Genomic DNA, 144179 nt, shown 5'->3' with positions numbered 1-144179 from the left:
CCATGAGTCTCAGGCCTTTTATTGCTAAAATGATTCTGACACTTTCAGTATCAGCAGTGCGGACAAAAATAAAAAAAAATTATCAATGAGCTGAAGAGAACAATGTGTAAATCAAGAACAGCAGGTGTTCTTTGGTTAAATCGTATTAACAAAAATCCATATTTGTAGGCCATAAACTTACTGGACAGAGAGAAACTACACAGCTCAGTAGAAACAGGGTATAGGAAATAGAAATAAGCAGAGGCTACTACAAATCTACTCTTGACTTTCAGAGCAAGAACAGCGAAGTCCTTGTGCAGGTAAGGTGTAAAATATTACTACATGAACTGTGGGAAACAATCTGTCCCTGACAGAGGGATACCTTGGATGTACTCAGCCTTTTTTTTCCCTACTTAGTGACTTCAATAACTATACAGGGAAGAGATTCAGGATGAATTACCTTTGTATTCAAATGGTACTTAGCATAGTGATAAAAGATAAGATTTTTTTGCAACCAAAAGCCCAAACATATTCTGTGTCATTCCCTTCCCTTTTTTAAAAAAATCTGGAAACATACTTAATTCTCATGTATGTCTATAACATACACATTGAACTTATAATAAAAGTTCAACGTGTTGGAAGATTTCTTGTATCAGTGAGGCATTTCAGAAACTTGAAGAGAATCTCTTAGAGCTCACACCTGGTTTGATGTGATCCTTGTTTTCCTGGCTGCATTGCACTGTTTCATGTTCCCTCCACTCCCCAGGGCTGTTTGTTTTATCACCTTTCTAGCCAACAGCTCTCTAGTTTGAGTGCCAGGATTCTGGGACAGAGATCATTCTTTGTTATACCTCCACACTTTCTAGCACAGTGAAGCCCTGACCTCCAGGTTATCATACTACAGTTAACTCCTAATAACGATAATCTGACCTGCTGGTACAGAATTGCATGTAATAAAAAGTGATAAACATCTATGTCAAGAAGCAAAACTAAAGCTTTCCTAAACAAGTTGACAAGCCTATTACCACATCTGCGATTGCTAGAAATGCCACAGCTCTTGTATATTGTTGTCAGCCTAGCTGTTGTCAAGAAGATGAAACTATCTACTTTCAACTATTATGGCACTAGTGTTCTATACCAGGGGTCCCCTAAAAATAATTGGATAATGCTGCTTGTAGGCATCGCATGCTATTAGCACACACTGCATGTTGTTTTTCTATCCAGCTGAGTGTTGGAATGGTCAGACATCCTCTTGAAGAAGAGTCTAAGAGTTACTGGGCATCACTGTTACCTCCTGAGCAAAGCTCCTAGGACAGATCACGTGGATGGTCTTCAAATGTATCAGTGCAAACTCCGTCAGCTTGGTATAAATAATGGTCATAGACCGCTTAACCAAGGTTGCTTTCACTGAGTAGTGCTCACTTGCTCTTTTCCAGCTTCTGCAGGAGATGGGTAATCCGGAGCAAAGTGAAGGAACAGGATAGTGATACCCAAATCTTCTCTGCAGTCCCTCAGTAGCAATTGCCACTCCTATGAACACTGGAACTATTTCAATCTTTGGCACAGCAAGTGCACTCAACAGCAGCCTACACAAACAGAAATGGCTTAAAACCAGTTGCCTGAAACCCATGCAGGTGAGCATAGACTATGCCTATGCTTGTGAGAAGGCCAGTCACTGAAAACATGCATGTTGACAGTTTCCTCTCAAGATCCTGCTGCCTTTGCCTGTGTCCATGATAGAGGAAAGGACTTGCAGACCTTTGGGTCCAGAGCCCTGACATCTAGATTCAAGAGGCTTGCTTCTTCCAGGGAGCCTGGCTGCTTTATGCAACACACTTCAATTGGCTAACCTCAGTTCTGGTAATGAGAACTTAGAGCATGTCATCTTGTCATTTGAATAATTTATTTTTGCTGTCACCGGGCAGGATACTGACTTACCCTCGCAGCACAACATTACAGCTTTGTTTCCATACATTAGTTTGACTGAGTAGGAGCAGCAGAAAAAAGAGATCTCATTTCTTAACAGAGATTAGAACAACTTATTGCTGCCTCTGGGACTGTAAGCTCATCTTCAAGTTGGCCTTACTAATTAGCAACATAAACTCCTGCTTCCCTTATGAGATTGGCTTGCAACTGGATTTTCACAGAAGCTCTGATGGTCACATAAGGAATGTTCTGAGGGACTACTCGGGATGATAAATTGAAGAAAAAGTACTAAACCAAAGTGCAATTCCTAATGTGAAACACTTAATGTGAAATATTGCTTGCTGTGAAATGTCTTTTGAAGTGCCTACTTTCATGCTCTTTATTTCACCATCTATTTTTAAAACAAATTTTATTCTTAACACAAACGTTTTTCCCATAGTCTCTATGAATTTATGTTAGCAGGGTCACACTGCACAGAGCACACCACCACTACCACTTCTGCCGCATCTCTGGCAATTTATGTTAACCATTGTCTGAGACAGCTTCCAAGCCACCTGAGGCCACCTCCTATTATGCAGTCCAAGACTTCTGGTATCAACAGATCTAGCTCCGTCTGGAGGTTTTTTGGGCTCTTCTGTGTTGATGTGAGAGGAATGACCACCCTAATCCCCTGACAGCATTTAATGCCAGAGTCATTCCCAGTGGAGATACTTCTCCTGCTTCATTTGTTACAGAACCACAGCATCATTAAAAAAGAAAGGGCTAATGCAAGTGTATAACATCATTGCTACTTGTAAATTGTTTCATTATCAGCCCAGGTGTATTCTTTAAACCCTGGAGTATTAGATCATGACGTTTCTAGCTCTCCCAGTGTAACACATGATCACATGAGGTTCAAAAACCAGACAATGTTTTTAATTTAAAACTCGACTGACTTTAAAAAGAGAATATTGTTTCTGAATGCTACCGAACAACTGGTAATATTTTGGATTAGGCACACCAGTTACTGTAAAGCTTTCCCAGTGTTATTGCAAATCCGGTCTTGTTTTGTTTTCACCAAATAGACAGCACAAACCAAACCAAATCAAGACAAATCTAATCTTCCCCCTATTCAACAGTAGCTATATGTCACCAAGTACTCATTAACAATCTCTTTCAACCCCAGACTCAAGTTGGTGGGTCCAGGGCAGATCAATAATATCAGACCACCCACTGCAGCCTCTTCAGTCAGGAGAGCTGGCAGTAGTGAGCAAGGGGAAGGGAGCTCTGTCTCATCAACCAAAAAGTCACACCTGTGACTGAGCAGACTTTTACAGCCTTGCTACTGTCATTAAGGAGGGACAGGAGAGGCACGCCACAATGTAAACGTATATGATCAAGATTGTATTTTTGGCACCACCCTTCCTTTATGTTCCTATGTAGGTCTGTAGAAGAAAAATAGCTGACCTGCAGAAATCACCATGCCTGGGTTATACGGATGTCTCTTAAGCATCAACCTCACTAGTAAAGCTTGGTCTGCAAGAAAAGAAATTTAAAATATCCCTGTGGTTATTTTTGTCAATGGATAATCACCACCAGAGGTGCTGAAAGCAGACAGAAGGATCCACACACACACACAAAAAAAGAAGAAAGGATAAAAAAGAAGAAATAAAAAAGAAGAAAAAAAGAAAGAAAAGTCTGTATTAGTTCAGTTGATGTTCTGAAGGAAAGGATCTGGTAAGACCTACAGACATCATTGGAAACAAACTGGCTGATGTTCAGGACTCCCTGATCTGGTTTGCCATCAAGAAGGTACAAAGCAGGCAAAAAAAAAAAACAAACCATCACATTTCAGCAAAACCAAGTTGTATTACATTTACTCAGTGCAGGTGTAATGATTTGATACTTACGGAGGGCATCCGTAGCTTCACATTAAATCAAACCACAAGGAAAATGCTGTCTGTGTAACAACTATGAGAGCAGACAAGGCTTCTTCTTTTCAGATTTATCTGCAGAATAAACACTTTATGTTGGCTGGAGAAATGTTAACACTCGTAAGAGAGAAAATACCAGTGTTCAGAAAAGACAAATGGGAGTCAGGGTGCCTGTGTTATTTTTCCTGTTAAAGTTTACTATTAAATTTGTGGGGTAAACAGAGCACTTCAAGACCATTTGTAACATATGCATATATGTTACTTACATGTACACACATATATGTGTGTGTATATATGTGAAATAATGTATAAATATATAATATCGATATTATATACATACATATATATAAATGTAAATCTTAAAATTATATATATAGGCACATATAAATGTATTAGTAAAAATAGTTTTAATCATTTCCCAGAACTGGAACTGTAGGACTCAATATTTGAAAGCTGCTTTAGCTACAGGATTTCCTTCTGGGAACTGGAAAGCTTATTATCATTTAGGTCCTTATACCACATCCTTTCTTGGAGGTAGAGGTAAGAACTCTGTTTGCATGGCACTACAGGAGATGTCTCGGGAGCAGCCCAGAGCAACACAGGTCATTTCTTGATTTGTCAAGTGCTCTCCCCTTCCCTGTCTGCCCTCAGCTTGGCTCCTCAGCGACTCTGGCCATGCATGACCCTACATCTTTCCACTGTTGCATTAAGCCCACAAATGAGTTCAGACACATGAATTCCTGCTTGCTCTGAATCTTTTGGAGACACTCTGAAGGGAAAGTACCTCTGGTCTTGGTGATGGCAAAGGAACCTTCAAATATTTAGGTAGATGTCTCCCCTGAGCTGATTCAGCCAAAAATTGTACAAGGCAAGTTTTTTGTATGTGACAAATCATTTGGGAGTCCTTTCCAAAGCTTAGGGATATGATGTGGATTTCCCACCCTCTGACTGCAAAACTGAAAATTAGTATCTATGTTTTCACCTTGTATTTTTAAGATTATACATTTCCCAGTTAACCCTGAAACCTATGAGATGTTTCACTGTTGACTAAAGTTTGTTTTCAGGGTATAAAATCACAATTTTTCATGCTCCTTCCAGCACCTGAGACTGCAGCTATGCCATATATAACTGCCAGAATGTGAGTTTTCTCCCTTTATACAATGTTTGTATGTTGTTGGCACACAAACTGCTGGCCCCTCAGACTCTGAAAATAAGAAACAAATGGAAGGGAATATAAGAAACACAAACATTATTTAGGCAATTGTCTCAAATATGGATGTTTTAATGATAAATTCTGAATAATTAGCAAAATGTTGAGAAAATGGATAAAAAAGGGCTGGACTCAGAAGAAAAAATTAGGTCCACCATGAAATAAAGATCATGGAAACTGTGTATGGTTTATTACAAAAAAATACCATCTGAAGTGAAAATGAAGATTCTGAATCAGAAATTCAGATGGTTAGAGCTTCATTGTAAAAACCTCAGCAGTCCCCATAGGGTCCCAAATTCATTGGAGGGACAGCTTTCTATGCAGGAGATACAGACAAATGGAGACAATGCTAAGGAGAGTGCCATCAGATCCTGCACGGCAAAGACATCGAACAGCCAGAAAACTTAAAGCATCCTCAAGTGACAAATAAATTTTTCTACTTAATTCTATAAAATGTTTGAGGATTCAACCTGTAGAAAAGATAAAATAAAGTGTGGACAACCAGAAAGAAACAGAGCTCTGTAAGAGGAAAAAAGACCAAACTCCCCCCCCCCCCCCCCCCCCCCCCCAACCACACAAAGCAGTTTTTCTAACTGGGGAGAGAATAAAATCATTTCGCTTTGACCTTTTCCTCACCACTCAGACACAATAGCAATAGCTGCTATATATAAACCTTCGGTGCTCTTCAGCTGTGCTCAACCAAAGGATGTTTATTTTAACACAGAAAAGCTCATGGTAAAAGAAGTTGGGGGTTATTTTATTTATACAGCAATAAATTAACCTATGGATCACTTCTCTAAGGGTAGCTCTAGGAATGACTAGGATGCAGAGGGATCCAGATGGACTTTGTGACCTCCTTTGTTAAAGCTCCCTCCATGGTATTTGCTGGGCTTTTTCAAAGCTAAAAGGTTGGAGGACACAAAGCTCTATTCTCACATTTTAGTCTTGAGGCTAGAGAAGCTTCTGCATTTATGCCCTAGCAGTGTTTGCCTCCAGTAAATTTGAAGTATGCTGGGCAGCTGTGGAAGGAGGGAGAAAACATAAAAAAAGCCTTGTGTCTGAAACATTTGCGTTTGTGTGCATCCTACCCTGTACAGCTGGTCTGACTCAGCTCTGAGAAGATGCTGTGCAGCTGTTTCTCTGGAGCAATACCTGTGGGCAAACAGCAGCAGAGTCCAACATCTATGTACATCTTCCTGATCTCCAGAGTTCATTTTGATCCTACTCTGTCATGTTTAATCATGAAGCATTAGGCTTTTTCTTACTGGATATTCATATGCATATGTTCAGAACTTACAGGGCCAATCAATCGTTCCAGTTTTCCTATTGATGTTTTTCTTTCAAATCAGAGCCCAGGGACTTGCCACAAGCCGAAATCCTATCTTTTCAAAATTGGTTACTTCTTTGCTGGGTCATTGTTTACTCTACTGCAATTGTCTAAGATTGGGTTCAGCTGGTGCAAACCGACTTCATCTCTTCTGTGAAGCTAAGGCAGGATTTAGCCTGCACACTGTACAGCTCTGGCAAGTCAAGGCAAATGAGATGCCCCCCTCTGGGGCAAGTCTGCTGCTACCTAGCAAAGTGGCCCCAAGTCCAAAATGGCTGTAGCAGCTTGAAGAAGCTCAGAGAAGGAGGCTCTAGAAACTAAACCATCTCATTCCAGCTCTGACGAGTTCATTCAGCTGGAAAGGTGGGGAATAAACCAAAACAAAGGAAGCATGCATTCCTGTCTGAAGACAGAAACACTAGGCAGCTAAGCACTGAGACACCATGCAAATGGAAATAATTAGGCACTGGAACAGAATAGTGGACATATCATGGAATTATCAAAGGAATTTTTTGAGAAAAAACTAATGAATCTCCAATGACCTGAGATTTGCTGTTTCAAAGTAAAGCAACAATCCCCAGAGAATAGATGGGGCTAACCCTAAGGTAGAGTGGGATAATGGTAAAATATTTCTCATGCTAGAAGGTTTCAAAATATGTAAGGTAATAAATTTTTAAATGGCTTAAGTGTGGAAAAAATAGCCTTATGGCAAATGAACCTGGGGAGGAAGAGCAGCAGAGTCCAATTGGCTCCATGGCAGTCGGAGACAGCAGTGACCCCTCTTCAAGCTGAAAGCCACATGGCTCAGAAATAAGTGGAAATGAATGAGCAAGTCACTGAGGATCCCAGTGGGGCATGCAGCAATCTCAGATGGCAGCTGGTCTCCCACAGTTTTACTCACTGGTCTTGTCCACTGCTGAGAAGTAGATGCAATGGCTGTGCAAAGCTCTGCATCTCTGTGCATCTTTCACAGGCGTGTGTGTGCACACTTAAGAGTCTATTAATATGAATGTTTAGACATATTGTGAATTCCAGAGCTTTTTATGAAGATTCATATCAAAAGAGAAATAGGGATGAAACATCATAGGAAGGTAACTGCTGTACATGAACAGAGAAGAGTGGTTGGGAACTCTGTTTGCCAGGGACACCCACAGAAAGCCTCTGCCTCTCCCCATCACACATGGCAAGGTGAAAGACAAGTAATAGAAGCTCCTTTCACCTTTCAAAAGAACCTTGTGATAGCTTTTTTAGCTAGATTATGCCACAGTCTTTGTACTTTTAAGGATTACTTTTCTAATGAGGCAAGAAAGGTCAAAAGAAATTAATAGCCAAGATAATAGTTATCAGTCCGATATAAATAAAGTGGCTTATAACATTTGCAATACACCACAATCTCCAACAGATAAAGGAGTCTAAAGCCAAAGGAGGGTTTAAAAGGAAGCTGATATTGGAAATACCTACAGTCTAAATTCTGTTTTTAAGCAGATGACTGGGCCACAATTGCTGTTTGTAGTTGTTACTGCTGAAGCCAGTGTCACCACTGAAGCTTAGAGTAAGGACATCACTCACCCAGCACGGCTCAGCCTTTCCCATCTGACGTCTCAGATGTGATCCACAAGCCTACAGGCACGTCCTCATACAAGAGGGACCACGTTTTAATTCCGTAAGTGATACTACAGTGTCAGTAACCACTGGGTAAGAGGTACACTACAAAGATCTCCCTTGCCTGCACTGTTGCTTTCCTGTTCTTCCCAGGACCCTTCTTCATCTTAACCCTGCAGACAGCTACATCACCACTTGTTTGCCTTTCTAACTCTCCAGACACCTAGATTCCTGTTCTGTGAGTGTCTCAAAATGTCACAGTGGTTCCTGCCTTATGTGATTTTGACCCCAAAATAATTTTACTAGTTTTGCCTAAGTTCCCTTGGGAACCTGTTTCAGTAAGGTACAGGTCATGTATGCAGTATGTTATATGCCACACACACCCCTAAGCCTCTTGAGAGGTGCCTCTGGAGCTTGGATATGAAGAAGCTGAGGGCAAGATACGAACGACTGTGAGGGGTGAGTTTCAGGTACAAGTCTGCTCTCAGCCCCTCCTGCTGATTAGATGCTATCCCAGGTGATGGGTTTTCATATTAATAATTTTCAGGATCCTAATTTACCTCCATGAATGTCATATGTGTCTTAGGAGATAAACTTTGCATTCCAAGCAAGGAGCCAGACAACCAGAAATGTAATTGCTACAGGACCCAATTTCCATTGCTGAAGTTCCTCATGGGAGCTTGGTCTCTCTCACACTTCATGCTTTAGTGAAAGGAATCTGAAGTACCAGTGTAATTTCTATCACTTTTCAAAACCGTAGCTCTCCACCAGTCTTATGAGTTTTAAAACCATCTGGCAAAATCAGTGATGTACATATACCAGCATAATTTTTGCTCTAATTAGTTTAGCTCGTTTCCATAAAGATATTAAATCTCTTTCACAATCACCTCTCTTCACCGATGAATATTTTTCTACAGTAAATCATTCATTCTCAGTTGTACATGCTTCCAGACTCCTCTTAGACATGTTCTATTGGCTGGATTGAGTATTTTCCTTGTATTTCAATTCCAAGCTTTAGGTTCATTAAATGTTTCCAGTGACCACGTGATGCCTTTTTTTTTTTTTAAACAGATAATTTATTTGTAACAGTAGTATGAGATACAGTAGAATACAAGTGGGAACCAGATAATCATGTATTATTTTATAGCGTATTTTTCAGTAGATTATTCCAAATGTTACATATGGAAATTTTAAGTCCTATAACATTAGTTCTGATATCATGGTGACTAAGCATTTCAACAATCAGCAGTCTTGTGGAAAAACCCATGTACAGAGTTTGCTTTACCTCATTTGTCCTAAATTACAGACTGCAAAAACATGATTTAGATCATATAACTGGGTAACAAATAGTTCAGTCTATACTTGCATCTTGTTTATTTAGTAAGTCCTTGAGAAACTCAGATACACACAGGTTGATTTGAGATACAAAAAATTGTGCATGGTGTTTTTGTCTCTCACCTTGGAAAGAAAGGTTCACAACGTAAATTCTCACATAATTTATTTAGATGAAAAATATTGGATGGTGTACAATATCCTGAATGTGTTACACAGACTGCAAATAAAATGTTGCAGAGCACAGCAGCAACTGCTCTGCAACCAAACACTAGAAAGGTGGAAATTGGAAGGCCATCTAGCTTTCTAAGCAGATACTGTGGCAATTACTAATAATCAGAAAAAATACACATTTTGAAAAGCTCATATGCAAATACATGTCACCAGCCCAAACACTGCATGAGATGAGTATTGCTCCTGCTTTCACTGAATGAGATACAGCTCCCAAATACTTCAAGAGGAGAAGGGTTATGATGACCAGTCAAATGATGCAGGCTTTTTTTTTTTTTTTCTCCCGAGAATAGTTAGAATTTGGCTGATAAACTCCTCCCAATTCACGTAGCTCAAAAGGTGTCTGTGTGCCTCAGTGTAACCACACTTAGCTTCCATCCTTTCTCTTCTGAAACCCAGTGATTAAATATTTTGAATGTGTTTGTTAAAGTTCAAATACAGCAATCGTGACATCATGGAAGAGTGAGAGACTCATCAATGGTTTTTTTAGGACCCCTGAATGATGACATGCCTGGCAGACTTCCTGTGATATCCATCCACCATCATAAACAGAAAACATTTACCATGTCCCACCCCAAACAATAAATACTTTTAAGAGGACACCAAGTTATGTTATGAAATGCAGTTTAGAGCTGAAGGCCTTTAGAACATAAATCTCACTCGAACAGTGTTAAAGTACATATTTTTAAATCATATTAAGGCAAAAGTATTTCCAATCCATAAAAAGGTCATGCTAGTCTATTGTTTAACCAAATGTGACTACTGTACAGTGATGATACCACTGCAAAACCACTTAGAGAGCACATATCCTTGCAGGTCAAAGCTAAATCGAGTCCTAAGGGATGCTGAAGAGTGACATTCCCTTACATGAATGGTGATCTCCTGCAGTGGGGCAGAACCATCTGTGATAACAGCCACTCCTAAGGATTTACTTTAGGGTGGGTCATAAATCTCAAGTTGAACACATCTCCTTCCAGAATTAAGTATCTTGCTGAAAGACTCTGATTTTGGAAAAAACACAGGGAAGTGTATGAGAGAAGCCATCAGCCCCCCCTCAGGATCATTTCCACTGTAGTTAATGACAAACTCCTCCATGACTCTCGTTCCGTGGGAGCAGGAGCAGACCTACCACATCTTGCTTTCCTGCTAATCTCCAATGCATGGCAACATCCTTTACTGTCTTGTGGTCTCTATTTTAGCTTCCCTTCTTTCTCCTAATCTTTGCAGGAGCCTCAGTGTATTATCTCCAGTACTCTCTTTGAGCAATGAGTCCTCCTGGGACTGGTTCTGAGTGTTTGCCACACTTCATTAATACAGAACTTTTCAAGGAAAAAAAAAAACCTCCTAACTGAGGTGGCTGGTGTTATGCTCGTGTTATGCTCACCTCAGCAGCAGCATCAAGCTGGCTGAGGAAAATATGCATCAAGGCATTTGTATAAAGGACCCTTAAGCATAAAACAAATCACAGCTTCTTATTTAAATAACACAGTACCATGCAAAATTCACAAATTAAGAGCTTCTAAGGAGTGTCTTCAAATAAAAAAATGCAAACCTTTTCTTAAAAATCCACCAGTGCTATTGTATAACTCTTTACTTCAGCTGTTTAAGCCATGCAAAAGGTTTAATCAAAGTGTCCCTTTAACAAATACAGCATTTGAAGGGAAAACAAAAAGCAAAAAAAAAAAAAGCCAGACCAAATGCCTAGACAAAAAAAAAAGCACACAAGTCATTGAATCTATCTAGCGTGGTATTTACCCATCTGAGCAGAGGTATGCAGGGGTCTAAACACCACACATGTTGCCCTTCCCTAGGAGACTTAGTCCTTGCTGTGGGAAGGAGCTCTTATCTGTGATTTGACGTTGTCCCTTTCAGCTCCCTAACCATGCTCGTGCCCTTGAACCGTGATGCTGTCACTGTGGTGGGGCACAACTAAGGACAGTTATCAGCTGTTTTACTAGACTTGACAGGCAGTGGCTGCTGTGATGCTGCAACAGGTATGTGATGGGGAGCATGTCTGGCGGGAGGGCTCATGTGTCGGGAGCGGGGCTGTCACTAGGTCACCCAAGGAAGCCCTGTCTTGTGCCTGTGTATGCCACATGCTGTGCCTCAGGGCTGCATGGGAGAGATCCTGGTCCAACTGCAAATGCATGGAGGAGTCATGAATCTCATACTCAACGCAGAGAGCTTGTGCCACACTCTAACAGAGCTTAAGACAAGAAAAGTGTCAAACTTGGAAAATGAGTATAGCAGGAGACATGGTGGGACTATACAGTGCTGCAAGCTGGGACAGTAGAATAGCCTTTGGATCACAGTGCACAGATTTGAATGTAGCAGTGGTTTATTATCTCATTAGAAACATCTAATTCCCTGTAATAAAGATTGCATATAGAGTATGTCAAAGAGCAGACAAGGCTATTACAGCCCACAGTCAGGACTAATGCTTTTTTTTTTCCTTCTTACTGCTAAATAGGCAGGAGTAGCTTTTCAATTTCAAAATAAAACCTATACAGTTACAGTAATAATACCATGCTCCTGACTTCTCTGCAGCTGCATATTGTAAAACTCAAAGCCACTGATCACAAACAAAAGCAGTAGGTCATTAACAGCTTTACAGAAACGTAAATGAGTGTAAAATGGGTGATTATGTCTGTCAAAATACTTCTATAAGGGAAAGACTGATTACTGAACATATTTCATGTCCCTTTCCCCCTAAAAAACCCTGCAAGTGCTTGCATCGTTTCCTAACAACAGATAAAGAAACCTTTGCCAGAGGTGTAATCAAGACTATATGAACACTGGAACAAGCACAGATCCTGTTCAAATAGTTAGGCACCAGTTACAACAAAAAGCCAGAAGCATCGGGTTTTTTTAACATCTGTTATAAAAAAAATACTTCCCAATCAGTGTTTCAATACAGTTAAAAGTTAAAAACCCTCTACATTACTAATAAATTAAAAAACCCATATCTCCAACCATCTTGTAAGAAAGTAGGTAAGTAATTTAAACCTTTAGTTTACATAAATTAGCACAGAAATGTGTATTTGAACAAGTGCACTGAAAACAGATATGCCTTCTTTTCTTCTGATATCTCTTATATGAGTTATTAAGTAACAGGAAAGCCTTTATATTCTTTGCATGACCTTGAGAGTCTGCTAACACTAAACGGTCAATAGTCAACCCCAGGAGAATGTTTCACCAGATAGACAATGACAAGTGGGAGCATGAAGTACAGTCAAATGCTTTGCAGCCTTATTACAGTAGACTTTAACATTCAATTTCAGCACATTTACTTTCAGGAAGGGATGAAGGTAATATATTTATACTGCAAATCATGAGTGAAATTTGATGGGTTGATAGAATTTTTTTTTTAAACCTATTAAAGTATAATATTTTTCAGAGGTAGTTTGCAAGGTAGTTGCACACAATAGTGCTGTACATGAGTGGAAACAATACTCCTTTGCTTGACTGTGGATAAAACTCTTAGATACTGTTGGTGCTGTGTTGGACCCTGCAAGAGAACACTTACGATGTTCTAATCGGAGCTGACAACAGCCGATTAAGTGTCAGAAGAACAATATGATTAAAAGGTCTTCATGTCTATAGGCATTTCCTGATATGTCTTAACTGTCAATCTGAATGCTAAACAACTCTATCTCATTATCGACTGATTTATTAAAGGAGAATGCTTTCATCTCTTTTTTTGACTTTAGGGTTGCTCCAGAAAGAAGGAAAGGAAAGTACTAGGAACAACTCTTAATCTGGAATAATAGATGGGGAATCCCAATTATAGCAAAGTCCTAATCTTCCAACTGAGCAGGTGTATGGTTTGGTGGCAACACTACCATGCAGCTGCCCACACCATACCTTTTAAGAAATGGTAGATGCTCAGTCTAGAGGAGATCTGTTTCTTTAATAGGTGGAAGGATATCTGTGGATGTGCTAGCAGGCCGCTCTCTGCTTTCAGTGCTTCTTGCTAGTCATACAGAAGACAACACCTCACTGGATGGATCTCTTCCCTTCTTGTCCTCACCCCTGTCGAGATCAATCACATGAACTATGCCAGGCTTCAGGATCAGGTCATCGGTCTCTACGTGGCTCCTGTTATCGTCAACCTCGATGTACTTCCCTTTGGACGGCTGGGTAGCCTTACTGAAGACGTCTTTAAAACGGCGCTTGAGTTCAACGTCTGGGCAATAGACGTACTCATAAAGAGCACCAGCAAGGACTGCTCCTATTATTGGTCCCACCCAATATACCTGCAAAAAGAGGTGGAAAAAAGACAGGCATTAAACTCTGGAGCAAATAAAGAAGCCAGTGTCTCAGAGAAAAGCATGTCACTACAGACTTCACACAGAAGTTTGTGCAAAATACCCTGGCCCAAATGTTGAAAAGAGCTCTTCAGAAATGCATGGTCACATAGTTCCCTGGCTTTCATGAACAGGGATGAAATCTGCCATCATACCAGTTTATGAGGCAGAGAAGTGTAACTACCATAGGTTTCACAGATGGTGATCCGGAGCTCAGCAATTAAGTGACTGCTCTAAAATCACATATGAAGTTGGTCAAAAGGCAGTCTCTTAGGCAATTAATGACATTAGTCCTAGGCCTTTTTTTTTTTTTTTTTCCTTCCGCCTCTTCCCAGTCTCTCTCACACATATTTCACCCCCTTCAGGAATACTCCCTAGTCACCTTGAATCCAGTCATCTCAACCACCTCTCACCCATGGGTGCAGCTCTACCCTAAAAACTGCTCTCATGCCAGCGTTTAGGGAATCACCAGGCACTGGACCCCATGGAGCAGAGGAGAAGAGGGACCTATGTTCACATGTCAGTGAGGTACAGTTACTACTTCCCTGATGCCTGAAAAGGATTTCAGTCTACATGTCTGGTTACCAAAGTTCTGGGACAGACTGGCTGAGTGGCAGTGAAGTTATGCACACCTCCCATGGACAGACACACAGGCATCCTCTCTGGCTGACCCCTACCTTCTCCTGTTAATAGGAAGCAGCTTTTTTCCCCTCTTTATAGGAGATTTAACTTATTTTTTTAAAACTTTGTCCAAAAAGACAAAAGTACAGGTTCTTCATGATCTTATTTGGATTTCTTGAGACAAAAAAGGTCACGGATCCTGGTGGAGTCATATATGACTTGTCAAATACAGCTCTGTAGTCACATACAACATATAGTTGCTCTGGCACAGCTTTGCCTTTAAACTAGCTGGAGTAAGATGATTGAGAAGCAGGACCACATCTTCAAAAAGAAATGGTTTTGTCAAGTTTTATTGATCCATCTCTTTCCAAGAGGCCTCCTCTAAATTTTCATCACTCATTGCCAGCTGTAGACAACATATATGGTCTGTTTGCAAGATGACACACAAAATAAACACCGCTGCAGAAAACTGGTTTTCTTTCTGCATTTCCACCCAAGGTGACAACAAACTTATATGGAAACAAAACCTCTCCTATTTTATACACAGTTTACTTCAGTATTTCAAACTCACATTTCCAAAATAATCCAAATTTGGCTTCTGATCCCACAGAATCCAACAGGCAGTCAGCCACCTGATTATCTAATTTGAATAAGCAAATAACACCAGCATACACAACTTTGTAGGGTATCTATCTATGTCAGCATGACATGCAGCAGTCCTGTAACATTAGTAGGTGCAGAAGCCCACGGGCTTCTGTCAATGGCACGCCAATGTCACTGCTCTGGAGGAGGTGAAAAGGCCTGTCTTTCCAAGTGACCAGGACAGTAGCTAAGCTTCTCCTGCAAGTTTCTCCATGGTACATTGATTTATTGTTTAAAGCTTTAGTTATAAATTATAGGCTTCTTCAGAGTACGGATAATCCATCCTGTGAAAAACTACAGCAGCTTTTCGTATGAACAAGCCATTCACTGATAACTGGGTAAATCTGCCTCAGTAGGATAACTCTTGGGAAGAAAGTTACACATGGTATCATGTTTCCAGAATCAGAGGCTTAGGTCCTGAAGACAATGCTATTTCTGTTATTAGCTGCAGTGGGAGCAATGTGGGCTTCATAATTTAAAAATCAAGAAAATCCTTATATGCACTGTAATATGCAGCTCTTACAGTTAGCATTGAAAGTGTCCACAGAAGTGCTTTCCCTGCCTATAATTAGGTGAGGCTGAGCTGCAATCCATCTCTCCCTTATAAAAGGTGAATTGGCTTTTAATAAGTTTAACAGTGGGATGCTATAGAAAAATGACCGCATCATTCACAATCTGTTTATCAAATTGTTTCCTGTGCAAATACTCCTAGTTAAGCTGACACTTTCAAACTGAAGCAGGTAACATCTGGTCTGGTCTGCGCAGACCAGACTGCAACCCCTTCATCTCTCACTGCGGGCATTTGCTGAGGCAGATTCTCCCCCAGGAACCAGATCACAGAGGGTCCCTGCTCTCATTTCATATGGCTGCCCCAGTTTGCTACAGAACCAGGTGGAACATGAAGCCGACAGAATTACTTCCATAACTTCTCACCGGCATGACCAGGGGGTTTGCAATGTGCCTCCGAGGATTTTTCTTTCTAACAGTACAATTCTTTCAGTCTCGCTGGATTGCTCTTTTTGTTTTGAACTTTTTGTATGATTTCCTTTCTACCCCAGCTACTACCTCCACAAAATGGCCCCTGAATAGCAAGACACTATTCCAAGGGCTGCATATTCAACCACAATCCTAGGCAAGGAGCATAATTATACCTAAGCTGGTGGCAGGTCAGCGCCTGTCTTCCTCAGTGATGGTCTCTATGGGACATACTGGGATAGATAACTAAAACCAAATGATGTATGAAAAATCCTGATAGCTCTGTGTCGCTATGGTGAAGGAAGCATGAAAACAGAGTTACCCATTGGTTTTCCCATCTCCCCATGATGACAGCAGGTCCAAATGATCGAGCAGGGTTCATACTGGCACCAGTGTAATTGATCTAAAGCAGAGACAAAACGTTACCTGTTATTAAAGTCGTGAAGATATTCATTTCTGCTAGCCCTTGTACTATGGGGACACCCTGGTTTTGCATGGCTTCTGATCTTGACAGCAAGTATTGTCACTCTCCTGAGTCTTATCACAAAATTAACAAAGTCATCACGTAAACAAGCAGAAAACATCTCATGCAACACCCTACACAAGGGGACCCTCCTGCTACTCCAAAGAGTTTTGGCATGGGTCTGTAAAGAATATAGCAGCTATATAGCTACAGCAGCTATAAAGACCACAGAAGCTTCCATTTACTTCTGAAGTAGTCATAAAGGGACAAGGGGTCTATTTTTTAAACAGAAGCCATTAACTTACAGCAAATAAATGTCCAATTGCAACAGAAAATCCAATTGCTAAAGCTACTGAACCAGTGACATCACTTCGTTTTGAATCACAGCTGGCAAAAATAGTAAAAACCAGCTGGAATGTAATTATCAACTCCACCAGGAGTCCATGGCCAGCAGAAAGATCCCCATGTACCTGGAAGAAGGGAAAAAAACACCGGAGATGAAACAAAGGTGATTTTGTAAATCAGAAAACCACTACATACATTAATTCTACTTCAATGAAAGGTATTTCTAAATGGTACACAGCGAAAGGCAACAATGAAATTTAGAGGTACAGGTTCCCCTCTGACTTTTCTCCCTTTTTTTTTCTTTAGGTTTTTTTTTATTTATTTTGAGAATCATGGAAAATTACTGCTGGACTGAGAACAGAAGGCTTAATAGTAACATCCAACAAGAACTTCAAAGTTAGACTGCAGAAGTATAGTTTATTTTTACACAGGGATTTGCAAATGCTGCACTTCCCCTTCACCATTTTTTTCTTGGGAGCACTGTAATTTACTATTCAATTATAAATTCATTAATTAGCCCTGACTTAATTAATTTAAATTTCAATTAAAAATTAAGCAGTGTGCGGCTCAAGTGCATTTTTAATAAGTCCTGCAATAGGGCTAACTGATGGCATTCCTTATTAGTTTAGAACAAAGCTGAAATCTAAGCCACAATCTATTTCAAAAGTATGTCATTTTAAATTGATGTTTTTTCAATCCCCATCATAATGGCATAGAATTAATTTCTCCCTCCCCAGCCCATATAAAAATGGCATTTCACGCATATATTATTTAAATTTTGTATGTAAATTAACATTACCTGCTGTCATCAGATTTGGGAAAGTTCTAGGAAAGAGAACTTCTATAAAAAGAACAGCTGCATAAACCCATCCTAAGGAGAGCTTTAAGCCCTGTCTAGGTGTTGTAAATAAACAAGCAAACTCTTAAAATCTCTACTTGAGCTCTCTTTATTCTGCACGGCACTGATTATATTTTCTTAGGCTCTAAGCTAGCCTAGTTCAAGAGCCGGAGGAGAAGTGATTACCGCAGTGACTCCCAGGCCTCCCACCACGCTTGGTGGTGTGACGAGGTAAAGGATGCCTGCCCCCACGATGGCTCCCAGGCACTGGGCGAGAATGTAGAAGATGGACTTGGCGAGGCTGATCTTCCTTGTGCAGACCATTGCCACGGTCACAGCAGGGTTAATGTGGCCTCCGCTGATGTGTCCAAAGCACTGCACCATGGTTGCAATGCTGAGTCCAAAGCAGAGGGAGATAAGGACCATGTCTACTGGCAGGGGCTTCTCTGATCCACCCCAGTTGATTGTGGAGCCGAGGCTGAGGAGGACAAAAATGAACATGGCCAAAAACTCTGCCGAAACGGCTTTCCAGAAGGGCTGAGTCCAGACTCCTTTAAACGCCACCATGATGCTCTCACACTTACACAGACGTCCACACTTACTGAAAAGGAAAACAAAGCTTCATCAGAAGTCACCAAATAAGCCTTATGCTCTCCTGTTGGGGGTTGCTATCCAGCAGTCTTTGGAAGGAAGGCGGCAATGCTGAGTATCCCTGGGCTGGGACAACCACAAATACGAACTGTCAGAGCAGACTGCCCTTAAAACATGACCAGTGTTTGAGTGTCTGCAGGACAGAAGGTGATTAACTGCCCCCTGCGATGTCTGTCTGTATGGCTTCAGGTCACAAAAAGCAACCTCTGTTTTCTTTTAAATAAGTGAGTATGGAAATAAGTGTATTCTTCTACACTAGCTAACCTCTGCCTGATTTAGAGTCTGAAAAGCCCTACCACTTCCAGTGGCCTGTTGACCACCATGCTTATTAAATCAGCGGGTATCCTTTTTCTCTAAGTAAATCTGTACTTTTCATGAAGCAGGTATGATAGGTCAATAAAAGCAGTATTTTAGTCAAAACCTAATGGTTTTGGTAACAGTGTAGTGTTGGAAGGTTGCCCTGGGAGCTATAAGAGAAAGTCTATTTGAACACTCACACAAACCAGTATTTCAATTTCTATTTATGCAAAGAGCAGTTTCTTCACTGTGGACATGGGGTAAAAATTTAATTCAACCAGGAGAATAGATGCAATCCTAAATTCTGACCTTTAAATCAATCATGCAGTCAATAAAGTGCTCTCTTTTGTGCTAAGGGTGCCAAGTAAGCTGTGGAATAGAGCAATATTTGCTGTATGTGTGGTGTGTAAAACTCTGTGTGGCAAAGAAAGAAGTGTCTTGAATTTTCCACTCTGTCTGGAGATGGTATTTATTAGTCTACACTGCCTTCCTGATGAGCTACAATTTTGCTAGATGTTCAGATACCTATGAAAGTGGGTCACCAAAGAAAAAGTTATTTGTGGTATTAATAAATTAGGAGAATAAGCCAAAAGGGAAGCATTTTAATGAGTTTCTAAGGAATGCTAACAAGATTCTTCTCTAAAAACAAAAGCAAAAAATCGCCAAGCCCTCCAAAAAGCAGAAAACAAAAGAAAGAATATTCAGCTGCTACATTTGGGAACAGAATTTCAAGTGGAAGATGGATGAATTTATGCTCAGTTATCTAAGGTATCTGAGCTACAATGCATATTTAATACCACTTATATCAGAAAGAAGCATAAAAGGCATGTCTGGCCTTTTCAAGTTCTTGCAAGAGGAATGGCCCATGAATTTCTTAACAGTTGCAGAGGGTTAGGGAAAGGCAATTTAATCCTGTGACTGGAGCAAATAATTTGTTTCCCTGTCTCATTTCTTATGCTAATTTGCTGTGTATTTTGGATAGGTCATTTAACTCTTATCTTGGTTCTCTGGACTCTCAGATAGAACAAGAACTACATTATCTCCTGCAAATGGCTGTTGTAAAGTGCTTAAGAAGTGATCTGGGGGACTTGAGCGCCTGCCTCTGCTAGAGAAGAGCCAGAACCTCAAAAGAGAAAAAAAGTAATTGCCAAAATCTTCTGATTTTGGGCCACACCTGAGACAAACTGAAAGCTGTTTTTTCAAGATCTCATACTAACAGTCAGTTACTGACCAACTCTCTAGACTAGACTGTTCAAAATGGCTCCAAAATCATTGCTTCCCCCAATGCTGAAGCTCACAAGTATTTGGTTGTCCTTACCTTTGAACCCTATGCCCAGATTCTCACTGAAACCTAAAGGCCTCTGACACCCTTACTACTTCCTCACTAATAATTTATTTCAGTGGCCCAAGTAAGACACAGGTGCTATATCCATACTGAGAAAAGCTCATTTTCCTAGAGCATGTACCAGGTGAACATTTCCTATAGGGCTGAAGCATATCCTGAAACCTATGGAAAAGAAACCTGGATGCACAGACAAGGGAAGCATCACTCATCCACCCTTTCACCCCCAGTTCAGCTGGGATTTCCCTGAGCTTTCGCTTGCTAAGCAAAATGCAAGCGCTGGTGTTATATTTCAGGTTTCTGCAAAATTTCCAATCACCATGGAGTGATTGGGGGGAATCACCTTTGGCTATGGGGGGAATGCAGATTTTTGGAGCATGGGAAAGAGGAGTACGGTGACTCCTGACTTCTTTGTCCAAGTGTGCCTGACCATCTCTTTCTGTATGCAGAGAATAACGAGATCTACAAATTAACTACATTCCTTCATTCTGTAGAGGTGGACAAAAAAGGGTGTTTGTCTTGGGTATTAAAACCATGCGGCTAGCTTCCTTCTAGTTGAGCAACGTCTTGGAAGAACACATTAAGAGTGAGTGTGTGTGCACGTGCATGCACGTGTGCAAGAGAGAGACAGGGAGGATCCAGGAGATCACACCTTCTACTGAACTGCTGATGGGCCTGTATAGAAGGAGGCTACCACTTATGAAGGGCGAATCTCATACTGCTGCTCCTGCTGAGATCATGTCCAATGAATTCAGTCAGTATTATTTGCAACCCTGAAAATGCAAAAATGCTGCATGCAAGCCAAAAGTGTAACTCAAACACAGAAGCTTGCTCATCAACCTGAAGAAAGTTTCTGTTCTTCTAAACCAGCATGCTACATGAAAAAAAATCAAAATAGTAGAACTACACTGTCAGTCATACTTCGATAGTTAACGATCTAAACATCTATTTTTAATGCACACATGTTTTTCCAAAGCGGTCTGTTTTTCTATGATTTCAACACTCAGCAAAATGCCCAGCTGTCATGGCCAAATTTTTCTTTCAAACTGCACACCTTTCTTCCCCACAGCAAAAAAACCTACAAATGTTAATGAAAGCTTAATACTGTGTTTGAGCCCTGTGTCCAGGTTTTCACTTATTTAAATCCAAAGGCTATCAGCAACTTCGAAACCAACACCATCTCCAACACCTACTATTTTCTCAGCATGCAGCTAATTTAAAGGCTTGAGATGAGATAGAGTGATGGCTGTGCCAGATCTGAAACCAAAATGGGACTTTCCAGCAGCTAAGATTTGCCATCAAAGTTGCAAAACAATTTTTTGGAGTACTTGTTCACGGTTGCCTTAGATAAATACCACGTACAACAGAAAAACAGAAAGACACATTCATTTCACGTGTGGTCACACTTGAAATTCTCTGATCTGGACTACAAGATTACACAGTGGACTGTGTCTAACAGGATGCAAGGTGGGTTTTTACAGGTCATGTTGCCATCAGGGCTGCAGGCATGATTACGGCTTCAAAGCCGTAACGATATAAATAATCACAAAGGCTTCAGTACAAAAGTCAAACGGTATTTTAAAGATCCTTCCTCTTCTAATTAATATCATTTCAGGGAGCAGAGCAAACAGCCTGGACGTGGGCTCGCAGCCAGCCACCCCACACGACACCACTGTCGCACCGAAGTTTTGGGCGTGCGGCAGCTATTTACAGTGGCATCTCCGCAGCAAACTCACCCAGCTCCCGACCTGCGCTGGCACGGCCGGCGGCAGCTCGAATGGACATGAGGCACCCGCCTGCCAACCTGGGGGGAGGAGGGGGGCAGGAGGGGGGCAGGCTACTGCCGCAAAACAAAGGCGCTATCGCAGGGCTTGCTTAGAACCATTTCGCCGCGTTTTCCACCCCGATGTTGAATGGGCGGCTGATGTGGGTACCAACAGGAGATGGGAGGGGGAGGCTTGGGAGCCCGGTATCGCAGCTTTTTGACTGTGCGGGAGCTGGGCTTTTCTCGTCGCAGGAACGCAAGTCGCGAATAAAACAAAGTTTTAGGGTGCGGGAAAAGAGGGGGGGTTGCAACCCTCTGCCCCGCACCCCTTCGCACCTCCAGCGCTAAAACCCGGAGGAGACCGAAAGGCTCCGGCAGCGCCTTCGGGGCGGGGGTCGCCGCGCCGGGAGCCACCCCTCGGTGCGAAACGCCGGAGAGAGGCAGCGCGCAGCCCCCCGCAGCCCCCCGCCGGCTGCGCGCTCCTCCCGGGGCCGGACAGCTGCGGGGGGATCCCCTTCGGCGCGGAGAAGGGGCGCTCCTCCCGCAGCCGCGCACCCCCTCTCCCCCATCAAGTCACCTTCGCTTTGGGTGGGCCGCCCCCTCCTTCTTGCCTCTCTCCCCCCCTCCCGCCCTCCCTCCGCGCCCCGCGCAGAGCCGCGCACTCACCCGCGGCGCGGAGCGGCCGCGCCGTCGCTCATGCCTCCCCGGCGGGCGCGGAGCGGCGGCGGGGCGGGCGCGGGCGGGCGCGGAGCGGAGCGGGGGGGGGCGGCGGGGCGGGGGGGCGGTGCGGCTCCCAACCATGCGGCCCCGCTCCCCTACCTGCTGCTCCGGCCCGGGCCGAGGGTGCTGGAGCAACTGCAGCCGGAGCAGCGGCCGCGGGTCATTTGCGATCGTGTGAATATGCAGATTAATTCAGGGGCTTCGCGGCCGCCTGTTAAAAAACGGCAGCCAGGGCCGAAGCGAGCCCGCTGTGTTGCTGCAGCGCGGGGCTGCCCAGCCTTGGGAAGGACTCAAAGGTTTCTCAGTTTCTTCTCTGCCACGCGCTGTATCGAGGGGAAAAAAAAAAAAAAAAAAAGTCTGAGCAGCTCTGCAGCCAGGCAGCTTTATCCATCTAAAATGCCTGTCAGCATCTTACCAGAACTCTACTGGTTACAAAAGAAGCAAAGTGGTTTTATTTGTTGGAAGTTGTTAAACTCAGCAACGCTTTGCCTAGTGTGGAAAGCCAGTGGAGGCCACTGAAAAGAACTGTCAAAATTAGACCATGATGCTGTTGAGGAAATTCACATGGTCCCCACCTTGAGAAGAACCCAATGACTCTACAGCATGAAAACAATCCAATGAAAAAAACCAGCCCTTCACGTAATAAGAAAAAAAATAAAGGTGCCTAAGTTTACAGGTACAATTATTTCATTAGAGAATGCATAGAAACTGTGGCTTGAAGAAGACAGGGGTGAAAATGGTACAAAGTATCTAGAAAATCCTTTTTTTCCAGTGGCTTAGACCTTTGAGTGCAGTAAAAGAATCAGTGCATAAGTTATATACAAAACATTTTAAGGGACATGTTAAAGCATTAAATGAGCTTAAAACTGCATGCACAGAGAAACTACATCTACTGCCATTCATACATGCAGCAACAGAGAAAGAATCAAAGTTTGGCATGATGATCAGCCAGCCTGTACGGGACACACTGTACCAGATAATCCCTCTGACCATTAGAAAACAGTGCAAGATCTGAAGAACTACTTTCGGCATGGAAACCATGGATAGTTTCTGCTAGGACATTGTAGGTAATCATTTACACCAGTGAAAAGCAAGTATAATGTGTAAGTCTATCACTTCAGGATGCCCTGGACAAATTTGTACATACAGCAATAAAAAAAGTCATATCCATGTGTTAAATACTTACCGATCACAGTTTATGGTAAAAGCACAAATGTAGGTGTTTCATGTTTGCCTGCTCTTCCCCTAAAGCCATGTCATAAAGGATACCAAGAGACATTCACAATTTGATGGCAAAAGAGGAACAGCTGGCTGGATGTTTGCCTTTCTTGTTTTCAGGCTTCGCTTCATTTGCTTACATCTTGAGCTTAGTCAAGAGGGGTGCAGTCATTACACAGCTCTGCTCTTTCATTTGGTGCATTTGGTTTTGCAATCTAGGCTCTTCACAACCTGCTACAGTGATTCCAGAAACTTCAAGTCCTAACGCTGTTTTATTGACACATAAACCCATCATATACTTCATATACTCACAGACCAACTTTTTCTGTCAAGGCTGCAGGGAGAGTTCGTCACAGTGAAAGGATTTCATTTAGGACATTCCTCTAAAAAAAGATTTTTTTTAAAAACTCTATTCCCTTTTTTCCTTCTGCCAGGAATTACTGTACAGAAAGCTCCTTTTTAGCGCTCTGTTTCAAACACCTGTGGCCTCCCTTGATGTAGCTTGAATGTGCCACATCTTTTCCCACCTGCATTTGGCGAAGCCATTATCTGACTATTTCAGCCTTTTACAGCATGGCTACTTCTGTCATACAAATCTTTTCCTCTGTTGTTCCAAAATCTACAAAAGGCACTCATACAAACCTCAAATTTCTTTCCAGATTTGGAGCTGGCAGTTTCAAATCAGGGCTGAGTTTGCTTTCATAACTTTGCCCTGACAACACACTTGTTCTTTGGCACCTTGCAGATTCTGCTCCTGCAGCCCGTTTGTTTGTTCACAAAGAAAATTCACATAGCAAAACCAATAATTGCTTTTCCTTTTCTTTCAGATAGTATATATCTGCTCTTTTTGATCTGCAGAGCGGATCACTGCCACGTGGAGAAGCAATAACATTAATAGCTTCTGTCACTGCTACCATTCTTACTGCGATAGATCTTCTGGAGGATTAGACAAAGGTTGTGGCCACATAAACAGAGAAAGGCAATGCTTCAGGCAGAAACCTGGAGCAAACTGCACTGTGCCAGCTCTGATCAAACAAACAGACTATGTTCTGTTGAAAGCACAGAAGGCAAGGAAGACATCCCTTGAGATGGCACTGAAAAACAGAGGAAAGCTGTGCCAGTTTGTCCAGGGATAAATTTGTCAATGTTGGGAGTTGGGACCACAGAGGTTTTGTTGGGTTTTTTGTTGGTTGGTTTTGTTTTTTTTTTTTTTTCTTATATATTTTCATCTTTATAAAACCTGGGTTAACTCATTTTGGACTCCTGCCCAAGGATGAAATATTTCTCCTGCTGCTGTGCTCAACACAGTTAAAGAAATAACTTACAAAAGAATATATATGAAAAATTTAAAAATTGTGTTAAAGCTCAATCCATGTCGGGGGGGGGGGGGGGGGGCGGGGGGGGAATGTGCAGTGGAATCTCCCTGGCCTCTGCCTCTCCTTCACTGAACATTAAATCTGAGTTTTTACAGTGATCTTTAGGGCATCATGAATTAAAGATCTCTGTAGGAACGTAAGACATGGTGAGAAGATGCTGCAACATGTAAGATGCATCCCTGTTCTGAACAAGGACTTCCCAGACAGTTGAAGCATGCCAGATCTGGGATTTTGGTTTGTTCTGTTATGGAGGAGAGGGCATGCTGCCAAATTTGGAGAGGAATGTGCAAACAGCTAATTCCAGCTAAAACAATATGAGGGAGAGAGGCAGAAAAACTCCCAGCACTAGATTCTGTCACCTCACTGAATAGCAGTGTGGGAAGAGTCCCTTTGCTCCTGTGGTGCGTCTCATGGATGTCCATCCTGGGCAACTCTGTCAGACCATGGGGTTTGTTAGACAAGACTGAAGCAGAGAAAAAAAAGTCCAAAATCCAAAACCAGGACATAATTTAGAAGCACTGTGTGTTTTCTCTCAGTGCATGAGTCCTTTTCCATTTGTACGCAGTGGATCTGGACTGTTCTCCCTTTCGTTGCTGTTAAGTTCCTCAGCTCATTCGGCTCCTCCCTCAGCACCGCTTCAGGCTTTCAGTTCCTAAAAGCAATGAGGCTTACAAACATGTGCTTTTTCTCTCTTCCCCTCTCTTTCTCTGGGTGTTCCTGCCCTTTCCAACAGATCTTGAACGCACCAGCCAGTCTCAGCTACAGCTGATGGAGGATCAGAAATCCCAAAGCTGTTTAGGCTCCTGCCAGCCCCATGAGTGTGAGTGGCTGCAGGTAACCACAGCGAAAGGGACACTTGCTGCCGCTGGCAGGAGAGGCTCCAGGAGCATTTTCAGAAGTGCCTGAGTGATGGAGGGACTTAGCTGCTGTTTTCAAAGTGGTGCGGACTCCTAGGAGACTAAATTCCTTTGACCTTCCTTGGCTTCTGTCGACAAGAGTGTTTGAGAGCAGGCTTTAAGCCTTTCAGAAACCATTGACGCTTGCAGAAACCCTCAGAATTTCTTTTCTGACTGATTGAAAGTTTCATTCTGTTGCCACTAATAAATCCCCCTCCCCTCACCAATTTATAAGTTTGGGCTAAGCTTTGTCTACTAAAAGGATCTTACATAAAACACCGCTTACTGAAATGTGATCTTTGCACATTTCTGAAGTTTTAATTTTCCTGCGGTGTAATCTTGTTACTTAGGTCATTCATTTTGTCATGCCTCAGTATCAGTCTGGTCCAGGTTTGGCTGCAGGGCTATGTTCTCCTGACATTTAAGGCAAGAATTCCCTGGGAAATCAGTCAAGAGATTTGACATTGCTGCTGGCCAAGCTCCAGCGGGTTTAGTTTTACTCTCCTTCTCTATTTATTGTGGAATCTGTCTGTCCACAAGCTGCACACTGAGTTCCATGCTAGAGAAGGAGAACTGAAAGGGACAAAATGGCCATTCATTTGGGGGATTCATTCAGGCTTTTCAGAAAGGTTTTACAAGAAGCTGTGCACTTAGATGACTGCTGAGCTTCTTTAGCCCTGCTCTGTTGCCTCTCTCATGAGACAATTTGGATTGACTGCTTTTTCTTTGCTCTCTCCCCCACCTCAATAGGCAGCAATTACAGTTGGAAAAGCAAAATTAAGATCTAGGTAATACAGAAACCACCTGGAGGCTTTTCATCTTTAGAAATAGTTTAATTTAAACATGGCATGGACAGGCCCTTTGCTGGGAATATGGAAAAAACCAACTCCTTTTTCTCCCCTCCTGCCACAAACTGCTACAACTCCTATTGCAGAAAGGTGCCTCAGGGACAGAGACAGACAGGATTTGATGAACTGGAGGGGAGAAGCAGGAAAGCATCCCTGGGCACTCATGGGGGTTACAGGAGAGTTGGGGGAAGAATCCCAGGTCAACTGGAAATGGGGGAGAGAAGTAGCTGTCTTGTGGAGGGGGGCAATGACATGCAGCAGGATGCTCTGCATGTGCCAGGAGGGAAAAACAGCCCAACATGCTGGTGTTCTGTGTGCTGAGGGTTGTGTAGTCTCAGCCAGTGGGGCCAAAGAGATTTGTCTAACTTACTTAGGTGTGACACTGAAATTCAGTTAAGTGCTCGCAGGTTTTACCAGCCACAGAAAATGTAGTACTCCACTTTGTATATACCACTGTTGTACGCTCTTTAACATCCAGCCATGCTTTCCTGACCAATCTGAGTTGCCCTCCCTTACAGTCCTGCTGCTGTTTCTAAGCTCCTTGGCTCCAAATGCGCAGCCTCTTTCCTCACCACTGCTTCAGTTTCCTGCAGAAACAAAACTCAGTCTTTCATCCAATCATGGAGTTTAAGACTAGACGGCAACATAACATTTTCTCGTTAACTTTATATATTGCAGACCATTACACTTTACCTCATGACACATTTCATGAGTTCAATAACTTATATTTGGTTAAATGTATTTTACAGAAAGCATCCTTGCTTGATTAGAAAACTCATGGGATAGAAAATCCACCCATTCCCTTGGTAGCTTATTCCCAAAACTAGTAATTTTCATCACCAAAATGGTCTCTGTCTCTAAACTGAGTTTGTATGAACTCATCTGTCATATAGTGGTTCTTATCATGCTGTTCTCCCCCAGATTAAAGTGACAGATTCTACTGTCTCCCCATGAAGATACTTATATAATGTGAGCAAGTCATTGCTTCATCATCCTTTTGATAAACTAAGCAGATTGAGCTCATGAAGTCTCTCACTCTAAAGAAATTTCTCTAACGTCGTATTTCAGCTCTTGTTTGTGCCTTCACCAGTTTTTCAACATGCTTTCAAAAAATGCGTTTTTAATATTGGACTCCTAGCAGGCCTATTCTGAAGTAAAAGCATTCCAACACCTAGGAAATGAATTAGCTATTCTTGCTGCAGCATCACATTGAGGAAGAATTCTTCCTTGCTTCTCCACAATAACCCCTCAGACCTTCTTGGGATATAGCCCTCATTCTGTAGATAAGTTTTGTTTCACTCCAAGACATGAAATTTTGCAGACATTCTGACAGGGATCACGCTAGAGAACAATCCAGTCTGCTGTGTTTGGCCATCCTTTTCTCAACCTACTAATTTAAGTAATGTTCAAACTATACTGGCAGTGATTCTATATTTACTTCCAGATTTACTCACTGAGGAAAACCCTGAAGAACGTGAGGCCTAACAGTGGTCCCTTCAGATCCCTCCAACTGCTGCCATGACTAGTCCATTAAGTACTTTCAGAGATCTGTCAGACAGGTCTGAACCCATTTACCACTCCATGGCTAACGTACGGTGGTAATGGGTTAAACAAATGTCACTCGGTGTTGTGGTAAAGCCTCTAGAAACACTCAAACACATTGCTTTGTACAGCTACCTCTGTCAAACAGTGTGCCGTTTTAAAAATGAAATCTGTCCTGTGTTGGTGGTGGGTTTATCTTTTTTTTTTTTTTTTTGGCAAGGCTGAGCCTCAGTGGCATAGTATATTTGACATGTCGCCCAATGCTAGGAATTTGTTCTTTGTCCAAGCTGTCTGCTGTATGTAATATAATGATAATATATATAATACATATATAGCTTCATATTAATAGGATTTATATACCTAGTGAAAACATATGCCATGAATGGGCTTATGCAGCATGTTCTGAGAAAGACAATTTTGCTTCAGATCATTGAGGCTATCTTTGTAGATTACAGTAGTAACTGTCTTCTTAATACTATGTATATTACAGGGTTTTTCTTCCCTCTCAACATTAATACCTTCTAAAAGCTAAAACCTCGGGCCATAGAAGTGAAGATGTTGATCTTTTTTCTATGCAAAGCTTCATCTTTCATTGAACTAACTGAAAAGCAGGGTCTGACTATGAATATTTACAAGTTCAAGCTCTTTTGTCCATAAGCTTCTAAAGAAAATCTGACAGCATGTTTTTCTCGAAATCCTTTGTAGAACATTAGTTTCATTTCTGACAGTTTTTCATGTTTACAGCTTGGAAAAAAATTAGATGAAGCCTAATAACTTGTGATACAGGTGCCACATTTTTACTGGACTAGGAGAAAGGTTTTAAACTTGGAAATGGCAATTGGGGTTATTCTGTCTCTTATGTCAGGACCTGTACTGCTTTGGAGCTTCTTGTGTTGGCTCAATTGTCAACAAAGATAATAGAAATTAATACAAAGAAACAAACACTTCTTGGAGCCATCTTCAGCTTTACTGATACCAGCTTATAGCCACTGCATGGATGGATGGACAGTTGCCTCGTGAACATGTGAGAACTGATCAGTTAACAATGTTTTGTCTTCAGCTACTGAACTCCATTGAGTATGTTCTGGGAACACATGCAGCCATAGAAAACAGTCTTTTGAGACCCAGAGCTCTAGACCAGTATTCACACTTATTGGCACCCCACAGGGATGGAGAGTGAGTGGCAGATGCAATCCGCAAAGACGGGACGAAATCAAGCACAGGGCCAGAGGGCTCTCCTGCTTTATGCTACTTTCACATCTCGTGTTTCTTTCTAAGCAACATTTTCCAATCTGACCTCCACCACTGCCCTCCATGGGCACTTACAGACTGGCTTTTGCAAAACCAGCTGAAGGAAAAAAAGCTGTAAGCTGTGTGAATAATCAAAAACAATACCAAAAGACATTTATTCCAGAAGACTTTGGAGGTAATAAATTTTTTTTTAAATTGTTTGCAGACTTACTAATACAGAGCAACTCATCTGAGACCATTCTTCATGGCTTACCTCTTTAGAGTCATCAGTCTTCGCTTCTTCTGCATCCACGCTTTGGATAGACTGTAGATAGCCCTGCTATAAGTTGCTGTTTACAGTGGATTTCATGAGTTTTCATGCTGTTTACAGTGGAGAGAACTATTTTTGTGAAGACAGGTATTGTATTAAATTAGTGTTTAAAAAGGAGGCAGATATGGCTAATCATAGCCCCCAAGGATACAAGCCAAAAAATCTGATCCCTGTTAAAAATAGATCTACCTTTTTAAGAATGCATGCAGAGAAAGGAGAATGTCTGAGTTTCACATGTCTGCTTTTGTATAAGCTCAACATCTACAATACCCATCTGATTTTCATTTTCACTCTGCTTACTTGACTGACCTGAGCACATTTTTCCTGACATGAGCACATTTTTCTTAACAGCAGCGTGGCAGAACCAACATGCCAGTGAAAGGATTCCTTTTCGGCTACATGACTCCCCGGCACCAGTACCAGTGAGTCTTCCACTGCTGCGTGGCCAGTCCTCGGGGTGTGAGAGGGGGCAGAAAACCACCCAGCCTGGTTCTCTGTGTTGCAGGGTGCAGTTTGAAGAATGGGGTCTTCGAAAATGATTTTTGACTTCTAAACTGAACCTTTTTGATATGAAAGGCACAGAAGGGCACTTCCACGCAGTCTTGCAATGCAATTTTTGCTGTCCAATGTCAGAAACTTGTAATTCATTCTTAAAAGGTCACTCTGATCCCAACTGCATTGCCTCAAAGAGCTGGCAGTGTACCTGAGAGATAGCACTTTCAAGTTTCCAAAACCATGAAGAGGTATAAAATGCATATAAAGTCCTAGTATCCTATAGCCAAGAAAGCTCTTTTCTCTCCTTTTCTCTTCTTCTCTTTTCTCCTTTTCTTTTCTTTTCTTTTCTTTTCTTTTCTTTTCTTTTCTTTTCTTTTCTTTTCTTTTCTTTTCTTTTCTTTTCTTTTCTTTTCTTTTCTTTTCTTTTCTTTTCTTTTCTTTTCTTCTCTTTTCTTCTCTTTTCTTCTCTTTTCTTCTCTTTTCTTTTCTTCTCTTTTCTTTTCTTTTCTTCTCTTTTCTTCTCTTTTCTCTTTTCTTTTCTTTTCTTTTCTTTTTTCTCTTCTTTTCTTTTCTTTTCTTTTCTCTTTTCTTTTCTTTTCTTTTCTTTTCTTTTCTTTTCTTTTCTTTTCTTTTCTTTTCTTTTCTTTTCTTTTCTTTTCTTTTCTTTTCTTTTCTTTTCTTTTCTTTTCTTTTCTTTTCTTTTCTTTTCTTTTCTTTTCTTTTCTTTTCTTTTTTCTTCTCTTTTCTTCTCTTTTCTTCTTTTTTCTCTTTTCTCTTTTCTTTTTTTTTCTTTTCCTTTTTTCATTCCATTTTTCTCTCCTCTCCTCTCCTCTCCTCTCCTCTCCTCTCCTCTCCTCTCCTCTCCTCTCCTCTCCTCTCCTCTCCTCTCCTCTCCTCTCCTCTCCTCTCCTCTCCTCTCCTCTCCTCTCCTCTCCTCTCCTCTCCTCTCCTCTCCTCTCCTCTCCTCTCCTCTCCTCTCCTCTCCTCTCCTCTCCTCTCCTCTCCTCTCCTCTCCTCTCCTCTCCCTCCCCCTCTCCCTCTCCCTCTCCCTCTCCCTTTCCCTTTCCTCTATTTTACCCTATTTTAATTTAATTTATTTATAAATTATTTTTTTACTTTTTACCCAAGTGAGGATGCTGATGTGGAACAAAGATTGAGTCTTGGAGGGGAAAATAGTTGCCTCAGTTACAGGCAAGTGTAATTTATTGGAAAAAAAAAAAAAAGATAATTTAAGCCACATACAGAAAACAAAGCAAATGTGAAGCAATAGGGATCATAGTGGATGCCAAATATCAAACAATTAGAATAATGTGTCAGAGATTTGTATCATGATCCATAGCAAGGGATTTTTAGACAGGAGTGTGTCCTGATTAAATAATGAATAAATAAAATACACATCTTTCCCCACTGTTTCTTTTTGTGTAGAAGATACCGCAAGTCTTAGATCATTTCAGAAGTTTGGGCACACCATTGATTCACTTGGGTTTTGTGATAAGGCCAAAATAAAAAAAAAAAAAGAGCCTGGGAAACCCTATAACTGTCCAGTCTCAGTGGTTTTGTTACTGCGCCAAAATAAGGGGTCAGGGCATAATAGCACTAGAAAAGCTCACTTGCTGTAGATTTTACATAACGAGTTCCCAGCTTCTCTCATTCAGCCTGTGCCTGGTTCTGTAACCAAAGCAGCACAGAGAGCAGATTTCAGCTATAAAGATATCAGTGGGAGAGCTTGTTTTCCTTTGGTAAATTGCAATAAATTAAAGAAATGCCTTGGTGTTTGGGTTGGGGGGGAAGGCAGAACGCAAAACTGAAAATGCTAAAAAGAATCTTGCAAAATGTCCTAAAATATTCCCTCTCCTTCTTCATGGCTTGCTCAGAAAGGTGTGGGTTTGGAAAATGGCCTCTGCTGCTTCCAGTTAAAGTCTGGTTAGGGATGTCTTTTTATACTAAAAAGCTGTTAGGGATGGTTTCCTAAGAATCAAGTTCCTCAGCCAGATTTAGGAGTCTCCCTTAGGGCCAACCCACTTTCAGAGGTGGCCCTTGAAGCTCCTGTTGATGTCCCTGGCAGCAGTGGTTGCTTAGCCCACCTGAAAAGTTTTGCCTGCTTCCTTCAACTGCCAGTTTACGGATTGAGTAGCCTAATGTATCAGCTTAAGCTTGGAATTTCAGGCTTAGCATCACTTTTAAGTAAAGCAAGGCAGAAAAGAAATTGTGAGCCAGATTATTCCTGGTAACAGCACTTTCATTCGGAGAGTTTCTGTGTGCAGGCGCAGTGTAATGTCCTGGATCCACTGCAGCCTTTCGGCTGGAAACAGCCAAAAAGATTCAGAAGAAATGGGAGAAGGGAATTTGTTGGCAGCACGGCTGAGACACAGAACAATTTTGTCAAACTTTGGTTCTGTGTTTGTGTTTTCCCTGCTATTCAAGAGGACCTGCAGGGATCGTGAGGATTTTGAGAAACATCATCCTCCCTTGGAGCTGTGCTTTTACTGTGCGTTCATCAGACATACAATAGCAAAGCAGCAATTTCTTATTGTGCACTGTCACCTCCAGGCACAATTAACATTTCTCCTTCTCATTAGAGCTTTTCCCTCTGTCCCTTTTCTGTTTTTCCTTTTTTTTTCCTTTTTTTTTTTTAATTTTTAAGAGAATAGCAGAAGTCACTGCAAAGGTGATGGCTGATGTCTGTGGCTTGGAGTGCATTTCACTTCCTTGAAAGCAGAGATGCTGCACACCCTTGCCCACTTCCCCCCCCCAGGTTCCCCACCAGGGAACCCGCCCCAAAACCTGTAGCTGTACCCATGATCAGAAGCAGGCACAGCGGCCCAAACTGTGGACCCACAGACCTGGCAGCATCCTGGCAGAAAACCTGTGCAAGAGGTAAACTTGAGGTCCCTGGAAGTAGCTTAGGTTCATTTGGACTAACGTTGTGACTCTGCAACATGCTAATAAAATGTCTACATGCCTATACCTTTGCAACCATGTTCATTCTCTGGTATATCCAGAGACGAAAACAGAGTTAATCTAAGTTCTGTCTGTACATCCTGAGTCATGGGAACTCTGCTTCTTTAGAGAGTAGATATCTTAATACACATTTAAGATCTTTAAAGTCAAATGCAGGACTTAAGCTAAGTAGCTCCCACCACCATTGTTGAGAATCATTTGGCTAATGTTATGAGACTCACATATATATGTATAGTGTGTGTGCACATGCATTTATAAAACATGTGCCTGCATTTACACATGCACTTGTGGAAGTTTGTAGGGAGAGAACCTCTATGTAGTTGAACTCAGCTCTCTGAACACACACTGTTTCTCAGACGAATTGTAACTCATTCCTAAAACTTAAAAATCTGTGTGTGTGTGTGTCTGCTTTTATCAAGAATGAGATACTTTAATAGGCAGGTGCTAGTCTGCCTACATCCGTTTTTTACACCCAAGTAACTAGCTTGGGAAAATGAAACTTTTAGCATTTAATATCCTACTGGCATGTATTTACAATCCGCTGAGTGTTGTTTTTCATCTCTATGTGCTGAAATGCCCAGATAAACCTGTTCTGCTCTTACACCTTATGTCTCAGAATGCTGTTTCTTGAATGCAAATTATATGGGACACTTCAAATTTGCAAATCTTGGGAAATGAGCAGTATTGGGAGGTACTGTGGAAACTGTGATTTCTGGAAGGAATTTGAGAAAAAAAACCTTCTGAGATAGGAGGACTTTCTACATGACAAGGACAAGACAGATATGTGTGCACAGATGGTGAATGACAGTACCATACTTTCAGGCAGGCTTATTAGTGCAGCCTCAGTGCCATGATAACATAGATGTGCTGGACTGGGGCTGACTTACACTTGACAGCTGAGAGCAAACCGGCAACTGGTCTCACCCATTTGCGCTGACTTAAAGAGGGCGGGAAATTGTATGTGAGAAGACAGAGGAAAGGAAGCAACAATTACATACACTAAAAAAAAAGTTACGGTTGTGGCCTTGAGATTTTTCTCTTTTCTTTTGTAAGGACTCTTTCCCCTCTCTCAGGGTTGTTAATCACATCACTTTCTGAAGACAAACAGAAGAAAGCAACGTAGTCTGTATCAATACAGTCTCCATGATATTCGTATCCTCCACAGAGCCATAGAAAAAGTGGCTATGTGAGTAGGAGTGAAATCCTGAGAGTCTCTAGCAGCTAGGTAAACTGTAGACTGTCATAAGGGTTGACAGGACCTCAGGAAGGGTTGGGGAACATGGCCCTGGGTACTGGGTTATGCAGCCCTGGTGTCTGGGAGAAGAGAGGAGTTTGCATACATGGATGGTGTCCACTGCTTCTGCAGTATTTAGGGCTACTGGACCAAAATAAAATAGCTTCCCTTTATTTGGGCTCAGAATAAAATGAGACAGCAATATTCTCATCCTGTCTCTGTCTGCTCTCCTCTGTACAAAAGGAACCGGAGGGGCACTTACTTTCCCCTGGTCAGACAACCTGGCACTGGTTTTATGCTGAAGCAGTGCCTGGGCAGGCCTGACAGATGCACAGTGTTTTGAAACAGAGCTTGCATTCTTAAGGCTGCCAACTACCCTGAACAGAGCTGAATGATGCACTTCTCGTCTGGAACAAATCTGGGAAGTCCCCAGCTTCTTCCATGCCATTGGAAGTGAAACATAAAGAAAGGCCATGAACATCCTATTACTTAAATTCCATACTAATACCCGATTTCTAACCACAGCTATTTATCCACATAGTTCGATGATTTTAGGAGAAAGTGCATAGTTTACCTTCCATTTACAGGACCATTTTACCAGTGAGGAAACAGCGGTTCATGTTTGTCCAACAAGTCCATGAAGTTACGCAACTTGTAGGAAGATCCAGGTCTCTGAAGTCCAAGCCTGTTACTCCAGCCACAAGCAGAGCTATATCTAACATACAAGAAACCTGTGGGATTCACTGCAATTAGCTACAGCTCCAAGAGCTCAACAGTTCTCCACCGAAGTAGATATTTTTATGAATACCAAATTTAATCTAAGACATTCTCATTAAACTAAATAATATGATTGTTTCCTCCACCCACCCACATATAGACATTTGAGAAGGCAAATCAGTCCCAGGTATCCGGGGTTATGGACAGATTCCCTTTGTTGAGTCAGTCAGTGACACCCCACGATGTGTTGTGTCCCTGCCCTGGTCTCTGAAATGTGAATGAATTGGTTGATACAGGTCAGGCGCATTTGTGTTTTTTATGAAGTGTAATAATTTATGGTCTGATTTTGGACATTAGGTTCCGAGGCCAAATTCATTTAGTTTTGAAAGCATCACAGCAGGTTGTAAAGCTGATAAACTGGTATTAACATTACAGTTAAAAAGACTTATCTGATGTATTATTAGCCTGAAGGCACATACAACAAAGACTTTTATATCTAACCTACATATACAATACAAAGCTCTAGTAAAATATTTTCCTCTCAGACTTTTGCAAAGTGTCATATTGTAATTTTCATTTAAATTTAAACTACATTTAAAATTAAAGTGGTGATCTCCAATGACACATCACCAAGATAGAACAGCCTGAGGCAGGAGTAGCTCCAATAAATTTGGCCTTTTGGGGGAGTTACATCAGAGGACATTTCAAGAGGATGTGCCATGTTTGATTGCGCTGTGGCTACACACCTCTGACTTCCAGCAAGCAACAGTTTACCAGCAGTTTTAGAAGAGGTGGATGTAATGGCTGTGTCTGAGCTTTGCAAGCCATATGCTCCCTGGAAAAAAAAAGCTGCTTTATGTTGACAAATATATCAGAATTTGAGAATGCACACCTATGCAGTTTAATTTATTGTTTATTTATTAAAAATACATTTATTATTATATAAAATAATTTTATTTTATTTTATATTGGTTCATTTTAGAAGAAAGGCAAATATGTAACATTAGTTTTTAAAAATCAAGTTTTTGTTTTAGGAGGGAAGCATGACTGGTGTTTGGAAGAGAAAAATGAGCCGAGGGAGCACTCTCCTCCTGCTCCAGCCCTCCCACGGACTCACTGTAATGCCTTTACAGCACATTTGACTTGCCCTGACAACCAACCTGCATTAGAAAAGTGCTTAGAGATCTTCAAATGAAGAAATGTTCATAACTGAAAAGCATTTACTGTAATGAAGCCCCTTAAAAGAGGCTCTGCATGCTGCAGCTGATCTCTAGTATAAGTGTAATTGCACTGAATGTTGTGGAGTGTATTTTCATTCCTCTTCTGCATACGTTCAATATAATTTTCTGAGTAAAACAAACATCTGTGCACAGTTGTGGAGGTGGGATTTTACACTAGTTACAGTGGATGACCTTCAGTTTTTGTTTTTGCCTAGCAGTCTTACAAAATACAAGCAAGTTACAACCCAACCTCACACTTTGACCTTTTAAAATTTACTTTTAAAAATAGAGGTTATCTTTTATGCTGCAAATTATGCCTTTATCTGTTATAATCCCATAAGTCAGATATCACAGTCCCACTTCAATTATGCTAAACTCTTATGTTAATTTTAAATCATGTAACTTAATTCCTGGCAAAGCAGGCTGGTGATTTTCAAAATGTGGTTAATGAGGCAAAGTACAATCTAGATTCTGCTACTGAGATCATCTGAATCCCTTAGGTTGCTGAAGATGACTATGGAGAGGCTCTTCTTTACAAAAGTCTGGGTTAGATTTTCAAAAAATGAATTTTTAAGTGCAATTAGGGGCTATGAAATTTGAAGTTGAGCATACAAAGAAGTTAAATTACTTTCACTAGAGCCATAGAACAACAGCGCGGCTAAAACAATTACGCTTCTGTGTGCATACATGCTTTAAAGGCCTTAAGTACTGCCCTCCCCTTTTAAATCACAAATGCAAACCGTACCAGATTTTCAAGATGACAATCCAGGGACCTGATGTCTATGTCCACAGATGCATGCAAATCAATGTCATTTTCCTTCTCATTTGCAGAAGCCAAACATTTGGTAATAACTTCTTTCACCCCCCCTTGACTCAAACAATAGCTTTATCTAAGATCAGTTAGTAGATGAAATCTTATGAGACTGTACATCTTTTTCAATACAGTTGCATCCCCCCAACCCCCAAATCTCTGTCATTCCCTGATCAGATAGGCTGAAAGTTTGTCACTAAAGCAAGCTCAAGGTGAAGCTTAAGTTCTTCAGAGACTTTGTCATTTAATGCTATTTATTTCTCCGAATTAAATTATTCATACAAAACTCACCTATAAATTGGCCTCCATTCTTTATTAGCATGTTAAACTTTTCTTCCTCATTTGTTTTTTGGAAAATATTGGTACATGAGCCATTTTGTTGTCTGCAAATTAACAATTAATTAACACACTTCCACAACAGACAAGACATATAGACATACAAAGCTTGGTGTACATTCGTTTTTTATTTAACATCTTCAATGGCCTCCCTACAAGGAAAGGAGAGATTCATTCAGTATTTGAGGTGTGAATTAATACTTATAAGAGCAAAGGATCTAGAGAGCTCCACTGTGTCCGTGGAAAAGATGCTTTTTACACCAGGGCCAAATCCAAGTGAAAACTAAGACAGTTTTCACATGAGTTAGGAGGTTGGATGACACAAAATCAAAACTCTGGCAGGAGCTGCTCTTTAATGTCCTTACGCATAGTGTCACTTGAGAGCAACAGTCATGAAAGTGCATGGCCAAAAAAACCCCCCAACTAAATTGTGCTTGGTAAAGACACATGGGAACTCAGTAACAGCCACTAACTGGCATGGTGCACAACACTGGAGTGGCAGTGTACTGGTGTCCAAGATGATAGCGGCTACAAGAAACCACCTCACCAGCATGGTGCCCTGGGGGCCAAGCCCTGGGCTGTGGGGTCTCCCCATGGTGATCTGGGCAGAGTGGTGCAGCTCTGGTGCTCCCTGCTCTGGTTTAACCAGGATAGGGCTAAGTTTCCCCAGAAGCGTGGGAGGAAGCTCTAGCCAGGTTATTCATATGCCATGCTGAAGTCACGTCTAGGGGCCAGAGCGCGGGAAGAATCGGTGATCGCGTGGGGTTCGCGCCGCCGGGTTTTCTCTCACTGCTATATTGGTAGATATTTTGCCCTGTTCATTGTTATTACTATTATTCTTATTGTTATTGTTGTTGTTTGTTGTGTTGCTATTGCACTGTTGTATTAAACCTCTCCTTATCTCAGTCTTGGGGCTTTGTATTTCACTCCCTTTGTGGGGGAGGGGCAGCGGCCGCGTGGTCTCAGACCCTGGCAGGGGCTAAACCATTACAAGAGCCCACAGGAAAATCCAGAGGGATTTCTGCCAGGGAAGGTGGGAGTCAGACATCTTGAGTCTAAAGGGGGAGATTTAAGGACACATTGTCCACCTGAGGAAAGGCATGCATCAGGGCAGTTCAAGGGTTGAATATCCCGTCCCAAATGCTTCTCGAGTTAACACCTATGGGTCCGTTTAGGCACAGCAATAGCTCACACAAGTAACAGTGTGTGCGTTTACCTGTCCAAGGCATCCCTGCACCTCCTCATCAGTGCTGAACACCTGCACCTCTCTGCACCTCATGATAATGATTATTTCTGGGCTGCTTCTTTCTCCTCTTCTTTGCTCCACAGCCCCAGGGAACAGGCTGGCTTCCACTATGAGTGCTGCTAGTCACATACAGCATCACCTCTGACTTGGGTTGCCCAGTATGCTTTACCTTTCCCCCTCAAGGCTGGCTCATCCTGCTGCAAGGAGATGTGCAGAGCATGCTCAGTTACACACTGGCACTGTAGAGGCTGGAGGTGGCTTTTTCCTCTTCTGAGGAGAAAACTGAGGGAGAAACAAGCAGCAAGGGGGTGCAGGAAATAGTCTCTCCTTTCAGCAGGGACCCCCACTTACTCCTGTGGAAGGACTGAAGCCATACATTTGCCTGAGATGAGGGAAAGGACAGCAATAGCGCTAGTTGTGAGCAGTGGTTGGGAACGGAGGAAAAGGACGTTTTACTTGCATCAGTTTCTGGTCAGGCTGTTTCCTTATTCTACCACTTGCTGTATCCAGATGCTGGAATAAGATGCCCCAAACCACTCCAGGAAGCAAAGAATAGGTGTCATCTTTAATTTGGAAGGGCATAGGTATTTCTCCCTATCCATTTTGCAGAGACTTCTCTTCCTCTTGGGACACCCTGGCCACCCATCCTACACCGCCATGCACAGCTGTGGATTGCAGGAACAACTGCATGCATTGGTCAGATAGCACTTGAGGGAGGAGAGGGAAGAGGAGGAGAGAAGGTACCTTTTCTTTTTATAACCAGGACTGTGGGACTCTGGACACAACTGCCTCTAGGATGAATCAGCAATACCCATCCCACCATGTAACACTGCAGCATCCACCCCAACCCTGGGGTTTGCTGGCTGCTGTCAAAGCAGGAAGGACAGCAAAACACAAGTGACTTCAGGAAGCTCTGGGGACAAAACCAGTCCATGGGTTTGGGAGGCAACGGGCATACACACCTTCTGTGTAACAAATTGCTGGGAGCTGGGCTGATGATCAGTCACTGGCAGACCAAGAGCGATCACAGCAGTTGCAGTGAAGTTGCTTCTCAGAACCAACCTTATAATGTCCCATAGCTGCCACCCTAAGACTCTGCTCTATCACCAAAGATGAAGACTATCTTGAATATTGGGATCACATTATGCATCATGTGGTTGACTCCACTGTAAATGAAAAATGTTAATTTTAATGTCTATGGCAGTTCTCTGAAAGGAGGGTCATGTTTGTCAACTCTAGTGCATCAATCAAAATGGGGTAGTGGACTGGGACTTCAGATCACAGGCATACCTAAATTTACTCTGTTCAACAGTTCAGCTGCTGTGTTATTTGTAATTTTATGCATTTGTATTCAAGAGCATCCTTCAATAAAAAACAGGTCTAAAACCAGCTACAGTCTAATGGTAATCAAACAACCAAGCCTTGCAACTGAGATGCTGCAAACATTTTAGAAAATTAGCCAATGCTTCTTTATTAATAAGTGACAGAAAGTAAAAAATACATTCAAAAAATAGTTTCAAAACCAATTTCTAAAGCAGACACACCAAAAAAGAATCATGCTACTCTGAATGCTTTTTTTTTAAACCATTAAAAGAACATTAGGTGAGCTAATGCAACAGCTGGCTGCGCTACCGCTTCCACAGTATAATCCATAATGGTAAAAGCAGCTTTTTCAGGCATTTTAGTGCAATTTATGCTGTTTACAGGTCTTTTTTTGTGCATTCTCCTATAGTTTAATGTCAATTGATGTTACTCTAGCTTATAAAATCCCCACTAAGTCAAGACAACTCCACTTAGCAGTAACTTTGTTTCCTTTCAGGGCTAATATCAAAGTAGTTGTTTTGAATCCCAGAATGATAAATATCTAATAGAAGCCTGAAGCTATTCTGGTGCTATACAATTGGTGATGTATAATTGAACATTAAGTAATCCAAGTAATAGAAGTCATAGGTCAGCTGTCTCTCCTCCTTAGACAATTCCTTTAAGTATTGCCTCACTACTTCTGCACTTGTTCTCTCATCAGAGGAATGTCTGTCTTTGAATTTAGGAAACTTCAGCTCAGCTGGAGCACCTACCAGCTGCAAAAAGTAATTGGCATCTTCTTCCAGGGTTTCAAACTTTCCTATAAAATCATAGTTGATGAGGCAGGGATAGCAGAGCTTACTGACTTGTTCCCAATGAATGTCCATTCCTACTGGGCGATGGGAATCTAACAAATATTGGATAAACTCCTTGAACTTAACTCCTGATCCTGTTTTCAATGACTCTTCATTTGCATTATGTCTATACTTCTTAATTATTGCCTTCCCAAATACTGGATGGTAATAGCTGTTTGGATGTTCAAACTTATCCCTGAAGGCAGATACCAGTCTTTCCATAGGATCACGTACAAATATAGTCTTGGTGTAGGTGTTCAAGCGTGTGTGTATCCCTTTTAGGTCATAACTGTCCAGTCTCCTTAGATGCTTTCCATAGTGCACATCATCATGGGAAATGTTGTGTGCTGAAGTGGCGAGTCCATTGAGCACCATGAGGACCCTTTTCCAATTGGAGCAGCCTGCTTTCGGCACTTCGCAGTACAGGACCTTGTGCCTGTCCTCCACGTAAATTCTTGACACCAGGTGCACAAGGTGGGTCCGCAGCTTCTTTCTGCTGTTGTATTTCTTACAGAAGTCATGCAGGAAGGACCTGCGCTTTTCCTGGGTACTATCCACATCCTTCCAATTGCCACCTTTGACTAATGTCTTGTTTAAAGGGTGCAGTGCAGGAGGTAAATATACCCCTCTGAAGTGGCTGAGAGGTGACTCACTCATCTTCTGCTGGTCAGACAGTTGGCTCACCAAGGAAGCAGCCACCACACCAAAAGGGTCAGCCTTGCCCCGCCAGTGCCTGCCACCTGAGGCAGCCATCTCGTGCTTACTGAGGCCAGGAGGAGCACTGCTGTTCCACGCTGCTCTCCTTGTCATCCCCGGAGGTGAGAGTATGAAATCCTGCAAACAGGGAAAGGAGCAGAGCTTACAATGCAGGGACAGCCCAGCCCAGCCTATTCACATTGCAACAGTAGCAAGGATGGTGATGCACACTCACCACCAAGCCGCGTTTAGTACTACAAAGGCTCTTCTGAACCACTCAATCAATACAGCTAATTTAGCAACAAACTGGGCTAATTACTGAAATACATGCTTCTGAAGCTTACCTGTTAGCACGCAGTAGGTCTTCCGAGAAAAACAAAGAGCTTAAACCACACCTTTCAAGAAATCAGAAGAAGTTCACACAGGGAAGCTGACAGTCCTGGTAGGAGTGGGCCAGGTGCTTTTCTCTACCAAACACATTTTCCGCTGTGACAGCACTGGTTGAGTTGCACGGCTGCTAATAGCTCTCTGGAGCACACTGTCACAGTCACATTAACGGCTGCTCAATCTGCTTCCACCACTGACATGGAGCAGGCTTTGTCCCCAGTGGTGGTAGTGGGTAAACCTAGGGCTCCTAAATAGCTGACATCAGTGGGTTTGAGTGGGGTGTAGTGACAGAGTAAATCCTCCCTCCAAAAAGGTCCTATTCCTGTCCCCCTACAGATAGATCATGGAAGTGTGATGCATTGGACTGCACGCACATACACGTGTTTGCAACACAGATGCCTGAACCTGAGCTAGCTGCTTTCACAGCTGATAAGGCAAAACAGGTGCCTTTAGAGCCTATTCCATCTGACTTATTTAAACATCAACATTAAAGACATCAACTAACTAAACATCAACTAGTGACCCTGCAAAGAATGTGAAAAGATGAGACTTTCCTCCCAAACATGTCTTTTAATGTCCCCAGCCACCGCGCAGTCCACAAGCTGCAGAAACAGCAAAGCTTGGACTGTGTTTTGCCATCAAATTCTTCAGGGTCTTGTGTCATGCAAGTTGACTAAAGACTTTCTTGCAGTTAGGGTATTTCTGCTCTCTCATTCCCAAGTGGATTCTCGTGTGTCTACTAAGACTTGTAGATTTTTTTCTCCTGTCAATAGGGAAGCCTGCTTCATTGGGACATCTATACAGCTGCCTATTTTCATTACACTTCTGGAGAGGGCGGATGCTTGTTTTTAACCATCCTGTTGCAAATACCAGATAGCCAAATGGTTAGCTGGACACTCATGCACAGACTGCCTGACTGCTTTCATAAGTTGAACTTCTTTGGAAACCTACATAAAAAGACTCTTCTGCCATAAACTGATTAAACATTTACTAGAAAGTTGATTTGTAGACTGGCAGACTATAAGTGTGAATTTGGGGGGATGGGAAAGTTCGCAGGCCAACTCAAATAAGGTTGTTAAAAATTCAGAGGAATAATGTAAGAAATGGTAATGCATGGAGCACAATTTGAATTCCAGTTTTAAATAATGCCTGTGGAAAAACAAGCAGTTCCAAGAAAAGTTAGCCTATCTTGCAGTGTAATAATTTCCAATGACAAAAACAAAACTGGGGGATCAGGCTATTCTATATTGCTGCAAATCACTGACGATGAGGTCTTTGTTTTCACTTAACTGAGTAAAATTATTTTGGTATTGGTGAAAGCAAATAAAAGAACAGAGCCATGCAGGACTTGTACATCTGTGAAAGAGGGCATGTTGGCATTCTTAGAGATGCCAAAGGGTACTTGAATTCTTTCAGTTTGATGTGGTCAGTTTTTCTAATATAATTTATTTTCTAAATTCCGTTGTGTAATGTTTAATTTTGTAAAACAACTGAAGCACATGTGCCTAGAGACTTATCCCTTCTGCCCTAGGACAGAAAGAATTCAGGAGCATAGTTAGTGTGTAATAACAGAAGGTAGTACTCATAGTAAAACAGGGGATGACTATGAGCCTGATGGGAATTTCAGCATCACAGTGAATGGTGACTTACAAGTGCTACTGCAGAACTACAGACTTACAAATATATTAAATGCCTTTGTCACGTCCCGCTCAGACGAGGGAGACAAGTGACTCAGATTCTCAGCCTTGACCCTAAAAATGTGAAAATGAAAAATATGGGGTACACAGAAATCAACCACACAGTACCAGGCTCAACAGAAGTAGGAATAAAGTTACACTACAATGCTAAAGTAACCAAAGACTGTAAACTCATCGCTGCGGCTCTGGGGAATGTTATAATTTACAAGACAGTTTCCAGTGATACGTGACTGTACTGGTGTTCCCCAACACAGAGAAAATTCAAGAGAGGGCAGCAGTACCTCATGACTTCCTATGGTATGTAAGCTGAATTTAGGAGTCTATTTCAGGAGATATTTCAGTGCAAAGACACTTAAACCATCTGAATTTCAAACTAATGCCACTAAACTGAGCTCTACACTTCAGAGGAAATTCAGCCTGTGGTCCTGAACTAGTGGAAGATGCCTCTGTTCCACCAGGCCAGGAGGGAAAAGGACAGACTGAAAGGTGTGTGGTCTTGATTTTGTTCCATTTCAAACAGTCTGCAACCTCAGGAGATAACCCAAGGAGCTGTGAATACAGCTGTAGGAACCACTACTGAAGGATTTTTCACTGGATTAAAGAATTCAGAGAAGGATGGGCATAACTATTCAAAGAAATCTCAGGTAACACCCTAAAGGAACAACATATGCACAGTGGGAGTCACTTGAAAGGGGTTCCCTCCAAGCAAGATGAAGCAAAAGAAGAAAAAATCTATCAGGGAAAAAAAGCCCCAAACGTAAGGGGGAAAAAAAAAAGACCTAGGGGAAAAACAATGACACGGGAAGTTCTGAGGACAAAAAAATTATCTAAATATGTAAAATACTATTAGTTGCTTCCCCTCTCCACTTCCCCTTCTCATTGAGACACATATCCCATAGTGAATACAACAGTGTTGTGTAATAAATGTTATTATAAGCTCCACGAGGGATAGTGTGCTTGCAGTAAATGCTGGCTGTAACTTTCTCTCTCTAAGAATGGGAATGGGTGGTAATTTTCAAAGGCTTTACATTGACATTGAAGTTTACCAACACACACACACAAAAAGATATCAAACCTTCCTATACACTTGTGTGAGTAACTAGGTTAGTAGTTAGTAGAGGTGAGACAAATGAGCAGATGAATCAAGCTTTACTTTTGATGAGAAATGTTTAACTAGAAAGTTTTCTTGGGAAACTAACAGAAATTGTTGAATAAATAGTGCCATATTTCTTAAACAAAACTACCTGACAGTCTGGCATATTTAGCTGCTATCACTCCTATGTGCATGACAGAGCCGAAAACCACACACTCTGAAAGGATTTTAATGTTTTATGGTACTAGGCTTACACAAAGTGAGATGCCTTCTTTGGATTCCTCTTGGTGCCAATGACTTTTCAATGCCCATTTTATGACACTTTAAAGATCTGATCACCTCCATGTTGTGCTGATTTTTTTCACAGTGGGAACAGGAAAAGAAGAAACTCGCAAATGCAATAAACACTTTTTTAAAAAAAATTGTCCATTATATCTATGTTCCTAACAGTCCACCTCGCAAGCTGCTGAGCACCATTATTTTAGAAAATGCCTGAATGTACGCCAACAGGCAACACACAGGTAATCCCACATCAGCCACTAACTCTGGATCCAGATCTTCCCATGCAAACACTCCTTACCAGACTATTTGAGACAAATGTCCAAGTGCAGGGATGGCCATTCATGGCTTTCCAAAGAGCTGCTAAGTTTGGGAACCAGCTGCCTGGCATGGGAGATGAACTCCATGGTCACCTTGGAGAGATGCAAGGCTGTCCTTGAGACATGCTGACAACCTATGCAGCAGGTTGTGTACATTTCATCCAAGAAATAAAATCCAGTGACATGTTGCAATTACGTGCAAGTGACGTTGCTAGCAATTACACAGAGTGCCTTATTCTCTGTTTGCATTATCACATTTGAAAGCAAGTTAAGAAATGGCAATATGTACAATTTAGAAGGGTATGCACATCGCCTCTGTCTCCCTTTAGCTAGGCAGGAACTGAAGACAGATTTTAAAATTAGTTTAAATACAACGAAAAAAAGGAATTTAACAGAGTGTTAGTGTGGTGTTTGGCTACTGGCAGGCAACTCAGTGAAGCTGCTGAAACAAAAGGCATTTATGTATCATTAGTGAGTTAATGGATTTTTTTTGACATTTTTATTGCTGGAGACTCCCTGCTCCTCCACATCCACAAAAGGGTTTCTCCTCACTGTAAAAATAAGTAGCCAATACCTTCTTTTACACACATTGAAGCTGTCCTTTCCTTTAATACCTTCACAAGCCACTGAGGTAGAAGAGATTGACTGTTGCCAAGAATGGTTAAGACTCATCCAATTATGCTTTGTGGTGGTTTTACAATGCACGGGTGGGATCTCATCTAGACAGTTTGCAATTAGAGCAACCCACCATGCAAAAAGATAATGATGTATTGGAAAGAATGATATTCTGAGGCTGATTTACGAAGATTTAATGGCCTTCAGTGCAGACAGTGCTATGTTTCCCAAATGCTTTAGTGCTGGATCTTCATTTTTACTAACAAGAATAATAAAATTAAGTGATCCCAACAGAAAGCATAGGACAAAGAATAGTTGAAGAAAGAAATATTCTGTTTTACTGCGCTTTTCTGTGCTGCCAAATGACTACATCCTAAGTATCAGTAATGTATGTTTGGTTAACATCTAGATAATATGTCTTCTGTCCTAAAACATGCTTCCTGAAATAGTCCTCTAAGATGCTTCTTAGGAGCAACTGCATGAAATCACCTGGGAGCCTACTGTGCTCTGCTTTTTACTGTGGCTTGCACTTGACTGTTGAAGGTTTGAGTGACCTGAGGACCCTGTCAGCACTATTATATTAAACAGCTAACATGGGTGCTCTTCAAACACATGGATATTCAGAGATGATAAAAACTTCATTCCTTAGGACAAGAACAGGTTGAAATATTTTTTTGCAGATCAAAATTATGAAAAGCAATTATTTATAAGGACAGTGCATTTGTGTTTTCTGATCAACCCAGGCAGGGTTTCTGCAGTACATACTCACAGAAACTTACCCATGAGAAGAAGCAAAGGCCCCTCCCAATGATGAAATGACAGGAGTTTGAAATACGTGCTTGGAGTATATTATATCTTCACTTACATCCCAGTCCTTTTTTACTACACATGTTTGGCAGTGACGAAGTTCAGCATGAACTGAGAGCACTAGATACTTTATTTCACTGTATAAATGTATTTCTTTACGCTGCTTCTTATGTGAGGATTTTTTTATAATGACCATATAATTTCAAGACCTTACTTGTTTACCTAGGATGTCTCTGTAGAAAACATACAGGGAAAGGCTCTTCTGAGACAAGGTTCATTTTCTGATTCACTCTCTAACTCTGTATTGATCAGGGAGTGCATGGAGATCAGTCCCTTAATTTAGGTACTGAGATGAAGGCAGCTTGAATTCTGTAGGGCTATAAAACAAACATCCTCTTACTTGGATTGGAGGATTGTGGGAGTCTTTGAAAAGGTAACACATAGTTTCAGCCTAAACCTCATTTGCTTAAAATATTGAGTTTTTCATATGATTGGGCACAGTTAGGAGGATTTATTCAGCAGAGGTCCATGACTGTGGCAGATGGCTCAGAATTGATATGTAGTGGAAATATGAGGAAAAGTTTGCATGACTCCCATCTTCGTCAAGCCCGTGAAGCCTGGAGCTACTACTACATCACTTTAGCTGTAAAACCATGTAGAACTATACTTACACATGTATGTGCAAGTTTTCTTAAGCCTGACAAAAGGAGGGATTCTGCCAAGAGGAGGGATTATACTTAATTTTTTTGTGCTAGAAGACTATTTGCAAAGCATAATTCAGAATGGCCAGGCTCCTCTACTACTGTGCTACCTGAGCTAACACATAAACATGCTCACAACTTTCTCGTATCATAGCAGCTGTGTAGTATAATGTTGGTGAGCACAACAAATCCCTACAGGAGCTTCCAATGGAGACACTATCCAGGCTGGCCACAAGTGACAGGAAATATTTGCTGATGAGGTTCTGCACCCTCTGTGCATTGGAGATAAACCTCTTGATTCATCACTTGTGCTTAAAACAGCTACTCCAGAGATAGCCAACACTAACCCCTCATCTCCCATGAATTTTTTGTTTATCTAATTTATTCAGAGCAAATCACCACTGCTACATTCCTCACAAGCCAGAGTTGACATATGTATTCCCTGTGAACACTGCAAGTTTAGTGGAGGTACTTCTGCCAGAGAGACCTTATGGCTCATACGCAATTCCAATATGGAAAAGGAAGAACGAAACAACTGTGCTTTGAACTTTCATAGTTCTTTCTGCCCCTAAAGTTCTCAAAAACCCACAAAATGTCAGCAAGCTTATCTTTCCTCTAGATTAAGATTTAGGAATATTTTGTATGTGGAACCATCAGTCCTGAAAGGCAAAACCTTATGTACTAGGTCTGGCGGTCAAACCACCACATCTTACTATACAGACACCGCATTTTCTTATGAGGTATGTATCCCTAAAACACACGTACTTCTAGCAAGCATCTCTAAGATTACTAAATGAGTTGGGGGAAAAAAAGAAAAAAGAAATGAGTATACAAGGTGCTCATGGCTTCCTGCAGAGACTAAGAGGCAAACTTTATAGTTTGTAGTTTGTTAGGTTCAAGGGAGGTACTTGCAAACACTAAGTCAGACACAAATGAGAATAACTGATCATAGTAAGAAAAAAAGTAGTACTGCAGGTAAATTTTAATTAACAGATACCAGACATTTTATATACTGCTTTTCAAAACACAGCTTTGTGAATCAGTGACTATTGCCCCTTGAATCTGTTAGCAGAAAGTTTGGCATCTCACTGCAGGGTGACTTGGAGTTATGGCAAGGGCACAGACAAAGCAATGAAGAAGGAAAAGGCAGAGGGAAAGAGATTTTTTTTTTTAATGCGATGTGGCCAAGTGTCAGTGAATGAGCTGGTGTGGAAAAATTTGAAAGGAGAGCACCAGTCCAGAGGCTGGTTTTGGAGAACAACCCAGGCCCACAGGCAATGGGAAAAGTGGAGAGGCCCAATAGGGTAAGATAAACAGTAACATTATCAGGATTATAGTATTAGTCCCATGCCCATTTAATAAGGGGGCAGGAGGAACTCATTTGTCTTTGCCTGAGACCCTCACAGATACATGACTCCTGGCTTTGCACTTGGGCTCCCCTCCTCTCCCTGCCCCCTGCTTGCATCTACAAAAAGCACAGTCACCCATGCTAATGAGGCAAGACAGTCTGCATGAGCCACTTCCACAAGCTGATTCATATGGTCAGCAACTTGGATGAAGGAAATTAATCTCTTATTTTACTTGCCAATTCTTGTTCAAATCTGGAATTAACTCCCTCCTGTTTCTGCCCTCACAGTTAAAATATTTGTTTTCTCCAAAACATGCTCAGAATGTGAAGGATAAGAAAGATCAAGGCACAGTTAACAGAAAAAGTACCAATAAAGATGCTATTAGTATCAGAAACTAAGCAACATGTAAGTTTGCATGACAGATTAAAGATTCACCAAGACAACTGCAAGCAAGTATGGGAAAATAAAAACAAGCACTCCACCCCATTACTACTAATAAAGAAACAATTTTCAAGGTCGATCAATGGTAATGATAAATTGGCATCTGGATAGTGCAATGCTGATGCTGCTTCTCTAGGTTTCTGACAATAGTTTCATGGGGCTGGTTCTTTGCAGTATAACTCACAGACTTCTAAATAAGCACAGAGCCATTGCAGCCCAGACAGCCTGTGTTTGGACAGAGCCTGCATCCAGTTTGCATCGAGTGCTCGTCTCTAGATGTGTAGCTAAGATACACTTAATGAAAGGCAACTTTCAGATCATGGACCACTTAACTCTTGGCCATATTTAGCCCAACCTCCTTCCTGTGCAGTCACACTCGTTTTGGGTACAGGTAAACCAGTACGTTCAAACAGCATTTAATTCCGAGCTCAAGTCCTCCTCCTCTGTGCATACTGTTAATAAAACCTTAGTCAGTCACTGCAGTCAGTGGCCAGAAATCTTTATCAGCACTCACTCTTATTTCTGTACACAACGTCATAGCAAAGCAGCTTAAACAACCTGAAATTCAAAATGGACTCAAACTAAGCACACAATACTCATTTCATGAAGAATAATAGTAGAAAAAGACTCTTGGGTTCCACTGACTAGTAGGTTTACTATATACATACAGAGAGTTTAAATCTGAAGATGACACTTTCAGGTAATCTCTGTATATTACATATTTGTCTCTTCTTTGAGTTCATTAAATAATGTTAACATGCCTACTTTTTCGTAACTTAAAGCACAGAAGCAAGTCAACCTAGATAGTTCCCTCCGTTGACAAATGCAATTCTCAAAATCATTACCTCCAAGTGCATGGTAGTTCATATACACAGTTATTTTATGAAGAAGAAAATAAATAATGCCTCTTGCATGTTCACAACTCAAGCCAGGCAGGCATTTTTGAGCACATTTGTTATTTTAAACAACATCTGTTTTCCTCTCTGAAGACAAGGGCTGATGCCTGAGGCTAGATGCCAACATCTTTTTATCCAGAGGTATTAGGGACCATGTTTTGGCACTTGCTGTTCCCCCCTGCACAGGGGAGACCCGGTCCCCATTGCCCCATCCGCATGAGTAGACATATTTCCTGGGAGGGTGATCTGCTGGGCATTAACCCTGGAGGTTAACTAACTCTGTGTTCTGGGACTGAAACCCTGTCTCCCCTCTTCCAGGGAGTGCTGTAATCACCAGACAACAGATGAGCCTCTCTCTCTCTCTCTCTAGTTCAACTTTACATACAGGAGGGATATAACATGGGTCTTACAGGAAGCAGAAGTTGTAGGCTTGAATCTGCTCGGGCAGAGGAAGAAAATGAACCTAGACTTCCATATTTCAGGGAATCACTGACTTAGTTTTCACAGCTATCCCAACACCATCTTAAGAAGACTGCCTGGCATACCTGTACCTCGTGTGGTCCAATCTGGCAGGTTTGAGGTTTCCTGGTGAGATAGCTGTTTCTGGGTTTCCACCACACTGAGAGAAGTGCCTGGGTTGGATCAGTCCTGCCAACACTGCGGCACACCTGTACATGCAGAGGAACAAGCCTACGAGGCTCAGCTGCCTCCTCTGGGAGGTGATGAATGAGCAGAAGACATCACAGATCTGGACTTGAGTTAAATTTAGGCACTTCAGCTTCCTTCCAAACCTGCCCCCTCTGAACTACAATTAAGCTATAGCTACTTAAACAGTTGCTTAGAATGTTTGTTCTGAGTAGCCAAATATGGAGCTTGGGTGCTCATTAAAATACTTGGAATAAAAAGAAGGCAAAGAGCACGTGTTATATGGGGAAACAATGTGATTCTAAGACCAAAAGGTTTTGAGTTGGGTACCAAATCCTTTCCTCAATTACTTTAAAGGAATTACTTCAGCTGCAAATGTCATCTACAAACAAGCTGTTCAACAAGATGTTCTTACAAGCAGCAACACAAGTGGTAGCCTAGTTTTGGAGGAGTTTCAATCATGTTTCTCCATCCCATCTCTCCCTGCCAGCACTTCCAGTTCCTCCCCGTACCCAGCTGGCAGCAGTGGGCAACGCGGTGGCTCACCACCTGCATTCGTGCTTGACAGCCAGGCCTCTACCCTCTCCTGAAATGGATACAGAGCTGGGATACTAATGACTGTCTTCTCAGTGAGGACAAAACTTCCCTTCTGACCAGCCACCACCCTTCACAACGCTGAGCTCTTATAACTGTGTCAAAGTTGGCTAAAATTGTCCCCAGCTTCAAACGTTACTGCAGGAGGACTGAGAGGGCGATGGCCTGGCAGTATGATTGGACAGGTCTCTCTAGGGCACCCAGGGCATTTACAACTAGCAAAATGTAAAAATGAAGATAATAAACAGCTGTACACTTTCCCCACAAAAGCCAGCATCCCCTTTGAGAAGAGAGGGCTGTAATGTAATGCTCTGCTTCTGCATACATGGCAGTATTTCTCACATTAGTGGCTGTGGTAAGATCCACAGGGATTTTCTGCTGGTAAACAGAATCCATTTCTATCTTCTCTGCAGGTAAACACACTTATCTTCCAGCATGAACGAGACATCTTGCTCTTTTAGAAATAGTAAGAAAAGTTTCAAATGAAACTAGGTTCAGCTGAAGAATATTAATGTATATTCAGGCATGAAGAATTCAATTTCCCCCAAATTGCTTTGGAAGAGACAGTAAGATCTCTAGAGGTCTCAAAGCATTTTCCCCTCAATCACAATTAGCATTTAATTCAAATTAGATTACTTTATTGGTAAATAAAAAATAAATAGAAATGTATAATGCACTCTATGTTGGCAAATACCTCAAATCTGTGTTTGCCTACGTTCATAACACTTTTAAACTAATTCATGTGATCAATTTTTTTAAAACATTGATTGCATAGAGAATTGATTGCATTAATAAATTAATGTGGGACAAAATAGGCTGTGAATTTATGAAGGGGTTTATCCACTGCACACTCCCTCCTCACACTGACTGAAAGGTAGCATACCGTAGCGTACTGTGGGCTAACTTGTGTTTATCATAGGTAAAAGAAAACACCCTAGTTTATTCTGTAGCAGTTTTTTGTATAGCTATCCACTCAGCATGCATTAATCTGCTAGCAGTGCCACAGATGATCAGTGTGCCATGCAAACACTAAATAGTTCAAGCACCATCCCTCCTTGAAGCAGAGGAATAATGAGAAAGAATGGCATTGTGGTTAAGGGTAGGTGCACCGGCCTCAATCACAGTGTTTGGTTTTGTAACTTTGAGCAAGTCCCTTGACCTTCACACTTCATTTTTTCCATGCCTGCAAAACAAGGAAAGATAATAATTGCCTACTCCATGTGATTATTGTGATTCCTAATTTCTGATTAACACTGGTAGAAAACTTGCCATTTTACAGAGCGAGAAGGGACACTCAAGAAATCTGAGAATCAGGATTGCAACCCAACTTTCCAGCCCGTGCTGCCTTTCATTGCTTAAACCTCACACCATTTCTTTCAGTATTTCTGTTGAACATCCAGTCTTCTTAGTCTCTTGTATACTCTAATGCTTGTTTTCTTCACAAGAAGAATCATTCTCCATAAAATTGAAGATATTTTTATCTTCACACACTGCATGTATACTCCTGTCTATACAGCCTGAGAAATGGTTTCCTTCAAAAGGATACTGAAAAGGTTCTCAAATAAAAGTGCCTGCTGTTCTTATTTGAATAATATTTCCTCCTGCATTTTTCTGACATTCTCCATCTCAGTACTATATATTATTTAATCAGTAAAGGACTGTTATGTTATCTAAACTTGAAGTGGGCAGAAAATGGTATCAGGAACAGCCCTGATCAGCCTGGAAGAAAGAAAATGTTATGTGTAGGGCAAACCTGAACAATTTTTCCTGTCCGATTTTCCTATCTAATCAGATATCACATAATGAATGGAAAATTAATTTTAAAAAAATGCAACTTCTACTTACTGGTAACAAAATGTGCATGGGGAGCAGGATGGATCTGAGAGTCAACCAGACAGGGCTCAGAGGTGCCCACCTCAAGCATATGCATGTAAACAAGTGAATACCTACAGGACAGCATGATGGGGGAAGGCTCTCATACCTTCTCTGGGAAACCAGCATGGCTGGGTGCCTCTCCACAGTGCCTGTACACTATTGCGCACTAGACAGGGAGAAAACAGGAAGAATTAGAGGTCTGTGTGCAGTCTCACTGGGATCAGAGAGATGTGGTGGGACAGCTCACAGGACTGGAGAGCTGCCATGGATGGATACAGGCTCTTCAGGAAGGGCAGGCTGGGACAGCAAAGCAGGGAGTCACCCTTTCAGTCAGAGAGCAGTGGGGAGACATGGAGCTCTGCTTTTGGACAGATGAGAGTCAGTGGAGAGCTTGTGGGTCATGACTGGAGGGCAGACCAACATGACTAACACTGTGGTGGGTGTCTGTGACAGAAGCACTGATCAGGAAGAAGTAGTAGATGAGGCCTTCTGCAGACAACTGGAAGAAGCCTCATGTTCACAAACTTCGGTCTTCATGGGGGAATTTAAATACCTGCAGCAGAGCAGGGCACAAGCAATCCAGCTTTGGGGAGTGCATTAATAACAAATTCCTAATGAAAGTGGTCAAAGACCCAACAATGAGAGACTGGCTGCTGGACCTCACACTTACAAACACGGAATGACTGGTCAGAGATGTGAAGGTCAGGGTGATGGCAGTTGCCATGAGAAGGCAGAGTTCAGGATCCTGAAAAGAGGGAACAAGCCAAAAAGCAGTATTACAGCCCTGGGCTTCAGGAGAGCAGACTTTAGGGTGTTCAGGGAACTGCTTAGAGGAAACTCATGGCATATGGCCCTGGAGAGGAGAGGGGTCCAGGACATCTGGGTGAAGTTCAAGGATCACCTCCTCCAAACTCAAGAATGGTTCATCCCCATGAGGAGAAAATCAAGCAAAGGTAGCATGGTCTGCCTGTGTGAAAAAGGAGCTTCTGAAAGAAATTAAACATAAAAAGGAGGCATACCAGAGGTGGAAATTGGGACAGGTGACTTGGGGGAATATAGAGACATTGTCTGATCATGCAGGAATGGTATTAGGAAAGCCAAAAGCCACCTGGGAGGGATATGAAAGGCGACAAAAGGCTTCCACAGGTCTATCCACAGCAAAAGAACAACTGGGGAAAAAGTGGGCCCACTGCTGAATGAGGGAGCGACCTGGTGATAGATGACATGGAAAAGGCTGAGATACTTGACACCTTCATTGCCTTGGTCTTTACTAGTAAGACTGGCCTTCAGCAATCCCATGCCCCTGAGACCTATGGGAAAGTCTAGAGTAAGGAAGACTACCCCTGGTGGAAGAGGATCGGTTAGAGAGTATTTAAACAAACTGGACATAAAGAAGTCCATAGGACCTGATGGGATGCACCCATGAGTACTGATGGAACTGGAGGATGTCACTGTGAGACTATTCTTGATTATCTTTGAAAGGTCACAGTGATGGGGGAAGGTTGCTGAGGACTGGAAGAAAGCAAATGTCACTCCTATTTTCAAGGAGGGCTAGTAGGAATGTCAAGGAAACTACAGGCTGGTCAGCTTCACCTCAATTCCTGGGAGTGTGATAGGGCAGAGGATTATTCCTCCCCAAGTGCATTTCACTTTGCTGAACTTCATGAGGGTCCTGTTTGTCTATTTCTTCACCCTGCTGAGGTCCCTCTGAATGGTGGCACACCCATCTGGTGTCTCAATTATTCCTCCCAGTTCTGTATCCTCTGACAACTTGGTGAAGGTACACTCTGTCCCATCATCCTGGTATGTAATGAAGAAGTTAAACAGTATTTTATTGAGATGTGACCCCTGGGGTACTCCACTGGTGACTGGCCTCCAGCTGGACTTTGTGCTGCATAGATTTATGAAGGGGAATGCATGCCTGACCAGTCTGATAGCCCTGTACGATGAGATGACTGGCTTAGTGGGTGAGGGGAGAGTACTGGATGTTGTTTATCTCAAATTTAGTAAGGCTTTTGGCACTGTTTCCCATAGTGTCCTCATGAAGTACAGGCTAGATAAGCGTTCAGTGAGTTGGACTGAAAACTGGCTGAACTAGGCTAGATAAGCATTCAGTGAGTTGGACTGAAAACTGGCTGAACTGCTTAGGCTCAAACAGTTGTGCACAAAATCCAGTTGGAGGCCAATCACTAGTGCCCCAGGGTCAATGGTGCATCCAAAACTGTTTCATATCTTCATTACCGACCTGGATGATGGGACAGAGTGTACACTCACCAAGTTTGCAGACAATCAAAACTGGGAGGAGTGGCTGATACACCAGAGGGTTATGCTGCCATTCAGAGGGACCTCAACAGACTTGAGAAATGGGTAAACATGAAATTTTACAAAGGCTAATACAAAGTCCTGCGCCTGGGGAAGAGCAGCCCAAGGCACCAGTACAGGCTGGGGGCTGGACAGCTGCAAAGTAGCTTCGCAGGAAAAGACCTGCGGGTCCTGAAGGACAAACTGACTGTGAGCCAGCAACGTGCCCTCATGGCAAAAAAAGGCCAACAGCCTCCTGGGCTGCACTAGGCAGAGCATTTCCAGCAAATCGGGAGAGGTGATCCTTCAACTTTGCTCAGCCCTGCTGAGACGCACCAGGAATGGTGTGTCCAGTTCTGGGCTTCTCAGTACAGGAGACATAGACATACTGGAGTGAGTCCAGTGAAGGGCCACAAAGATATTTAAGCAATAGGAGCATCTGACATATGAGCAGTGGTTGAGAGAGCTGGTACTGTTCAGCCTGGAAAAGAGAAGGCTCAAGGGGGATCTTATCAATGTATTTACATACCTGATGGTGGGAGGTGGGGGAGTAAAGAAGATGGAGCCAGACTCCTCTCAGTGGTATCCAGTGACAGGACAAGAGGCAGTGGGAAACAGAAGGAATTCCATCTAAATGTAAGAAAATACTTTTCTACTGGGTGAGTATTGAGCACTGGCATAGGCTGTCCAGAGGCCATGGAGTCTCAATTCTTGGAGGTACTCAAAATCCATCTGGACGTGATCCTGGGCAACCTGTTCTAGCTGACCCTGCTTTGAGTAAGGGGGTTAGACTAGAGGATCTCCAGAGATGCCTTCCAATCTCAACCATTATGTGATCCTATGAAGCACGTGAAAGTGAAATAATAGTTCAGTTTGTTTAGTAGGCTAAATGCATTAGCTCTCTTGAAGATTTTCAAATTCCTAATTTTGGGGAACAAATGAAGTAACACTGAGGAATATGACCCCGAACTGGGAAAACAGGACCAAGGGACGTACCTATTAGATAACCTCAAAGCAGCAGCACTAGAAAGCTGGCATACATGGACTGAACTTTACCCAGCTAGGTCATGTGAGAGGATGGAAGGGATAGAGGAGAGTACTGAAGCAAATTACAGCAGTGCACAAGGAAAACCAAGGAGTTTGGACTGAACTGTGAAGTTTTTGCTCATATTAATATAGGTTTATTACACCACATGTGCACCTGAAACATCCTTCAGGTCATAAGCCATTCCCCAAGACGACCTGTGCAACAAACTTACATTGTCATTTAATAGAGGTTTGAGTTTGCTTTCACCTCTTTACTTTGGCATAAGGTGTACACATACTGACAGTAGATCAGAGCTGCAGTTATCCTTGGTCCAAGCCTAGTTCTAGCAAGTACACTGCTTCATCACAGTCCTTTCTGTGTTACTGCTTCCCCAACCCCATATGCAGAAAGGGAAATACTCCCTGACAGAGATGTTAAAAAGACTAAGAGATGGATATGCCACTGCAAGAGAGCCTGCCTTGAGGAAAGAGCTCCTCAGGGGCAAAACAGTAGGACAGATATTGTGGAGCACTCTCACTAGCCTCCTGACCCAACTTGCAGCTTCACTGCAGAAGGGACAGACTCAAGTCTGAGCTCAAACACAGCTGGGATTTTAACCCAGAAGTCTGGCTGTGCAAACAACTTCGGCTTCTAAATGCAAGTACGCATATTCTTGTTAGTCGTTCAGAGCTTCTGAGAGGCACTGGGCAAAACCACATGTAGGAATATGCATTAAAACCACAACACAGACAAATCTGAGTGGTAAGGATGAAACATAAAGGATTGCCTTCAGACACAGTTTGATTGGCGGTCTGTAATATGTTTTTTAACCACGACTGTTACACAGAAGCACAAGGTTTGTTCTTGTTTCCTTGCACTTTCCTTAGCAGTAGTTAACGCGCTACAGCTAATTAGGCTGTACATCGGTGTCAGGATTTACCCTAAAGTGGCAAATGTAGTTAAAAACAGGTATTGAAAAGCAGGGTGCATACCATTTCTGGATCTCTCTGCCCAGGCAGAGTAGTAGATGACCACTGCTGTTAAATAAATAAGCATACCTATATACATGAATGACAAAAGATGCTCAAGGAAACCAGCAAACGCCTTATGATCAAAGGGAACAAGAGCCACTGAAGATGATAACTGTAGTCAAAGGTTTCTAGAAGTAGATACTACCTTAGTGTTTTATCTATGACACATTTCACCCATCTTTGCTTATGCTTTAGAAAGAGCCAAGAACCACACAGAAACAACACTGGTCTCTAAGATGGCAGAGGTCCCAGATACCCACAGACAGTGAGGGGTTTACCTAGCAGGCTATCACTTGGACAGCAGCTTTATCATTTCCCCACCCTCTCTCTGTTTCAAGAGATTTCCTGCTATTTGCCCCTTTGCACTCCTGCTCCTGTCAAGTTGTAACATCATTCATCTTCTGCAGAGCCACTTCTCCCTCACTTAAATTTCTGGCAGCCAGTTTAACTCAGTGTTGTTGCACTGACTTAAAGGGGACTTAGAGGACCTTAAGCCAGATAAGTATCTTATCCTGCATATAACATTTCAAGTTCAGTATTGAAAATAAACTGAACCCTTCTATGGGAGATATTCGATTAGGATCAACCCCAGGTCAAATCTTTTTATTGAAGTAATATTACTACAAATCAAATATGCAGTGCCTCTGCAATTGTGCCCTAAATTATAGACTTGAAAATTAAGTTGATTTCTAATTTGAAACATTCCATTTCTTGGAAGTCCAAAGGAAATTTGTATGGAATGGGGCATCACCAGTGAATGTCTACCATTTGTCACAAAATCAACTTTTTACAACTTTATTTAGATGCACACTCCACATATCAAGACAATGCAATTTTTCTGAAAAATTAGATGTTCTTAAGTTAACTGCAGAGAGATAGAACAGGTGTGCAATTTGAGGAGGGCAAGGCAATGGCATGCAGGAAAAGACCAAGACAAGGTACACAAAGTACGACACTTAATCCAACTTTGGCAACTGTGCAGATGTCCTTTTTATCACAATACACTCTTCTTCAGAAAAGGGCAATGTCATCCACAGAGCTGACTTGGTCACACAAAAAATGTGCAGAATTAAGTCTCCCATCAGCCATTCACAGCCCTGTCAATGTAGCCTCAAGTTGTATTTTAAAAATACAACTGCCCCCCCTTCTGGCCAATAAGGACTCACAAAAGTGGTTTTGCATGACATTTCAGACTAATTTTAAAACGCAGTTTAGTTTATAAAAGTTAATTAGACTCGTTTTAGGATATAACCTCTCAGTCAAAGCACAGAACTTCCATTAAGATTCAAAATATTTCTACACTTATTTAGAAAAATTTTCCTTTGCTTATGTAATGCCATATTCTGGACTAAATATGCTCACCCATCAATTTCTCAAGATAATGGGAAGGTTGCAAAAATCTCGATATTATTTGGTGTCACAGGACCAGGCTCCCCATAAGCTTCCAGATGCACAAGGGCTTACTTGGTCAGGAACGGTGCCAGCTCAGGCCACTGAAAGTGACACAGTGACATCCGTGCCATGCTCTACCACAGCAGGGGAAATGTTAGACCCAAACCTTAGGTGGTCAGTCACCTGGTGGGTTAGTTCTCCATCTAGATGATCAATTCACAGATAACAGTGACATAATGATGCCAATGGCTCAATTTATAGCTTGAAAGGAAGACTACTTAAGGGAGGGCAATTGCTGGAATACAAATATTTTAATGACTGCTTTTAAAGTGACTTTTCAAAATAAATCTCACGAACAATCCAGATACCCTTTTATATGCCATCTGGATAGCAGCATTTAGTAAGAGGCCAAGAAGCCAAGAATGAGAAGCAGCACAGTAGTTCTGTACAAGTCAGGTCCTTTTGATCCATAAGAGCATGTAATTTAGGAAAGCAAACTCTGGGATTCCTCGTCTCTTTCTGATCAGGAAAAATTTTTTTTCAGTATGGTTCCTATATCCTTCTCCTGATGCTGAAATGCTAAATTGCAGTATATAAAGGGTTTTTTCCTAAATAATTACTCATAACTGATACAGTAATAAAGACAAGACAGAAAACACCTCCACAAGCAACATCATAATTTAGTGAAGCCTCAATGAAAATTCATGGCAGAAATGAAAACAACACTGAAAGACACTGCTTACATGTGTTGTGCATGTATTTCAGATCGATAGCTTTCTGTTGTTAAAAGGAGTACTAGTAAACAGAAGAAATATTACTATTTTTTTTAAAAAAAGCATAATTCTGTGCTACAAAATTTGATACCAGTGAACAAATTACCTCTAAGCTTTGTTCTCACCATCAACACACTGAGAAGTAGATGAACTAAACTGATTCAATGGCAAATCTTAGGTTTAAATCAAGATTATGGCTACTCTTGTGGATTTGACACATCTGCAGAGCTAGGCAGTTGTCAGATATGTGGTCCCTAGCACACCTATAGTTAATATTAAGACTGTCAAGTTCTCCCCTTTAATTGCTACAATTCTATGTGAAAAACTAAGTAACAAAATGTATGAAAGTGTCAAAATACCTGATTAATTAACTGTTGTTGCAATTTTTTTCCAGAGTCTGAAAGAGAAAAAAAATAATTAGTTTATACATATTTTAATGAATATTACCATGTACATACAGAATATAAACCAGTGAATTCAACAAAAAAATAACCACACTTTATAAAGAAACAGAATTTAACATGTACAAATGACTTGAAAGTTCAAAATGGAAATCCACCTAAAGTAAAAGAAACACAAGCTCCTCTTAATCAAGATGTGAGAAAAAGATTGAACTGGGGAACCAATCTCGTTAACCTGGAATCCCACAAGAAATTACAACATTCAAAGTGAAGACAACAAGTTTCAAATACATGCTATGAAGCATCTTAACGTTGTGAGGTGTACTGCTGTGTGTATATGTGCCTGAGAGGCTAGTAGCATCCAGCTCAGGATTTGACCACTGGAGGAGAAAAGCAGCTTCTGCCATTACCCTAAAATAAAATTACGTGCCTGTGTCAAGACTGAGGTTAGGCACCAGCTGGCTAAAGGGAGAAATTCTATCCTGATAATATCCACAAAGTGGCAAGTTGAATTATGGTCTTGCTTCCTTATTCTGTCCGCCTTCTGCGGTGTCCTACAGTGTGCTCCTGAAGACACGATCAAAGCCTAGACAGAACATTGCTTTTCTACAGCCGTCTGGGACCCTAGCAGCAATGACACCTCAAACTTTTTCTTTCCTTTTAGATCCAAAGGGACAGTAATTTTGCCTCATTTACTGTTCCTATGTACTAGTTGTCAAAAGGGCTGCTGGTATCAGTTACCATCTCTTTGCTACTAGAGATCATCCACACGTATTGGGGAAAGTCAGGAATTTCACACTTACCTATCCAGCTAGGCTACATGTACCTAGAAGGGGTTTTTTAAGTAATAATGACAGGACACTGTTTGCAACCTGTCAGTATCACTACTAACTGTCAGGTGAACCTGCCTAGCATGGGTGGCTGCCACCTCTAGCACTGGAAATGATACTCCATTTCAACAGAACTTTTTCGTACTGATATGTACAGCACAAGATAGAATTTTTAAAATTAGGTGAAAATATGTTAAGTTTTAAAATACAGTATAAAGACTCTATTAACTAAGGAAAATGATCTTCCCTACTCGTTCCTGAGACTATCCCTCAATGAAAGCATTATAGATAATTTAGATAAAGATATTCACTTTAGGCTATATTAAAGGTTGTCTCATGATAATTATTTCCCACATACTTGTGCTTTTATTTGCTAAATATAAAAAAATATATTTTTTTGGCTAAAAAAACCCCGACCCAGCTATCATTTAGGTGAGACTTCTCAAAATGTATTCCCTTGTTCACTGAGTTCATCTTTGGGAGAAATAGAATTTATTCTTGTAACTAGTATTTTAACCAAATAGATTGTTGGTAATAGAAGATTAAAGGAGTATGTGTTTTTAGCATTCTCTAATGATATACAAGTTGCTAGGAAAGCAGAGTGTTTGAAATCTCTCGTTAGATCAACACTATTTTGCTCAAAGGTTTGTGGACTTTGAATACTGATGCTTTCCTGTTTCCCAGTACATTTGTTTTTAGGCTATTTTGATTCACTTTAAAGGAATTTTAATAACTTTCTGTTGACAGCATGGACAGCTGGTCTTGAGAATTAGTGAAAATTCACTTGCTGACTGAGGAAGGAAGTGACATCAATGAGTTTCTAAAGTCAGTCCTGGGGGAAAAGTGCACTCCGCCAGAGTAGCCTTTCATGCCACTGTATTTCCAGTGATGCCTCGAGATGCAAAATTGCATTATCAATCAAACTTGTGGTTTCTACCTCAGACAAATGTAAAAAATGAACAGAAAGACTGGGAGAGACCTTTGTGGCCATTCCTGGTGCTGCTAAGGAAAATGTGAAGAAGAATTTATGGTACTTCTTTCCTTGTTCACTCTTAGTTCTTTCTTTTGGCAATTTAAATACTACAGTATCAAGGAAAGGGCAGCTGCAGAAGTGTCTGTATGACATACCAGTAATAATGACATGGGTTAAACAGGACAAAGATTGACTAGGCTGTTAAGGATAGAAGAGAGATCAAATTCAAGGTCACCAGAGAATTGAATACTGTGTTCTCCACTTATTTGCTAGATGATCCTTGTCCTCATCACAGAACAACTACATGAATTTGGCATAGTCAGCAGTTGTGCTCAGAACAAACTAATGTCTGTAATAACAGAAATGCTACAAATTAGGGTGGAAATACATTGGCACCATTATATGGAGAAGCCTGCAAAGTCCTGGTGTGTACTGTACTTTTGTTTTAGGAGAAAAGCTACAAAAAAGTGAAAAACCATGAATACCTACAGCGCTGAAGGGGGAGTTCAGTTTCCAGCTGATGGCTAACAGTAGGGCAGCAGAACGTTTTGTCATAGAAAGTAGTCAGAATTTTGTTTGTCCTGTTTTTTGTTTTGTTTTGTTTTGTTTTTTTAAATCCCCAGAATTCTCTTACAATGACTAGTCACTAATCTGTGTTTTATTTATGGAACCCTCAATTTTGAGATGGATGTTTCTGTTTAGGTGCCTTGTGATCACTTGTGGTGACCACCAGCATTCACTAGAGGGATTCAAGAAGCTCCACTAGAGAGAGCCCTCCAAATTCAAAGGACATGAGGCAATGAGACACTGATAAAACCAGAACTGTCAGAACATGTCAGCCAGTCCCACAAGCAACACTTGCATTAGTCTCATGAAGTGCAGGTAATTCTTGAGACTTGCCAGAAGTTTCATTACTGGTAGACCTACATATGCTAAATTCAAAATTTATGACAGTTTTTCCAGAGCCACTGCAATGAGGTAGCAACTTATGCAAGATGAATGGATGCATGAACATCAAAGTAACTGGTAAATTTACTGCCATCTGGAAATTTGTATGGAAGCTGCCCAGCAGGTAGCCAATGTAGTCCAAGAGATATATCTTCTGCAACTCAGACTGCATGTGAATGGCTTGCTCTTCTATATTCTTCCTGAAACCTCTCTTTTCTACCTGTTATCTGGCAAAGTGTTCCTCAATGGGCTCAACAGTGCCATCTGACCAGCCTTGAAAACACAAGGAAACCAAAAGGCCTTAATCACAGACAACTACACTTCACTGATACTTTGAGTCAAAAGATGTATTTACCAGTACAAACTATGGTTCTTATTTGCTGAGGCTCTGCTCTCCTGTCACTCTCACTGAGGCTAAAGTGGGGCAACTGGATTCCAATGATGTTTTTCCATCGGGACTGGAGAAACAGACCTCTCCCAATTCATTTTTAGTGATTTTCTTTTGTCTCTCCAGGTGCAAAAAGTGTAATGGATAGTTGGATGGTTGAGATAAACGGCCTTCTTGGGTTGACCTCAAGCTATATCACTTTAGCAAAAAAAGAAAATTACAGCAAACATTCTTTAAAAGATTTCTCTGTATTTTCATACACTAATTAGTATACTAATTCCTGTTTCCAGGGCAAGTTGGGTTTTTCTTTTTTTTTTTTTTCCCCCCTTGCTTATTCTTCTTATAAGGAAGAGTACCTTACTGAGAAGAATAATGAATGTTTTCTAATGCAACTGACAACTGCAAGACACAAGTGCATGCCGTAACTGATGCTGTCACGAGGAACCGCAACACTGACTCCTCAGCCTTACGCATGCAACCTACACAGAGAACAACATGAAATTATGCACACTATGCCCTGCTTACCTCCATACAAAGGAATGTGATATTTGTGCAGGTTTACAGATTAATCTGCTGTAATTCCTTTTAATGTTAAACTACTTCCAGCTCAAATATAATTAAGATCACCAGGTACAAAAGATTCAGATTGGAAATATGAGTACACTCCAAAAGAACAAATAACAGCTTGATGCTGTTTCTTATGTTCAAATAGCTGGATACATTAAGGATTTTGACAGCATGTTTATTCCCTAAGCATGTAGCAGAAGAAACAAAAGACTTCATTTCAAAAGGTAAAAGACTACTACTGCATTTAATTAGAGTGTAAAATCCCTTAAATACACAGATCTGCCAATTTATGTGACGTGACTGCTACAAGTCCTAGCAACAAAGGATTTCTTTTTTTTTCTTTTTTTTTTCCCCTCCCAAAAATCAAATCCCAATTTATACTTTAAGCAACCATCATCAACATCAATAAAATGAAGGCTTTGGAATAAAAAGTTTGTTTCCTTAAGTCTTCAGATAATCCTACTAATATTTCTGACATGGCAGAAAGGCAGGGGATGAACAGAAATTCTGGGTCTGTCTCCCTGTTCCCAAGTGTCTGAGGGCTTACCAACAGACTGAAAAAAGTGTGGAGAATCCCAGGGGGCAAAGGGGACCCTCAGCCTTGCTCTGAAACAGCCATATGCATAGTCTGAAGCAGCCATATTCACTTAACTGCAAGTGGGAACAGCACTACTAAGAAATCAGTTTTGAAGAGGGACTTCGATATTCTAATATCTGTTTAATTTTGTTTTTCCAGTTCGTGACAGAAACACTAACAGCTTTGGATTTTACTTTATTTTTATAGAGCTAAATAAACACATATGCAATCTATTTGCTTATGATCCATCCCACTTTCATTACTGGTTTCCTAATCTACCAGAGCAGATTCTGAGAAGTGAAAGGAAACCAAAGCACTTGTTCGTGACAAACTTCTGCAGCAATTTCCCATGGCACCAGAGCCTGAGGAAGAAACACTCAGATTTGTTTTTCAGACTCATAATGGAGAAGGTGTGAGACTAACAGATTATCTTCTGTGAAAGCCTGTAACTCGGCACATGAAGATTAAAATATTTAGGACAGAACCATACATTTCCTATAAATTATCCCCAGAATCTCCAAGACCTGTGAGCAACACAGCTCCTGCAGCTGTGCATAGCATTTCCTCTTCCTTCTAACAAGGAATTCAGAAAACTGAAACTGCTCATTTATAGCATTGCCTTCAAAACCTAGTTTAGCCTACTTTTGCACCTCTGTGATAATTATGCAACTGAATATGATTACAGTGGCCTAAAATGTATTAATCACATCTTCACGGTATTGCATAATCCTCCTCAGTTGTCACAACGCCAACTCATAAGTTGCGCTGGCAGTAGGAAACATAAAAAGAAATCCAAGTTGATACTGATTGAAGCAAATGAAGGAAAGTTGGCCATCTCAAAACACTGAAACTCTCACAGCATTCCAAGGTCTCCCTAGCTAATTTTTCGTGATTACTTTTGATATGAAAACAGACCTTTAATTGTCAGTCTCTAATAAGGATGCAGAACTGTTCCCTGGGAGGTTCAAAGGACCCTGGGAAACTAAACATTTAGGAAAGCTCAAGTAGCCAAATGTCTTGTGTTGATTAACATACACCATTCAGTTTCCACCTAACAAAGTCATAACAAGAAGAAACTCCAAAGGAAAAAAAAACCTGGACTGACAAAGAAACATTAGTCTTAATAGGACTGAGGGCCCTCATTCATTAATTCTGTTGCACGTAAAAAGGAGGCGGGGGTGTAACTCAAATCCATTCCTGGATCAAATCCTACATTGACAAACACTGTGTAACTGTACTTACGGCAAGGAGACGTTAGAATATAAATTAATTGAAAATTTGAAGTTTTACCTGCCCTCTGCCTGATCATCACTGATAAATATTTTCAAATAAGACAGAATGCCAGGATGCCTCTAACAGAAATAGTAGGCAGGCTTGTTTGCCAGTTTTCTTCTAGAAGGCTGTGCTTTATACATCTGGGAAAAGGGAAAGCAAAAATTTGTTACCTTCTTCCTTTAAGGATGGAAGATTTGAGATAATGGAAACATGCCAGACACTGTATTTAGTTTTAACATCAACACAATATTGGTATCATGGTTTGGATGGTTTCCAGCTGAATATCGTGTATATTTTCAGTGCCTATTTGGCATTCATCCTGTATCTAACAACAAGAACAGTTTGTTTCAATTTTGTTTTACAGCTTACTATGTAACTGCTTTGAAATGCTTTTTCCTTTCATCCAACTACTTCACAACTTTTTCAGATTCCTGTTCTCTTCAGAAACTGAATGGAGCAAATTGTGGATTCCTACTCATCAGCAATTAGGCAGGAAAAGATCAGTTCATTATGTCTTAGCAGATGCATTTCCTCAAACTCTTATTAGAATGCGATCCAAATCCTAAGGTAGAAATTGCCTCAGTTCTCACACTGCAAGGGCCACTGCTTTTTAATTTGAAATCACATGGACCACCAGCCTCCACTTTCATGTTGCTAGTTATGTATGGTGCTTTATGGTGCTTTTATGATTATCTAGAGGACAGGTCCCATAATCTCTTAAAATGCCTTTCTGACTATGCTCCAGTGTTGAGCCCAATTCCTTATGCAGTTATCCTCCACAAAATAGGTTTGTGGGTGTTGACCCAGAAGAAGCTGTTTCCACCCGTAGCTGGTCCACTGCAGTTTCCTATATCAAGGCTCTTAGTATGTGTTATATGAGGGATTGCTGACCCTGATCTTTTCCCACTGAATGAAAACTATCTGGTGTTTACTCTAAGAACAGCATGGTAAGAGTTGTCATGATGGAAAAGACCATGGAGAGCAACTAGACCTTGAATCAGCCACACACAGAAATAAAGCCGTGGACATACAGCTGTGTCTTTAATATAGCCTGTTATGGTCTTAGGCAGCTGAAGCTTTGCACTGCACTCACAGTAGGGCTGAAACATTGCTGTAGTTTGGCTTTGGTTTTGGTTCCTGCTTAGTTTCTGTCCATATTAAGAACATATGGTTGCCCCCACCCAGACGAGGAATGTGACTGTAGTTAAAATTTGCAGTCAAATTAACCATGTTGAGGCAGAGCCACATGGAGTCATGACTATCCAACCTGGCATATCCTGAAGAAGGTCAGCTGTTGATTTTTCACTTGCAGTGAAGATGACTTGATATCCAGCTCTGAAGCACACCATCGCCATATAATCTTAATTAGAATACCCTGGAAATGGCCTATGAAGATGAAGGCGCCAGTCCTAATGGGAAGCAGCACACAAGCTCCTACAGGGTTATGCCCACAGAGCATATTTTGACTCACCTGCTAGGACAACTGCACCACAAACAGCTGAGCTACAAAGCTTCTCTGGTGTGAATCAGAAGCAGTGGTGTGTGCAAGATGAGCACGCAGCAAGCCCAAACAGGGGTGGAAAAATCCAGCTTCTTGGCACTAATTACAAAGTAGAGTCCCACAGCAAAGTCTCCATGGGAAGCCTTAGTCTACAGTTTATGTATTTCAGAAATAAAAAGGAGATGAATTGTCTATACAACATAAGGCCAGGAAGTGACCAGCAGTGATGAGAGCAAATACTCTTTCAATTTACTACTCATTCTGAGTTATGCCTACATAAATAAACTGTACTTGTTTGAATCTGCCATGTTCCTTTGTTTAAGGTCTAAATGTGCCACTCTAAGGCATGCTCTTAGCACTCTGGCCTCAAATAACTTCTCTGAAATTATTCCATTTGGAGGTAAAATATTCCCCAATGAAAATGTGACACTTACAGAAAGACACTACTCACGTTTACAAGGAAGGTTACATGCAGGAGAATCTGGAATTAATCCACTGGTAAAGAACAGAGAGGAAAAGGACAAGGTGAAATAGGACCCCTTTGAAATACAACCTTAACACCTGGGAAACAAAAAATTCTCTAAATAGGATAAATTAATAGTGAAAGAAAACTAGGAGGAGAAAGGCAAAGAGAAACAAAGCTAAAACATAACCTTTCCTAATGCACGGCTCTGAATTAAGATTGGTCAGATACAAAACAAAAACCTACAGCAATCATTTGCTGCGGGGAGTACAAATTTATCTACGTTTTGTATAACTAGAGTATGACCTTTTGCGACCAACTCTTGTGCTTGAATTCAGCTGTAGTTATTTGAAGTCATTTGTAAAAGGTCATCCATGACTGAGAATATAATACGAATCCAAGATGCACAAGGGTTCAGGTTTGTGCTACTCGAAAGAAATTGGGGAGAGAGAAGGGGGGGTGGGAAACTCAACCACTGCTACAGATTGAGTTCTCAAATGGATTTGCATAGTTTGACAAGGTGTATTGAATCTAAATGGTCAATTTCCAATATGTGAATGTGAATTATTAGAGAATACACAGATTTGACATTTGTTATTGATGACTACATTACTGAAATGTTAGCAAAGGAGGGTGTATTACCAAATAAGACTCATTGTAATTTGAGTCCATTTTTGATGTCTGCAGCACTGTAAAACCTCTTCTTCCCACTGTTTCTCCATTCTAATAAAAGATTATGGATGCTGCTTTTAGTGTGGTAAAGAAATAAGGTACTCAGGTAAAGATCGTTTGTAGCCCTATTAAACATCTATACCTGACTTTCTGCATACACAACTTTAGTACTATTGGGTTTGGGGTTTTTTTTGCCTTTTTTTTTCCCCCAAACAGTACTAAATGGGAGATATGTTAAGGAGCTCCTTACAAGAAGATCCTATAGTGATGCACAAGCAATCCTCAACAAGAAAAGTGCAATAGACATATAAAAACATTTTAGTCATGTTCTCTGAAATAATGATTTGAACATCAGATAATTCAAACAGTATCCTCCATACTGACAGGGTAATTGACTAGGAAAAACAAAAGCATACAAAAATTTATGGAATAGAAGTGAAAGAAAATTCATATAAGAGAGAACTGACAGTAGTCATTTAATCATGATCTTATGAGACCACCTCCACAAAAACCCAAACCCAATTCTAAAGGCCAGACTGTAAAGGAGTCACCACCACGATATGAGAGCACATTTAAGCTTTTGAAAATAAAAAAAATAATTCTTGTATGCTTAACGTCTTTAAAGCCAAACCTGCAGCTCAAGCTTGTAATCTGCCCTACCACCACCTTTGGCTAGCCAAGTAGCAACTGAGTGTATATTGCACATACTGTGGCTAATTGCAACCGCCTCCTTTCCCACAGGTGAAACACCCTGATGCTCCAAGCCTCACAAACAGCACCATACTCTGCTTTGGCAGGAGCCTTTTGCTTACTGTAGAAATGCCCGTTGCTACGCCAGCTCAGATATTGGCAGTGCTCAAAAGTTGAAAGCAGCAGGGGTGCTGAAGCAAGTTCAGCTGGAGAAATCATTATGAGAACTGAACTCACATATGTCACTGAAAACACGGTTAAAAGTTTCCTTTTAATTAAACCGAGACTGAAAATAACAGCAGTAAGGTGGTACTCAGTACCCAGAAACTGCAGAGTACCCCAACGCCAAAAGCATAAACGATGCACTGTATCAATTTGATCACTTGGGCAGAGTCTAAGTAGATGTTCTCAGGTAGAGTGCACCTTTTTCAGGCACGGAGGGTAAATTGGGCTTTAAAACCACACCTGGAGGTTTTGAACACACAAGCATTTTCTGCCCACAAAATATACTGCTGCTGCTTGCAAAGGACCATATGTACATACCAAAAGCTGGTACCTAGGTACAATTTGCATCCATAAAATGTGCAGGTGCAGTTTTATGGAAACCTACGAGAAGAACGTGACCATATAGCACACAACTACTATTTACATAACAGCCTTCAGACAACAAGCCAAGTAATCTTCCCGCAAGATGTGCCATACCAAGCACAGCAAAAGGAGGTAGAATTTACAGCTGAAATTGCAGCCATGTTCTTGACTGGCAGACTGATTTAAGAGGCAAGTCTACCCAGTCCCAGTTTGCAAACCATAGGTGTGTACTAATACTGGTAGCAATGACAATACCCCAAACTGAGGGTAAGATTAATGTGTCTTCTGCAAAGGTGAAAAGGGAATTTTGAGAGAGTCCTTAGCACCAAGTGATTCAAAATATTTTTTATGACTGAAAAAACCCACCTTGTTTATTCTTCCCTAGTGAACTGTATTCTTTTCCAAAGCATTAAAAAATAATCCTGCGTGCCTGACATGAATCAGCATGTGAATTACTGACCAAGTTAGCTTCAGCAAGTACTAAGTGACATAGTTATAATATGGTGCTTTTATTCACATGTAAATTACTAATTTCTACTGAATTGAGCACTCAGGATGAGACATTTTTCTTCTGACATGAGAACACAGTCAATATTATGTCTGATTATCAACAAAACTTGTTATTGGCTTTTTGCTAACTGCAGGGTCAAGGTCTTCACATATTTCCACAGATTAAGGGGAAAAGGCATATTTCTACTTAGCTTATTATTAGTATTTATTTATAATGGACACAATTCTTTATATGAAATCTAATTAAAGAATGTGAAAAGAAATACAAAGGGAATGTGGAAAAATTCTCTTTGGATTAGGAAATATTTTAGACTAAAGCCACACCAATTGCTACTACTTAAATAATTAGTGAAGAGTAAAAAACCCAATTTGACTTAATTTCCTGCCTTCTGAGGGGTTTAAAAAAGAAAATGTGATAATTGACCATCCACTCCCCACACAACTTTTGGTCATCACTAACATATTGACCTATTGCTATAATTAAAGTGATTTGTGTACTTTGGATAGTTTACAATATAAAGGCTAGGTCCAATTATTGCAAGCATATGAGAAGCAAATCTTCAGAAAAATTAATTTTACTTCTTGATGTTGCCGGCAGGGAGTGAAAGGAGTGGCCAGCATTTTTAAATGGATGGTTAATTAGATGTACAGCCAGAGACTCTGGAACAGCAGAGCTGCAAGAAGCTCAGAGTTTCAGATTTCTTCTGTTCATACAAACATACCAGTAATGTCCTTACTTTCAACAATACTTTTTGTCCCTTGAATTACAGATAACTAGCTCCCAGAATCACAGAAAAAAATTGAAATATTGCTGGTTGCTACTGTACAGCACCAAACTTAAGTTAAACATAGTAATAAACCCACTGGAATAATGGAAGCTAGGCTTATCGATCACAGGAGAAAGCCACACAGATGCAAAGAAAGTAAGTCACAAAGAAATCCTTCAACTTTTAATTCTCACTTCTGAGAACAGACCAATTCTATTAATGCAATGTGGACTCCTATTTCTTTGCTGGAAAACAAATGGGATCACGCAACCACCTATGCATACTCAACACCCAAATAATATTAGCTAAAAATAGCACTTTAGAAAAGCTACAGACACACAATTTTTCTTAAGGTTTGTTTTCATGATTGGTTTAAGCCGCTCAATGCCTGGCAAAAATGGACAGCCCAGCTTTTGCTGCAGCTGTAGTGACGTGCTCTTCCTCCTCCCTTGTGCCAGCACTAGAGCAGCTGCATCGCGGGGTCAAGACACATCACAGTCCCGATTCAGCTAAAAATTCTCATCTTGCTTAACAGGCTGATTTTCAACCATATCAGCTCAGATCAGCCAGCCACATTAACTGTGCAGGTGGAGACGTATGGTTGGGAACAATGGTGGGGGCAAGAAGTTCCCTTCTGGGGAAGCTCACACGTGGATCAGCACAAACCTTCTGTAAACCCACATCCTAAGAGCCCTGATCTGCCCAGCTGCTACTGAACCATCAGCACCAGAATATCATGATTTGTCACAAGTGACATTCAGTCAAATGAAAGTTCAGATGACCAACAACAAGTCTCTTGACTAATAGTTTCTTTCAGGGTTTGCACTGTATGGGATTCCCATTTTTTTTTATATTCAGATACATTGTGAATTTGGCTTTCCAGAAGGTATTTGATAACATCTTTCTCACAAGATTTCTTAAGGAAACTTAACAGGCACAGAATTAGGGGAAACATCTTTCACAGATTTAGAAAAGCAGATGCTTAAAAGACAGGAAACAGAGCATAGGAATAAAGAGAGAAAAGTGAGTTCTCATCACGAAAAAAAGTCACCAGTGGAGTCCTGCTGTCTTCATGTTGAGGACACCCATGCTCTTCAACATGTTCTTAAAATCACCCAAGAAAGGGACCAAATGGGGAGATGACAATGTTTGCTGATGATATTAAGTTATTTGGGATAGAAATGATGGAAGCTAAAGAACTTTTTACAAGAGTATGTTGGTAATAAAATGACATATGAAGTGCAATTTATGCAAAGCGATGCTAGAAAAATTTTAGGGGAAAACTTTTAATTTAAACTCAGAAGCGGTGGACTCTGAACTGAGTTCTGAGCACATTGCTACTCAAGAATGAGATCTAGGGGTGGTAAAGCTGTAAACATCACCTCCATGCTCACAAGTTAGAGAAAGCAATTTGAAGACTAGAGGAAAATCAAAAAGAAACCATTGTCTTTCTGTATATACACACTTGTATCTTAAATATTACACACAATTCTGATCCTTCCACTCATGTACAGAACTGGAGAAGAACAGAAGAGGGTAAGGTGATGGATTGAAACTATAGACTGGCTTACAAGGAGCAACAGCTATGAAACTTGGTAAAGCAATGATCCAGAGGAAGTATGATAGAGATCTGTAAAATTGTAAGTGACATGGAAGGGGTGAATCAGAACTGACCGTTTGCTGCCTCTTCTAACACAAGGATGGGGGCATCAGATGAAGCAGGCAGATGGCAGGTTCAAAACAAACATGAGGAAGCAGCTTTCCATGCAACTGGGAAAGGAAACTTGGGAACTCTTTGCCAGGGGATGTTAAGCCTGCTAAAACTTTACATGGATTCAGGGGACAACCAAACAAGCTGAGAGATGGGAAACCCTTTGGGGGTTGATAAGCAAACAGAAACCACCTCTGGTGTAGGAAGTCCCTGAAACACAAACTGCTGGAGTTTAGGAAAGTCATGTGAGGAGGTTTCATTTTGCTGCTAGGATACTGAGCAAGACACAGCTCTGGCCTCATCCAGTATTGCTGCTGTTATGTGCAACACCACAAGACACTAAAAAAACAAGGCCTCAGTTTAAAATACTTCAGATACTGGACACCCTCAATACATACACCCACCACAGCGTACTGACATGGCCTGCTGGTGGCAGGCAGGCAAGGGAAGAGTAAAGCTGTGCTCTCTATCTCGCACTGCTCTGAACAGCAGGGGTACATCAGACAACTGGTGAGATCATTCTCAGTTCTTGACCCCTAGGCACACAAAGCATTTACTATGCTGTTTTCTGCCACTCAGATTCTTTGCACACATAAAAGCTGTCTTCTGGTCACGCCAAGGACCCCTAAACCCTGGCAGTGCTGAGCAGTGAAGCAGCCTGTTTATACCTAAGCTCCTCCAGGTGTCACAAATTTAATGTTCCCCCTTTGCTTCTTGTGCTCTCAGGGGCCACGCCAGAGGGAGGTCTCAGAGCAGCGCTTGTTTTTTTGATACTACAGTTTTTGTTTTTAAGAGCACACGTGGGAGACCTTAAACATGGGAGGGCGTATTTCCCTCCTTTGCCAAAGGGGCATAGTGATGTCCTCCTGCTCTGAGGAGATGCCCTACATATCAGGGTGTCATACAGGATGCTGCTGACCTTTCCTGTTGAGCTGATACACACACCTCCAACCACAGGAGACTGACCAGTGCTTAGATAAATTTCCAAGGAAAAGGAAGAACAGACTTACTGAATATTAAAAGCATTAGGCTCTGTGTGCAACGAAAAATAAATAAATATCATGACCTCAGTGACTTCCAAAGTTACCTAGAAAGTGTACTGAGAGCAAACGATCGACCTGCAGTACCCTAAGTCACATGCTAACACCAGACCATTTTTCTATGCCACAGGCTAGAAATGCCAAGTGTTTAGGAGGTATTGCAGGAATTTTTTACCACCTGTCAATTTGCTAGTTTTCTGTTTTTGCTCCCTTGGGACTCCACAAAAAATCACAAGTGAAAAAAAACGAGCCTTTTTGAGAACTGAGTTGTGTTGGATTTTTGTTCATAAAGCAGATATTCATTTAAAGAATATAAATAGCCCAACAGCCATTAAAATGAACTCTTAAGCACTATTTCTAATTATACTGCATTGATTAAATACAATCATATTTTAATTAAGCTTTGTTCATATAGTCATCTTATGGTTTTTCTCTTCTGGAGGAGGAAATGAATCTCTTCTAGAGATTCGTTTTCATGGCAAATACTGCTTAGCACGTCATTTATTGTGAAAAAGTGGAAAACAAAATCTGCACAAGACACTAAATATCTCAGTTGTGTTAGGCAAAATCAGCTGTCAATTTTAAAATTCACCTGCATGTAGAATCCCCCGTCAATGCCTGCACTATTTTCATTGCTGATTCTTAAGTCCTGCCAGGAAGCCCACTTTTAGTAGCCTAAGATGTTACAACTCCAACTGCTGAGTTGTGTTAACAGATTGTGTGAGTGCTCCCAGTCTATTTCGATGTAAAATCAGATTACCTACAATCACGGCTGAAGACCAGCCAAGTGATTTGCCCAGCACCTGTACAACGGAGAAGATATCCTGAATGTTGGCACCTACTGCCCTCTACCTGCCTCACTTAAAACGCCTAAGCAGCAAAAGCACAGAGAAAACACTTTGCAATTTTTCCAATTGACCAGCTGGCCAAAACCACTCTGATTATAACTGATTTCTGATCTAGTTATTTTCAATTACAAGAGTAAGAAGTGTTACTCCTCTCTAGGTTGCAAGCTACACAAGGGAATGCCATTACAAAATGTGCAGATATTTATTTCTTGCATAATTTTATCCTGTTTTCATAAAACCTGACTTTAAATTTCCCTTAACAACATTCAGTGGGACTGTGAAATCAGATGTCCACCTTACCTTTCCAGGAAATGTATTGGGAGCCGCACTGCAGTGAAGTTCATGATGACAGACAGAGAAAAAGGAATTTAAGCTTGTAAATCTTTGTCCTGCAATATGATCCATGCAGTGAAACACTTAGGCCATCTGAGCACCTGGCATGTACTACAGAAGGGTAGACCTTGATGCCTGCACAGATAAGACTGCACCATAACGGACAAAGTTTGTGATGAATTCCCCAAATTGGTGAATGGGGACCTAGGAAAAGTTTATCTCAATCCAGCCTAAGCAATGCTACTATAATCCACAGTTATCATGTCTGACTTGCATTTTAAATTATCAGTTCTGCCCAAGAGAATTGTTTGAAATTCCTTAGCTACAGAGACTCGACAGAAAATCTATTCTCTTGGTTTTTGTTAGAGGGTATACATATGCACTAACCTCTGCACTTTAATGCTGCTTCCCTCTGACGTGCAGAATAGAAAATATTGCCATGTCCATTTGTGGAGGGACAAAAGCCATGCAGGGGGCACTCAGAGAGCCAAACCTGGCCTCAAGTCCATGAATGCAAAGGCAATGCTGTAGCTGTGGGTATGAATGTCCATTAATCATGAAATAATGGCAAGCATATATGACAATAATGACAATTTTTTTATTGCACCTGTAGGTCTTCCAGAATCACAGCAGCATTCTCTCCATGTGAGGCAGGAGATATGGGGAAATATAAATGCCCACTCAGATATGTAGCTACTTGAACCTGTGTTTTCAAAACACAAAATTTCCAAGTTGCAATATGCTTCAAGCAAAGACTTAATCTGAGGCAATTCAGTTTAAAAAAAACCCCAAACCAACAATAAACCAACCAAACCATATACTTCCAGCATGTTAGGACCTTGTCACTGCTTCTTCTCCTTCTTCTTCCCAAGCTCTGTCACCAGTGGTCTGGCAGTAACCATCCCTTCCCATTCCCAGACTCATTCAGTTTCACACCTGGAATATTCACCCCTGGCTCCACCCTCTCACTACAGCTGATTAATTTGATAACTAACCTGTCAGACTGCCCAGACAGCTAAAAAAACCCCAAGTAACACAGCACTGAGGCCTTCTATGGCAAGCTTTAATCAGACACTGAGGACAACACCAACAAACAGACACACTACAACTGCATGCCATGCTTGCTGAAAGTATGTGTAAACTAATACTTGCATTCTGCATGCCTCAGCATTAAGCTGGCCAGGCAATCACAGTCCCTGAGTGCCTTCTTTACTCTCTGTGATTGGCAGTAACAGCCAGAAAAAGAATACAGCAAACCCCACCCTCGTGGGACACCCCTTGGTTCACTCTCCAGCCCACCGTGATTGTTTATCCATCAGAGGGGTATGGAGAAAAGAGATCCCAGAGCAAATGCTCACAGCCATGCAGCCAGTAGGTAAAATGCATTTCTCAACACAAAGATAGCTTTACAGGCGTACCGGGAGATGCCAATGTGCCTGTGTGCGGCCAGGGTGCCAGCGAACCTTAAGCATCCCATCAGAAGATCACTGAGGTACAGTGGGGTCTGGCAAAACAAACCACTGGTGCATAATAAATCTAGATGGTATGCAGTGAAGTGTCAAGTATTTTAAATCCTTTTATAAAAGTGCATTCCACTTGGTATCTTAGGTGCTTCATGATTGATATGTGTAAATCAGGGCTTTGTTTTTGTTTGTTTTTAACAACAGGAGGTTTTGCATTTGTAGAATTATAGCAGAAAGATTTTGATACTCAAGAAATGTATCTGTGTTTGTGATTATTTCCTCCCCCGCTGCTAAATATGATAATTTGTTCCACTTCAGGTTTTATTAATTAAATTAACACTAATTGAGCAGCCTTTTGGTATATTTTTAGCCTGAGTGGGTTTTGCGCTAAATCCTGTACACTGTAGCCTCTCCTTGGCCTTCCCCCTTTATCCCCTGTTCCAGAGGAAATGTTTCACTGCAGATCACTAGCCTGAAACTCTTTTGTGTTTGCTATCTATAGCTATAGATGCATACTCTTGAATCAATAATAAAAGGAAATATCAAGAGATATTTTTAGAAGATATTTTAAAGAAGCTTTTACAAAAAAAACCCAACTGAAACACGGCTAATTTTGTGTGACTAAGTGCCCTCTAGTGACAAAGTCCAACTCCAAATAACTCACAGCCACTTCCACTGTTTTGTTTCTCAACATCTCAAATATCCTTTTTTGTTTGCTTGTTCAAAGAAAATGAAGCAAAACAGCCAACTTTATCTAAAAAAAAAAAATTAAAAAAAAAAATCACTGTGTCAGCTTAAAATCGGCCTTATTTATTGAAACATGACTCTAAATGCTTCAGTCTTTTCCTGCAGAGGTAGCATCAAAGTCAATGTGAATATTCCTATAACTCAAGAGAAATGCATAGTCAGCTTCGTGGTGGGTTCTTTAAATTACACAACATTCAACTTCTGTTGCTTCTAAGAGCTGTCTGCCACTGAGTGGTGATGCTGCAAAAGTAGAAGAGAGAATTAACTCTGGGCCACAGCCCTGCAACCCTTGCTTCTTGCTACAAATTCCTCACCCCACACTGAATCCCACCTCAAATCAGTCATTCCTTCCCCAGAACAGCCCACCCATATGCGGGAGCAAACATGTCTAAAGGGCTTCATCTACACAGTTATCTTCTCCAAAGATGTAAGTGGAAAACATGTACTTAGGGAAGCTTGGCTTACAAATGAGCTCTAGAAAACAAAAAACCTCCAAAAGCAAAAATCCTATCTATTTTTCTCCCTCAAACATTTTACATTTATGAAATTAGAGAAATCTCAGAAAAGATACCAATGTCTTTACATGACACTGCTACTCATTAAGGCAAAAGCTGACAATTCACAAACTATTCCTAATACAGAAGAAAATTTTCTGTGTGTATATATACACACACACACACTGCAGACCTGTGACCAGATCTGTGCATGCCACTTCAAAACTATTCATTGCTCTTCTGTAAATAGAGTTCTCCCTTTTTTTCAAATGTTGTCTTTAGCTTTTTAATGTGGAGACTCTCACACTGACAATTACACTTCAGCTTGTAAAACAGCTCTGGGTCATTTTTTAAAAGACCAACAATGACTAATCTAAGTAATACTGTTGTCTGCTTTGCATTTTTTTTTTAAAGAGGATGCCACTTCAGAGAAAACGTGTTTTTTTGTCTCCACACTTGATGAGCATGAATTATATTTTCCAGTTTTTCTAATGAAGTAATAACCTTACCACATTAGTTTGCTGCACTCACTGTCTTTGCACTATTACAATCAATGATGTTAACTAGAAAAGCAATTCGCCTGTGTGCTCACAAGTTACTGTAAAACTGGGGGTTTAGTCAAGAGTGCTCCTATATTCCTCTGGAACACTAAATTGAAGGCTTAAAATACAGCTTTTCAGTAAGCAATTTCTTACAGAAGACGAAGAACACTCATAAAACAAAAAAGACACAGCAAATGAGACAAATTGTTCAAATGCAGACAACATAAAAATGCACTGAAGTAAATTCAATCTCCTAAGGAAATTTTGCTTCCCTAAAAACAACAAACACCAATACTGAGATACTCTAAATTGCAATTTGACCTTTCAAATTACTGTCCAAAAAGGTACAGTTTTATTGTTACTACCTGTTCTCAAGTTTTAGCAGAATATTTACATTGCTGTCTCTCTGTTCCTATTCAACATTAGCTAATATTGGTTAGAATTGACCTATAATACCAAGGACTGTAAACACAGACTAACTATCTACCCAGGGGAAGGAATAAACCACCCTTTAGTATTTTCTCAATCATTACAGAAAAGTCCAGTGCCTTCTTAAGGCTAATAAATGTAGACAAGAAACATGCTACTCTTATGCTTTCATGAGATATAAAGCTCTGCAGTTCAGTGTCTGTGGAAATTTCTTCTGAACATATTAAAATGATCTTAGGGCTCTACAGAAACCCTGCTCATAAAACAAAAAAGCTAGGATAGTTAAAATTAATACATCATAAATAAAACATGCATTTCAGTATATATTAAGTGACAGGTCTCAGAAACTCCACCGCCACACACACGTTCACAAAGCAGCAAGAACACACGCAATTCATTAAACCCACTCAAGTGTGCTAGTTCTTCCTGGCATTATTCATAATTGAAACATTTCAATTTTAGTTAACAGAAAAAAACCCCTAATTTAAAAGTAAAACAAGGAAATTAGTTCTGTGTTTCTGGATTACAATCCCATAGTGCCTTCAACTAGCCACATTTAGCCTCAGGGGATTTAATTAAAAAAAGTTATGTTTTTTTTTAAAAAAGAAGCAGTGTAGCCCACTCAAACAGAAGCCTCTGCAGACACAGATCTCTTAAATAATTTTTCCAGTATGCTACACAAAGCCAGGCAGAAAAACAATTTTAAAAAGTTTCAACTTATATTTCAACTATACGCCTCGAAAATGCTGTTCCTTAAATAGGAATGCTCTTAAATAGGCACAAGGAACAGACTCTCCCACAGATGGGCTTCAGGTCAGGTCCTCACAGAGAAAAATCCACTGCTTGTAGCAAGAAGCAGAGTAAAAGCAGTGTATCCTGCAGGATGTAGTACCGAGGTGACAGATGACAGGATGGGGGTCACAGTCTCCCCCCACTTGTTCACCTGCTTTAACCACAAAAGCTCCCTGCCAAGCAACTCCACAGCCCCTATGTGGTCAGGACACTTACCTGGACAACTTGTATGAAAGGAGACAAAGCACGCTGAAGGAAATGGGTTGGCTTATTACAATGAAAATTAATGGCTGAGATTTAGATTTTTCATCACAGACTCAATATTCATAAGCCAGAGGTGATCACATCACAAGCTCTGACTTAAGTTCACCATTACTCGACATTGCATTTGATTTGAATTTATTCACAGAGATGAGTGCAGACAGAGTGCATTTCCCTATTCTTGGTCTGTTTTAGTGGCTCACTGGGGCTCCACACTGCTGTCCTCAGACACAGACCCACCTGCTGAAATGAAAAGAGTCACACCAAGATATAGAAGACCTCATGTGAGACACAGGCACACCCTGATTGACTAGACCCGATAATGCCCATAAGTCTCATCTCACTGTATATGCTATACCACTGCCCAGGGCACTAACACTTTGTAGGCAGAGCTGCCTTCACCTTTCCTAAAGCCCTGCTACATTTCAGTGCCATTCCCAGAAACAACACCAACTTTCCTCCATGCTGGACCCTCAAAAGAACAAGGATAAAACCATTTTTTCTTTAAAGTTATTCTGAAATCTCATTATAGTATTACCTAAGTGGAACTGGGAGAGCCCTGGGGGAAGGGACCACAAATTTTTGCTTTATTCCTGCATTCTTCCCTTGCAATCTGCTTTTGGTTACCTTCTGGAGACCAGATAACTGTACTGATTTTCTGTCTGGCCCCATGCAGCCCATTATGGCTGGGCAAACAAGCAACCGAATTATGTCCTGATTATATAAAATCATGCGAAAGCTATTCCAGCGCAACACCAGATGCAGGAGGAGAACATTATTCTGGGCTGCAGCTGATGAATTCCTGAAATGCAGCTCTGTGTTGTTTCTGTACCTTTTGTCAAGGTATAAAGAAAGGAAGAAAAAACCCAGCAAGCTCCTTGTGAAGATCCCAATTTCCCTAAAACCCTGGTCTGGCTTCTTTATCATCTCTTCTCTGTAAATTGATATTTTCATGATTTGTGGAGTGAAGCAAAAGAGCTGTACACACTTTTCTATTTGCATGATGAAGAATTGATTTTACCTGAAAGTGGGGTTGTAGTAACACTTGATCTCATCAGTCATGTGGGGCCAGAAAAAACCCCACAGTTACTATGTTAAACAATTCCAGCTTTTAAGTTTTTGAAAATTAGTTGTTATTATTATTCTCATCCCTTAATAGCAATATCGGTAAATCTTTACCAAAATCTTCATTTGGAAGAATAAATTGTTCTGAAAAACAAAACAGCCAAAACAGTTATCATGCCATTGTTTAAATAGCTCCCACCACAAATAAAATATGCTGACAAGTCTACACAAGTCCAAGGTCCATGCCTGCGTAAATCAAAAAGACAGATGAAAGTCATTCCATTCATTTAACAGTTAGACAATATAAAAAAGGAGACAAAAACCTATACTCTTAAATTTTGCTCTGTCCCTCCATAAAATCATTCTCATGAATTCAAATAACAAGCAGTTTATCACTGGAAAGCCGGGTAAGTATCTAAGTGCCATGACTACAACACACCAGCAAGGGGAGTAGTAACACTTTGAGAACTTCTGTCTTCAGCGATAGTAAACTATACATAAATGTAGTAAGGTATAGAATATAGATGCCGGGCTGCATAGACAGTGGAAGGGACATTTATTCTACTGAAAGCCTAAGAAATTAAAAAAACCCACCAGAGTCTTGCAATGCTATTTGTTTTTTAAAAGAAGGTGGAAGCACACATAAACAGTCTCAGATCAGCCCAATATGCCACCCAAAATAAAACCCAGGGCAGCAAGATAAAACCCTCTCAGACCTGAGACTGTTATTTCTAATGTATTTTCTCTTTTTAAACAGCAATGACTACATATTCCTATTGGAAGGAAAGACACTTTCTAGCTCCCTAAGAAAATAAATGTGTGGCACTGCTGTGGCCGGTAGGTAGGAGGACTGAAGCATTAGGGGGTGAAATTTCTTCAAGAAGGCTTCCACTTCTGGATTTCTTAGTTAGGGACAGATAACTGAACTGGCACCTTCATAGGAGAGAACATTTTATAACTGCTGGCAGTCTCATCTTTTAAATGCTTGTGGCTGCAGCACTGACACAGACCTGCCTGTGCGGTTGTGCGAAAGGAAGAGCTGGACATCCCCGAGCTCCCACCACAGCAGGAGGAGGAGGGAGAGCACTGACACTGCCTCCTCGCTGCATCATGTCCACTCTTCCCTTTCAATCTTTGACTACCATAATCTATAGACACCTCTGAGCAGTGGCACTGCCCAACACACCTACAGCCCAGCCACTGTGGAGCAGAGGACCTCAGGTCCCAGCTTGGGGGGACTAGAGAAGCAAAGCTGAGAAGAAAAGCTGCTGCCTCCATCTGGTTCGTCACTGCAGCCAAGGTTCCCACACTCATACATTTTCTAATGCACTGTGAGATTTTTAGAAAGAAACAAGAATGCCTCTTCCTCCAAAATGCTGCAACTTTGTAACAACTGCTATCCAAGTAGGTAACCAAGCCATTTAATCAACTTGTAAATACCCAAGTGTGAAGACATCTTAAGTACTAATCATGAAATTACTATGCATGACAAAACTCAGAATAGTGTTTTGGTGTAATTGTGCATAATTTAACTCAAAAAAGCAAGGGGAGTTATATTTGGATACAGAAGAAAGAGGTCAATTTGATGAGGGGGAAAAAATGCTGTCTTTTTTACTAGTCTGATATAGAGAAATTCTTCACCCAGTGTTAAGAATTTTAGGATGTTGCTTCTCCATTGTGATGCCAGGGGGACAAGCCATTGACAAGGGGGCATCTAACAGAAGAACTGGTGTTCCAGAATCATATTTTTAACAAAAGAACCACCTCTGTTACCTTAAAGCACACTTATAAACTGCTGTTTCAGCAATTAGAGGCAGAGACCTGTATGTTATTATCCCAGAGTACAGCTGTTACAATAAAGCAATATAAAGTTTTCCTTCCTTCTGATAAGAAAGAATGAAAATTCTTTTTTATAATTTTTTTTTAATGAATTAAAAAAAACCCCAAATGGTCTCAGCAATTTCCTAACATTTCCAAACAATGGTCTCAGCGAATTTCCTAATTTTGAGTTTGTGAGTGGACACTGATGGTGTCAACTTCAGGCCTGGCTTGGACAGTTTCTTGTTTTTCTCTAAGGGAAAAGACGTGGGACACAGGGTGTCATCTGTCCTTGACACACTGAGTTGGGAGAGGCTATGTGACCTATTCAGGGCCTCCCAGCACGGGTTTTGAGCTACCCACACACAGAGACTCTTCTGGCCAAGGGGCTGTTCAACTAAGCCAGACTGTGTATGAATTGCCAAGACCAGACAAAGAGATGTGTGGGCAGAGGAGTCAGAAGGTCTGCCCACCCCTGTCAAGTCAGCCTGTGTTCTCCTGAACTCTTGTTAACAGGGCATCACCCACGAAGAACAGTCATGGGCCTCCTCCCATAGAACTCTGAATGCAGACTTTGCCCCCTTTTGTACCCTTCCCTTCGTTAGCACCAACCCAAAACACAGTTATATCTAATCCCTTTACCTGGCAGAAAGCCAGCAGGGAAAAATGAGCTGGCATCCAACCTCAGGACTTGCATGACAGAGAAGGGAGGGGAAACCTCAGCATGAAGTGCCCTCCACCGAGAAAAGCTTGCCCCACTGCATGGGTCCAAGCAGCCTAACCAATGTTCTCTAACACTATCCTGAAGATATTACTACTTGGGGCATGATTTTTGGGCCAAAAGTAGAAAGAATATGAGGAAACTGATGTCCTAATATCAGGAATAAATGCCTTTTCCATGCAACCAATCTCAAAAAGGGTTCAGACAGCACAGAAGCTACTGTAAGAAACTGTCTTGATGCTAATTCAAATGGTCCTGGTTTCTGCCAAATAGACTCTAGCACTTGACCTTTAATGCATACCTTTCCAAGAAAATATTCTTATTAACCGACAATCAAAATTCCTTTAGATTTATTTTAAATAAGACAAATAAATTGCATTAGCATAAACACATCTCCATCTTAACAGGTAGACTCCTTGATTGGTAGCTTTTAATGCACATAGATTGCAAAAATATGAGGATGTCTTTAAAGACCATTTCCAAACTTGCTAGATTGCAGCTGGGTTGGTAACTCTTCTAAAAGTAGTAAAATGGGTGTATTTTTCTACTGAAGATCTATACCTTTTCAGCTTTTGAAGACTGAAGATGTAATTGATTTTGAAGACCTCTGGAAAAATAAACCCTTTTGGTTTATCTGGAAAAGGTAGTAACAAGAAACATATGTAAATGCAAGGCTCTCTATGCAGGCATGATATATACCACAGTCCTGCCTATGATCTCATCCGCAGTCTATATACACTTAATTCACAATCTAAAATAGATCCCCTAATATTCATGTAGCCATAAAAGGTTTGCTTTTTTCCTGAAATGAGGATGGCTTTAGACATTGTGGTAAGTGATTTTACCTGCACATCAACAGACCCATCATAGACAATCCACTTGCTTTTGCAAATACTAATTTTGACCCCTCTGGCCATGGGCCTTGCTGGATCAACCTAGCACAGACAAGCACAGGCAATCCCACACCCTCAGATGGGAAATGGCAGGCATGACTCAAGATCAAAATCTGCTAATCCTTCTTTTTGCCCATTTCTGTTTCCTCAATTTTTGTCTCTGTATCACAAACAGGCTCACGGTAAGCCAGTTTTCCCTGTGTTGTTATTCTTCCTTATGTAAGTGAGTCTTAAAGCATAATTTAATTTGCAAAAAGAGAACAAATACTGAAACCCATAAAAAAGTCAGGACGTTGGACAAAAATGTGCTGGGATGAAGCTGTAATATGAAAATGAGCACAGCCATGGCTGGCCTTTTGTCTTTCCATCATCATCAGGCTCTTTCTGAGCCTCCTAGCTCTGAAGTTTACATGTATGTGCCTCATCTTCCTCCTTCCTCTTTAAGGTAGCAGAAAATTTTATCTCTAATCTCCTTCTCATCTACTAGACAAAAATCCAGATTCCATGTCTTAATTTATTTTTAAAAAATGTATTATTTTCAAGAATGTTCCTCATTATCAGTTACCTTGAGAGCTAACAAACACTTTTCCTATCCTGGGAAAATATTCGGGCTTTTTCAAAAACTTTTCTGCTCCAAATCAGGAAGAAGAATCTAACATTATAATGATTTTATAAAAAAAAAAAAAACACCAAAAAAAACAAAACCACAAAACAACAAACTTTTGACTAGCTGAAACTTCCAAATAATTTCAAAACATTTTTTCCTTTTTCTTAGGCTGCAGACTCTGACAAATTCAGAATAACTAAGAAAGGATCCTTTTATTCAGAAGGTGTCAAAACAATAATGTCAACACAATTCTCCAAAGAAATGAATTTAAATAGAAAATTCACTTGAAACTTTCTTTCCCACACACTGTTTCACAGTTGCACTGGATCAGCATTTCTTTCTGAGGGAAAATATTCTGTCAGAAAGATCCCTGACTTGCTCTAGGGCTCTGCGCTTACTTGTATTTTAGCAACAGGAGAATCAAGGTCTGAAAAGATGTTTTTCTACAGTAAGTACCGTAACCCTCCTCCTTGGGGTCCAGCTGCCTGTGATCCCAGGCCCAAGGCCAGTACGACCCAGCTGTGCTACCTTGCCTCAGACTTCTGAGAAAACTGCTAAGTTGTGAGGCAGGGATGTGAGAAAGCACACGGGCTAGAGCCATGTGAGGTAAGAATGGCAAAACTGCAGAGAGAGGACCGTTACTGAGCTGAGGATGGATGCTGCTGCAGGATTCAAGAAGAAAAACACTGACATGAAAAGGTATAAAGTACTTAGGAGAGTGGAAGAAAAACACAGCATCTTACCTTCTTCTTTCTGTTCTCTAATTTCCTGAACTAATGAGTATTTAAAAAGAAAATGCACAAAATAGACAACTGAACTGACTGCAGTGAAAGCTCAATTATAATCTAAAGTATTAGTTCATCTGTATAATTTTAACTCATTTCCCATTGCTAAAGCGGATATTATATATAAATGTATAAAACAGTATTTAGTATTACCCTCAAATAATATTTCAGTATCATACTTAATTTTTTAGCTTCAAGGGTCTAATCTTACCTGATTTACTGCATTATTTATCCTATATCCTCATTTCATAGCTTGGAATGAATTATGGTAAATCTGTACATCTAGTGGCTTCCTGATAAAACACATTTTCCAATATTATTTTTAAGCACTTACAATACAGTGTGGCTAGGGGCACTATGTGACAGATGCTATGGAATCATTGAACATTTGAAGATTACTGCATTAATTTTATAAGAAGCGTTATACATATCCACATGGGCTTGTTAGTGATTGTATTAATGCCTAAGTGGTTAGCAGACAAGTTACCGCAGGAACAAGTCATCAGTAGAGGTCCGGGATACTGAAAAGGCAGGTTCTATACCATACCCAGAGTAGTCTGCAACAAGGATATGCATTATTAAGTATTAATTAATTAATTCTCCCACTGTAGAAGACAGGTGGCCTGCTCTCAACTAAGCATACACAAAGCTTATTTATAACAGGTTTTCTCTTTTCTGAATAAACTCTTTTTTGCTTTAGGAAAGCCTACGGGTAAACCTGTCATTTCCAAACCTGGTTTAATATAAGGGAAGATGGGACAGGACAGGCAAATGGGTTGATTACCACCACGTGATCCAGGTCACAGGACATTTAAGATTTAGCTGGGAGAGCACAGTTTGTGGGGCTGAACGGGAGATGCTGATTCTGGCCAGGGCTCTGCAGCATGTTCTGCAAGGAAGGAGATACCTCAAGGATGTCCAGGGAATAAGGCACCTTCCAGATGACCAAAAGCAGATCAAGTTGAAAGGTGTACACCAGAGCCATGATGCTCATCATGCTGGACTTGGCTCTTCACTAACATAAAAAAATTCTTCCATTTGCTCTCATGGCTTTAGTTCAAGTTATAGGATTGTTCTGTTAGATGTTCTGACCTCTCACATTTAACAGCCAAGACTTAACACTGATCTGGGAGGACTTTTTCCAAAGCTCTTTCAAGAAAACAGGCAGTCCACACTGACCACTAGCTGTTGTATGCCACAACTCCAGCTGATCTCAAATAGCATCTCATTCACAAGCCTCTCTAGCCTTAAAGAGATAAAGAACTAGCCTATGCACTAATGTATATTTCAGTTTCTTCAGGAACTATAAATACAGGACTTCATTTGCTGAACAGCATCACAGACAACACACTGCAGTACCAAATCTGTAAGAGGTGGTAGTAATTTTCTCCTGAATTTAAAAGGATGCAAGAGTTAGACATACAACAGGACCACATCAGTTACACTCTGCCGTTGGTATGACAGTGGATGATAATTGGCTTAATATCCATGAAAAATAAAGCAAAATGTTCATGTTAATTTATTGGATTAGATACCAAGTTGTTTGCATTACAAAGTCATCGAACAACTGCTTCTAATGGTGCCAACATAATTTATCACAAAACAAATCATTTGTTTCACAACTGAAATCGTAGAAGTGTACAGTACTACCAGATATACTTCGAATACAAAACAGTTGTCACTGTCTGCCAGTCTTTCAAACTAATTATTTAGTTTCCTTGTGGCATTATAGTGATGCATAATCTATATGCAATTCACATCTTTTAGTATTCTGATTGTATTTTCTTCCTGTTTCTGAATTCAAGCTATAAACACAATCTGATTAATTTCATATTAATTTGTCTTAAGTCTGCTCCAACTCAACCTAAAAGACGTGTAGGAAAACAGTTTTGTTTTTCTTTTCGCTTAGATTTAGATTTAAGAAGACAAGCAGCAGCAGCAGCATGAGACACATATACTAGGCTTTAATTACATCTCATACAGGTTTAATTACAAGAAGTGGCAGAACGAACCTGCAACATTTCGTCGCTAGAGAAAAGTTATCAACTGCATTTCCCAAACTTTCAGTACAGAAGTGCTATTAATTGCTTAATGCCTGCATATAGGATCCATATTTGATATTCAGGCTGATAAACATATCACAACTGCCACAAGAAATGGATAGCAAAATTAGTTTGATGAATTTTGTAATAATAAACCTAGAATTTCCTCAAGATGCTTCAGGAACTGAAAACCTGCATTTACAAGTTTGGATTTCTGCAGCAACTGGTTTGCCCTTTTTTCTTCTTAAATTCAGGTTAAAATATTGCTATTATTATGTCCTTTGATATCCTTGTTTAATTCCCAAAGCACAGACAAGATATTCTATATGCCAACTTAAGTAAAACAATAATTTCAGAACTAGTTAACATAACACAATTTCATCCACAGCAGAAACTTTAAACAAGCTCGTTTCTGGGCATGGAAGCTGAGGAGATATAAAAAAAAAAAAAACAACCAAAAAAAAAACCCGACAATTTTAATAAAATTTTTATTGACAATTTTGATTTTTCATTATTTCCTGGCACATCAATTGCAGTTGTACACATATATTTAGGTGCAAGTGATAACCCTTCATTAGAACCAAGGAGGGACAGATTTAGATGAAAAAAGGCAGTACTGTGTTGATTATTGTATCACTGACAGATTCATGCAGGCATTTATCTAGACCACTTGTAACACACCATTATGTGTTCACTTTATGTTATGCATTATGCAATATATAAGGGAATCATTAGCTATTGCCTAATAATATTTGAAGATACAAACAAGTTCCGGGAAAATTGGAATCATTATTTCAACACTCAGTGGCAATCTGTCAAAACCCCCCTGTTTTTCCAGCAGTGCTGATTTTAACAAGAAAAGCAGTTTTTACTGAAAATAACCTGACAAAAGAATTCAGAGCAGCCTAATCCATTCCTGCCTGCTTTGATGGTATTTCGTATGGGATCATTTTGTAGACATTCTGCTATGTTATTGTTGTTAACATCTTTGAGTAACGGCACTCCAAAACTGGTTATTCAGCCTAACCTATTTCCTGGTCATTCTTCATAACACAGCTCAACACTTTCGCTGTGCTGCAGAGAGCGTGTATGAAATGCTAACTACATGCTGACATTTTCAGTTTCATTCCATGTCTTCAAGAAAGAAGGTGTAAACACCAGGGGAAAACCACCAAATATCTGGCTCTGCTACAGGGTGTCATACCCAGTGGCAGAGTTGATATGGAGGATGGGACTCTTTTGGGGTGAGAGCAGCACTTGCTATATAGGACACTGTTGGGCAGCCATCTGGGGGTTAGACCTGTGGACAAAGACTACAGAGACAGAAGTTAGACACACCATCTTCCTTCACTCAGCACATTTTATTTCTTTCTTTCAGTGCAGAATGGGATGTCTCAAGCAACAAAGCTTTAAGTAACATTCTTTAGGAAGCTGTTCAATAACCTATGACTCAACCCTGACAGAAAACTAAATTCCCTTTAATTTAAGGATTCCTGGAACCCAGATGAACACTGCTGCTACTCCTCAGTCACCCAATTGTTTAATCCACTATTCACCACACCTTTCTATGGCTATCAGCATTAGTAGCAAATTCAGTCCCTCCTCTCGAAATAAAATTTAAAAGGCAAATAATGGTGTTCTTTAGCTTCCTTACTTCTAAAGTCCGAGCATGCATAATAAAATACTTGATTTTGTCTTCTGCCCAGGGCTAATCCCAGTAGGTGCCATATTTTACTCATCTGCCTCACTGGCATTTTTGACAAGGGGGAAAATCAACAGCATGCTGAAAAGATGCTGTAATGAAGATGTTAAAGAATAAAAATTTGCCCTTAAATCCTGACACCTGCAGAGCCTCATTAGTACAATTCACCCTGTCTCAATTCATCACCATTCTTCACTGCTCATTATTTACAGTCCTTCAACTCACCTACATTCTGTATGGCCATGTTTCTATCCAAGCCAACATGTATTAGTTATTCATGTACACTTTGGTGAGATAGTATCAAAAGGTTTACTAAAATGCGTGTATTATATCACTTGCTTTTCATCTGCTTATTTTGTAATCTTATCAGACAGGTAAAAAAAGCAATCTGGCTAGAATTTATCCTTTCTAAGCCTATTTGTCTTATTGCTTATGGCTCCATTATTAAAGCTGAGGAAAATAATCTTCTTTACTCCACCTCTCAATGCATTTATCATTTGCCTGCTTTTTATGGTTCTAATTTCACTAGCTCTTCCAGTTATAGTCACAAAACACCCCCAAAAATGGACTCGGCCATGGGAAAGAAGCATCTGCACAATAGGGATAACGCATATGGAAAGAAGCCCAGAAATAGAAGCCAAGGTACAGCAAATTTTGATCCTAAATCTGCCTCCTCTGACCTTAATAAACTGCATGTGCTAAAACTCAGTTCTGCAGCAAGGAGCACAAATCAACCAGCCAGAGCACTTCAGCATTCTCTTAGCTTTAACCACATGAAAAGTCCCTCTTGAGTGCAGGGTCTACTCAAGTGCCACAAGCTAAGCATAAGTTTCCCAGAAGGAAAAAAATCAACTACAGCGAATCACAGGCCTCATTTATTAGCTCTGAGGGCCCACCTCCTGTAGATGGAGGAAGCAAGAATACAAAACATGGATGTTGGTGCTGCTGAGGAGCTCTGCACAAGCTATTCTTTTCATGCCTTCTTCTGTTATGCCTCCTGACCAGCATTCATCCATATTCCACATTCTCTTTATTTGTTGTGTTCTCTTTGTTTTTACCATTCCCTGGGAGGAACTGCTGTGTGACCTCACTGTTATAATCTCCCCTTGCTACTAAGTTCACATGTACACAATCCCCCTCTGCATCTCCAAATGGCAGAAACGGTTTGAGATGTTACCCTTTACACTGTAGACCAAGTAGAGGTTCTTCAGTCACCAAAAAAAAGATCAAAAGTAAAGGAACTGAAGGGGGGGTCTGTTTTAAATAGGCATGTCAACTTGGTTCACAGAACCTGTACTCAATCAAATGGGGCAGATATAGTTAAGAACTGTATTTTTAATATGTCATTTTGCAAGTCCCACTAGAGTTTAAGACTAAGTACAGCTAGAGCATTTCCCCTTAAGTATATTTTCCTCGACCGAAAATAAAAGTCTTCCCAAGAAAAAACTAAGCCAACTTAAAAAAAAACCACAACCTGCTGAAACTCCCAAACCCAGCCCAGTACATCCACCCAACCATGAACAACATCCACCCACCACTAGCACATTATAGTAACATGATGACGCTTCTCAAAGGCCAAGGAAAAATAAAGAAAATTAATCAATTGTTACATACTGGAATGGAAACATCTGCCAATTCAGTTTCACATGAAAAAATAGCTTGTCCTCTTGGCAGTAGAAGGGTGATATTGTTGTAGGCCAGTTAGAGAATCTCTGACCAACAGCTGGATTTTCAGGAACAAGCACATGTTTGAAAGTGTTCAGCAAAAGAAATGTGTGAACACAGCTGGGGAGGGAAAAGAAGAATGAAGATGGAAGAGATGAAGTCAAAAGAGATGTGACTCTTAATATTAAGACATTAAAAAAAATCATGATGTTAAAAATAATCATGATAGAGACTGATCTAGAAGAAAATACACCCAAATAAAAGGGAGTACAAGTGCAGGAACAGTTGAAATCAAGATACTAAAGCAAATGCTGATGAACACTCAGTGACAGAAGAGGAACAATGGTGTTCAGTCTGAACTGGATGCAGAAGCAATTTGAATCACTATATTTACTTCCTCTTTCTGTTTTAGGTTTGTTTTTCTTTTTCTTTTATTAAATAAACCATTTCTGCTTACTCCAAGGAAAAAGAAACAAACATTCAACATTTCAGACATCTGTGGAACTTAAAACTCTGCAAGGCCATCCAGGAACACTGTAGATACATTGAACAGCATTCAGTGAACAAAATGGATTTGCTCAGGCTTCTGTGAATGTCATTGACCTCCACAAGAATGAAAATATTAAGATTAATGATTGCACTGTGTTACACCACCAAATAGATCCAGTGAACCCTTGAACAGTTATTGAAGAGATGAGCTGCTCTAATTCTGTCTCCTGCTACTTATGACACATGGAGTATGGGGTCATGCTAACCAGTAACAAGCAATTTAGGAAGTGGATCTCCTGGCTGGTGCAATACCTTCTCAACAGCATAAGGATCTTGAGGGCATTTTGCAACACAGCAGTTGCCAATTGAAGCACAGGGACACTTGTTTCACTGATGGAAGCACAGACCACTTCAGTGCTAGTCAGAGAGACACACGCTAATGCGATCTGGCAGCTGAGGTAGAGGGCAGAAGGGGCAAAGCACACACATGCATGCACTCTGAGAATGCAAAAATCCCATTCATAATTCCCTCTACGTTTCTCAGACAAACAAGTCTCCTCACCCTTTTCAGTTCTGTAAGGAAAAAGGCCCACAACTATGAGTCACACAAAAAGGCAGAAAGGATGCAGCTTCACACACTTAGCACTTTGCCTCAAAATTCAGGTAAGATTTACAGGACTTTCAAAAAGAGGTTCCTCTAAGGTATCTCAGTTAACTTACAAAAAGACAGAGATAGTCCAGGTCACGCATGACTTCTGAAAATTTAGACTAGGTAATGTGTCATAAACATGTAATTAGTCTTTCATTAGTAATTACTCAGGGGGCATAGAACTTTTAATTACAGTCTATTTCAGTGACGACTACTGCATCTACCTATTCAAATACAATGGGTTGTGGAGAAGAACTGCACAGAAATATTTTCATATCTTGCTTTAGTCAACGTGAAGCTATATATCTTTTTTTAAACATTAGTCATTTTTAATTTCAGAACTGTTTTGCTTGTTTAGACATACTGTATTTCAGAACTGCATTATACAACAAAATCTTATGCATTTGCAAAACTGTAGTGCACAGCTGTTTTGTAACTTATATTCCATCTTAAAATTGACTGGTTGGAAAATGAAGGTTTTCTGAAAACAATCAGTTCTGATCTCATTTAAATATACAGAACCCCCTATGAAAGTCTCTCTTCTTTGAGCTGCAAATGTGATTCACTAGCAGAATAAATGCTCCCTGAAACTGCAGTCCAGTAAGAAAGGGGAATTTCAGTTTCATTCTCTTCTTATTTGGTGGTTTTCAACCAAAAGCCTACAAATGTATTTAAGGGCAGAAGACCCAAGCAAACACAGGCTAACTCAAACTAGAAGGTCAGTAAAGCTGGGAACAGCTGCATGAGTATCTTGCACTGACTAGGAGCTGTAATTCTCAGAAAATAAATAATTACCTGAGATACAAGTCAAACTAGTTCTGTGAATAGTCTTTTCTGAATGATGTTTTAAAGAAGTAAAAGCATCAAAAAATGTTTGCTCTAAAGAGTTTGCTGTAAAAGTTGTTTGAGCTAAAGAGATTTCATTCAACAGAACTAGAGAAATAAGGGCACCATCTTCTCTCAGGTAAATCAGCAGCACAACTTAGGGTAATTTCAAAAAGAGGAGTCTCAGACCTCAAGAGTAAGGATGGTATTTGTTTCCTAACCAGGAATTCTCTCTACTAATACTAGAGACATATTAGAGAAATCCCTCAAAAATGATGCGTTTGGTGTTTGTTTAAACAAAGAAAGAAAAACTGAAGACATGCCTTTATGCCTGTGTCATCAACATGCAGTCAGCCCACATCATTACACACAATATGCTGAATACCGGGCAACAAAATTAATGCCTGCCTTCAATAGGTAGCTGTAAGTGACTGATAAAAGGATCAATGGTTTCCAGTTCCATATTCAAAAAGGCACAGGGAGTAATACTAGGCAGTGTTTAATAGTGTTTTGCCCCATCATTTAGTCCTGTGATGTAAATTGACAGTTACCAGCTGCAAGCCTGATGGTGACAAACCAAAGGCAAACAGACCTACTTTTCCTTGAGGGTCCTGTCACATCTCCTGGGGCCCTCTCCAGACCTGATGGCTGAGGAGCTGCAGAGTCACTAAGTGACATGTACACAAGGGGGTAGGTAAGTGGGGATGTAGCAGCAGTACAGAGAAGGGTGCCACTGTTGGTCTCAGCCAAGTGCCAAACGAATTCAGGTGATGACTAAAAGGTGAAAGAGGGAACATCAGTTAACAAAGGAAGGAGTACAAGATAAGGCCACAGCAAATTGGGGGGGGGGGGGGGGGCAGGGAATCTTACAGAAGGTGTTTTTCAGCAGAGAAAATGATCAGCTCTAACAGAAGCCAAATACTGGGGCCTGACATGTTGCAGGAGGGCATTTCAGCTAACGAGTGACAACTGTCTGAGATAGGAGGCAGAGATCCCCTGCTATACCCCTATACCACCATAACACACTTATACCAACATGTTTGCACAATAACTCAGGGTGGCAGCTGTTACAGAAAAAAGCAGCAACTTCCCTTTTAAAAGTCAAGACTTAAATAGACCTACTTGCTAATTCTGAAGAACAACCATTCTTTGACAGTAGGCTACCAAATATAAAGGAAACTTCCTATTAAATGCAGGAAATCTTCTCTCTCTGTTTCAGCAACAAAACCTGGAATCCCAACAGGCACTAAGGAATTAAACTGTATAAAGGAAAAATAAGTGAAGACTGAAATGATTGCTGGTGGATATTAGCCCATGAAAATGCATCAAGACAGTTACAAGGAGCACAATCAACAGCCAAACTTTCATAGCATTTCCCCTACAACTTCTGTAATACACTGGAAGGTTCAATTTTTCATTGAGCAGCAAATACAAACACATACCATTCGATGAACTAGAAAAAACACCTCTACTCACACAGAAGATAGTGCACAATCAGTATAATTAAGTAATTTGAAAATAGAAAAAAAAGCAGGTTCTGCAGGTTTTGAAGAGCAGGACAGAAATCTGTGCTTCTGCATTGTAATAGGCTATTTCTTCTCTAAAGGCAAATGTTTATTATTTTATGCCAGTCCATGGGATTGTCTCAAGGTAACTAGATCTTCTACATTCAGCACACAAATACATTACTCCATTTTATTCCTATGCAAACAGCAATTTCCCACTATTACAAAATGAGCATAAAATGAATCCCATATTCACCCTACTCCCACAGTGCCTCTTCTTTATACAGAATGAATACAAAATGGGAAGAATTAAGCTTGTGTGGCCAACTCATATTCTAACACCTTCTGAGTGCTTGAAAAGTAAATTATCTCCAATCTTTTATAAATATATACAATCCAAATATATATAGATAAAATTCAGATTCCTTTTTTTAATATATATACACACACAAGAGTTTTAAGGAAAAAATAAATAATGCAGTGTCATTTAAGACAGAATGACCAGAGCAACTTCTCCTTCTTTTCTCTGCTAGAAAACTTTAATTATAAATTTAATGCCATATCCAATGTTTTGTATATTTTTAAGTACAGCACTCAGTACAAAAGTCCCTTTCAGGCCTAAAAACACTGGTATGGTACTATAAAGCCATTAACTGTATATCAAATTATACTACATTTCATTTATGCTACATTTCATTTTAGCTGTGATGGTCCAGTAATTACTACTGATTGTTTCTGATCTCTCACATATGAAAAAGCATGACTGGTAAATTAGTAATGATAACCAACAATGAGAAGCAAGGGCATTTATACTTTCTCTTAGTACACCATTTAATTGTTATTAAAAAATCCATTATGCTCTGTATTTTACTCCGTAAGGCAGATCCAACCCATTAAATATATCTTTTATTTTCACTCCTTTTTTTAACAAAGATCACAAGATACTATCATATTACCTTTTCTCTCTCACTGCACTGCCAGGCTCTGGCCAACCAATTCTGAATTTGCTTTCACTTTCAGACATTTATCTGCATATAGTTAGGTGAAAGGTATTATTAATCATATCCTGTTGCTAGGCTACCTGGAGATGTTCATTTAAGCTTAATGTTTCTCTTTGTTAAAAAGTGCCATGAGGAACACACAGATGAGACAAGAAAGCTACCTTGCAGAAACTGCTTTAAAAAAAAATTAAAAAAAAAAAATCAAGACTCTCATTACAGAATATGCATTAAGGAGAAAAATAATTTTAAAAAACCCAGCATAGTCTACAGTTTGTATAGTACAGCTTCATTTGAAATGTGGACCTTTTGGATAACTGAGATGCACAATAAGAATTAAAATCATCATTCAGTGTTCAGCCTCATAGCTGCTGGAAGAGCTTAAAGACACTACAGTGTTTTTATTAGAAATAATTCAGCAATAAGAGCATTATCTAATATTCAGTGAAATGAACAGAAACATACTTACTACATATAATTTGTACAATTAGAAGAAAAATATCATATATGCCTAAGTAAATCAGCACACTATTTATAACTTTAGTGGTATAAACTTATGTGAAGACTTATACCTCTGCATATAAATTAATATTAAATCTATACCTTTACCGTATCATAACACAAGATACTCATTTCACAAACACATTTAATCAAGTAAAACAACCTGATGAAACCCCACCAGCCATATCCACCAGTCCACATTCACCCACTGAGGGGTACCATGTAAACGTAGCCACTTATTCCTGCACACATCCTACTTGCCTATCTGCCACATCTAGGAAGAGTTACCATGACTTGACGTGGGTTTAAGTTGCATGTTACAAAGTTCTGTGTAAAAAAAGGGGTTAAGGAGCACAAGAATGGGATGTGACTTAAATGGCTCTTTTTACTTAGTGAGTAGCAGTCATAGCTGAATTGGAAAACATGAAGCAAAATCCTAGCACAGAGAAGGCCATGCATAATTCTACTCGAAGATAGCAGGATGACGTTCACTGACTCTCTCAAGGTCTTTAGTAAAACCTGCTCCTTCATTTAAGAATCTGCAGAAGGCCTTGTCTATATTACAGCTTAAATCACATTAGTGAACTGAAGCAAGACAGTCTACACTGTTTCCTTTCTACTCTGTCCCAGCTTGTATATGCAGAATTAAAGGCAAATTAACTTGCACTGTGAAGCTGGTGTACGTAGCTGAAATACATCACTCTTACTCAGAGGACTGGCTAAAAAAAAGGACCTACTTGAATGACTTTCCAAGAATTTTGGAGTGCTGATACCCATTGTAATTCTAGTGGATGAGAATGAATTCCATCTCTGTAGGATCCCTTTCCATCACTGAAAACAGAAAGCATCAGCTTCAAGAGTATCAATATCTGCTGTATACACCCATCTGGAAATTTGGGTTGTAGCCCTTAAAAACATGTATGCAGCAGCACCGCTCAACACAGTGGGCACTCATAACATCCTAATTCATCTGTTCCACTGAAATGCAAAAAATCTGAATGTCAGCATAGACTGGTAAACCTTTTCTGTTTCTGGGGAAAGTAAGCCTTTTTCTGAAGTTTTGCCCTGAAAGAGAACACAGTGCTTTGACAACATGACAGTATGCAGTGATACAGAGTTTTCAATAAAGATTCCTGGCTTGGATACTGGTTATCACAGGAAACACACATCAGTGCAACCAGTACCATCAACACCATACTGAATGTAGTCTTCACCCTTTAAAGAATTAAGAAATTAAAAATGACCTTCAGAGACCAGCAGTGACACTGCACTCTTTTTTTAACTCCAGCTACCTAATATTTTGGTGCCTTCCAAGTAACAACTGCAAACAGTTCTCTTCCTGATTCTTTCTGTGAAAAATGGATGCAAAATAATTCTGGAAGACATTACTGCAGTGCATTCATGTCTTGACAAAAATGTCTGTAGTATGGAAGAGTAAGTGATTTTCCAGAGTTTCTTTTTTTAAAGAAATTATTTCCAATTAACTTACATTTCTGCCCTAACATTATAGACTTAGAGAGGTTTGCATTCAGCATTTTCAGAAGTACTAAGCACTGGATTCTTAAGTGCCAAAGCAGAGATTTTTTTAAAAGTTGGGTTTATGTCTTTTGGGTTTTGAAGTGTCTACTGGTTAGTTTAAAAAGAGTTTGCTTCAATCAATATTCAATACTACTTATTGTTCATAGAAAAGACAAGAAAATGTTGTTGTCCAAAATGAACCTAAAAGCCTGCATGCATGTTTCTAGCACCAATTCTGGTCTAAGATCCCTAATTGCAGTTATGTTTTCCTTTGAGAAGGCTGAGATGAAACCAAACAGGCAATGTGGGGGACTAAGCTAGTGCTGATGATATCATCATAAGAATTCTGATTGTTTGATCAACGACAAATTATTTCATCCTTTTAAAAGCAGCATATATGAGGACAAAAGTCAGCTGAGAACTTGTCATAATAGAAGCTGCCTCCCACTCATGTTTGGAGAGGTCCAAAACACAACTGCAGCTGCTCTTGCAGAGTAAGCAGAACCAGAGTGAACAAAGCTAGGAGGAGAATGTCCTGGACATGCCAGCACAAGCTCTCTAGTCTAAAGGGAAGAGAGCTTTAGAAACCTTGGCCCGTTTACAGATATGCAAATTGAGCATCAGTGACACCAGCATGAGGTCTTGTTTACAGCACCTCATCTGTTGTTTTAGGCTATGTTTAGTGCCTAATGTTAGAGAGGTATTCACATCATTCCATGGTCAAATTCTCAGATGTAAATAGCATGAAAAATACAGAAAGAGGTAATATGTTTTGCTTTGGATAATGACAGGCAAAAATGTTGAGTGAAAACATGCAACATTTGCACAAAGCTACAACTGGCTGCCTGACACAAAGAGTGAGGAACTGCTTCTCTTCCACACTGCAAAAGTGGACAGAAGGACAGAAGTCATATCAGTTTAGGGAAGGAGACCAAATGATGTTCTGTTAAGTTTTTTAGGAAAAGAGGAAGAGGATTCAATGCATGCTTGGTAACTTATGATACAGTTGTCTTGAAGAGGGGAAGCTGTTCTGGCAGCTCAAAAATCCTTCTGCTTGGTATACACAGAGATGGAGCAGCAATTTTAAGAGACTGAAAGAGTACACTAAAGTTCAATTAGGCCTACCACATAGTAAGGGAAGTAGAGTAAGTCAAGAGCCCTGAATTACTTCATGCTGCAGCAACACTGCTACTTACACACAAATTACCTAGCCTGAAGATAGCCCAAGGTGTCTTCAACTCAGTGAAGTCACTGTTTGTGGATGCAATTTAGAGCACAGAGTAGTTGCCAGGTATCTAGCTCCAAATAACCTTGTTGTTGCTCTTCACCATCATATATATTTAAAGAAGTTTTGCAGCCCAAATTAACACAAATGTATACAAATCATATGTAACTTACCCCATATAAAAAACATTTTACATACAATTATATAAAGGTATCACTAGTTAGATTTAAAAGAATAAGTTAGAGTTGGTTTTAAAACCGGAACATGCCAACCTCAAAATGCTTTATTGATCAAGCACTTTTATATACATCATAGAATTATAGAACAGTTTGGGTTGTAAGGGACTTTAAAGATCATCTAGTTCCAACCCCCCTGCCATGGGCAGGGACACCTTCCACTAAACCAGGTTGCTCAAAGCCCCATCCAGCCTGGCCTTAACACTCCCAGGGAGGGGGCATCCACAACTTTTCTGGGCAATTCATTCCAGTGTCTCATCACCCTCACAGTAAAGAATTTCTTCCTTTTATCTGAATCTACCCTCTTTCAGTTTAAAACAGTTACCTCTCATCCTATCACTACACTCCCTGATAAAGAATCTATCCCCATCTTTCCTGTAGGCCACCTTTATCATTGCTGACATTGTACTAAAAGTCATATTGATCGATACCTGTACCTCTGGCATTGTTTTTTATGGTCAGTGTACCAGATAGTTATTTCATCAATGAAGATCTATTCGTTTAAATTATCTTGCAAATAAATTGTTCTGATACCACAACATGTTTTTAAAATTCATTCAAGGAAGAAGGGGTTCAGTTTCATTTAGAAGACCAAGCATTTCTTCAGAGAGAATAACTAAAACATCTAAACAAAATGTGGCACTGCTTTTTACAGGACTATGCTTTCTGGTTTGGTAGTTTGCTTTAATAATGCTTTGTAGTAGTACTAACTCCACATTGCTACCCAAGTTATTTTTCCCTTGTACTTCAGATTTCAGGTGGGTGGAGGGGAAAAAAAACCCAACAAAACATCCTTTCTTGATATGAGATACAATAAGATAAAAGTCTTCATTTTTAACTTACCACAGTCAGTGTTAATACAGGAAAAGTATACCAAAACATCCCACTTGTAAGAGTTAAAAAGGATAGATGTGTATGTATAATCTAGTTTTAGTTTTGAAGCTGGCAACAAATACATTCTGGTAATTACATCTCACCAGAAGGAAAAAAAACAGTAAAAATTTAAAAATCTTGCTGTGCCTAGTGGTCTGATAACCAGAGCTGCCACACTCATCATGTGAAACATACCTCTCCGTGCATCCCAATGTGTCAATCAAGTGCATAAATAAAGATTATGCTACAGCATGGCAAAATCAGCATTAAGGTTCCAAGGCAAGAAAGTAATAATGGAGTAATGTACGAACATTGACATTGTGCAGGAAAAACAAAAGAAGTTTTCATGAGACTACCACTAAGAAATATAAGAACTGAGATACTATCCCATATCTGATCTGGTAGCATGTAACAGGAACAAGTATTGCATACTTCTGTATAGCACAGGGAAACCCTTACAGTATAGATAACACCAAGACATCTTTCTGACTTCATTGCTCCTTATACTCATTTAACCAATCAAACAAAATCTGCTTCCTGTAACCATGCATTCAGTGAAGTCCTTGTCGTGTAGGTTTTGTCTAAAAGATTCTCACTTCTCCTATAGTACTGTTTCCTCAGATATACAAAGGAGCTTCAACGTCTGCTGTCTTGCTAGCACTGTGTATGCAGCTCAACATCTCAAAAAATTCCAGGTTCCTGCAACAGGAGTAAGATTTCAGCTAATACCACAAATATATTTTCCAGAGCAACAGTCTATGCCCACCTTACAGCAACATCTGGATGTCTTGGCATGCTCCAAGTTTGTAAGTGGCTCTCTTCTACCTTAATTGAAAAGGAAGTCTCTCAAATACAGTTTGTCCTTCTCAACCTTTGTTATCTTCATCCCTCATGAAATATGTCTCCTCATCTGGAAAACTCATTCTGCTTGAATTCTACTCTAGTTCCACCTGACAGCATCCCTCTGTACTTTCTGTCCAAACACCTCTGTTCCAGTGGCTCCAGAGATCTGGCCTCGAGATACTGCATTTGAGCTCTGATGGCCATATACTGCTGTTCATACCAGAATAATTGCAGTCTGAACGGACAATATAATTTAAGCCATAAATATGTGTTATTAAGAGGCAGAAGATTGTTAACAGATCTCTTCCACATACTAAAATAAATGTAAAAAGATTTTAATTTCTGGAGTACTCTACAAGCATACAAGTTTTAGGGCATGCTTTGAAATACACTTCAATTCAGTTATTCTTAATTGCAAAACGTGAAGGTCACAGTATGGACTATACATCTTCAAAATGTTTATTAAAGTAGCACCGATCACTAACTTAATTAGTCGTATCTGCAGTGTTACTTCTCCTGCTACGTTCCTTCTCTCCATAGCAGATTCACAGCACTATTTTTTTTTTCCAGTATTCCTCTGTAGCAATTCTATAACTCATTAAGAGAAATAACAACGCAGAAAGAGCAAAGGGCGTCAATTTTTCTAGGAAGTACTGGGCTATAATAACATCCAACCATCAGTGCACCTATTAAGTGAAAGACATCAAAATAGGACTCAGTCTGATTAAAAGTACCTTTTTAAGCAAATTTCAAGAATCAACATCTATGTTGTTAATATCTGCCTTAAAGGTAATGTTTGAAACTCTGCTGAAAATCAAATATGCTATTTTTAGGTAGATGTTATCATCAAACTCCTATAGCGTCCTGCAGATGCTTCTAAGCCAAGAGTTTTTACTGCTGCTATAGAAAAAAACCAAATATCTAGAAGAAAAAACAACTCAAAAATAAAGTACTGCAAAAAGATAACTATAAAAAAATGGTATATATAAATTAGAAGCAAACTTTCCAATATAGGTAGTCACCTATAGAGACTATCAAAGCTGTCCCAATAAGTAAGATGGGGAGCGAGTAACTAAACAAGAAAAACAATTAACTGAACATCAAGAAAGCCACCTTTTATAGTATGGTTTAGCTGTTCCTCAGAAGGGGAAAGGGGTGTACCACCATCTTCTAAAGGAAAGAAAGGGAGAGACTTAAAACACCATTTGTATTCTGAGGTTTCAACATCCAGTGAGGAATTCAGCAATCCAACAACTTTATGTTTCCATGTACAGGAAAACATGTTGTATTTTGCCTCTCAGGTTTCTTTTAAACACAGGGATAATTATTAAGATTATTTAGATCTCAAATGTCATGGAAAGCTTACATCACTACTAAGATGTTTTACCCAAATTATATATTTTTAAGATGTCAAAATATTGAATGCATATTTACGTTTGGAGACACAAAAAGAGTAAGAATAGCACTTTAATTGCTTTGTTCCTATATACCAGCACACTCACACTCCTATGAAGTTGCAGAGAAATTCAGTAACCCATGAAGAATGCAGTATAATATAACAAAGCATCTGTGAATAACTCCGTCCCCATTTTTTGCTGTTTGGTTTTATAAGGAGTCACAAAAATACTTTACACTTCATTATATAAGCAAAGTGTACTCTGTTTATGTCAGCCAACCAACCACTAAACTACCAGAAGTTTAGTCTTTTAATATTCAAAGTGTCTTCTTATATTCATTCCTTCTGCTACATATATAAAACAAGGGTGTGGGAGAACAGATCCTGCAATTACTAGCTAGAAGGAACAAAGCATACTTCTGTCTGCCAACCTATAACTCTTACATCACTTGCAATACTTCCTAAATTCTGTTTTTTATAAAAAGTTAAAAGCATGCTGAAGCTATCTAATTCTTGATAAGGAATAAAACACTTCCCTTCAGTAAGCATGACAAGATAACGAACTACACCCACTTGTATACAAAATAGTAAAAAAAATAAATAAATCACTGAACAGCTTTAAGTTATGGATGTATGAGAACAGAGAAAATAAACAAACATTTTGTGCTAAACCCATGCTGATCAGGAAAGAAAAGTCAAAAAAAGATGGAAAAGGAAAAAAAGTTATCCATATCTCATCAATTTACAAAAAGATACTCTCTTCCCAATACCCCAAGATCCTACTGTATATACAGGCTGAAGGGACAAGAAATAGTGTATACTATAACAAATAGTGTATACAAGAACAGTGTAAATATGTATTAAAAAATCCTGGTACCAAATGCAAGAGAAAAATACAGCCCAGACTTCTTTACTTTCTTATGTTTCAAACAGCTAATGGAATTCTTCTCTTACCCATAATTAAATGCTCTTGTTGTTTGCCCATTTTCTGAATTAGGACAATTAGTTTTCCTTTCTATTTCCCACTGCGGACTCAATATGTGCAAGACTTCTGACATGTTCTATTTAGCTTTCGTGTCTCACTATGTTTCTTTCCAAAATGAAGCGTGGGGATTACCTGCAGAAAATGCTGAGCTATTGAGGTCTCCCTCAACAAGCAAAAAAATCGGTTTTGTAGGAATGACATTTCCATTTTGTTCACGTGAGATGGAACCATTTGCTAGGCTCCTAGTGCCTTTCTGTACTGCTGCTCATCTGTGAGGACAAGAGAGCCCTTCAAAATTACAAAACAGCTGTATATCTCTGAGAGACCTCAAGCCAGGCATTAAACAGCTGGTATTAGAAAAAGGTAAAACAGTACTCAAAGCAAAATCCCACTCTACTTCCCATTAAGGTCTGTGTATGTAAATCCTTGGTATCGTTTCATGCTCCGTAATTTAACCAGTAAATTTATCTTGGTAATGGTTTCTAGGCACAGATTTCTCTGGAACTTCAGTGCCCATGGATAGTGAACATTAAAATCCATAGTTTCAGCTAGCAAGAAACCAAAAGCCTCAAAGGGCTTCCACCTTACATTACCAAGCTAACCAGATAGGAAACTACCATCCAAAGCAATAAATAATAGGAAACCAGCTTCAGAGGTCAAATTTATTTTTAATTTAAGGACAGAATTAGTTGTCCTGGTCAAACAAAATTGCTGTTGCAACAAATAAAGTCTTTTTGATGACAGTACTTCAGACAGCACAAGAGGATACATACAAATAGCCATGCTTTGTATTTTTGACCAGTAGTAAGAACATAGTTTTCACCCACTCTGATTATTGGTATAACTGGTATAGCTTATATTATAAACATTTTCTTTTAAAGTATTTTTGGTACAAAAGAACATCCTAGCAATAAAATATGACAACATTTATGAAAAGGGGGAGGTAGTTTGAGGCTCTTCAGTGCAAATAAGAAAAGCAAAGGAAGTTAACAGGCTTAAGCTAACTTGTTCTTCTTTATTTGTTGGTGCCTATTGGTTCTGAATATTTTTCCTCTCCTACTTTCATATACCTTATTATATATAGCTGTTGGAATTAAAATTATAAGAAAAGAACATTTTGCCTGAGGGACTGCAAGAGAAATGAGAGAACAAAAAGAAACAGTGAATCTGTCAAGCTCAGATAAAAAGAATACTCAAAGAATTATGGGTGATAGTTTAGACATCGCACAGAAAATTTCATAACTTTGTCTTGAGAAGGTATATCCTTGACAATAAGAGGCATCTGTAGCCATGTCCAGTTGTGGTGTTAAACACCACAAAATACCATCTCTACCACTGCAAGGTGTATTTTCCACCATCTTTGCTACGCTCACTGCCCCTTTAGAATAACCCTTCATTCAAGCCAACGGTTTACAGATCAAGTATGTAGAAAACATGAACCAATCCATACCTTTTTCTATATTAGGCTCAAAAACACTCATCAAAAACCCATCTACTTTGCTTTTGATGAGAGGCAACAAAAAGGGAACTAGAATATGGTAAAAATTTACTATATGCAAAAATATTCAGACTCTAATAGGACTTAATGTACCTGATGCAAAATGTTTAAATATTAACATTAATACCCCAACTCAAAATAAAATACAGATCTATGATACGTAAAGAAGAACGTATCAGGCTTATGAAACAACTCTTGGTTAGACCACTGTGATCAACATTAATACCTTTAATATAAACAGCACTGAAACATCTACCACCATTCCTTTGGAGGGAGTGGATGATGAAATACAAGACTGTAACCTTCGTTTGTGTTTCTAGTTTAAATCGTTAGTGAACTATAAGTCATGGTTTTTCCTCTTCTTTTGGCTCTTAAATATGTGAATACTGAAGTTATACACAATTGCCTTACAGATAATGACATATTTATTGAAAGTCTTACTATGAACTTATTAGACTTAAGCTTTTAAAATTAATGTTTAATATTTTAAACTAAGCAATACATATTTGTTGAGGGTGGGTTTTGTTTTTTCTTTTCTTCCTTATCAGGCCAAACATAAAAGGACACACAAAACCAGAAAATTTGACACAGTGAACAGAACTGGCTTCTAAATACAGTAAACTAAATATTCATACTGACATACCAGTTACTGACAGTTCTTAAACTAGGATAAATAAGGAAGTATTTATACAGTTCAGATTTTATGCACCACCTGTCCACTTCACAACCACAGCTTCTGAGCTTGTATACAGTGGCCATTATAATTTACAAGAAATCATTTTATTTGACTAGATAATATATTTTGATAAGATAAATGAATTGGTTATAAGAACGTTGTAAGCAATGAAAGCAGAGCATAAATCTTGAGCCATGGCAGAATTCGATATCAGGATTTAATTCATAATGCCCCAGAGTTACTAAGAAGAAATAGAATAAGCAGAATTTCACCTTTCTGTGAGGAACATTCTCTTGCCTTTGTAAGGGAGAGTCTCAAAGCACACCAAACATGAAAAAAATCTCCACTGAACCTAAGATGATATGTCCCTGTTAGTATGGGATCCAAATACCAGAGGAAACCTGCAGACTAGGACCTGACAACAACCCTGCTTTGTAGACAGGGAATTGGGGCATAAGAGTTTCTTAAGAAACCTTCAACAACACAGGAAATCTATGGCACACTCAGAACACATTATCTTCCACCTTATCTAGGACCTAAGGAAGGGAGGCAAGAGTTTGATGCCATAAATCTCTGAATTTGCTGTTCACCAGGTAAGCACATCATATGTCAAGTGAAAGCCATCTACCTTCATAAAACAGAAGGAAGCTTCCTGACTGTATAATGGCTGAAAGAGAGTGCAGCATGCTATATAACCCTTCTCCTCACAGCATTTTACGTTGCATATCTATTTTGCATTAGTTTTCCCTTCCTATATTCAGAGGAGTGTCTGCATTTCATTGATTAGCACCTGGTCTTTTAAAAGGATCTTAAAAAAGTTAACTGGAACTATACAACATACAAAGAGTTAACTAAGCTGAATAACCATGGAAGAACCTGGCAAACCTTTGCAGTTTTATATAACCTAGCAACATGAAACCCCTTTCTATTCTTGGCTAGATTTCCTTTGCACACCCTCTTTAAAATGTTTATATAGAGAGAACACAAACTCTAGTACCTCTAAGGGGTATTCATAAGGCTAATTTTAGGCAGAGGAAACCAGTCTCTTTCTAGACTGTCTCTTAAACCTGTGGAAAGATAGCAGCTCCATAAATGTTCAGAAAAGGATAATTAAACTGGATTTGTAGTTGCAACCAGCAAAAAAACCCCAAAAAAACCCCCACTGTAATTTTGAAACTTCAAACCAGTAATGATCCTGCATCTGTACCTGTCTGCTCTCAACTCATTTGCGGCTTCACCCAGACAAACGTTCCTGTTCCCCCCCAGTCTGCCCATCCTCCAAACAACAAATATTGCCAACTCTCTGGCCCAACCTTAGTCCAAACTGGTGTGTGACACCAAACTCACCAACCTACATTGCAGGAGAGGCTGAGACCTGAAGTTATCTTGGGAAGCAAAAGGAAGCATCCCCCTCTCCGCTAACCACAGCAGTCAGGCCTACTGACCCTAACACCTTCTTTTCAAACTGCCCCTTACACATCTTGTCTCCTTCTTTCTCCTATACTTGATGACTCATGTGCCTACACTTAAGATGCAAACCATGATTTGAAATCTCTTTACATCTTCTTTGGTGAGTCTCCATACACAATTTACAAAGCCTTCCATAAGTCCCCCTAGACCAAGACAAAGCTTCTCCCTTATTCATGTGTCACCACCATGGTTTCACAGAGCATGGAAAAACCTGATCTTTTTCAACAAAACTGGGGGTCAAATGACTCCACAACCATAATCTACTAATGTCCCAGGCTAAAATACTACAGCAAATAACCATTTTTATTTTTTTAATTTAGGACCTGTAAGAGGAACACCATGTACTGGAGCATGGGCAGTAGAGCAGCGCCATCCACTACAGGACTATTTACACCCAAGAGCATCCAGAGACACTCATTTGGGGATTCTGTAATCAAGGACTGAAAGCATTCAGGTGTCTTGGTGGCAACAGCCATGTTCAGTACCACGTGGGAAACTTGTTACAATGCGTTATTGCTCAAATCCAAAATACCTCAAACTTTTCAGACTAGAAGTGAGCTATGAAAGTGGTCTTATTTGCTTAAAGCATGAAAAGCATAACACTGAAGTAAGCTGACATTACCCTTATTTCCATAAACCACTGCAACTACTGACTGACATTTTGCAATTTAAGCAAGAGAGGAGTCAAATTTATACTGGCATTTCTACTGTCAGGCAAAAAAGTATGAAGCATGCATAAACGTGCAGTCCCATCTAGCGCTTGTCACTGTATCAGTGAAAAGCAAGTGTATATGTCACTTTCTCCTATCTATTTGCATTACGCATATAGAAGGCATGATGCTCTGTATCTTCTCAAATGCTGTTTTATATTCAACAGTGAGCCTTTACTATTTCAGTATAGTCAACTAGGACAGGCTGTTTGATAGAAACTATCAGATTAGAAGTCATCCTCAAAACAGTTGCCATGTGCTTAGGTGGTGGCTAGACTTTTTTTTTTTTTTTACCTGAACAAAGTGTTTGAACTTCTTCAGCAGAGATTCAGCAATTTGAAATACACATTCTTTCATCTCTTAACTGGACAGTTACTAAAAATAAAGACTTCTTGAGCACTTCTTCCCCAAGAAAATTTACTCTTGAAGGAGGATGTATTTTGTTAAAAACACAAGGTTTCTCCAAACAACAAATGCAGAAAAGAAATTAATAACAGAGTGAAAGGGCTTATATTACTTTCTGAAAGCTCTAAAATGTTTTATCAGATCTGCTTTGGAGATTATTTAATCTGTAACTGAATGTTGCCTTTTTCTTACTTTCAGGTATTGAATTAAAAAGGAATGCAACCTTTATCTAACAGTTCCAAAAGACAGTGCAGTTTCTATCAGAAAATGTAATTTAGTAGAAATAAAACCCCCACCTCAATGAAGGATAGACAAAAATGATTTCTCTGTCAGACTCTCCAACTCATGCTTCAGTAAACTGCCCAGGCAGACTTTGCTCACAAAATTCTGTGGTCTCTTCATTCCAAATCAAAACTTAATCGATTGCTGTTGCAAGGTATCTTTATGAGAAATCATTCTTTAGAGGGCAGAATGCAAAATATTTGCTAATAGTCAATGAAGTACTGTACCTAATTAAACAAAGTACATTTGTCAAATAAATTGATACACTATCATTTGCCTTCTCACTCTTAAATTCAAATACAGTAATCTATAATGCATCTCCAATATCAGCATGAGTTTAAGGGGCCTTTGTTACAGCTAGTGAAAACCTCAATTACTCTTCTGAAGGAAAGTCTGACATTCTAATTTTTTTCCATTTTTAACAGGGGACTGAATTTAAGCTACATGGCATAAATTGCTCTGAATCAAACAGTTCCTTAAAAAGCAAACCCAGAGATTAAAGAATGTAATTTTTATTTTTGTTACATTTTTCTTTGAAATAAACAAGAAAGAGGCTGTATTTTTTATTTGTATGTAGTTTCTACTTTGATAAAATTGTACTTTCCATTAAAAAAATCATTCTGAAAGATTTTCAGATACCCTTAATCTTAATTTACTTAATCTTTATTCTTCTGGGATGCAAAGAAAAACATATCATTACAAAATTCTAAAAAAGTCTTTACAATTTTATTTTCCAGATTTCTTTTTTCAAGTGTAAACTCTTGTCAGGCAAATAAGTGAAAATTTTTATGAAAGTTAATATAGTTACTTGCATCTATTAGTGTTAAGCATAATTTCTCTCAGAGCCTTTCTTTGACCCTCCCAGGCTTGTGGGTTTTTTTCCTCAAAACATTTGTGTTTATTGGTGGTTAGCTAAATTGCTTCAAATTAGTAAAGTTACGTTTTTCCATTCATGCATCCCTCGCATCTGAAAAATTTCATTCTACAGTGGTAATTTGACACTACTTCCTCATTAATTGTCAGCTAAGACAAGAAAATTGAATTTTTCTCTGCTAAAGCTTAGGCAGCAGTTTCATAGCTGGAACACCGTCAGTTGCTGTCAGATGCTCAGTTTCTCTAAGCTAAAGAAGTGAATTGGCATACCTATACCCACTAAAGACAGACAGTTCTTCTGAGATGAAATGGCAGCAGGTCAGTTCCTCTAAGCAGTCGAAAAGTGCGATGGCAATAGCTTCACAAACACTGTTTAATCATTATTCTGTTCCCAAAGGTGTTGCAGCTGATTGATACACTAAAATTTCATTCTAAATGGTGATAAAAAACCCAAGCTATTCTATTATTCTATTTGCTATCATGCTCAGCAAATACTTCGCCCAACTCAGACTGTCAGCTCCATTTCTAATCACTGTACAAGCAACATTAAGCAAATGTGGCACTCGGAACACTTGATGTTTTATATAAAACCACAGAAATCCTCACTTATTTCTCTTTCTCTCAATCTTAGGCACTAAGAGATGCATGTCTTGTCAAAAGCATGGAAAAAATATCCATCTAATCAAAAACTAAACATTATTTCAGTCATGTTACTGACCTCATTATCAGAGAGATGCAGTTCTACCTGTTACCGATTTTTAAATCTGCTAATCTTCCTCTTATGGAGAAAGTGCTTTATACCTAACCCCCTCTTCCCTCAAATGTCTATCAGATCCCTGACCTGCTCTTATCAAAATTTTTTTCCTTGAAAGACAGTTTATTTACACACATGGGAAGTCAATCCCAGAACAGTCATGGGTACAATTAAATAGATACCTCCACCCCTTTTAAAAAAATAATTGGAAAACAACATTGTCCAAGTTACTATCAATTCTTTGGTAGGTACAAAGCTGAAGTGATACAATCAATCATTCCCGACTTACAGTTTTTGATAGAGAAAAGCACAGAAAGTTACCAAGAATGTAAAAAAGTAGCCAGGATGTTCTGCTGAGGCAACCACCCATTAGTCACTTCTTTCTTTTATGATCTTACTTTTATGATGTATTCTTACAGGGACAGAAGGTGAAAAATCTATTTTAGTGATCCAATAATATCATGCTCTGGTGATTATTTCCATAGAATTAAACAGCATCATAGGAAAAATGCTACTAGGAGTCTCCAGTACACTCAAGCTGGGCATTCCTCAGCAGCAGAATCCCAGAGGAAAGGCATCAGTAAGCATGACACTGTACAAACTGATGAAGAAGAATAATCTAGGGCTACTGAATACATCTCCAATCTAGGAAGCTTCTAAATTATAAATCACAAAGGGCGAAGAAAATTCTCTGAATTATTATTATAAACTTGCCTTATTTTTACATAGTCTACTCTAGGCACTCTTGCAGAGACAATATGCTAAGCTTGAGAGACCTTTGGACCTGACCTGGTTTAGTTTTTCTTCTCTGCCAAAGAAAATTGGCTTCATACACCTCTGCTTGAGATACTTGAAGCTAGAGGTGACCTGATATGTCTTACATGGCAGAGGGTGATCACCTCACTACCTTATTACTGTCTGCTTAGCTCAAGTAGCATTTCTCTCTGAAACGTACAGCTTTCAGCTTTGCAGCAGTCTGAATGCCTCCCCTCACTGGTATTCATGGCAGTCTAAGTTATTATGTCCTATAAACATTCCTCATTTAAAAGACTATCTATGATCTATCTTTGATTAAACTGTCCTGTTCAGAAAAGAAAACTCATAGGAGTCTGATTTGGGCTTTTTGCTTTTCTTGGACCCATCTAGTTAGTCCCAGGCATTTTTTTCCCTAAGGGCTGAATGTCACACCACCAAACCTATTTTACCTCCCTTTCAGGCTCTGCCTTCCCTCCCTTCTACAATTCCTCATTCCCCAGCTCACAGCACCATTACAAGGCAATGCCTCCACATACAAATGCTTACTGTTACCTTCCATTAGATGTTTAGACATCAGATTAGGCCTCCTTCCACTCCAAAACAAATATTTTGTTTCATTAGTAGCTGGAAAACACTCCTAGATAAGTGCAGTTTCTAGTGAACATCTGTGATGATAGAGTATTTGGCATTACCTGAAATGCAAACATATTTATTTGCTCAGTTTTACTGCTATTTAAGAACAAAATGTGACTGTCTGCAGCAATGTAACTACCTGAAACATTACCTCTATGCCACAAACACTTGCTGCACAAGTGTGCTATCACATCAGAGGAAAACAACAAAAGCCATAGAAAAAGAATATTTAGAAAGGAAGTAGAAACAGACACTTAAGTACTTTCAATTGGTCAAACTTCCGCGTTCCTTCCACATAAAATTTCTTTGTTAATTCTACTGATCACTTGCATGATCAGTAGAAGCATCATCATTCTCTGAAGTACAGACCTTTTTGGCAAGGAGTAATCTTAAGATGAAGATATTTTTACTTCTTATCATAAAAAAAAAAAAAATGATACTCCTACACATTTGCCCATTGTAAGCCTTTACAAACTGCAGCTGCATTAGCTTCTTCCAGATATTTGGAGGGCAGGAAAAGAAATAGCAGTGGGAACTGGGGTTCTGGAAAAACCTGAAATACCAGAAGTTTTCTCAAGGCAAAAATATAGTTCTGGCCAGGTTAGTCATAATGCACCTGCAATACTGTTTCTGCATTTCCTATCCTTCAGAATGGCTGTGTGATGACAGTCTAATTTAACTAATGATTGATATGTGAGAAATGGTAGTCAAAGGACAAAAATCCTTTAGTGATAGGAGCTGCCAAGAAATAGTTGAACCAAAGTAATATGTAATCATGAAAAACATTAACATGTACAATAAATATGTAATAGTATAAAGTAAGTTTAGCACATTTCTCAGAAGTTAGAATTAAACAACTGTAGTATCTGGCTTACTCTCCTATCAAGGGTCAAGAAACCATTCGCTTTTCTCTGTCATTTTTTGAATCTCTCTTTCTTTCTATGGCTATCCTCAGGCAGTAAACAGTAACAAAGCACTTTTATTAGTGAATATGTCCACTTCAAGAAACATGTTATTGAACTAGCCTTTTTGATCCTTTCTTGGATCTTTGGCCCTTGTAGAGAGAATGAAACCAAAAAGGTGCTGTGCTACCAGCTCTGGAGTTAGATATTATGGGAGTCATCTGACCCCAAGGAAATGCCTGGTCTTCAGGCGCAAATGAATGCTGACAGTATAGCAAAAATTGGCAAAATAAACAAATTATCTCCCTCAAGTAATTAATATGATTGCCTTAAGTGGATACTAGTCCATGTGAATTAGCCTTTAAAATACCAAGATTAACCTCTAACTTTCAAGAAAGTCAATTATTTGTAGCATGGCATTGGTCATCACAGACTAATCTTTGCTTAAATTGACTCCCGACTGTCATTCAATTATGTTTTATTTACAACATATTAATGCCAGCTACACAATATGCATATTTTGGTAGCTGGAGAGTCAAGGCTGACTCTACTTGCTTAGAATACCTTGAACCCACCCGTCAGTCACAGCATCTGGCAGTTTTATCTGCATTATATTTATATGTACATCAGTCCTAAACCTGATGCCAATAGAGTTTCGTTGTATTGCATGATCAATCATAACTTAAGAGGTAGCACACCTCAACTATTTGCAGATTAATTCTACCAGAAAGAAATTTCTGCTCAAAGGTTAAATAAATCATGAAGTATTTATACCTCACCGCAACTACCTCAGCCTACATAAGCCCAGTCTCATCTGCCTGTTCATCTTCAAAATAGACACATTGAAGTGAAAAATTGTAACAGAAAAGAAGCAGGGTGAAATTAATTTCACCATCTGTAAGAGGATAAAGCAAATTTTTAAAAAATCCAATAAGCAAAATAATCATGTCCATATTATTTCTTATATTTCACATATACTTTGTGTTGCCCCCTCCAATCCAATGAAACTAATTTGAAAATCGGGCAAAACCAGGGTTTTTTGAGAGACATTTATCATCTCCTTCTCTCTGCTACCAGCCCCAAGACCACAATACCAAATCACTGACATAAGATCATACAGATGAAGAAGAAAAATCATCAAATAATTCTTGTAAAAATACTTTTGTTTTACATTTTGTTGCTTCATTGGATATCATTTAATGAGGCCAGTCAGCCAACTCACTCTAATGATTTTGCTCCTACAAGTAGTTTCTTTAGTGATTAGGAGTCTATTCATATCAAATGGACTTTATTATTGCATTAATAATTCAGCAACTCTCACAGCAAAAGAGTAAAAACAGAGAAAAATGCATCCAAGTAAATTCCAGTCCCTCTACCAACCTGCCTGCCCTGTTTCTTTCCCTCCCATCACAGAACATGACAGATTTGTTTCTTCCCCAGTGTCAGTATTTTACATATTCGACGATCTCTTAGAGGACTGCTAGTAGGCAGAAAAGGTTATACATCTTGAGGATCTTCTATGGAAATTTCAGTTTCTAAAGAAAACAAATTTCTATCGCCTTTATTAATAACTGTTCTGTGGAGCTGCTCAGCCTGAGTGTTTTTAAATAGCTTATAAATCAAGACGAAGTTCATGAAAAGTCTTGATTCTTTGGCCCTACATCAAGAACAGAGCTGCAGATCTTTCTGGAAAGCGTACCATAATTCTTGACTGCAATTACAGAATCATCTTAAAGCAATGACATTTAATGAATTATGTACATAACATGTTTAAAGTAATAGGCTGCATTTTACACACAATTCAAGTGTCATGACCTGTGTCAACAGATTGTAGCCCATTAGTTCTCAGCAGTGGACAAGGCATACTGTGCATTAATGAATCTTTAATGACAGCAAGAAACAGCCAGAAACAAACAAAAATAAAATTAATGCATCTACATGAGTTCCCTTCATTTATCTTGCCATGCTTCACTTGAAAAGTGTACTGTAACACTTTAATATACTGTAATATGGTTTTTTGAATACAATAACATTATTGCAACACAGATACCACTGCATTATTTGGCTACTAAATGTTTTTCCAGGAATAAAGAAATAATTTTGCATAGATTAGCAGAGCAAAAGCTTTTGCTAACTAAAGCCCCTTCATCAATTGCCACTGTTGTGAGGCCAAAGTCAGGAAGAATAAATTTGAAAAGTAACAGGGCTCAAGGATATTTGGTGGAAGAAACCAAATGCTTCCATGACTAGCAGCCATCCATTAATGAAAGAGCTACAATTTTTCTGACTCCACTCTTGTCTCCAAAGACCTCTACAAAGGACAAAAAAAAGGACAAAGCCAGTGGCCTTCTCCCTGCCAATCCCAATCAGTAAAAGTTTTTTGGCATTCTACTATTTGTGTCCTTCATGAGCATGGACTTGACATTGTGCCCCCTCCAGGGGAGTAGCTGATCCTCCCATGAAGTTTGTATGGTGCGCATGCTGCTCTATTTTCATTCTCACTGAAATCCTGCCAAGAGTGGCCACAGTGGACAGCTTCCTGAGCAAACAAGAATTGTGGGAATCATGCTGCAACTCACAGCTACGCAGAAAAAACACTGCACATCTCAGTAAATGGGTGTCTTCACTGGAGATCCATGGCTCCCATCCTAACCCAAGAAAGCAAGACCTTTGTTCACATTAAGGCTTGCACAGACGCATATTTGGGAACCATCAACAGCTGCATGACAGCAGGAACATACTTTTCTTTTTAAACATAACATTATCTCCTATCTATACCATTCTCTGAAAACACAGTATGGTTAAGCAAAGTCAAAGTAACCTCTCATGGCACATACCTGTGAACAACAGAAAAACTATGAGGTTTTGTCAACAATTCAGAAACAACTGTGTTGCTTTCTCATCCTGGGGTTTGTCTGCTCTTTCTAAAAATTTAAGCAAGAATATCAAAGTATGATCAAAGGTCAGAGAGAAAACTGCCTTTCTACACAATGTTTACTACATTTATTATTTCCTATTAGACATATTTTTTTTCCTTAACAGAGCTATTTTGTGGATGAATGGTGAAGCATCAGGCACTGATACTTTTCCCATTTCTATTTAACACAACTGAGTGCTTCCAGCTGCAGCTAACGGAACTCACACACCACATCTCCCTAGTTGATCATAATCAAAAACAGAAGTCCCCAAACCCTCTTTTCTCTTGAAAATAATTTATGAAGAGGCAATATGCACATACCTAGGGCACAACTGCATACCTCTAAACAATCCCAAATTCACTTGAGCTGTTTCTAAGTACATGCTTGTATGAAGCCTAGATTATAATATATCTGTAGCAGAAAATACTACAAACCTTTAACAGCTTCTTCCTCCATCTATGCCCTTACACATGTACATACAGCTGGGCAAGTTCTTCTACTGCTAGATTATAATTGGTACTGAAATGACCTGCTCCATTCCATTCATATTAAATATAAATCAGTTAACACCTCCTCTTCCTTCACCTGGCATTTGCTCACACTGAAATTTAATATTGATTCTGATAATTCTTAACCTTAGGCTGCTGATCTTCAGTTACTTTTCTGGATGTTTACTCAGTGTCCATGACATGCAGAAGACTTTCCCCAAGGTGCATGTCAAATCTTCTGGATATTAGGCCATCATTCATTAGGGCAATAAAATTCTTTGGCAGGAGAGAAGTTATCGCCTTGCTATCTGTGCTTCTCAAGAAACTCAATTTTGCAAAGCCCACGACTTTCTTTGAGTTTTCCCCCCACCCTGTTGTCTGCTTGGCTCACAGCAGGTTTCGTGCATGTGAACTGAATCCTTACAACCACTGCCTCAACACTAGTTACCCCATATCTCACTCCTGCCATTCCGGGAGCTTCTAAGCTTCACCATCCCTGAGCCAAAAAAAAAAAAAAAAAAAAAAAAGTGAAAAAGTAAATTTAAGTCAACTGTCTCTACATCTCTTTCCCTCTACTATTAGTTTGGAAAGGGCTAGCTTTGACCATGTCCTGCTTTTTTTCTTAGAATATTACAGAACTGTAAACTGGAAAATGATTATTAAATAGGTCATGTGAAGTCTTCAATCTTTGCTTAGCACCCTTAGTCACCTCAAGAAAAAAAAAAAAAAGGAAGATTTCTATCATTCCTCAGATATTTTGATAATTCATGTCATCATCCCTTGCAGATAGTGCTAAGTGTAGCTCATAGGAAGCTGGAGGATTAAGAGACAAAAACTGTGCCTACTCAGCCTGATTTTGCTAGAGCTATGCACTGAATTTCTGCCAGGACTGTGTGATAGAAAGCTGCATGGCCAACGTAAATAAAATCATTTGAACCAACAAAGCTGTGAGGGACAAATTGTATTTGCTAGCAGGTATCACACAGGTTTGTTAGAGGTCAATGATAGTCTTGGATTTTGTTACTGTGGGAAGGCTCTCAACATGGTAAGGAAACCATCATTTTCAATGGAAACGAGTTGGACTGGAAGGAGTGGGAATTCTTAAAGAACTACTATAGGGGATAATATTTTCTAGGTTGCAAAATGCTGTTGCCACTTGCTGCCAACTAAGGCTTTCCAGGCAGTACAGGGAGCTGCTGCACATCTTGGCTAAATCAAGATCAAACCAATCAAAATCCAAACCAAATGGATGTGTGAGATATTTTATTCCCCATCACTTTACATCAAGTGAGGCTCATACATAGCTGAGAACAGTTTTATCCATATACAGGGCAAATCTTAAAATACAGCATATTTTGCAGTTTTTCTTGAGTAATGAATATTTATAATTTTACAAAAAAAGAAGCACCTTTAAGCTGATCTGGTCACTGACACTGACTCTGGGTAGAAATTAACAAACTTTGGAAGGTTTTTTGATTTTGGTTTTTTTTTTGTTGGTTTTGGTTTTTAATCTGTTTAAACATAGCATTTGACAGTACCCTCTCCTTTGTTTCTGAAGCCAGTAACGTTCACTCCCATAGGTATAGCCACAAGGCTCAAGGTTGGAGAAGCTAAGAAGGAAAACACTGTATACTGATGTGACACGAATCTTCCCAGTTTCAAACTGACAGTTATGAAATGCCTTTCACAGAAATACTGTAAAACTGTAGAAGCATTATTTTTCTTTGAATACGTCATTACCATAAATACAACAAAAAATACAAAAAGGTATGAGAGACAGTTATCTGAGGCAGCAGGGACCCAAACTTGAAAGCCTAGCCAATCTTCATGGCGCCATGCTGTGATCGTTGCCTTTAAAAATAAAAAAGAACCAAAAATAAAACCAGTTTTTCTATGTTTAAAAAAGTTAAAGGAAATTTTCATCTTCCTTGAACCTTTTGCTCCAAGACATACATCACATTTTTTCCAGGTAAATCATGCATGTCATCTGTAGCACATTCATCCCTTGTACACTGAAATGGTTCCCATTACTTGTAACCTGTCAGCCTCCTGATCTTTAAATGTGTATTTCACAGATGTTGCAAGATGATCAAGAATTATCCCTAATTTATATCAATAATCTGTTTACGGTAACACCAAATGAGTAAAATGGAAACAAAAAGACAGAAACAAAGTCTCTTGAGACTGAACACTAAAACAAGTCTCCCATATACACTGATCCCTATGTATACAAATAGCTTTCTGTGGTGAGAAGATACATTTCTGTCTAAAATGCTTCTCCTACCAGCAGTCCCTACTCCCACATAAAGAAGGGAAATAGAGGATACTAAAAGTAAATATACATGTATACATATATGTATATACACACACTAAAAACAAATAGCAGAATTTCTGATTTAATTCTAGTAAGTAACCAAAGGTTTCCCTTGGAACGTTGCAGAGACCATACCACATGCTCTAACAGGACTGTTTGTAATCAAGCGACATATCAAAGCAGTTCAATACCTGACACAGAGGTAAGCAGCCTTAAATGTACTCCAGCCGCAACCACTTGCTATTCTGAACATATGCAGTGCACTTAAGGAAAATGGAACAAGTCAGGAACAGAGAAACTTTTATCTCAAAGTTTTTCTACTGTTACTCCTAAATGATAGACCTACCAGGTAAAGATTACCTCTTCAGCCTTTTTGCTTTGTAAGGCTGTGTGTGGCTCTTAAATGGTACTGCATCATATAATCAGTATACTGAAGAGACAAAACTGCAGAGCTTCATCACCTGAATGATCAGCTTTTAAGGAAAGGGCTCTCTGGAACTGATAAGGTGCTATGAATGGCAAGTTATTAAAATCAGCAACAGGGGTGGACTATAACTGAAAACTGACCACTTCACTCAATGAAGCACATCTGTTAGAAAATTATACAAAAGTTGAATAGCTCATATTCTGTAAAAAACAGCGTATCTATTTAACAGAAAGAATGATTCCTAAGGGCTCCATGTAAAATCAAATTTACAAACATCACCTAAATGTTCTGCTCCAAGAATGTGAATAACCGTAAAACAGTGTGAAGACTACCTATACATGTTTCATATCCAAATCCAATTCAAAAGAGCATTTTGAAGACAGCGTGACTGACATTCACCCTTCCCAGGAAAGAGGACACCCCACTTCATAAGAGTTCCAATACCAAGCCAAAAAACTTTCCAGCGGTAGTTACAATAGATATTCTGGAGTTCAGTTACGTACCTACAGATATAAGAAAGCTACAGCGGCCTCTTTTGAAAGTCCTGTTTGAAAATAGGCAAGAAAGCATATGTTCAGGTGTCCTCAGTAAATTAAGTGCTACACTTTTCTAGAAGTAGACCTCTGTGGTCTAGGTATAAACAATATTGTGTAGATTTTTAAAAGCTTACACCTAATAATAAAATGTCATCAGCTTCTGCTCAAACATGTTATTGAATATACAGCTGAGGAGAGCCCCCTCCCAAAATCCCATTTAGTTTCTTTTATACCACTGGAAGGTGGAAGCCAAATACCAAAGGATTAAAACATACTAGCAACTCAGAAATGCCCTTCCACAGTACCCTCAAAAAACCAGCATGGCAGGAATTTCTTTTAAAAAAAGAGGGTTTCTGAAATTAGACAAAATTTAGCTATGGGAATGATAAAAGTAAAATGAATGAGATGCAAGGTTGAGGGCTGCTAAATAGCCAGACCTAGGAAGAACATCCTCACAAACAGATAAATACAGCCTTGTATGTTATATGCTGCAATATAAAATTTTAATGTATTTTTCTTAAAGCTTCTGGGTTTTGCAACTGCTGAAGATAGGGCGAGACTCTACAATCACTAGCTCTGAAAACCATAATTTCTTATATCTAGCTTTTACTTGTGTTTTTAGATCATTATGGTTTGCCAGAGTACCTGTTTCTTAATAGAATTTTTTGTGCAAAGACAAATGTTTTCTCCCTACAGCTTGCACCCACTTAAAGGAGGGAAAAAAGAAAACTCATGTTATATGGTGAAATTCACCTAATAAAATCTTGTAGTATTTCTGGGACTTCAACAACTCTATTAACTGCTTACCAAGCAGCATTTACTGATCCTATTGAATCCTATCTTTTGTGCTTCAATCCAATAATGAGGCAGATTTAAAGAAAACCCAACTAAACAAAAACACTTCACACAGAGAAGACAGCATATTCTGACCAGAAGCATAAAACCTAAACACACCCAACCTCATTAGAACAGCCTGGTTAGTAGTTGGGCATTGTAAACCAGGAAGATTTGCTTGCTATACCAGTGGTGTTCTCCAGCAGTTAGCAAGACTCCCACAAACTACCCAAGACTTTGACAGCAGAAATATTTCAAGGTTACTAAAAGAAATAAATTATTCATGATTAATAACCATTATTGAGCAGTGTCCTTTTCTCCTTTATTTACAAACCTGGTTTCTACAAATATATTAGTTTAATGTATTTACTGAAGACTGTCTGGGAAAACTATGACTTCTGTGTGAACAGTTGCCTTTGCAATCCATTACATATGAACCGTCCTTTAAACCACATCAATATTGCTCCATTTAGGCAAGGTTTAAATAAAAATCAACCCACACAAACAGCAAAGACTAAGTATTACCATGTGTATGCACACATTCATTTGCTACAGAGTGTAAAGACAAGGAAGAAACATTCTCCATGGACTCAAAGTATCTCACCAGATTACAAAAGGACCCAAAAGATCCCTTGGATTACCAAATCTGGCAAAGTGGGTGTTGTAACCCCACCTGTTTATGCCAAATAGTATGGATACAGCATGGATGGCTACAGCAACAGCAGACTAAATTGAGAAAGCTCATGCCAGTTCATGGAATTTCAAACTTTTCTTAAAATGGGACTTTTATCTGAACTTTTATTCTGTTCTTCACAAAAACAAGTGCTGTGACCTGAGGAACAGGGATGAGGTCTGTGTGATGAAGCTACTCAGGATGCACAAAACTGCAGGAAGGCACACAGACTACAGAAGCGTGCCTGGGCACCCACAGGCTACTGCAAAACTGGTACCCTGCAAAGCGAGGAGAAAGCATGCAGAAAAACCCCAGTATCCTTAAGATGAGATACAAAGCTGCTGGGAAAGAAGAGGCAAACTTTCTCACCCTCAGGAACCAGAAATCTATGTCAGGACAGAGGCAGTGCAGCCTTCTTCACATTAATTAGTGGTCATACTGCAGCCCATCAAACACCAAAGCAGTCCTTCGTAATCGTGCATTTACTAGGCATACTTCACAAAAAAGAATTACATAAACTTTAAGAGGAGAAAAAAAACAAAACCAAAACACAACAAAACCGCACACAACAAGCCCAGGACACAGATCTATTCACAAAGATATGCTCAGATTATTTTGTAGTAATCAGTCACACTAAATTGTATCAGCCCCCCCTCAAAAGAAGAGTTTTAAAGTACAAAATTAGAAACCCTAATTTAAAACTCCAATTCATATCTATAACATAGCAGGATTAAACTGCAAGTGTCCTTTGCACCTCACATCCCCTAATTCAGGTGATTCATGGTATAAAACTCAGTATCAACTCTGGAAGACCCAGTAGTTTTCTTCCCCTGTATAAGATTAACAGTTCTGGAAATTACTAAGCATGTAATAAACAGTAATTGCTTTTTAATCAGTGCCACAATATTTGATGCTTCCACTGAAGAATGCAAGAACTGTCAAGTAAAGCTGTAGGATTTAGTTGAATTCACACCAAGCTTCATTTATGTTTATGAATTTATATATAAGTGAATATATTTATATATGGAGAACTTGAAGTGCTCCATATATATTACATTATCAAGTTGATGTCAATGAAGTTTTCAGTCAGATAAAGTCTGCATGTGTCAACATTCATGTCTGACTGTTCTCGACAAGTCTGTTCCCCACTACTCCACTGAGGTGAACTGAAGACACCCAACAGAGGGGCTCTGCTACATCTAAGTAAGGATATATCATCCTGTCTTTATACACTCCATGCACAGAGCCAAAGCAAGAAACTCCCCTGTTCTCTCACTCTGCTAATGTCTCTGAAAAGCCATCAGAGAGGACCACCATGTAGCTAGCAGCTGTTTCTTAGACATCTCTAAATGAAAGGTTTTTTCTTTTTTAAGGTAAAGGGATGACAAATGTGATGAGAAATAATCTGATGAGTCCAAGCACAGTGGGAGGGAGCAGAAGACATGGCTGTGCTGAGAGACACATCCAGCTGCTGAGCCTGCGGGTGCATCTGAAGTAGACTGACAGGATGAAAGATTAGTGAAGGTGTTCCTGTTCTGGATAAATTTGAGGGATGAGGTAATTCTGCAAAAGTAAATCAGAAAAAAATATGCTTAGAGAAGATCAGGTCTAGAGGAAAATAAGACAAACGGGAGAATCAAATCACAGTTGAGATCTCAGAGATGTGAAGCAAGTAGAAAGAAAAGTCAAACTATGAAAGAAAAGTGGCATTAGGTCTAGTGTGAAAAGTTAAGAACAGCAAGAAAGATAAAAGGTGGCAATGAGAATGGTCAGTATAAAAGTAAATAGTCTGACTTTAATACACTAGCATAGACGAATACTAATAAGGAACAGGGCATTACCTTAAATTTTCCAGTTCCCCACAAAATCTACATCTGATCGGGAATCATTTGCACCACAGCTAGGAGAGCGTAAGAAATAAGTATGAACATTACAACCAACCATCTAGTAAAACATAGTATCTCTTCCAGTGGTGGTGATTTATAAATGCTGCAAGTCAGATATTCAGAGGAATGGGGAGGTAAGAAGCAGCACCTCACTGGTGCAAAACAGATACTTTCCTAAACTCAAACACAGCCAACTTTCCATCCTTCAGCAACCAAATGCAAACATGAATGCTGCAGGTCTTGAGCAGGGCACTGTGGAAGATAAAAACAGTTCTGCCTACAACACTTGTCTCTACAGGCTCATAGCATGGCAGTTGCGAAGCACAAGGCACACTTCCATTTCTTAATAGAACATCAAATCACATGCTCAGCCACTGGCAGATTAAAACTAGCTGTCTTACAGCTGTGAAACTAGTGATACGATTAAAGGAGCCCATAAAATCCTTGTAAAGATACTTGTCAGTGTGGGATTCTTCAGACACAGCTGATCACCAAAAAACCCACAGTGCACAACACATGGCAATGTGAAAAAAACAGCAGAAGAGTGCAAAATGCCCATAACTAAAGTATATTGTGAATATGCAAATATGTTTTATTTCATATTGACTCTTAAGCAGCATACAGGGGGAGAACATTACAGAACTGAGCTGCAGAAGGTTTAGAGGAAATACAGGTGTTTGAAATAAAAAAGAATGGCTCTCTACATGTTAAATTGGAAGAAGAGGCAAGAGCAGACACCAAAAAATTATTTTCCCTATGCTCTTTCAGACGTGCATGACCTAGCGACTGTAGAGAATGCCAAAATTCATTTTTTTGAATCTTGCTGAAGTTCTGTCACAACAGCAGTCCAGTGAGATAAAAGGGCACTCAACACTGCAGTCACACTTTAAGATCACTAACCATTCTGTTATTCTCTGATAGTTTCCATTTTATTACAGAAATTTTTTCACAGGGAAACAACTTAGGTGTACAAGGAGAGAAGCCTCTCTCCTGAAAAAGATTATGACAATATATCAAGGAAAACGCCAAAGCAAGCATCTGGTTGCCCAAAAGAACACAGTATGTTCTAATTCACCCTTTATTATATTTTTTTTCTGTTTCTTTTTAATGGTAGATAGATATAGACAAAAGAAAGAGGTGGAGGAAACAGTGAGAAATAGCAACAAGGAGCACTGCAAGGAAAGAAAGGTTCATTACAGCACAAGAAAAGATGCAAGGAATGTGAAGAATGTCAGCAAGTAAATAAATCAATAATCTACAGTCATCATCTACATTCCTGAACTACCTTGAAAGCAAGGATATCTGCCCTTAACATTCCTGACAACAGTAGATATTTTCAAGGAAGACTTCCCCCTGCAGCACACTGTTTCTGCCAGGACCCTTGTGTCGACAGCTGATTACAAGGGAGCCTGTACTACCGCTTCTTAACAGTTTTGTTAATACAAGCTTGTAAATACCTTGGACCAGCCTAGAAACATTAACAAGCTGAAATTAATGTTGAGATCATTGCACTTATTTAAAAAAAAAAAAAACACAACAACCTCAAGGTCACTGTCAAACGATTGCAGGAATAACGCACTAGATTCCCCCCCTCACTACTGCTCTCTAAAACATCCAGAGCCTAGCAGCTCATACAGAATAAAAGCAGAGATCAATAAAGCCAGAAGACTAATGTGGGTTTACAGATGTATTTTTTCAAAATGGTGTCAGCACTATAAAGTTAGAATTTTACAGAGGAAATGGAAGCAGAACAATAGAGACAAGGGGACTTCTCAAGAAGTTGGGAACATTCCATATTGTTAAGGTGGAAAAAAAATCCTAAAAAACAACCAACCAACACCAAACCCCTAAACTACCAAAACAAGTATACAACTAAAATCAAGGATATGCCATCAAGTAACATGGTACAACAGAAGTGGATCTGCAGAGCAAAACAGTGGGTGTTAAGGACCTTACTGACATCCACCCTACACACATTTCAGGGGGGGGGTTACTTCAGACTAACTCTACACCGGTCCTGTGAACTGAGCATCCACTAGAAGTTGAGACAAATAGCCTGGTTTAGTTTCATCCATAAAGGAATCTAGACCGACCTGTGGCACAAACCAAAATATGGCAAATGGGGACCGGAAATTCAACTCAAGTGTAACCCTGAGCCAATGCTAACATAGATTTACCCAAAGTTGCAATATGACTCTGACGCTATATATAAAAAAAGTCTTGTAAATCCAGCACCTAACTCTGTCTCAAACAAGCAACAAAAAAAAGGGGACAGGATGATTCCACATGAGCATTGTTGCTTAAAAGACCACTTTTGCCTACAAGACACAGCAGTAAGTCTCAAAAAAACTGCTTTGCCACACAAAATATAATGTACAAAACCCACAGAAAATCGTCATACAGAATTATTTCTGAACTGGACTTGTTTGGCTTCACGCATACACAATATGCTTTTGCAACACTTGCTTTTGCAAATGAAGCTGATACAATACGATTAGGTAGCTGGGGGCATCTTTTCATGTGACTCAAGTAATTTCTTAATGCATATATGAAGCGTAGCAATTAAAACAAGTCTGTTTTCAATGCCATTCTGCACAGTACCAAATGGGGGAACTCTCCCCAGCTGTCCACATGTATACACAGACTTTACAGTCATCTTTTAAATAATGGGTGCAAAAAAAACCAAGAAGAGAAAACCTACTGTACCTGTATGTTGTTCTTCAATCCAAGCTTGCAGATACATGAAGAGGAGTAGACCAGCTACCCCAAATATCAGTACAGACACAAAAACTTGTCTTAGGTTCATGACCCTATCAGGGGGCTACTTTTCAGCTTTCAGAAGGACGCATGGCTCACTCTTCTGAAGTTTTCAGCATGCCTGCATCTTCTCCTGAAACTTCGACCTGGAATAACAAGAGATAGAGCTAGTTCTCGCGTTACATTTTTATTCTTCACCAGAGACTGTACAAACAGCATACTATATACAAGCTGGAGCTCTTACAAGCTATTACTTTCAATGCTTAGATTTCTGTTCATGATCTCAACAATCTTTCCGGCCCTGGATGAGTTCCAAGCAGAAGTGTTTCTCAAAGTGGCTGCAAAGACCATTCCACCTCCACACCGCCAGACATCTCCTGCTGCTGTAATGGAGGGAGGTGATGTCCCAGGCAAGACGCCCAGGTGTCACACCAGTATCCACTGCCCACCAACCATCACAGGTGAGAAGCTACAAGCAGCAGCTGGAGACCCCCCCAGGTGGCTACCAGTCCTCTGCGATGAGTAGCTCAGTGCCTCTGCTTCTGCACCGTGTGACCTGGTGCGCCCAAGGAAGTAACCCCCATAACACAACTCTGCTCAGAGTGCCTTGGCATCGGTTCAGCCTACACTTTGGGGAGTCACACTCCGATGTTTACCCTCAGACATGAATCCAAGTTGAGTTTTGCAGGGTTAAGAAAGGTCAGCATAAGATGATATCGGTAATGCAGCAGAAAGGGAATTAACGGATCATCTTTTACTTGGCTATTTTGCAGCATGGGAAGGACTTGTCAAGAACCCAATTCTTGCCACGAGGTTCAATGGAAGTGAGATCAAATGTAAAACCTTACCAAAAAAATTACTCTCTTGCACAGCAGAGGGCCCAGAAAAGGAAAGTAATTTACCTGATACCCTGCATCTGCCACAAAGGCACCATAAAATTCAGTTTATAACAACAGAACATAGAAGACACTGTGGATCATAAAAAAGCCAACTCCTTAACCTGAATCAGAACACGTTCACTTTTGAAAGCACATTACTAGAAGCTGAAGAGCAGCTGTTGAAACTGGCCTGCACAGCAAAAGAAAAAGTGTTAAAATTCAACACAATGGACACCCTTGTAAGTGCATATCTGATAGAAGTGCCTGGTAAACTGCTGCAAAGAATGCAAAGAAAAACTCAAGCTTTTTAAAGAAGACAACCTACTGGAAGATATTTGAAAGAGAAATCTGTTAAAAGAACAAAGCTAAAGTACATGTACATTCAAATAAACAGAAAAAGAAAATTCAGGCATTTAACAGTTATTCTGAAATGTACAAGTACTGCATGTTCCACAAGTTTGTAATTTTAAATAACTCCTCACTGTTACATCTATAATCACTGAGTTTCTAAAAATAAACATACACATAAAGCTTAGCAGGAACTCCCATTAAAAATTGATGTTGAATGAACACACTATGTTAGAGACAAAAGATTTCAAGAACAACAAAACTGTATTCAGAACTTTACTGCATTTTTTCCCAATTCTGTGCCGTTAAAACCATACACTTCTCTGAAGCATAAACTTGCCTGCAGAAAATATAAACCAGGGTTTAAATATTAATCATTTTATATGTAATTGTTCTATAGCAGACAGATAGCTAGACATTAACAGAATGTAAATGTTCTGTCTGAAGTTTCTTTTGCATGGGTCATGAAGTATCTGGTTTGAACCTGGAAGACCCAAGAAAAGCGAGTAGGCGCTTTATTCCACCTAGTTCTTTCTGCCTTCATTCTGCGGAGGTGGAATTTCCTACATGCTATATACATGTACCTGTTTGCAGCTATTGTGATGATTCACAGGATTGGAAGGAAGCAGTGAAGATTGGGCAAAACCAAAGAAAACGCTTGGGAATTCTCTGTGAAATGTCTTGCGCGAGGGTGTGGGTAGTGGAGCCTCCAGCCAGCCAGCTCTTCACTAGCTGTTGTCACTTGCAATCTTCCGTACCTACACTAAAAGGTTTACTTAGGTTTTTGCACCTAACTTCAGTCCTGCAGCAAATGCACTGTTTGCATATTTCCAGAAATCACTCTGCTGACAAGCCAGAAGCTTCCCAGCATAACCAATGCTTCAAGAACCACTAGTCAAAGGACCAATGAATACAAACCTCTTCTGTTTTCCCCCAGACAAAAGCTGTGTTGTTCATGTAACAGGACACTGACAGCATCTGGATTAGAAAAAAAACCTAACAAATAAGTAAGACATGAAGGTCTGAGCGAGTATCTTTGAAAGAGATTAATTAAATTATAGGTACTAGAAAGCAGGAATCAGTTTCTTTTGGAAAAGTTGTTTGGGATTCATAACTTTCTCTTATAATAAAAAAGTGAGCAATCCAGACACACACAGTAAATAGTGGCATGCTTCCAAATAAGCCTACTTTTGTGGTATTGTCACTTGTTTCCATCTCTGACTACACAACACTCTCGCATTTTAAGCTCTTCTTTCTGAAAACCAATGTCCTTGAGTGGGCAAGAAAAGCTTTCTCAGTCCACATGGATGATGCTGAAAGCAAAGCACTCCACACCACATCTCGAGGAACATTTCTGACACGTGTAGGCTCGCAGTGCTGCTCCATCCAGCAACTTGCTCTCATCATCCCTGACTGCCCAGCTCTTGCCACCACGAGGGCTCACACACCTGCACAGTAACATCCAGAAAGCTCATCCAGCTAAAAAACATTCCAGAAAGAAGAAATAGGACCTTACTGCCAAAGGAAGTCAGGAAACACTGGTTTAATCAAACTACAGCCTGCAAAGGATTTACCCAAGGAATAGTGCAAATGTTTTTTTCTTTAGCAATACCAGCCATCGCATGCATCCATGACACATGATGGCATAGGATATACAGCTGACCTTGCCCAAATACCGTCATGGTTGCATGCAGCACCATCTACAAGCCCTGTGTCATCACCTTTAGGATTCACACTAAAATAAGGAGCTTCCAAGCAATTTAATCTGTGAATAAGAAAACAGATGTTTTTCTACTCAGGTAGTTTCAGTTTTGAGTAGATAGAAGTTCCTAAAAGGAAACAGCAGTTCAAGATACTTTGGGGGTTTTTTAAACTACCAAACACACCCTAAAGCCAATTTACTCCACCATCAGTCACTACAATTATCTTTGTATCAAGAGCTTTCATGCCGCTTGCTATTAGTTTAATGTATTTAAATTTAATTTATATGAAACTGTACTCTTTGTTTTTGTGTTGGCTAAGTTTTAAGATTAGTTTTAAACAACAGTAACATTAGTTTTAATTAAGACTACCTATTTTAGCAGAGGTTAAGACTCTAAACACATCAAACGCATCCAAAATCTGAAACGATTCTGCTACCTTACAAGATTTTTAAAGACTTTTCAGCTTGAATAGTTTAATTTATTTAACGTAGTGATTTGTAACCCACATATGAAAAAATGATAGCGACATTAAAAAAAGTCTACGAGTCTTCTAGTAGAACTTGAAAAATGGCTGCACAACACTGACAAACCTTTAATATTAAAAAGAAATGGTCATGGGTAACACTCTCTAGCATCCTGGCAAAGAGGAAATACCTGCAAATATTCTTTAATCAAGATGACTGCTCTCTTGTGGCTGTGAAGGTAGAGCCAACAAGCAATTACTTTCAACATAAGTATTTTCAAAAGAGATCAGCTGTATACAGACAGAGGTTCAGCATCCCTAGTTAAGCTGTAAATCTTTCTTTGCTCCGAGACCTGGGCAACATGGCTCCACTGGGTGATAGCTTGACCATCCTGTTGGATAGGATGCTTGCTACAGTGAAACTAATGTAGCCTAAGAAACTGCTGTGTCCTTCTCACCTATGTTGAACTTAATTTTTTTCTTTAGCCCAACCTCCCCCCATCTCTTTAGGAATCATGTACCCCCATGTCCCACCCGTTTCAACTCAAGCCTTCACAGAAAATGTCATAGTGACGCATGCGCTCCAAAATTTCAAGTTCTTTTGAGTATTGGAGAGAGATTGCTATGTATTGTTCTTATCCATCATGGAGAAACAGTTAATCTGGCAGACAAAACCACAACGTGCCTTAGATGACAACACAGACCTCTTTGCAGCAAAAATTTAGAAACTTGACAAGTTTATAATCATTCACTTCCAAGGCCAAGTTGTTTAATACCATTGTCAAACTTGAGAGTTTCAGGAACCTTCATTCCACTAATGTAAAATCCTTGCATTTTTCCCACTGTGCTTTGGGTCCAGTTCAAAGAGGCACATTCTTGTACAGGGCCAACACAAGCAATTGAAATAGCACAGCCACCCAAAAATGGTGAAGAGTGCATCTCCTGCTTTTGGCATGATTCCTCATTTTGTATGTTGTCCACCTTTCTCCTCCTGGCTGAGGAGAAGTACCTCAGCAGCTGAGGAGAGGCACCTCCAGCTCTCAGGTACCATTTCTGGATTCTTCCTATTCCAGACCACACAAAACCAATGGCATCTGGTCACAGTATGTTTGGCTAACTTAAGATTTCCTTGCCATGACTACCCTCACCATCACCAGTTCCAAAATCAAAAACATACAAAAGCAAACCATTAGAATGCCTCAAACTATTTAGAAACCCTTCTTTTTCATTCCCCTTTACCTTTTTTCCTTCACCTGAAAGAAAAAGATGATCAAGATGAGTGGTTAGCCAGTAGAATACTGATTAAAAAAACAGATTCTCTTTATAATGGTCAAAGCATTCATATTACTGTGGGTTACCACAAATTCCCACTCACTCAGCATCTCCTCAGACACAACTGAATTAATGAAAGTTAAATGAGGAAAAGACACAGAAAGCTACTGCAACCCCACACAGTATTTTTCTTCCCTCCTTCCTTCCTTACCCCAAGCAGCAATACCTTTTCTGCTGCCTCCACTGGAGTATCACAGCAAGAAAATTTTGCACTGAGGAATGTTCTGCTGGACACTGACCCAGGCTACATTCAGCTCTGTGAGTGGAAGGAGGCAAGGATACCTTCTCACTTCAACGCTCCCCCTCCTCCCTCACTTCTCATCTGTTAGCTTGTGTCCTACTTCACGCGTAGGTGATCCTCCAGGATCACCTTTCCACTGTCCACATCTCAACTTTCTGGCTTCACAACAGCTAGCGCAAGGCACAGCTCCAGCTCTTAACAATGCTTGCACAGTTCCTCATATCAGGCAGTGCTACTCTTCATTCTGGTTTATTCCAGTGGTTGCTAGAAAAAAAAAAACAAAACAGTATTTGCTATTTTCTCTTTCTGGCAAGTTATGCTGAGTATTATGGTTGGGTGAAGTCAAAGTCCTTACAGTAATTTGAATTAAGTGCATAACCAGATCAAGATAACCAGACTCAGTGCTGCTGAGAAAGTTTGTAGAAATGAAAAAATTAAAAAAACCCAACCCAACCTAAACTTCCCATAATGTAGCCCTTCCTGTCCATAGGCATCTACTGGGGGCAGTGGGGGGTGGGGGATGGTTAACAATCTGGCAGGCCTCGCTACAGGGGCTGAGTACAGACAGGGCAGTGCAGTGATGAGCTTTTCTCTCACCCCATGACAGCCAGTATTTCAGTACCTGTGCGAAAGAGGGAGATACCCAGCATCCAAGCCCACTACTACATCAGTCCTGCTGACACCTCAGCAACTTCTTCACCTGAAGAGCTATGTGTAAGAAGGTTGTGTCAAAGTGTAACTGAAGACACCATCTGGCCTGCACAACTTTTTATCACTGGCAATAACGGAAGATTACTACCTACCAACCTTGCAAATTGAGTCAAGAGAATTTTGTTAGAGTTCCATGAGTCAAAAATAATGAAATATTTTGTATGAAATACGTAGGTATTTCTTTTCAAAGGAGGGAGCTGTTTAAACAAAGTGAGCATCCTTCACTCACCCACTGCAAATCCTGAAACAATAAAGCCCCTTTAAAAAAACTAGAGCTTAAAAATTTCAAATTTCAAGAGTAGTCAGGAAATTCCAAACATCAACATCACCAAAGTAACTTCCCACCCAGCCAAGCTGCACATATTTAACATTTTTCTACTTCACTCTCCCTTGTTACATAGCAGACCACAATGTTGTTATAGCAATTATGTTTTGTTATTAATGCACTTTATAGCATACAACATGTTATACAAAATTAATAATGTGGCAAAGAAAATATGGTTTGCATTTGATTTGGCCATTTTAATCTATTAAAGTCACTAGTTCATTATCCCTTCAATATATTTCCAAACAAAAAACTTCTCTTAATGAAGCAATGGTTGTAAACAAGACTCATTTTAGTAAAGAAGCACATACTCATTGCTGATGCCATTAAATCTTTCCATAGGAACTGTACTAGGGGACTGAAAGCAGTCCATAGCACTTGCACTGCTTCTGAGAACATGTACCAATACAACCTCTTACCTGGTCCTGCTCCTCAAACATATATCCTATTGAATTTCATTCAGACCGTATTAGTTTAAATCCACACAGCAACCCTCAGCCACTTGTAGATTAATTTAAAGCTGCAGTTCTAGTAATTATTCTTTATGAAGAAACAAACAAAAGCTATGATTGTGTTAACCATAGATAAATGCAGAGTTAACCTATATACTCGTGGGTAGGACGACACAGCATCATGAAAAGTTTCACTTACTTAAATGAGAACAGAGAAGACACTCCAGCACTGAAAGTGGTGGGTTTGGAACTTCCCAAGAGTTTCATTCTACAGCTGCAGGGCACCTCACTTCAAAAAGGAAAAAGCATTATTATGCTTCATTACAGCTCCCAGTCAGGACTGGGGGACCCTACTGCACCTCAGCAAAGACAGGTTTGACATGCTTAGCTCTTACCTGCCTGAAGCACTGCTTGAAGTCAGCGAGCAGTCCCATGCAAGTCACCTGGATTTGGGGAAGTTAAACAGAAACAGGGCTCACGAGACAGCAACTTGATGGCTCTCAATCTTCTTGCAGGATTGGAGGTGGACTTTCTTCGCCCTCTTAGGATAGGGGAGATTAGAAAAAGGACTGTGTCAAAGCAAGATCTTCCTTTTTTTAAACTGGTGAAATTACAGGATCTTGTTTATTGACTGCAGTGAACCGAAGTGTTATCAGCATGCCAAGTAGACTTGCCGTCTGCCCCAATCATTCACTCTACTGCTTGAAAACGCACAGGCAATATTAACCAATTTTTTTGATTTTGGAGACGTGCCCTGAATTCCCGATTCCCGTCGTGTGACGGTGGGGGGCTGCGGGGGGGCTCTGAGGAGTCAGCAGAAAAGTTGGTCGGTCTGCGGAGCGCTGCCTGGCGCGGTGCCGCAGCGGGGGGCTCACACTCCCCTCAACTTCGGGGGACGAGCCGCAGCCCGCCCTCTCCGAGGGGAGGCGGCCCTCGGCGGCCGGTCCCGGGGCGGGGGGGAGGGAGGGGAGCCCCCTTTCCACGGCCGGGGCGGTCGAAGCAGGGGCTCGCCTCGGGGCACCCCCGCCTCCTCCGGGCGGTCCGCGATAAACGTACCGAGGCGGCCGCGCTGCCTCCGCTGCTCCCGCCGGTGAAACTCCCGGCGCCCCGGGGCTGGGCGGTGCCGGCGGGGAGCCGCGGCTTGCGGGGCCGGGGAGGAAACCTCGCAGCAACACACCCCCCCCCCCCCCCCCCCAGCGGGTGAGGGCCCCCGCGGCAGCCCCTCACCTGCCCGCCGCTCCCGGGAGGCGCTGACACACAAACTTTCACCGCAAAACTTTGGGGCCGGGCGGGCTGGGGAGGGGCCCCCGCCTGAACGGGGGATCCCCCCCCCGGTGCCGGGCGGGTGGGTCCCTGCGGGGGCAGGTAAACACAGCGCCCGCCGTCCCGCCCGCCCCGCCGTGTCCCTGCGCGGAGAGCTGCGCTGCGCGCCCGCCCCTCCTGCCGCTGCGCGCCCCGGAGACCAAGCGCTCTGCTCGCAGGTTTTGTTTGCGGTGACACACCCGGAGGTAGGTGCTAGCAAACAAATGTAAGCTGCCAGGGAGAGGCCAGTCATAGCTGTAGTTGGCTACTAAAACAGGTAACGTAAAAAGTTTATTGCCGTCTATGGGAAACGGGATGACGGAGAAAAATATTTAAATAGTGCTTATTAGCACTTCATAGGTGCCTCGCAAACGTTATCCATTTGTTGTGACAGTAGACCAGCCATGTAGATAAATGACATTACCTTTCTTTAACCGGCACGTTGCTTCACTTACATTTCTTCAAGGAAGTCCTTGAAGAAATAGCTCCAGCTCTTGCTAAGATGGGGTAAGCACAGAGGAGTTCTGACTTTCCAGAGCTGTGCTCAAACCGCTTCTATCTGTCTCTCTCCCCTGTGGACGTTTTGCTGCAGCTCTATGTCCCTAGAATTACCCTAGCACTTACTTCTGAAATGCTCCCTCAGCCTCTGCCCATCGCTCACTTACAGCATAAGGCCTTTCTTGGAATAAGAGGAACATAATGCTTCACGTTTTTACAACATTTTTTACCCTAACAGGACTCAAATCATCTCACACACGGTTACAGCCAGCACACAGGGATCACTTCTCCAACCGGCGAAGTACAACCACCTTCGGCGTGAAGCTGAACCTTGCCAACCAGCTCCAGACAGTGTTTCAGAGCAGACGGTAGAGAGCTGTGTACTGCTCTGATTTCCAGGGGGGGTTAACTAGGCAGAGTGTAATTAACCCAACCAGAGCTTAGACGTTGGGGATAACACATGTTCATTGCAAAGTGCTCCAGGATCTGTAGCAGCCATAGGCAGCCAAGACCTGTGCGCAGGGGTGTTCCCTATGGATTTGCAATCCAAGCGCTAAGCCATCCCGCTCCTGCTTAGTTTGGGTTGTGTGCGTACATATAGCCTCACCGTGGTGCTATAAATTTTCTGTCTTTTATCTCACTTAAGGATCTCCCTAGTCACAGTTTGTTACAGAGGCTAGCAGCTCAGAGCAAAGATTTTTTTCCTTCTTTTTGTTTAAAGCCAACCATAGATCCACTTTAAAGTTCTGGTGAGTAAAGACTATTCCTCACACCTGTAGCTTGTCTGGCTCCCTAGTAGAAATAAAAGGGGGAGGAAGGAGGGAGGGAAATAGGTTTAAGAGCAGAATATGCCAGTTGTTTGCTGTTTCACAAGAGTTGAGCGTGTTTCCCCTTTTAGATAACCTGGCAGGCATGTGATACTATGATAACCATATGCCCTAACAAAAAAATGCAACCTCATATTTAAATTACACATCTATTAGTCCCCGATGGCCAGTGAGATTTTAGAGAAAAGTAGCATGCCTACTGAATTTTAGTTTCCTGAGGTAATACACTCAGAAGATTGTAATGAAGGTCACTGAAGCTTCTAATAACGATATACAAATTAACCTTCTGAGTGTTGTAGATTTAATTTCACTCAATAAGTACATGCTGCAAACATATTTCTTCAGATTGATCTATTCAAGCTGTACCCATCAACTGATTAAAGTTATATATAACACTGAAAAGATCAGATGTCTTGATTTTTATTTTTTTTTAGTTAAAGGAAAAAATTAATTGCTTTGGGATTAAAGCCAAGTCTTGTTTTACAATTTAATAATAATAAAAAAAAAAAAAAACCATGCATTTAGCTTATATAATATGTGTTCCACCACAGGTTCTTCCAGTGCAGAGGGCATATTCCAGCTATGGATTTAAGAATCTTTACAAGATTAAAAATTCAACATGCAGGTGAAATTGGACACTGGATTAGGAAGCTCATCAACTACGTAAATGTAATCAGCACCTTCTGAAGCCTGACATGTAACAAAAAAGAAATGAATTACGAAAGGGTGGCGGCAGTCTGTCTGTGTCAGCCGGGTTGGTATGGAGCCAGTGCCTGCGTCAGAAACCCTATTCTTGGCAGGTTTCTGCATGTTTCCTATGACTTCTGGTAGACAAGCAGCTCAATGGTTAAAGTAGCAGAGTCATCTTCTGGAAGTAGTGAGACAGTGGCCGGGTGGTGATGCCTTCTCGCAATAACAGGAGTAGTCAGTGCAGTTAGAGACGGAAGATAACAGGTCATTAATTGAAACTGAAACCTGCCAAAAATTACAGGTCAATTCGCTGAAATAAAGCCACCTTTTACTCTACAGTAAGACCAATCTAGGCTCTTTAACTACGTTTTCTGTGTAGATTTTCAGCTCAGTTTAGCAGTGACAGCCATGGAGGAAAGTTTGGTGTGGAGGGTAGGTCACAGTTACCCACACTCATGACTGCTTCTCTGAGGACTGCTAGTGCACACTGTGTAAGCCCCCTAAGTGCCCTGTGGGCGCTTGGACCGTTCCCCCACAAGAGGTGGGACAGAAACCCTGTGCACCATTGTTGTGAGCTGTTAGGAAACCCCTTGCTCTTGCTGAACTTTCCACAGGGCCCACGTTTCCGTTTGTCATTTTTCAAAGTTTATGGCAAAGCTAGCTCAGCCACCCACACAGATACACACATTTCAAGGAGTCAGAAGTCAGGATTCTTATGTTTAAAGAAAAATTTAATATGAAAACCATGACTCAAACAGCAGCTGTGACAAAACTGTGCCTGTTTGGCCTGATCCTTTTCCAAAGGGGAAGGATTAGACCTTCAGAGGGTGTTTTAGATCAGGCAAATCAATTCCAAGTGCCATTATCATTTACTGCAGTGAATTTTGGGACGGGCCACACTGGCACAGTTTCACTGCTGTGGGTTGTATATCAGTAGAAAGCCGATTAGACAAACCTTTGGTGATTAAAAGCATTTTATCATTATGAAGGTGTTTTGCTCCAGGGCATAAATCATTCAGCAAGTAGTTTCATTTTATTTCCTTGAGCTTTTTTAATTTTCAGCTAATTAGCTAGAAATACACCACCTACAACATGCTCCTTTTCTCAGTTAGGAGGCTAAAATTTGCCTCTACTAAGCATTGCTATGGGGCATTTGCATGTTTCTTTAAAAAAAAACCTGCTAGCAACTTGGTATAAACTTCATTTGCTCAGTAACTGGCATGCTGGGGTAATTATCAAAGCCTTTCTAAGCAAGTTGTGTGCTCATTCAAAAATATTAGGCAATTCAAAGTGTCTGTTGTTCTTCAGCTATTACAAAGTTTTGTTTTTAAGAAGTCTTTAAAAACAAACCCAACTTGACTTAAACACTTCAATGAGTTAACTGTGGAGCTATTTTATTCTAATGGGCTCCTGTCTCAAAAGACGTCCAAAAGAAAACAGTAGCTGCAATATTTTTTTTGAAGGTTGGTATGTTACCTTATTCCAGTTCTAAAATGGGAGACAGTTTCTTTGGTGTTTCAGTTATCGGTATCACGGTGTTCACACAAAATTAGTTGTGAAGTTCTCAACTGATTTAAAGACTTTAAAGGCATTCGTTAAGTTCTTGAAGGGTATGTTCTTCATGCTTGTCTTTCAATTTTGACTGAAGGAACACTAGCAGATTATCTCCGTCCATACTGTGGAGTCTGTATTTCTCAGCTATGACTGACTGCTCTTAGGCATTACATAGACTGAAGAAAACCTCACCAAAACCCTTCTAAGAGCAGTGTTACTATCTTTTACATGACTACTAAATGTCAGAGAAGTAAAATCTGAATATTGTTCTTTGGTCTCTACACATCCTCTGAATTTGAGACAAACAAAATTCTCTTACTCCCAACAACACTCCCGGTAGTAGAAAGTTCTGCACTGATTCAACATCTGTTGACAAGCTGTCTATATAAATTGACAGAGAAATGAACTGATACATGAAACTGAGTGTGCCTCCAAAGTGATTCACAATCTGTTGAAACAAGACACCATACCATTAAATATGTAATTCCAGTGTTCTGGTTCCTCTTCCATCCTAAAATACCTGGAATAAAAAGCAGAGATACGGTGACGTGACAGTCTGGCAGCTGCCCTGAAGCACAGATAAAGGAGGATTGAATGAAATGAAACAGTATAAGAGTTCTCTTAGCCAGTGTCAGCATTGTACTACATGTTGAATGTTTGCATTGCTTATTAGGACCAATGGACATATTTTGAACCTATTCTGACAGCCTGGATTCAAACATTGAGCAAATTATGACATTATGGTATTCATATGTGCCAGAAAAAAACTTACTGAGAAATTCTAGGGCAGATGAGGGTGGAAAGTAGAATAAAGACTAAGCAGACTGACAGCCAGGCACTATATAGTAGGAAAGAGACAGAAAGAGAACTACAGATTTTGGAAATAAAATTCTAGTGTGGGCATTAGTCTCAAGTGTTTGGTCATCATGTAATGAGTACTGCCGTGTGCCTTTGCACCTCCACAAGGTATTATTACAGGGGCAGTCTGAGAAAAATGAGGTCAAATATTCTATACTAGATGTAGGATGCATGCTGGCTAGCCTAAGATTTGGAAGCAATTTCACTGCTCATCACACACTTCCCTTTAGCTAGAAGTTGAGATACATATAAAACAAAAGATAGCTTTTGAGGGGGCATAACCAAGAGGGGCCTATTATTGCCTGTTTTCTGCCAAAAATATTCTCACATCTGGGTTTTTAGATGAAGATATTGCACTGAGACAATGGTGATTGCTCTGGTGGGCCATCTTCTTTTAGCTATAAACTTATAGTCTAATTACTATGCTAATGTAGCTAGATCTATTGGCAGTATTTGATGGAGTTGACCATCATGTGGTGCTGTTTTCAGTGAGATCTAGCAGGGTGGATAAAGCTTCATATCTCATTCTCTTATCCCTCCTCCTAGCAGGATCATTGTTTGGAACTATGTGTGCTCCTGGTTCTGGAAATATCCTCACATATTAAAAGCTCTTTGTTAAGGTTGGGAGACAAGATGGATTTGTGAGTCAGCAGCATGCATGGGCAATTAAACTCTGTATCTTCATAACAGCATAATCAGGTTTTCCAAACACTGAAGTGCGTAGCTTTACACACTGAAAGGAAGAGTAGAGTAGCCTGGGAAAACCAAATGTGCCTCTTATGTTGGACTTTCAAAGAGGAGGAGATCTGGAAGAATCGTTTCAGCTCAGGCTGGGAACTAGGCTTGGAGCTGTTCTGTAAACAGGGGTGATGTCAGAAAGTTCTCTAGCCGAGGGGTTTTCCCTCCTGTCACATACCCACAGCCATTTTTCCTGCCTTCGGGCTCCGCTGCTGCAAAATGCTGTAGAAGAAAGTGCAAGTGAACACCATGATGGAGCCGCAGGATCATAAAATCCTAACACATCTCACAGGTTTCCTGCTAATTTCCCTTGGCTCAGCTCAGCTCAACTGTATATAAACCATGCTCTCCAGGATTTGGCTTACTTTCTTGCTGGTAATTAGGTTTCCCAGGAAGGTTTTTCTTTATTTTTAGGAAACTTTTCCTCGTAAACAATCTAGTTTTCCTTCATTGATTTCATGCCCTTTTCTTCTTTCTTTTTCCAAAAGACAAAGAATAGCTCACTACCTTCTTTGTGGTAACCTGTTACATGGTAAATCATTTCTTCCTACTAAGGAAATCGCGACACAGAGCAGATTGTTTCCTTAATAAGAAGCAATCATCCTTTACCCTATGTTTGAATTTTGCAGTGAATTTATCTCACTCATGAATTCAGTGTAAGCCACCTTCTTTCTGTCTCTGTCTCATTGTAACCTCCTGAACAAAGGTGGTTTCCTCAAGGATTCTTTAAATGATCCATTCTTCTGGCCAGGACTTTCTTTAGATTTGTGCCTACTTGAACTCACCTTTTCCAGATGGTATCATAATTTTCCATCTCTCTGTTTTTGGAATGAAATTTGAGAATACTTGATAAGTAACTTGGGACAGATTATGAACTTCCTCAAATACACTTGTGCAGTGCTTTCATTGCTAGAGACTGTTATTCCACATCTGGAGAGGGGAATATGATCTATCACCCCATCCATGAGAGAAGCTGAAATAATTTTAGTGTTCATCTTAATGTAGGAAAACATCTACGTGCGCAATTAGGCACTTGCAAAAACCAATGGAACTGTAGCATATTCTGAAGTGCCTTTCCTAGTACACACCTGAGTTGGGCTTCACAAATGGGATGATTGTTTATACTTATTTTTAAGTGTTTTTTAAAAAATGTGTGCTTGGGAATTTAGTCAAATTTTGGAAATGGAAAAGCTTCAATGTTTTTGTTATTTTGTAATTTTTGGGATTATCTTAGTTACTGTGGGAAAACAGCTAAAGCATAAACAAAGCAGCCTGTTATTCTTTTATTTGCTTTATAAATAAATGCTCTAGTTTGTAATTACCCCATTACAGCTAAATGCTTAGGTAAAAAAATATATTGTTTAGGAAAGATTTATAGTGATCATGGCAAATATTTGACAGTACTTGTAGAACTAAAGCACAGATAAAACTATTTATGGTGTTGTTTAAAATCTGCAAAGTTCTTGGTCAGTAGAGATTGAATTAATTTTTTTATTTGAATGTTAGACAGGAGAAGAAACTGCAAGAAATGTGGGCCCTGTACACACTTAACATCCTTAACCTATCATTTGTGGGTTGTCATTGACCACATTTTCCAACTACAGCTGTCTTAAAACTATTTTTTGATCACATACATTAAGGTCAACAGATGTTTAAGTCTACATGCATACATGATTTGTAAATATATCCTTTGTTTCAAATTTGCAAGTCATCTAAAAAGAGCTGAGCTTACAAAACCAATTGAAACTTTCAGCAGTGAATTAAAGTAGCAGGAATTTTGTTTATTTTCCTTAATCTCTTTCACAGACATCAAATTGGTGTTAGGTACACAGTTGCTGCTTGTGTCAGTGTAATAACACTGACTGCCAAGCTATGTTTTCAAAAGCAAATAAATTGAAATAGTCAGGATTTTCAGGATCATCTGCTGTAAAAATATCCCATATGTTAGGTAGCTTACAGGGAAACCATTATTAGCATATCCCATTGACATCCTGCTGTCAGAGGTCCATACACCACACAGAACCAAATACATCCTCTCACTGTATTTCGGATTTATTAACCTAGAAGTCCAGAGCTCCACAACATGAAACTCGACTCCTGTTGTGTCTGCAGCCTGGGCCACTCCAGAGTTTTCACCTGTGATTGCTCTTCTCACACTCCAGGACCTGCAGAAAATTACTGCCACATCCTTTCTTCCAGGTGGAGTAACTAGCCAGCTGCTGGCTGCCAGCTGTGAAACAACAGATCTTATGGAGGACTGCCCCAAAACCATCAACAGGGACTAACAAGATGGAAAAATTCAGGCTCCCACTGAATCACCAGTCTTACTATCACCAACTGCCAAATTACATGGAGGGGGGAGGGAGGTGGAGAGATGTTTTAGTAAAGGAATTAAATGATATTTGGAAAATGTTTGTCTTCAGATCATTTTTTCTTCCCAAGTGTCTGGGCTTTTAGAGTATTCTTTTTTTAATATAAGGGTAAAGTATCCTCTATAGAAGGTCAGAGTGAATGAGCGAGCAGTGTTTGCTCAGGTCTCCTTGTCCCCAACAAGTGCATGCATAGTGCTCTAATACTATTCTGGGGCTGCAGGCTATATATATGATTTCCATTCTGCCACCCTGGCAGCAGAATGGGGCCTCTCATTTAGCTACATCAGATCATGGTTTGCAATTGATGGATCAACTTCAAATAAAATGTATGAAATTCACCTTATGACATAAATGTATCTTGTATTCAGCACCTGCCTTCATTATGCTGCATTCTCTAGCAGCTGCCTGTAAAGATTACATTATATAGAAAAAGAGACTTCTAAGCCATCAAAGAGGACTGAGTGCAATCCTTTAAGAAGATGATGGTAGCATGAAACCTGGTCATTTTCAATAAATGAGTTACAACACCTTTCAGGTATTATACTTGCCCCCGAACATCCTTTTTCATTTCTGCATTGTTACAATCACACTTTCTGCTTCAGTAAGGTCTTTTTTTTCCCCTATCCTAGTGTTAGAAATCCAGAATCACCACCATTACCTCTATCACCACCACCACCAAAAGATGGGATAATTTGATAGGAAAAGCTGCGATACCAACTACATACAATTTAATATCTTGAAGTGTACAGATAAAATGAATTCTACATCCTTTTAATGTATAGTAACGTAGGATGTATGGGTAGGTTGAATATTCAGACAGAATGGCTTTCTTATAGTCAACAGGCCCACAAAGGCTGATGCTTCATAACATGGAATTTTCCTCTAAATGAAATAATGAAATATCCTGTATTCCAGGAGTGCACACTTTTTCATTTGAGATGATGTTAATCACTGATCAGAGCAGGTCAACAAATTTCACATTTCTGATTTCCACTTCGTACAGTGATCTTGTAAATCGGTGTAAATATTTGCAAGTATTTACACATAGCTATTGCAAAACCTATGGGGAACACATGTCATGGCAGAAGTAGTAGTTTATGGTGCTGGGAGACTGAGATTCTGTTGCCAACTAACAGCTTCTAATGGGCACAGGTAATGCATTTTGTTCTAGCATGTCCATGCTCTCCTGCACAAGCATGAGTAGCTGTCACGTTAATGCTGCCAAAAACTTTGGATTAAGAGTCCTGAAGATAATGGTGGCTGTGGCTCACTCTCATCACCCAAGCCAGCACCCTCCTCCATATTCACAGAGGCTGAGTCATTATTTCCACAGAGTCTGACGGCCACTGCAGTTCCTTGCTTTTTCCCCTTTGAGCACATCTAGATCTTTATCTATTTCTTCCAGGACTGTTTGTCAGAGGGAGTGTAAGTCCCAGTGATGCTATGATTATTTAGAAATTCCCTTTAGCTGTTGTCAGTCCCTTGCTCAAGCAGTGAAAGAGCAGTTCCTCAGGCTCTCTCTGATGAGACAGTGGCCAGCCAGGATGCTGGTGCAAAAAGTCTAGAGCTTCCCACTGCACGTAGCAATCATGCTACGTGTTTGGAAGAACCACAAGGGAAAAGGTATTTTATCTGTAAATCACTAACCCCACATTTAGCCACACCTCTGTAAATCTGCAGGGACTTTTCTGAGGCTGATGGGGCAGCTCTAGAGTTACCTCGTTTAGCAGAGCCCCACATAAGAAACAGGGGCATGCTCAGGAGGACAGTGGCTCTATCCGAAAGGTTAAGGTACACAAGAACATTTCAGGAGCTTGAGGAAGAAAATTAGTGTGTGAACATGAGAACCTGAGGAAGGAATGAAGAAATTAATTATCAGACCAGGGGACAAACAAAGAAGCATGCAGAAAAACAATTAGTAGTTGAAAATGCTCTTGAGTCCAATAACCTTGGAGAATGCACTGAGCCTGGTGATGGTGGTTGCTGTCACTTAAGGCAATTATTGGATATCATATAAACCTTTTTTCAAACGAAGACAGAATTGTTTATGTTTTAGGAAGCAGCCATCAATAGTGAAATTAAATATCTGAATGAATGCAGGAACATGTTCTAATAAAACGTGAAGGAAGTAATCAGGGAAGATTATCAGTCTTGTCAGCCTGGTATTTAGCAGTGATAAAAAAAGAAAGCCTGGTGCCAATGCACTTTCCTTTTTGCAAGCTGAGCCTATCTAGCATAATATTAAATAGCAGAGACTCATAAAGAGTTTGAGAGCTTCCCTGCAGGATGGAGCTGAAGACATGCACAAAACTGAGATTCACACTCGATTATTAAAATGGTTTACTTTTAATGCCAAACCAGGGCATCCAGGATCAGCAGTAACTTCCCATGATTGCACAGACCAGCCTCTAGTCACGCAGTTGACCTGAACAGGAGACTGATGACTTGCAAAGAAGTGAGGCTTTGTACTCTGCCCTAAAGGAAAGCAAGACTTGACCAGCCCAGAACAGAAATGCAGGACCCACTTGCAACCCACTGATCTTTCTTGCCCTGTCCCTAGGGAACAAATAAATGATGGCAGTCCCCAGCTACAAAATGCTGTCTCTATCTGGAGGTCCAGTACAAATCCCCATGCAGGCAGCCGAAAAGGAGGTCGCTGCATGTAATTACATCCTTACATTGTACCCTGAATACAAATAACATCCAGTGATAGAATATGGTCTCTGGCTGCTACTATAGCTCAACAGATGGAGTAGAAGCTAAGCTTAGCTTGCAGGATAGAGAAATGGATTTTTTGTTTTAGAAGCAAGACTGTGTGCAGATGAACTGAGGATCTCCTACAGATCACACAAATAAAACCTATTACTTAGCATTTTTTTAGGTCAACATACTGTCACTCTCTTCTCTCATCTTTTTTCTGCTTATTTTATTCCAGAAAGTTGTTTGCTTGCTTTTCTCTCATGCTCCAGAGCTGAACTTCAGCAACTGAAATTGGTGGGCCTTGCTCAGAAAGCTTCCTAAAATTATTAATGCTTATCTTCGATGAGATGGCTTAAGACAGCTAGCACAATATATTTGCACGTGATTTCACTTTTTTTCCTGTGCTTTAATTATAATGGTTAATGCTCATCTTTGATAACATGGCTCAAGCCAGCTAGTAAAATATATTTGCATATAATTTTACATTGCTTTTCTGTGCTTTTATTGTAAGTGAGATTTGTATTAAAAAAACAAAAATAAACCACAAAAGCTTATATAAAAGTGCAAAGATCTACTTCTCAACACATTCTCCCTAAAATCTCAGAAGGACATTTTAACAGTTTTGGAAGTTGCATTCTTTGTACTTAAGGTCTAATGTCTTTCTTAAAACACCCAAGTTTCTACTGGGAGGTGGTAACCATTTTAGTTACCATCTCGCCAACTCAGGGCCCATCACAGAACCTTAGGCAGCTTTCTTATAGACCAGGCTCCAAATCCCTGAAATACCAACAGAACATTTTTGTGAGATGACATCTTCAGACTAAATCTTTGTATTTACTTTCATGATTAGCATAAGTATTAAAGTGATCTGCCTGAATGAATTTTTTGTTTGCAATAAGAAACCTGTCTCTACCTGCTTCTTTGTTTTAAACTGACATTTTTCCTAAGTTGATCAGAACATTAAAATTGCTTATCATGAGTCAAATTTCATTAATAAGGAAAAAAATGTAAGTATGGCTAGAGAGAGATCCATGTGCACTGGGTGTAGACCAACAGAAGGAATGCAAGTGAAAGACTTCACTAGTTGGTAATCTTAAAAGCATAAAACAGGTTTCCTTCTGAATGTAGCCATTACAATTTATGATTTCTGCCAAACTACCTATTGATTTCTCTGTCTTAGGAATCAGCAGCTTTCCCTGCTGATTGAATTCTAATTACTCAC

At 40.1% G+C, this 144179-nt stretch overlaps 2 protein-coding genes across 9 annotated transcripts; both read right to left on the bottom strand.

The window, feature by feature from the left end:
• Positions 1-9009: 9009 nt before the first annotated feature.
• Positions 9010-22652, bottom strand: AQP4 (aquaporin 4). 3 transcript variants are annotated; one of them, XM_074820419.1, is made up of 5 exons: positions 22586-22652; positions 17898-18312; positions 16834-16998; positions 16388-16468; positions 9010-13776 (listed from the first exon to the last, which is right to left on the bottom strand). In XM_074820419.1, the coding sequence occupies exons 1-5, from the start codon at positions 22648-22650 to the stop codon at positions 13498-13500; spliced, it is 1005 nt and encodes a 334-aa protein (XP_074676520.1). In that variant the 5' UTR covers positions 22651-22652; the 3' UTR covers positions 9010-13497. The 3 variants fall into 3 exon arrangements, with proteins under 3 accessions (XP_074676520.1, XP_074676530.1, XP_074676539.1); XM_074820429.1 differs by lacking the exon at positions 22586-22652 and adding an exon at positions 22433-22569; XM_074820438.1 differs by lacking the exon at positions 22586-22652 and adding an exon at positions 21738-21790.
• Positions 22653-40392: 17740 nt separating this feature from the next.
• CHST9 (carbohydrate sulfotransferase 9) lies at positions 40393-132730 on the bottom strand. Of its 6 annotated transcripts, none has more exons than XM_074820363.1 (7): positions 132646-132730; positions 131814-131959; positions 131618-131707; positions 127110-127169; positions 124915-125111; positions 60382-60419; positions 40393-41937 (listed from the first exon to the last, which is right to left on the bottom strand). In XM_074820363.1, exons 5-7 carry the CDS (start codon positions 125012-125014, stop codon positions 40840-40842), a joined length of 1236 nt encoding a protein of 411 aa, XP_074676464.1. In that variant the 5' UTR covers positions 125015-125111; positions 127110-127169; positions 131618-131707; positions 131814-131959; positions 132646-132730; the 3' UTR covers positions 40393-40839. The 6 variants fall into 6 exon arrangements, with proteins under 6 accessions (XP_074676464.1, XP_074676472.1, XP_074676480.1 ...); XM_074820371.1 differs by having other exon boundaries at positions 131814-131861; positions 132646-132700; XM_074820379.1 differs by lacking the exon at positions 131618-131707.
• Between the last annotated feature and the right edge of the window lie 11449 nt (positions 132731-144179).

This window comes from Strix aluco, chromosome 1 (assembly GCF_031877795.1).
Source record: "Strix aluco isolate bStrAlu1 chromosome 1, bStrAlu1.hap1, whole genome shotgun sequence".
Lineage (NCBI taxonomy): Eukaryota > Metazoa > Chordata > Aves > Strigiformes > Strigidae > Strix > Strix aluco.
This window is presented reverse-complemented; position numbering and strand designations above follow the sequence as displayed.

Bases quoted from the DNA above. Each gene is read 5' to 3' on its own strand.
- AQP4 (XM_074820419.1), bottom strand. From the start codon at position 22,650: ATGACCCGCGGCCGCTGCTCCGGCTGCAGTTGCTCCAGCACCCTCGGC. The intron at 16,999-17,897 runs GTAATCACTTCT...CCCTTCTTCCAG, and splicing joins GAGGCCTGGGAGTCACTGCG to GTACATGGGGATCTTTCTGC. The intron at 16,469-16,833 runs GTAAGTTAATGG...TCTCTGCTTTAG, and splicing joins CAATTGGACATTTATTTGCT to ATCAATTACACTGGTGCCAG.
- CHST9 (XM_074820363.1), bottom strand. From the start codon at position 125,014: ATGAACCTAAGACAAGTTTTTGTGTCTGTACTGATATTTGGGGTAGCT. The intron at 60,420-124,914 runs GTACAGTAGGTT...TTTCTCTTTCAG, and splicing joins GATTGAAGAACAACATACAG to ACTCTGGAAAAAAATTGCAA. The intron at 41,938-60,381 runs GTATTTTGACAC...CCCTGTTTGCAG, and splicing joins AACAACAGTTAATTAATCAG to GATTTCATACTCTCACCTCC.